At 39.8% G+C, this 144,179-nt stretch overlaps 1 protein-coding gene across 15 annotated transcripts; it reads left to right on the forward strand.

The window, feature by feature from the left end:
* Positions 1-46,242: 46,242 nt before the first annotated feature.
* On the forward strand, positions 46,243-110,506 carry ATL2 (atlastin GTPase 2). 15 transcript variants are annotated; one of them, XM_070574026.1, is made up of 14 exons: positions 46,314-46,553; positions 74,033-74,277; positions 93,613-93,747; positions 94,019-94,123; positions 98,278-98,328; positions 98,629-98,685; positions 100,139-100,231; positions 102,861-102,999; positions 103,805-103,932; positions 105,025-105,081; positions 105,997-106,068; positions 106,720-107,151; positions 108,678-108,692; positions 108,790-110,506. In XM_070574026.1, exons 1-14 carry the CDS (start codon positions 46,436-46,438, stop codon positions 108,895-108,897), a joined length of 1,755 nt encoding a protein of 584 aa, XP_070430127.1. In that variant the 5' UTR covers positions 46,314-46,435; the 3' UTR covers positions 108,898-110,506. The 15 variants fall into 15 exon arrangements, with proteins under 15 accessions (XP_070430128.1, XP_070430138.1, XP_070430127.1 ...); XM_070574025.1 differs by having other exon boundaries at positions 109,279-110,506; XM_070574030.1 differs by lacking the exon at positions 46,314-46,553 and adding an exon at positions 46,702-47,089 and having other exon boundaries at positions 109,279-110,506.
* The last annotated feature ends 33,673 nt before the right edge of the window (positions 110,507-144,179 follow it).

Below are 144,179 nucleotides of genomic sequence, written 5' to 3' on the forward strand. Positions count from 1 at the left end.
CAAATACAGTGTGATAAGGACTTTGATAGGTACGCAAAGGCATAAATGAAGCTAGGTGAAGCATATCTAATTCAGAATGGGGGCTGGGGTCAGCAAAAGTTTCCAGGAATCTCTTGAACACACAAATCTTTAAAACGATTTAGCTGGGCTAGTTGGATGTAGCCAGGGGAAAGGCAGTGCAGGAATAGGGGACAGCTTGTGCAGACACTCATTGTAATGAAAGAGCGTGGCGTATCTGGGCTATAGCAAGTAATCTAGCATGGGGAGAGCTTAGAGTAGACAAGGCAAGGTAGGAGAGGTAGGCAGGGTTCAAACTGAGAGTGACCTCGGGGCCTACAACAGAGTTCAACTTTATCTTGACTGTTTTAATGAGCTATGAAGGACTTTAAATTAGAGTGGGAGTGTATATTTCATAAAGATTCCTTGGGAAATCATGCGGAGGAGGAACAGCTGGGGAGCAGAAAGCCTGGAAACAGAGCCCTGGATGCCTCAAGAAGCGGCAGGAGGAGGAATGGGGAAGACATCAGAAAGGGACATCACAGAAGATCAAGTCTATCCAGTGGCATGAAAAGCCTTCTGTGTGCCAGGCACTGTGCTAGCTGCTCTTCATGCATTATTTCCAATCACCTATCCTCATTTGTAGATGGTAAAACTGAGGCTGTGTGTCACACAGCTATAAATGTTGGAGGAGGCGTTTGAACTCAACCCTTCATTAACTCCAGAACCTATGAGCTTAACCTCTCCATCGTATTGCCTCTTGTTGAGGATTGACCTCATCCAGAATACAGAACAAGCTCTTTGTCTGAGACACAGGGGCTCTTCAGACTTGGCAGCTCAAGTTTTTTTCTCCATTATATAGTGATAGAAAAGTGATCCTCTGTATTACAAGCCAATAATTGGCAAGGGTTCCACAAGAGGCTTATCTAAAACAGACTGTAGCCTCTATCTTTTGATATAGCTGGGACACAACAGGGAAATTCTTGTTTTGCTAGATGGGGCTGGCATTGGTAGAGCTCAGGAACAAGATAAGGTGATAACCCTCACTTTTTCTGATCATTTGTGGCAGTTCCTTTCTTTGAGGGTTGTCATGTCGTGCTGTACCATGCCATGTCCCCACCCCCATCAAGGGGCTGCAGTGGAAGCAGCCATGTTACAAAGTGGACCAATGAGCTCCTTCTGAAGGTTTAGGATGGCAGACTAGATGGGAGTGGGGTGGAGGTCCTCTCTTCAGTAGAAGAAGCTGAAAGATGAAATAGTCAGAGCTGTTGGTGGCTGGGTTTTCTACCATGAGAAGAAAGCTGGACTTCAGAAAGGAATAGGAACTTGACCTCCTGTAGGGCGAAGCAGAGACTGGCAGCGATGGGGCCCCTGATTTTAGTTGTTTGTGAGACCCAGCTATATCCTTTAAGACTGGATTCTTTGATTCTTCTTTGTATCCTAAAATTGTCCCAGATATCCATCTAATACAATCTTTTCTTTGCTTAGGCTAGTTTGAATTTGGTCCTAACTAATTCATGGACTCCATCTCAAATTCTCTGAGCAGTAATTGGCCCCTAGTTTCAAAAGGAGAATGATTTGGGGAAGATAAAAGATGACCACTAGGTAGCAAGTCCACCTCAGTATAGACAACTACACATAAGGGCTCAGATGGGTGAATAGGGACTCTCTCAGCAAGAGCACATGTTTGTGCCATGTCTGTTTGCAGCTGCTTTTCAAAAAGTGGATCTACCTTAGTGTGGCTCATTAGTCTGTGTAGCCTGACTGGTAAAATGGGGTGGCTAATTCTGGTTCTCTGTGTTGCTGTTGGATATCTGAACAAAGGAGGATTCTAAGGAGAGTCCCATAACTGCCCTTTCTGGTTATAACAACTGACTCATCTTCCATTTTTGTCCAACCCTTCATGTGGGAAACTAGAATTTGCCCAGCAGGGAGCTCACTGGTGCCTGTATGCTGGGGTGTGGTCACAGGGGAGCTCCAGGGTTAATGCAAGCTCAGTGGTGACAGTCAAAAGCAGGAAAAAGAATTAGATTATATTCTCCAGGGGCCCAGGAACAAGGCATAAAGTCCAAAGGGTCTCAAACAGGCCAGACACCAAAATGGAGCAAGAGTTCAGAGCCAGATAGAAAACAAAGGCAGACAATCTAAGAAGGTGGCTGCCAATGGGACTGGCGTGTGTGACTCCCTTTTTTCGTTCTCTGACCTCTGTGTGTAGGTCTATTTAGATTACAACACTGGTTACAGGTGGACAATTCTAGCAACCACTCGTGGATTAGGTTACCTAATGTACAATGAACCATGGGCCTGGGGGAGGAACTCTCATGCACACACAGAGGAGGCAAAGAGGAGGGTGGCAGGTGAAGCAAACAGATTCTTATGTGGATCCCTTGTCCCAGGAGGCCCTCTCCTTCCCCTTTCCTTAGCCATGGAAGCCACACAGCCGTGAAATGGGACACAATTGAACAGTGTTCCACTCTATGTCAATTTGTGTTGAAGTGACAGAGAATTTCATACAACATCTTTATTTATCCAAACATTTGGCTGGTGTGGGTGAAGATAACAAGCATTATCTGGGCTCTCTGTGGAGGCTCACTATGACATAAACAGACACAGTTGCCCAAAAGCATGGTTTTCGTTCTAATAGCTGTCTGGCACTCACTAATCAAGCCAGTTGAATAAATAATGCTTCTCTCTGACAGTTACTTTATCAGGCATGGTGTCTGCGTGTTTGTGTCTTCTCACAGTCAAAGAGTTTGTTTGGTTTTTTCCTGATCTGAGCACATAAAGTATAGAAACGGTTGTTGAATCAACAAGCCCAGGGGCTCCATGCTGCTTTCTTGTGGGGAAGGAGGCAGCAGGTCGACCTAAACAGTGATGGGAATCACTCTTGGGGTCTGGAGAAATGGATTTGAGCATCAAAGGAAAGTCAAAGTGAGCTAGTGGGAGGTGGATGAGGAACTCACTCAGTGAGCCTTTACTTCCCAGGTGGGAAGCAGACCCCCAGAGTTCAAAGCTTAGCTCCTTTTGTTTCACCCTTTGCTGCAGAGATAGCTATTTTATAAGTTGGATCAGAGGGAAGGAAGGCAAGTTTTTTGCTCTGCCCGGAAATTGAAAGACAGCCTTTGTTTTATGGTAGTGAACAATGGAGAATGTAATAGAGACCATGGCCAACTCCTCTGTCGGCTATGGAGAAAGAGTGGGCAGTCAGTGATTCAACAGAAACCCACTTCTCTTCCTTTACTCCGAAAGCAGGATGTGCCACAGGTAGCAAGGGACATTTCTCAGTCTCCTCAAAGTCTTCCCCCTACCTGGCAACAATGCCGAATAGCTGCTGGACAGATCTTTCCACCCATCAGATTACATCACGATCCTGATTAAAGTTCTTTGGGGGTCCTCATCCATTACAAGACAAGGTCCACACTTCTAAGCTAGTGTACACTTATCTTACATCTCAATGTGGCCCCCCTGCCTCTCTGACCTCCGATCCCAGGTCCCAGCCACATGCAGTTCCCAGATCACAGAAGGCTGTTGCCCCGTATGCCTGTGTGCCTGCTGTCCCCTATGTGGATTGCTTCTCTCAGTCCACTTGGCTGAGGTCTACTCATCCTTTAAGACCCAAACAGAGGGTGTCACTGAGAGGCAGTGAATGAATGAATGAGTGAATGGATGAATGAAAAACGTTAGCTTTAAAAGACATCAGCAGGTGACTTCTGAAAACTTGCCAGCTCTCCATGTCTTGGTCCTCTCCTTCCATCTCCTCTGTGACTCTTCTGAGATCCTTGCCATGACTCCCTCCCAATCCATGCCACCACTTACTCCCCTGAGCCAGGCATGGCTTAGCCCAGTGCTTCTCATCCTTGGCTGCACATTAGAATCACCTGGGGAACTTTAATAGTATACTGATGCCCAGACCCTACTCCAGACCAGCTAAATCCAGCGTGCAGCTGAGGTTGAGAACCTACCCACCAGGCTACCAAAAAGTTCCTCATGGCATGCTCAGAGGTGGCAGTCTCTTTAAAAGCGTCAACTGGTGTTCACTGCACTCCACATCCGCAGTATACGTGGAAAGTCCAGACGAGAGTGATAAAAAGTAGGAAGGGAATGAAAAAAATCTTTATGCTCTAGATAAGAGCCTGCCTGTTGTAATACCCTGGGCAGCTATATTGGGACTATCTACTGTGAGGTACTAGATGTACCTCTGCCCTGGGACTGTGGTTCTGAAATCAACTGTTGCCCAATCTTCTGTGGACCTTTCAGTCACTGGGCTCCAGCATGTGACCAGTTTACTTAGGCCCTAACAGCTACCGCACAGCAGAGTCTACTGTTCACTTACCGCTCCTTGAAGCCCAGGCAGGCCACCATCCTTGTCAAACCCAGGTGACCTCTAGTTTAATTGGCATTCGTGTCCTCCAAGGAGGTCAAGCTGAGGTTGTTGGCTGATTACCCAAGGCCTTGCACGTGCTCTGGGGGGGCAGCTGGGTAATTGCATAACCCTTAGGACAACAAGGCCGTGCCCCGGGGCTGGCCCACTGGCTTCTGAGCATGTGAAGCAACTGAATTTTGTCTTTTTAGCTGCCAGTGCGCCTCTGGAGCAATTTCTACTTGAAAATTTACTCATTAACTCTGTCATCATGGCTGTCTTTTCCCTAGCTTCCTTCTGCCAGAAGGTCAGAGACTAAATTAAAAACACTTAACCTTGTTTAAAACTTGTGGTCATTTTAATGGTGTTGTTTGAATTGGATTCTGTCCACAGAAGCCAAGTCAAAAAATAGTTCCCTGTTATTTCTCAGGATCATAGAATGTCAGAGGTGGGATCTCAGATCTCCCTTATCACAGGGGTTCTCAAGCCATGGCCACACATTAGAAGCAGCTGAGGAGTTTTAAGAGTGCTGGTGGCCAGGCCTGACAATTTAACAGCACCTCCGGAGGTGGGACTCAGGCACTGGTGGTTTTAAAGCCCCCTTGTGATGAGAATGTATAGTCAGAGTTGAGAACCATCCAGTGATTAAAATTCCTTTAATTTCATATGAGAAAATTAGGACTGAGGTGTTTGGGGCAATTCTGAACTGTTAGCCCTGCTTCAATGTCTAGTGTGTCCAATGAGCCCGAGCAATAAACAGCCATCAGTAAAGTTCTGCTCTTTTCTGCCAAGTAGATCCCTCTGGACCACTTGCCTGCTCTCTCCCTTCTTTCCCCTCTCTGTTTTACATTTCTAAGTCAGAAATCTCAGAAGCTCTAGAATATCTCTTCCTTCTAAACTCTCAAACTCCTAATTTACAGATTCTGTAGATGATCTAGAGCAGACCGCACCTTCTCCAGGACCACCCAGTAAGTGGCTGTGTCCAGGGTTCCACTGGTTGCCCCCCAGGCCAGCGATCTGCTGAACTTGAGCTCTCACCAGGGGGCTGCTGGGAGTGCTGTATTTAGTCCTGTTTCAAAGCTGGAAGTTGGGACACTTAAAATTGTATTAGTCGTAACTTTGGGAGGCTAGAAATTGGGGGGTTTGTTGACCCCTTTTTATTTTGTCGATGCTAAATCATCATGATGATACCAGGAGGGTGGAGTGGTGAATGGGGAGGAGGTAACTGGGCTGGGACTGGAGTGAGGCAAGCAAAGGCCCTGGGTGCAAAGTTGAAGGAGGTGCTCATTCTCAAGGTCGTGCACAGGCCTCCTTAAATTTTGTGCCCTAGACCCCTGACTTGCCTCACCTAAGACCTGACTCTGAGGCAGGAAGAGGGAGAGGAAGGGAAGAGGAAAACTTCTATCCTAGCCGCAGAGCTGAATCTAGAATGTATTCCTAATTAAATATAGTTGGAATGCTAATACACCAGACTTAGCATGCCTCAGGCACCAAGTCCAGCTCAAAGATCAGCGACCTCGAAAGTAGAGGCCAGAGCTGGAGGATGCCCAGACAGTGCTGAGGACAGTTCAACTTTTCTGCCTCCAGACTGTGGCTCACTCAGCGCTGCCACCTGCTTTACCAGCCTCATGGAGCCTCTGGGCAAAGGCAGCCCCTGGAGAGGCAAAGAACAGATCCCTTAGAAGCTGCAAGTCTAAATATTTAATTTGTTGTTTTTGTTCTTTTGACTTGAGAAGTAGCTTCAAAAATAAGTAAGAGTCCTGAGGCTTTGCATTGTTCCCAGCATGCAGGGCAAGGAGTGCGACTTCCAGCCATGAGAAAGTCTCTCCTCTCGCTCAACCACTTGGTCCTCTCTGGACCCAGACTCCATAGTTAGAGCTTTGCACCCTTTGTCCAATGTGAACTGCAAATTTCCTGGGCAGTTAGCACACACTGAGCCATATCGAGTATTACTGAGAGCTGCGATGCCTGCCCTAACCCTGTCCGCCATAACACAACTACATCCCTCCAGCCCATGCTCTTCTGAGATGCATCTCTAGGCCTCTCTCACCCAGGAAGGATGCTCTTTCTGCCAATCTTTTTGATAATCATCCTATGACATTTCCTGTGTTGTTATATTAAACGTGTTAATGTTCAATACAGGATCCTGGAACAAACAAAAGGACGTTAGCGGAAAAACGAGTGAAATCGGGATAAAGTTCATGGTTTAGTTAATGTACCAATGTTGATGACTTAGTTTTGACAAATGTACCCTGGTTAAGTAAGATGTGAACATTTGAGGAAGCTGGGTGAAGGTTATACAGGAGCTCTTGGTGCTATCTCTGCAATTTTCTATAAATCTAAAATTATTCCAAAATTTAAAAATATATATCTAAAAAAATGCATTAGATGTTTTGTCCTAAGTGAAGTTGAAAGACTGAGGCTTTAGAGTAAGAATCTCGACCCAACCACGTACAAGCTGAATTCTCAAGTCTGTTTGGCTATGGAAGAGAGATAATATCTAAGTGGTCAGGACTGGTACTCGTCCACCAAAATTGACCATCCCTTTCTTCCACAATAATAGAACATGGCTGCCCAACTTTCAGTTAATTATGGTCAGCTGACAATTTCACCAATGGCAAAATACCTGATCAGACTCTGGAAGCCGGTGATGCAGCTGGCTAATGCTGGACACACCACTTTAGGTGAGAGGGAACTTGCATCAGTAGGGGAGTGGTGGAGTTTAGATCAGAGTGGTGGTTCTCTAATCCATGGTGCTCCATGTTAAATCTCCTGGGGAGCTTTAAGAAAGCCCAGATGCCTGGGCCAGACCCTGGACCAATAAAATCGGAATCTCTGAGGGTAGGACCTTGGCATTCACATTTTTTCAAGCTCTTCAGGTGACTCCAACGTGTACCAAAATCAAGAACTAGTGAACTAGAAGATCTTTAAAGTTCTTTCCACTCTTGACCTTCTGGATAGTGCCAAAACCATGTTTTTGGACTTTAGAATGTCCATATCAATCAATAATGAATATGTCTGGAAATTGAAAACACTCTGAACGAAGTCTGGAAGTCTCACATTGAAGGGCTGATATGGGAGGATTTGGGAAGTTGTTAAATTTCTTCATTCTTACCCCTTCCAGCTCTGCTTTACTCTCTTCTCAGTGTACAGAGCCAACATGATTTTTCAAATGGAGAAAATCACCATGCTTCTGAACCATCTCTTTTCTGGATTGGGAGAAAGAATTAAGTGGACTTCGATAAGACAATGGAGAGAAAGCAGAATTGGTGGGGTCAAGAAAGAAGATTTGCCAAGAAAAGTGACTATTTAGAAAAGTATGCATATTAGTTGTATGTATTCATACTAGTTGGAAAATACACAAAAGTACAAAGAGTACAATTTAAATCACTCATAATATGAATTTCAGAGATATAGATTATTAACATTTCAGTATATTTAGTTCCCCGTTTCATTTACATAAAAGTGGGATGATGGTGAATATAAAATTTTGTATCTTGCTTTGCCACTTATTGTTAGCGTTTTGCGCTAAATATTGTTGAAATCCTGATTTGAGTGGCTACATAATATTTTATCATATGATTGTTCCATATTTTATTTAACTGTTTTTTGCAAATATCATGAAATATTTTTCCTTTTTAAGTTTCCTTTTATAAATTTACTTTATAAATGGATATCTTTGACCACTAATGCCTTTAAAATTTCCTTTCTGTGTTGTGTGTGTGTGTGTTGGGGGGGCATCCTTCAGATAACTGAGGGCTTGTTTCCATGTCCAGCAAAAGTCTACTCATGCATATTGTTTGGGAAAGGCTTGCTTGTTTTCTTAGAGAGATCTGGAGGCCCTAACAAATACCTATGGCTTCCTTCTATTCATTTCATGTATTTCGGTCCAAAGATTTCATAATTCTTTCCCCACTCTTGCTATTCCCTAGGGCTCTGAGTAAAAAAGAAGAATGCTTTTTAAAGGGCAGGGAGTGTAGTCATTTCTTGGTATGTTCCTGCACGAAGCCCTGGGTACTCTCAGGCTCTGTGTAAACAAATGACACAAACATCGATCTTGTGCGGGAGGGCTCTCGCCTGCTGTTTTTCTGGGGCCCAACTTTCACACGTTTATGAATTGGGGCTGATTGGTGCTTTGAATTAGGACCAAGCAGAGACATATTTGAGTATTTGAATTAGGACCAAGAAGAGACAAGTAGATACTGATTTTCACACGTGACCTGTTTTTGGAACTTGAGGACGAAGATGATGAAAGGTGAGGGAGAGAAGAAGGGAAAGAAGGAGAACAAATAAAGGGAGGAGGTGAGGCTGCAAGGGCCTTCAATAAAACTAGGGCTCTACTGTGCATCTGATTCCCTGGGGATCGATCGTGTTAAAATGCAAATTCACATTCAGATTCGGTAGGTCTGCGGTGAGGCCTGAGATCCTGCATGTCTATCCAGCTCCAGATGAGGCTCCACGGACCTTCCTCAGCTCCATGGACCTCACCTGAGAAGCACAGGCCTCGCGTGGGTTGCATCTTTTTAGAATTAGTATGAAGGCACTCTCCCTCGCTGCTGCCCTCCTTACAGGAAGGTTCTTTCTCGCACCTGTTACCTCCTTGACCACTAATGATGCTTTTTTGTCTTCAGGTCAGAAATGAGGAAGGTTTACAAAGCTTCCCTCAACATGGCATGGGAGTCTTCTTCACGCCCAAAGTCCCTCCACGAGCTTCTCCTTCCCCCGCACCATGAATTTTGATTCCTTGATCTTATGTCCATCCCTTTCCTGGCTTGAATCATCCATTCGTTCAATTCTTCTTTCCTCCTCTCTCTACCAAACCTGGTTGTATTTCTCTAGAGGTTTTACTGCAGTCTTTGCACCATGAACAACCTTCCACCTTGTCATTCTGGTCCTACCCGAAAACAATTAGAAGTGGAATCTCCTAACGGTGAATGAGTTTGGATCAGACTCAACTTAGAGCTTTGGCAGACGGTTTCTGTGCTTTATGAAGCAATGTTCACTACAATATATGGTTTCTAGAAAGTCTGGAGGAAGACTGGTGTTTTCCCTAGAAAGCAGTTTCTATGTCACTATAGTAAACAGGAGTTTTCAGACTTGCAGTCAATGAACGTCTTTAACATTCTCTTTGGATGAGACTAATACCACTGCCTAACCTCCTACAACTAAGAATCTTACAAGGTTTATTGCCCAAATGTTTGATTCTTCTGCCTGAGAATAATGATTTGGGTGTGCGTCACTGACCACGTATCGTAATGCCTGGCAACATCCCTCCAAACCCACTTGGGATCAGTAAACAGTTATTAAACTAACAGAGCTGGAACAAACCTTTCCAGCTCTAACTGTGCATTTAACTAACAAAACCATAAAGCTGTTTTGGCAATAACCTCATTATCTTGTTCCATGGAGTGTCAATTCAAAAACAATACAATATTATTCAAAAGTTGGCTTGTGTACCATTCTATCAAATGGAACTTTCTATTAACTGGAATTTTAACAAATTTATGGTGTAATGGTAAATAATGTTTATAATGATAAACCTAAAGCACTTATTTGAGGTTTATTCTTGGGAAATTGGTCATGTATGCCTAATGATACATTACGTTGGCAGATCAATTTCCAGTTTATGTGGTATTTTAAACAAGAACACTTTATAATCCACATTCCGAAGCTGAAGGACTATAAGGTAAAGGGTCTTGCCCAGAGTCCACAGGAGGTAGTAAATGGAAAAGCCGGGACTCCTGGTTTCTCTTATGATGGTTCTTTATTTGATCAACCAGAACACGCACTTCTCTTACAACCACTAATGAATAAAGTCAAGTGAATGTTATCTTGGCTTTAAAGGTTGACTATAAACTGAGAAGACAAATTTGGTTTTATCTCCATGTCCACTCTGACAGAATTTGCATAGCTAAAATTCGCATAGAAGTTGTCCTTTAAAGTAATTTGTCTGGGGAAGATAGGCACATAGTACTTCATTTTCCTTTTCTCATTTTTGTGAGTTGAACAAGAAAAAGAAAATGGCCTGTTACTTCAGAGTCACACTGAATTTCAATTCAATTTGATTACACAGACATTGCTAGTACCTATCACGTGCCATGCACAGTGCTGGGCGCTGGAAATATGGAGGCTGATAAGACATAGTCATCTCCATCTGGAGGGATTTACAGACTTGTAAAATAGGTGAGTCTAATAAAGAGGCTCTGAGGCTACTGTAATGGCCCACGGAGGGAATGGTCACCTGGGAGAGGCAGGTTGGTGGGGAAGACGGAGCTGATTCTTAAGGATGAGGAGGCAATTCCCAGGCATAGGAAGGGCAGGGTTTATTCTGGGGTGAGGAAACCTGACAAGTGTTCATGTAGCCAGATCAACCCAGCGAGCAATCTGGATGCCTGAGGGTAGGTGTCTGGAGGTCATATCAAGAGACCGGGCTGAGCCAGGTCCTGTGCGTCACCCTAATGGACAACGCTGATTGGAGTTTACTGTTTGACAAGGGGAAGCCAAAGAAGGATTGTAAGTAGGAGAGTAGCCGTGAGCACAATATTTGGCAATTCCAGCTTCTGACCCTGAAGAGGGTCCCTCCTCCTCTTCTCTCATCAATTATCTTTGCCCTTTGACAAGATGTACTTTCTGCTCTCCAGGTTAATAACCAGCCAGCTCCAGCAAAGCTCCTCAGAGCCATCCTAGTCAGGGGACCTGCATGCTGACACCAGACAGACCACATCCTTTTGTGCCAAATCGTATTTACCTGCTTTATTTATCAGACTTGATATAAATAGTCAACCACATTCCTTTATAGTCAAGACAAAAGAAATAGAGACTTCCCACTAGACAAATCAAAGTAGGAATCCCCGTTCCAGCTGCTCACATATTCTAACTTTTGGGCTGTGTTCATCCTTAGGGCTGCAAGAATGGTTTTTTTAGAGGTGAGTAGATTGAGTTATGACTTCAGGAGTGAGTCGTTATCTGCTGTCTGACGGGCTGCTGAGTGGCAGGTGAACTAGTGTTACAACAGAAATTTTCTCAGTCTTTCTCCTTCCCCGGGGACCTGGCCTTCTTGCACAAGCTCCTGGAGGAAGAGAAATATCCAGACCCACTTGATGCCTAAATGACTCCCTCCCTGGCCAGGCCAAGGCCACAGAGGCCATATCAACAGCTGCTCCAGCCACTCTCCCAAGTAGCCAATTTCCTGTCTCTGCTTCCGTCTCTGTCTTCCCACTTTGCCTCTCGAGTGTCCAATCCAAGCCTTTGAAGCCACTTCTCACCTCCTGCCACTTGGTTTGTAATCAGCCTGGTCTGGCACTGGCAGTCTCAAGATGAAGCCTCTAGGATCCCTCTCCTCTGCTCCAGGAACAACACTTTGAGGGACACTCACTGTCACTCAGCCATTTACAGTCCCCTCTTGCCCAGCCTAGAAGAGAAACCGTCGTCACGTGCCACCTTTGCAAACTGTTAGATGAATAACCAAAGCAATCTCACTCTGTTTGGCTTAAGAGCTTAATATCTTCTTTGCATTTATTTGAGAATTACCTAGCACATCAACAAAGTTTATACAATATAAAATCATCAGTAATACCTGTAGTACATACAAGGAGTATTTATTTCACAGGCATTCAGGGTTCCGCAAACTTTGCCATTTCAATCAGCTAAGTTGTGTAAGTAGAAAGCTTTTTTTTTTTCAGGAGCAGCATACTGATTTATAATTCAAAGAATATGCAAGTATAAGTCTTATCTGCCTGTGCTCCCTTCACTAATATTTTAATTATCTTTGATTCTTCCTTTGAAGGGTGAAAATTTTGAAAGTACATGTCTCGTGTTTCTTTTGAGCCTTTAATCTTGTGACTTTCTTGTCTTTGCTGCTATTTTTAGGGAAAGATATTAAAAACCATCATTATCAGTACTGTGGGCTGCCAATGGGGAGGAGGGAGACAGTTGCAACTGATGTTGAGTTGCAAGTGGAAGGCAAATAACTGGGTGGGAATGGCTGTAGACCTCCTCCTGCCCCAGTAGAACCCACAGTGCAAACCACTCAGCTCAGGGAGTGGAGCTGAGTCTGATCCAGGCTGGGCTGTGCTGTGCTGTGGGGGTTGAGCAGGTAAGGCACAAGATGGGATTTGTAAGAAGAGTTTAGGTGCCCTATGTGTATCCAACATGTTTATCCAAGGGTCCATCTATCTGGGGAAGAGATTAGAATGAACAGGGCTCCAATCAATTGCGCCAGGGTTCAGGGATGTGCCCTGGCCCCAACAGGGAGCTAGAGAGGGAATTGGAACCAGAAATCATAGCAGAGGACAGTCACACAGATGGCCCATATGTGGTAGTTTATGATAGGGAGACTACAGCTCCACACTTCTGTGGACACACAAAGCCATATTCATTCTTGCTGAGGACACCAGACAGTGGACATGGCACTCTTTCCAGCTTCCCCTCAATAGCAGGGAAGGCTCCACATGTAATCCTGGCCTTGCATTGGCTCAGAGACCAGATAGAATGAGCCTACAGATTTTAGAGCTCCTTTCTTCTTCTTCTGAAGAGCTTTCTCTCTTCTCTACCTCCCTATCTATCCACAGGTACCATTGTCTTACGTTTACAGTTTACAAAGCAGTGGGGTTTTTTTTTTTTCCTGAGGAAGATTAGCCCTGAGCTAACATCTTCTGCCAATCCTTCTCTTTTTGTTGAGGAAGACTGGCCCTGAGCTAACATCCGCACCCATCTTCTTCTACTTTATATGTGGGACACCTACCACAGCATGGCTTGCCAAGAAGTGCCATGTCTGCACCCGGGATCTGAACCGGCGAACCCCAGGCCGCCAAAGCGGAACGTGCGAACTTAACTGATGCACCATTTGGCCAGCCCCAACAAAGCAGTTTTACACATACTGCTTCCAATGAAATCTGACACCAGCCTAGAAAGGTAAGTAAAGGAGGGATTATTACAGATGAAGAAATGGAGGTCAAATAAGTTGACCAAGGTCACACAGTTAATCCTGTGATTTTGCTTCTCACTCAACTTTAGGGCTGCTCACATTCTGAGATCAGTTCCAAGGATGTTTACAGGAAGCTGCTGGCTCAGAAAATCCAAGGTTCTGATGAGTTCCACGTTGGGCACTAGGAGCCTTACCTGGGCAAGTTCCCTGGGCCCTTGCTTCTTTGATCTCCAGGCTCCTAACTGGGCTTTTCCAACCTATGATAGCTCAATTCTGGAACGTGTCTGCCTAAGCTCATCAGACCCACTTTCTCGTCTCTCCCTTGAATGATTCCCCTGGATTTGGACCTAGATCCTCACAATTTGCCTGCAAAGTGCATGCTTGTCTCTTTTGTGGAGAGGAGTATTGGCCAGTTGTCTCTAGATCCCTCAGGTGTAAGGATGTAGGGAAGCAAGCACTTGGGTAATGAATATTTTCTTTCTGCCCCACATTTTATTCCCTTTCAGGAGGAATTTCTTGTGTATCCTGCTTGATGATTTAAAAATTATGTCTCTCTTATGGATGGTGGTCTTGCTGTTATGATGATCCTTCTCAGAGAATCTTTGGCTCTTTGTGGGGTGTGGAAGTAAATCTCCATACCACATGTGGGAGTGCTAAAAGGCAACGATTAATTCATTTAAAGTCACAAACGAAGTCAGAGGAGAGACAGAAACAGCTCTAAATCTCTCTACTCCTAAACTCTGTCTTTCTCTAAAATGGCAGGCAACAATGGAGAGCCTGAATTCGTGTTCTATTCAGCCAGGACAAAGAACTAGTTATGAATCTCCTGCGGGTAGAAAGTGCCAAGAAAATGATCAAAAGAGACACAATGTTACTGATCGTTCTTTTCTCATCTTTTGCTCCTTGCTAATATCCAGAGCAAATGTTTTAGACAAGACACTAAGGGTGAGATGGGCAAAGTATAGGGTTTTGCCAAATACTCAACATCACCACTTTCACTGCCCCCTGCCACCCACTGCCTAATTCCAAAGGTGCTTAACACTTAATCTGTGGACTTTGCTCAGGGCCCAGGATGGAGCTCAGACCAGGATGCTGGTCATGGGATAAGTATACAGATCTCTGCAGTAACCTGAGCATCAGCTGCAGTGAGTCTCAGAGGCTCATGGTTTTTGACTGTGTTTGAAAGTGGACCAGACAGGCTTTGACATAGGAAATACATGACACTCTTTTTATCACTCTATGTCTTGGGTTGGGTGCCCTAGAAGCCAAGCCCCAGAATTCAGGTACACATATCTTGGTGGGGCAGTGCTCCACAAGAAAGGGAGTGAGGGAAGCAGAATGAGACAGAGGAAAAGGCTAAGCAAGGATATCATCCCAGCTGGAGTTGAGCTTTGGTTTGATACCAAAGGAGCATGAATTGCACCATAGAGCTGGTCCCACCTTGAGACAGGCCTGCAGCCTTTTGTACAAGGAGGGCATCACTCCCCATCAATCAAACATTGGTTGGCTACCCGGGATGAGGGTGGTGGTACGACCTTGAGAACGAGGGGCTCCCATGCAGCAGAGAGCAATTCTTTGGAGAAGGGGCCAGCTATGAGCCCTTCACTCCATCCAGGAGGGGCACTGGAAGAGTCCATGCACTACACAGGGATGAATGGTGATCCACAAGGGCCATCTGACAGAGCTGAGGCTATAGAGATGCTTGTCATATTCTTGCTTCCCAGTAATAGACCAAGTAGCTGTTATTGGGAGACCCATTCAGGTTTTATGGGTCCTGAAGCTTCTTACAATTTGGCGAGCCCTTTTTAAGAAAAGACTTCTGATGAAAGTGAAAGAAGAAAGTACTGAAACAGGACTGCATTTGAGCTTCAGGAAGACAAAAATTATGACTACAGGAGAATAATACAACTTTAACATAGATAATGAAAACATTAAAATTGTTAAAGATTTTGTTTACCTTGTTTCAGTCATCAATTTAAGCAGAGGCTACAGCCAGGAAATCAAGAGAAGACTGTACTCAGAAGGGCAGCAATGAAAGGATTAGAAAAGATGATCAAGTGTAAGGAAATGTCATTAGGAACTAAAGCCAAGATTATCCACACCCTCGTGTTCCCAGTTACTATGTATGAGTGCGAAAGCTGGACGGGGAAGAAGGCTGACAGGAACAAAATGGATTCATTTGAAATATAGTGTTGGAGGAGAGCTCTACAGATAGCCTGGGCTGCCAGAAAGATGAACAAGTGGGTGCTCGAGCAAATGAAGCTTGAACTATCGCTGGAGACGGAAATGATAAAACTGAAGATGTCCTACTTTGGGTATATCATGAGAAGGCAGGATTCTTTGGAAAAGACAATAATGCTGGGAAAAGTACAAGGTAGCAGGAAACGAGGAAGACCAAATATGAGATGGACTGACTCCCTAAAGGGAGCCATGGGCATGAGTCTAAGGAGCTGAGTAGGACTGTCAAGGACAGGACATTGTGGACATCACTCATTCATAGGGTCGCCAGGGGTCGGAGCCGACTTTAAGAAAAAGGACACAAAATTGAATTCAAAATTAGGTTCACAGCCTGTGCAGGTGGCAGGTCCTAAAGCTAAAGATTTGTTTGTCTCATCCATCTCTGGGAGTTTTAGCTCCTTTGTGCAGAAGAGAAAACTGAGGTTCAGAGTTTAAGTGAACTTGCCCGAGGACATCAATCAAGGAAGTGGCTGAAGCTAGAGCCCTATTCTGGCTCACACTCCAGAGCCTGCTGTGTGATAACACCAGCCAAGCCAACTGTCAAGGACTGTTGGGAGGGTCAAGAGATAACAAATGAGAACCTGCTTTGTAAGCTCTCCCTGAAGGGTCATGTGGCTATAAGGCATTATGATTAAATGAGCTATTGATCTGTGAGAGGGGATGACGCCGACTTGCACAGTTTGATCAAAGGGGATATATATTTTTTCCCTCCTGAGTTTTCTTTGCTGGCTTGCTAGGTTTGTAATAGCAAATATCCCTGGCTTGATTCAAAGTTGCAAGCTTCCAAATTGGCATGAGTAATAAATTGATAAATCTCTCAAGCTCATGGCTACTCGCCTGAGCATGAAAACAGAAAACAGAGGCTTTATCATAGAAAACAAGAGCATTCCTCCTTATCACTCTACCAGAGCAAATAGTTGATGAACACTCAATGGGTCTTAAGAGGCAAGGCTGAGGAGAGAAGAGAAGTAGGGTGGTCTCTTGAATTTATGGTGCAGAGCAATGATAGAGTAGGTTCCTAAAAACATTTTCTTTGTCCCAAAACTGTTGCCAATAGGCGCAGCTAACTCTACGTCCTGAATGCTAAAGTTTAAGCCCAGTGAGTTTTCCCTCATCGAAGTTTTCATTGGCAATGGATTGGAGGGGCCCACCAATCCCCTGGAGGTAACTAGATGTCATTTGGTTGGGATTAAGTTGACCCCTTTGCCTTCTTTTCTGCAGACTGAGTGGCTCTACTGAATTTTGGGACAGTGGTACACTGAAAGAGTTGAACACCTTCATTGAAAAAAGCCCTTCTTTCAGAGAGCTTTTACTCACTCTGTTGAAGGTGAAGTCCAAGACTACAGGACTTGAGAATCTGAGCTGGTAGAGAACGCTTAAGTTAGACTCCTACCCTATGTGGGCATCCTTTGTGGAATGTTTCTAGCAGGAGGTCATCCAGTCCCCAAGTGAACCCTTCCAACGACAGGGACTCACTTCATGATGCCTCATGACTAGGAGCTCAGTACAGTTCTTATTTTGCCGTGGAATCTGCCTCTCTTTCGCTTCTACCCACTGATATTTCTATCCATTAAGACTCATTCTGTCTTATCTAGGAGTAAGATCCGGACTCCTTGTCATCTCCTTTGTATACCATGCAAATGATTATACTTGCAAGGATTTATTTAAGATGTCTTCCTTGCTACATTGTGTAGGTGTATTTGGCTTGTTTCTCACCGTTCCCCAGCACTTAGCTCAGTGCCTGGCACATGATTGGTGTGTGAGAAATATTTGTTGAATGAATGAATGAATAAATGAATGAATGAATGAAATCTATTTCTTTTTCTACATTACAGCTTTTCAAATATTAAAATAGAGTTGTTAGACTGTCTCATTCCCCATCTTGCCTTTTTTTCTAACAGGCTAATTATCCTTCAACAGTCCTTTGAATTTTTCAGACCCACCTAGCCTAGTCAACTTCCTTTGCTGGCATCCCTATTAAATTGTGGCTCTTACAAGTGTTCACAACATCACAGATGAGGTCCCACTAGTGGTGGAGTAGAGTGGGATCATCTTGTGGACACCATGAGCCTTTTTCTAATAGAAGGCTTCATGAGTTCCTTCCAGTATTTTCATGGAGAAAGTGAGACAGAAAGAATTTCCATGTCCCGACTGTTCCTACTCAGGCAAAGCAGTATGTCTTATCACTGGATTTGGAGTCAGACATATCTGAGTTTGCACTTGGGTTCTAACACTTGCAGCTGTGTTCTTGGGAAATCGTGTATCCTTTCTGCATCTTAGATTTAGCATCTGTAAACTGGAGATAATACTACAAGGGTGTTGTGAAGATGAAATGAAATGATGTAGAGTACCTGATACATTTACTGGCCTGTACTTAGTAGACACTCAATTTGTGGGAGTTAGAATTATTTTTCATAATCCTTGATTGGGGTAATATCAAGGGAATCAGTTAGAGTCAGGTCAGATTCACACTTAATTAGAATATATGATAGTTAAAGCATGCTAATAAATAGAAACTAAATTTCAGAGCTTTGGGTGTAAAAAAATACATATTCTGCATTCAAAAAGCAATGTATACAGCAGTCATAACATCACCTAGGTCAATGTGATAATACTATTTGAGATTTCTCAGAAGTTTTCATAATATAATCTATCTAGTTCAGATAAGCCTGGGTATATCCACAGGGGCATATAGGCAGGACAATATATAGGGTGATACACACTTGGTAGATTTTGCTGCTCCTGTGGGCTACAGATCAGGCCACAGAATTGTCTAATATAATTTCTAGTAGACTGGAAATACAGGACACAGCACAATGTTCACACCAACTTCAAAGCCACCAGAAGAGCAGTAACAGCATAAAATTGGAGAATATAGAGGCCTGTTTCCTGGGCATGGTTTTCTCCTTTTCCTTTGTGCTTGAACACTTAGGCTCAGATCCACGCTCAGAGAGCTCTGACAAGTGCTTGCATAGGGTACCTAGAACTGGCTCCCTGACCTTTGCCTTCCAGCACATTGACCGGAAGGAATTGCTCCAACCTTCAGTCCCCAGTAAGACAGTATATGTTTCAGCTCCTCAGGTTCCCTGCTCCAAGGTACCCGGACTCAGCCAGCTGAGCAAGGCCAGCTTTTGGTTGGCCTGTTTGCTAACAGAGCACATGCCATGATCAGCTCATTTGTGCTACAAGGTCTGTGGAGAATGAGGGCATGAGGGCTTGAGAGTTGTCTTGCTCCTATTTATGTCATGGGCCTACTCATCTTGCATGAGTAGAAATTACTAGTGGCATGCTATTTCTCCAGCATCTCCTAGCCTTTCTTGGTTTTCATACAATAAGGACATTTCTTTTAAGTGTCTCTCAGCTCCTGGGGGGTGGGGCATGTGGGTATTCCCTCTCACAACTTTGTTTATAGAGCTTCTCTTTATTTGCTCTTGGAGAAAGTTCTTCAGGGCCACGATGGTGTAGGAAGGGATGGAGGAATGGGTGTGGCTGGGGGCCTAATAAGTACAACGAAGCAAAGAAGGTCAGGAAACCGGGTTTCCAAAATCCTGGGATTTTAGGATCTTATTGATTTGAAATGTGATTTTCATTGCCCAGATTGTACATTGAAGATCAATCCCTTGAAATAGAAGTGGGTCATTCACTGAGGCTGAGTTGTAGCCAAAGAGGGAACCACGTCTTTGGAACTTTCTTAACTTTCCTTTTGGTGCATCCCAGAATTCTGGGCCCAGGGCTGCAACCAACAGTCATTTAGATGTTACATTTAATGAAGCATTTGACTAGGAACTTTAGAGAAGCAATAACCCTAAAGTCAGTTGCAAGGCACTCCAAAATTAGAATGTGTGTTGTTTAGACCTTTGTCCGTAGCATGTGACACTGCTTGCTACTGCCAAAAAGGAACAAAGAAAAAGCAAATTGATTTCCTCTTTTCTTCAAAACAAATAACACACAAACATGGGGTATGAGTTAGTTAGATGGTCTGACCTTTCTATCTGTGCTAGCTCTAACATTGGCTGAGATCAGGAAAATGAAGACCGCTCACATCAGCAAAATGGAAGCGACTATGGGAGTTATCTTCTTACCTAAAAAGAGGGGTGCATATGGAGATTGCGATTAGAAATTATTGAAGTGCAGGCTGGCCCCGTGGCTGAGTGATTGAGTTCGCGCACTCCACTTTGGCAGCTCAGGGTTTCGCCAGTTCGAATCCTGGGCATGAACATAGCACTGCTCATCAAGCCGTGCTGAGGCGGCATCCCACATGCCACAACTAGAGGGACACACAACTAAAAATGCACAACTATGTACAGGGGGCTTTGGGAGAAAAAGGAAAAATTTTTAAAAATCTGAAAAAAAAAGAAAAGAAAAGAAAAAAGAAATTATTGAAGTGTGAGAGAAAAAATCGTTTCTATTGGAAATAATAGGCTTTGGGTGACATCTTGGGTGTGACCCCTACAGAATGCACTCTCCTTTCTCCCCACGTTTCCATTTCTAACACTGATTGGACTGAAACAGATCATGTAGCCAAAATACTCATGTCAAGAGCCCTTCTCCTCTCAGCACTCCTTGGGTATAACAACAGAAATAGTAGGAGCCAGTGTTTATTGAGCACATTCATGAGCTTTATCAATATGTGTTAAGAGCTTAATCAATATTATCCCACTTATTTCTTACTGTAAGTTTTTGTGGTATCTTCATATTTTAGTTTATTTTTACTTTTTTCTTCTTTTCCCCAAAGCCCCGCCATACATAGTTGTGTATTCTAGTTGTAGATCCTTCTGGTTCTGCTATGTGGGACACTGCCTCAACATGGCTTGATGAGTGGTGCTAGATCCACGCCCAGGATCCGAACCAGGGAAACCCTGGGCCACAGAAGTAGAGCATGCAAACTTAACCACTGCCACGGGCCTGGCCCCTATCTTCATATTTTAGATGTGGAAACTGAGACTCAGAGGTTAAGTCATTTGCCCAAGATTTCACAGCTAACAGAAATATAATTGTTTCACTTTCTCTAAGTGTCCTTCTTGTTCACTCTGGCTCGTATCAGCTCTTTTTTTTATTGTTGTTATTTGGTCCTCTGGTCTTTTTATGAGATTTCCACCTTAGCTGCATGTTAATTTCATTGGCATATATACAAATACAAGCGGATCCAGTAGGGTAAATCTACTGGATTGCAAACACTGTGAGAATAGGGAATTTGCCTGTCATGTTCATGGCCACATCCTTTGACACATAGTAGGTGCTTCATATGTATTTATCATATGAACTATTTGTTATTGAATGAATGATATGTCCAAAGAAACTTAAGTCCAGGGATTTGCTTTTGGGTTGAGGTCAGGCTTCTTGAAGTTCTGGGACTGGGTTGGCTGTCCATGGGAGGTGTCCTGTGGGACTTGAGGGCCTGGGCAGGCAGTTCCCCCAAGGCAGCCCTGATGGAACCCCAGATGCAGAATCCATCCAGAATATATGGCTGGGTTCTGAAGACTGCTTGTAAGAATGCACATAATCCCATAAGGTAGCTTAATGTTTCAAGTGATGTATGTCTATCCTTGATATTAGGACCACAATGAAACTTCTCCTGAGGGTCCCCATAAAGAGAGTCTTGCATGATGAAGAAGCAACGACTTCAATAATATCTATGCAGGAGATGCCATGGAGATATTCTGTGGTTCTTTCCTATGGCTACACTTAGTAGAGGTGGATGGTACTTTCTGGAAATTCCATCAGAAGTAATCAGGCACAGCCCATGGATGCCACTAAAGTGGCAGCCCCTCCCCAGCTTTATCTCTTCTCCCTGGCTGACTCATCATAGGGCTCGCCCTCTGGGAGCACTCGTGCACTCTGGGGAGACTTCATTCATGGGTCATTCTGAAAGTAGCACTAGAAATTTAAATACACACTCTCGTACCCCCTGTGCCTTCTCTGTGACCCATTCCTTATCCTGAAATATGCTGGATGTAAACGACCATTCCACTTGTAGAGAGCCAAAAGGAATGAAAAAGGTCTTATTGCTTTCTAAATAAGATGATGGAAAAATGCAAAACAACGCAGCAACAGCCACCCAGTTTGATGCTGGTGCCCTTTATTTTGATGCAAATTTAAAACAACCACTGCTCACCAAAGACAAAGGGGCAGTGCAGGACCTGGTCCCCCGGAGATGCAAGTTTTCATCCTCTCTGGTGTGCTTTGCTGATGTGGCAGGATTTTGGAAAAGCCACTTATTCAAAACTAACACTTCTAAAATTCTGGAGCCCATGAGGAGTCTTACAATTTTCTTTGGAGAAGTGAAATAAATTTCAGACCTATCATTTTGTTATTTAAAGTCCCCAAATCTAGAGCCAGAATGATTAGGGATGCTGGCAGAGTTGCAGGGAAAAAGCTTTCTCCCAAGGCCTCGTTCTGTTCCAGTGAGCCTGCCAGCTCTGCCTGTCCGTCCAGTGAGAGATTGTGTAATCCCACCCCCCCGCCCTCGGGAGCCTATGAAACCTGCGAGAGCCAGCCACCTACTTTAACCTGGCCTGGCAGGTCCCCCAAACAAAGAACCACTTCATTGTCCTGGAACCGGCTTGGACCGAATTCTGCTGGATTTAAAGCTATAAGCCGCCCAGCTACTGGCACAGGTGGCTCAGAAGTAGCCCTTTTCTCATTTGTGTGAGTCAGGATTTCTGAGCCGCCTTTGGGTTTTACCTTTTTCTTCCCCCTTGTCTATAACAAAGGCGAGGACACAGAAGATATGACTAGTGTTGTATGTCCCCAAAGAGGATAGTTCCAGAAGGTATGGTCTCAGTCTACAGCTCGGGAAATGGAGATTCCAGTAAAGGAAGAGTCCCCGGCCAGGGCAGGTGATGCCACAAGGAACGGACTGCTGCTCCCTGGAGGAAGTGGTGTGGGCAGCTGGGCGGCTCTGATTCACCTTTGAGCAGCAGGACATGGACTGGCCTGCCTCTCAGTTACTCTAAGTGGGGGCAGGAAGGCCCTGTCTTCAGGCGTTTACCTTTTAGATATGCCCACTGTTAGGATTCTGTTTTTGTTGGAAGCTGTTGGGCATTAAAGAGCACCCTGTGAAAATGCGGTTAGCTTGTGGAGGGTTCTGCCTTAAACCTGACCAGTTTTCTGGTAGCTACAATTCCACACAGGGAGGAAAAGGATCCAGCGGAAGGCCCACCAGGTGGGGCAAGGCCTAGGCTGGAAGAGAGGAAGAAGAGGAGGTTGAAAGAAAAAGAAACATTTTTGTTTCCAGACGTCACTGCCTCCCAGTGCCACTAGCAAGACAAAACAATGTTTTAAAGGTTCCTCTGTGCCACCAATGGGTTTAGACCAATAGCCAGGCTGAGGAAGGAAAGGGAGAGAAGGCAGAGGGGAGGAGAAGAGAAAAGAAGGAAGAAAGGAGAAGATGGTGGGGGGTTGGCCTCAGCGAGTTGGCAGGGGCCCAGTTGCCCCCCAGCTATCGGCCAGTCTGTGGATGGGTTTAAAGGTTCAGGCAGTGTGGTGAAGTGGAAGTGGTGCTGGCTTGGACATCAGAGGTTCTGCTGGAACAGGCTGCATGACCTCTGGGGTTTCTTATCCAGAACAGGAGGGGTTTGGTCGGATGGTCTCAAACGTTGCTTTCCACTGGAACAGTTCTCGCATTGTGAAATGGTACTGATTTTGAAAGCCCCACAAATTCCACCACCAGTAGAGATCCACACCTTGCCCAGAAGACATCCTAATGAGCGCGAGGGAATGGCCGGCCAGCTTAGAGCCCCGTGTCACCCTTGGTTCCCAACACTGAGCCTCATTGTTGGCAGAAAGTTTATAGGAAAAGTGCTGGGAGACTGCAGCTAGTCGTAATTCTTTTCTTTAACCTTGAGATAAGAACGCCTTTGTTTGAGTCTCATGCAAGTCTCAAGTTATGTAACTCACTTTTATTAAAACTCTCCCTGACTGTTTTATATTCAGCCTTTTAGCTGCCCTGGTTTGCGGCTTTAATTGAATAGGTGGCCTTGTATTTATGCTACTTTTTTTGTCTTTCCCTTTCAGATCTTGACAGGATAATCACATCGGTTTGTTTAGTAAACACTGAGGCCAGCTCTACAATCCAGCGGCCTGACGAACGGGACTGCTCTGGGAAAGCTTTGCTCCTCTTGCAGGATGTCAGGAAGAGTTTTCAGGGGAACAAGCCCCAGCCAAGCCAGATCCGCCTCCCCTGCAAACCCAGACCCTTTAGAGAATCAGACAGTTTTGTTCTTGTTTATTGAGCAGCCCCTGGGGACAAGATTCCTTCATCATTTCCTCCTTGGAGTGGTTGTCCCTGATGCCATATCCAAAGTGGCTCCCTTCCCCCATCCTTTTAAAATGGTCTTCACAACACTTACTACTATTGGAAATTATCTTATTATTTTTGTTTATAGTAATTGTGGTGCTCCACCTTGCACTGGAGGGTGAGTTCCCCTGACAAGCAGAGGAGCTGACCAACAGTGCCCACAACCGTGCCTTGCACAAGCATGCAGTCAACAACTACTTATTGAGTACCTAGTACATACTAGGCATTAGGCTTGCTGGGACAAATGCATCTGCAAAAATAAATGAATAAGTAAATGTGTTACATGCTTGGAGGTATGTTGGCAAAACTAGAAGTTTTTTCAAACCTCCTGTTCTCTCCTGCTAAGTACTTGGGAGGTTGCATCCACGGATTTACTCCTTGATGTTGTGCTAGCTACTGGGATAGGGCAAGAGGATGCAGGAGATGAAGAGGACACGTTCTGAAGGAATTCACCGGTCCAGGGTGGGGTGGGTGGCATGGGGAGGACAGACATGTACATGAAAACTCTAATATGTAAGGTTGGTGCCTTAATTGAGTGATGCACAGTGTCGTGGAGCAGTAAGCAAAGGAGGAGGACAAGAAGACTTCAGCTTTATAGAGCGTGAGGTTCAGTGAGAGTCTGACAGGAGAAGGGGGGAAGGGCATTCAAAGCACAGGGAACATCATGTGCAAAAATATGCAGCTGAGAGGGGATCTATGTGTTGCCAGAAGAGGTACCGTTGGTGGAGTTTTGCACAGATGCTGGAAAGCAGTGGGGGTGGAGAAGGAAGCAGGCTTGGAGAAGCCATGGGGAATGAGGCTGGTAAGGTTAACTGGGGCTCCAGGGCATAGTAAGGAAAAAAGAAGTGAGTAGGGCAGCCCATAGAAATGTCTATCTCTCAGACTTTCTGGGCTGGACAGGAGGACCCAGCGGTAATCAAAGGGAGGCATATTTACAGACCTGTAGGTCCTGACTTTTCGCTAAAGCTCTGAGTCTAGACATTTGCAGTGATATTTAGATACATTCAGGGGTAGGGGCAGATTTGGGGAGATCTTTTAAAGAAAAAGAATACCGAATTTGATTACAAGAATGCTGGGGTGCCTCCCAGGGCCTCAGAAGGGCCTTGTACAAGGAGCTCTGGAGCTTATACTGCATTAGCTCCACAGTGAAGCCACCCCTGGAACCTGTGTGCTGTTGGTCCAAAATATTGCAAGTCAGAAGTAAGGCCTGATTTTATGATTTCATAGCTATTTCCCTGGGAGAAAAGTCTGCTGCCAGTTCTTCCTCTGCTATAAACTAGTCTTAGTCCTCTACCCTCTTTTCTACCTACACCCTTTCCCTAGGTGACCCTGCCCCTAGCATCACCCATGACGTCTTTTGTGGTCTAGGCTCTGCCTGCCTTTCTGGCCACCTCTCTTGCTTCTCCCCCTGCTCCAACAACACTGACTCTCTGTCTGATCCTCATACTTGTCAAACTCCCTCCCAACTCAGCACTTTTGCACCTGCTGTTCCCTCTGCGTGGAGCATTCTTTCCCCAGAACTTCATTGTCACATTCAAGACACAGCTCAAATGCTACCATCTCAGAGAGGCCTTCCCTGATCACTCAAGCTAAACAAAGCTCCTAGTCACTCTTTATGGCACTGCTTTGCTTTGTTTTCTCCATAGCACTTTTTTTTACTAACCAAAGTCATCTTATTTTTTGTTGGCCTTTTTACTATCTGTAAAGATATCTCCCATCACATAAGCTGCTTGAGCGTGGGGACCCTGTTTATCTTGCTCACTGTGTTATATCCTCAGCACCTGGAGTGGTTCACGCAGACACTCATTTTTAAAAGAACCCAACAGAGTTTACTCATAGCATTTTTACATAATTATAATGCTTTGTATCTGTATAGCACTTTCTAGTTCCCCAAAAACTTTTACATACATAATCTCACTTCCACCTTAAAACCCAATAAGGTAAGTAGGAGAGGGATTGTTACAACCCCATTTTAAAGATGAGTAAATTGAAATTTACAGGGGCTGGCCCCGTGGCCGAGTGGTTAAGTTTGCGCGCTCTGCTGTGGTGGCCCAGGGTTTCGTCGGTTCAAATCCGGGGCGTGGACATGGCACCGCTCATCAAGTCACACTGAGGCGGCATCCCACATGCCACAACTAGAAGGACCCACAATTAAGAATATACAACTATGTACCGGGGGGCTTTTTGGGGAGAAAAAGGAAAAAAATAAAATCTTTTAAAAAAAATTATTTAAAAAAAAAGAAAGGCAGAAATTTGGAGAGGTGGGATGGTTTTCTAAAATTTTCCAGCTAATAAGTGACAGCACCAGGTCTCCTTCCATCTGGATCAACTCTCTTTCCATTCTGGCTTATATGCCTAAGACTTCTTACTTTTCCTGGCTCCTCAGAGCAACGGAATCATCCACGTAAGGTTTGAGAAAGCGCCTCTCCCCAATCCTCTGAGAGGGAAGGAAAAGGGAGCCTGGCTTCCACATAAATGTCCATGGCAGACAGCCTAACCTTCACCTGTGGGCTCAGCAGAGAATCAGGCTATTATCATATAGTGATGATGAGTAAGTTTGGACAGTACACGTTTCCTACGTGCAGTAGAATTTTATTACCTATCATGAAAACGGTGAGGAATTTGAATTTGAATTTTGATTTAATGTCAAAAGCACCAACTTCTGGGCAGTTTCACATATTTTACCCTTAAAGGCAAATCTATTAGATAGAAAATGAGGCATGAGAGCCAACCTTGCTATTTTTCTTAAAAATTAGAGGTATTGGAAGCAATACTTTTCTAAAATTATCTGGAGAATCAGTGACAGAACAGGGAGTTCATAAACCTGGAATTCTTGGTCCTACTCAAAGCCCATTGAAAGTCAATTTCTACAACTCTTCTGGGCTTCAATTCTCCGTTAATAGAACTATTTAGGAAATGTTGATGCTTTCATAATACTTGAATGTGACTCTTGTATGGACTTTTTTTTTTACTGACAAATTACATAGAATTCGTATGCAACTCACATAAAGTTCAATGGATTTTCACAAAGTGAACACGCTCGTGCAATCAGCTCCCAGACCAAGAAATAGATCATTACCAGCCCCAGAGTCCTCCTCTTGCCCCTCATCCCAATAATTATCCCCCTCCCCCAAAAAAGTTAATCAGTCTGAGTTTGGGTAAGGTAATCTATCACGAGTTCGACCACAAGAGATTAGTTTTACCTGCTTTTGAACTTTATACGAATGGAATCATATATGATGTATGTAGTCATCTTTATGTTTCTGGCTTCTTTTGCTCCACAGTATGTTGGTGAGACTCATCCATATTGTTGCATATAATTGTAGTTTGTTTATTCTCACTGCTCTATAGTAGCTTATTGCCTGAATATGCTACATACCTATTCCACTATTGATGGTCATTTGGGTTGTTTCCCGTTTGGGGCTATGATGAATAGTGCTGCTATGACTATTCTTATATATGTCTTTTGGTGAAAATATACATGGATTTCAGTTGGGCATAAACCAAGGAGCAGGATTGCTGGATCATAGGATATTCATAGATACTGCCAAAGAATTTTCCGAAGTGATTTTACCACTTTATTCTCCCATCACTGAGGTATGAGAGGTCCGATAGCTCCACATTCTTGTCAAAACTTGGCATTATCTACCTTCTCATGTTAGCCATGCTTATTGTGACTCATGATGGGTTTTAATACATTTAATTTATAATTAATTTGTTATAAGTTAGTGAATATATTTGTAGAATGACACCTAAGGAACCCGAGATTAGATAGAGATTAGATCAATTTTAATGCTCAGTTGTATTCTTGTCTTGTATTATTCTCTAATTCCTTCATATGCATAGGTTCAGCCCACCCAACATGATGGCAAGCTTGTTGAGGTCAAGGGCTTTGTCATAGGCTTCTTTCATAGTTATTATAGCCCTGAGTACAGTGCTGGGCACAGGGTAGTTGCTCAGTAAATTCCAGTTGAATTGGGCTGGACTAAATGATGGAGGCAAACCCACCAAGGTCTATGGAGTATCTCTCTGTTCAACGTTTCCTGCCTCATCACTCTGTTTTCAGGCACTTCCTAGGGTGATGAAAGGACCAGGAGAGAAGAATTCCAGAAAATGTCCAATTCCTTCACCTTCCTCTAGAGCCTACATTCCAAGTGCTAAAACTTTTTAGGTAGAATGAGCCCTTCTATTTTCTTTTTTTTCTAGGCTATAGTTTTTATTTCTTTGCTTCTTTTTTTTTCAAGATTGGCACCTGAGCTAACACCTGTTGCCGATCTTCTTTTTTTTTTTCCTCCCCAAGGCCCCTCAGTACATAGTTATATATTCTAGCTGTAGGTCCTTCTGGTTGTTCTATGTGGGATGCCACCTCAGCATGGCCTGATGAATGGTGCCCAGGATCCGAACTGGCGAAACCCTGGGCCGACAGAGCAGAGCATGCAAACTTAACCACTCAGCCCAGGGGCTGGCCCCGAGCCCTTCTATTTTCAACAGGATTTTCCTGAAGTATGTACCTTAGGCCACAGAAAGTGGAACAGACAGAAGACTGTCTTACCCTGGGTTGTCAGGAGAGAGCATTGTTTGTGTCCTTTCATGCTTGAAGGGGTGCTTTGCACTCAAAATGTCTGGTCTTGTTACACTAACCTGATTTCCCTATGGCTGCATCCACTTTGATAGATATTTCTCCAAAGACCACAGTAATCTGTAGGATAGTTAGTTCCCTTTTCTGCTGATTTTTTTTATCTGTCCTAATTTTTAAGAACTATTTCTGTTATCTCATCAGCTAAAGGATCTGTACTCAGTTGCCCGTTTCAACATTCAGCATTGTGTCATGCTATGCACATTTTTGTTCATATTGAATATTGGCTATTTCTGAACTGAGATCCTGAGATGTTAAGTTAGTACATTTTAACAGTTCTGATTTAGTTTGGAATTAGGCACTTACTGAAAATAATTGGTGGAAATATCCATCCCCCACCTTCCCTTTCTTTCAGTTTTAGACTCTGACATTCAGCAAGGAAGATGGGTTTTAATGGGTGTGTTCATGAAGTGGGGATTAAAGAAGGAAGAAAATGTGGACCTTGAGAAACAAGTATAGAGTGCTGACAAAACTGAGCAGTTTCCAGACTCCATTTGGGCCACCTGTTGTCAGGGATATCAGGGTAGAGTGTGTGTGTGTTTGTGCGTGTGTGTTTGTGTGTATGTGTGTAGGGGACGGTAGAAGAAATGAGAAATCCCTGAAAAGAATATTGTGGTGAGATTCCAAAAGCATGTTGTATAGTAATTGTTTGCAGTCACTAATGGGAACAGACTTGTTCTGCAAGCTGAAATTGTGATCAGCAAGTAATCAGATCTAGTGCTCTGGGGCCTTCCACGACACAGTGATTGTTGCACGCTAGACTGAAATCAGCAGTGGGACGTTTGATTCTCCTCTTTCTCTCCTATTAGGGCTGGCCAGCTTCCCAAGATGTGTGGGGAGAGGGAGGAGCGCTGTGAGTTTCAGAACATTTTCCTCTGGGGATGAGCCTCATGTCTCAGATCTCCTGATAAGAGGTCATATGTCACATACATATATGTCTCTCCCTTCATTTAGGTATTTGCTTTTCAATCTCAGGTTGAACTGGCTCTGACTCTTGGGTTTATTAAATTCAGGTCCATTAGTTAACTCCATGGGTATTTTTGATTAGCCAGGGGCCATAAACTCAAATGCTTGGAGTGGATGGAGCAGGCAGCATAGATATGAAATAGGGTCTGTGGCAAGGTGGAGAATCTATTTCGCTTCCAAAGGGGAATCCATTAGTCAACTTCAGACAATGGTCACGGTGTAGTTAGATTGGCCCAGGTGGTCAGATCTTCTGATTTTTCAAGACAATCCAGAAATCCAGATTTAAAAAAGAATGCCTGTAATGTTCTGATTTTTAAATATTTGTAATTAATTTAAAATGTAAAAAATCACATTTCAAGCCAACTGTGTAAGGTCCAGCAAAGCAAATCTGCATGTCTCATTCAGCTCCAAATCCTGGGCCTCTAGGTAAAACCGATTTTCTGGTGGGGAAAAACCCAACTTATTTAAGTCACTTCAAGTTTTAGAGGACTATATTATAAGGATTTGTGTGACAATAAGACAAACAAGATTTTCAACCATGCAACAAGGCCTGATAGAAACATCCAGGTCAAGGGATGAACAGGAGCAGCACATGACAGGTTCCTACTGAGAAGTGGAAGGTCCTTTATCACCAGCCATGGCGTAACTTTGCTTCTTAATTGGAGGCTTGTTTCAACATAAGCTGCCTGCGACCCACATTAATTTCTGGTGTAGAATTCTTAACTGGGTCTCAGGGTTTCCAGGTTGCTCCTAGCCTGTTGTAGAAGGGCCTTCATTACTTCAGTTATGCCCAAATTCTGGGTGGAAGGGGGGTCATTTTCCTCGTGGCAGGTGGATTGTTGGAGCAGAATAAGTGGAACTGGTAGGTCAGGGTGCATTTGGAGGTCATGCCCTGCCTTCTTCTCTGTTACAGACAATACGGGCTGACTGTCCATCAGCCATTCCTCCCTTCTTCCTTGCTAACAATATCTCAACTTTGCAGTTCTCAAGCAACTTATGTGCTTCAGTGAAAGCTGGTCCCAGCCTAAAGCAGAGTGGATCTTGCTTACATCAAACCAGTCGTACAAGTCCATTTTCTTTGTCAGAGATTAGTTTAGTAATTGGCACGTGTAGCAATTCTGAGCAATGAGACTGAGGGAAAGTCTAAGGGAAATTTTCCTCCTGATGAGAAGAGATCCAAGGCAGGAAATATACCCTCTTTTGTCACCTTGTTGCATTTTTATGAAGCACTTATATCTTTGGCAACTAGTTTGCCACTATGGAGGATAAATGTGTGGACAAAAGTCAACCTATAGAGAAAGGAAATGTAGAAAATTGGAACCCCCGACCCCCGACAAACTCAGACGTCTTAGTGATGTCTGAACAGTGAATTAACCAACACTTTGAACTTACTGTTACATGAGATACTGCATTCTTCTTTTTGTTGCTGATGTTCCTGGTTGAGTTTTCTGTTATTTTAAGCCTACAGCATCCTAATATATTATCAATTATTATTCCACTTGGAATATTGAAAGAACCTAGCTTTCCCCTCAGAATTAGACTGTGTCCTCGAAGGATTTACTAGAAGCAGCCTGTCAGTCTTAACATGGCCTTTTACGCTCAAAGAAGAAGCCTCTGCAGGTTACAACTGTCTACGTGTGGAGGAACCTGTTGAAGGCTTGCAGGTGTGATCAGGGTCTCACTGGCAGGAGAAGAGAGCTATCCTGAGCATCGGTGGTAGATCTGTAGCTTGTGCCCAATACCATATCCTTAGGTCAGGCAGTCTTAGATTTTAATCATGTATGCTTATTGAACTGCAAATGATCTAAATTATCAAAAGATCTATGAGTTGCGTTTTGGCTGTGACCACTATTTGCAAATCCAGGGCAGACCCCTGAGTCTCAATCTACCAGATCCCCAGGTCACTGTAGATGCCCTGTACTCATCTCTTGGTGTTTCCCCAGCAGCACCTCTCAAGTCTCTCCTCTATGAAAATATTTGCTGCTATTGTCCTTTGCATTTCCCTCCTGTCTTTGTTGTCTGCATCCTTCTCTGCTGTCCAAGAGGAGAGCGCTGGCCAGATTGCTTTAGTGGATGTTGAAGAGGATAGACTAGAACCCAAGATCTTATTCTTCAGTTCCTTGCTGTGGGGCTTGTGAACGCCATCATTTAGAGAGTAGATGCTGATTCCCCAGAATCGTATGGGACTCTAATATATTTATTCTCTTTTTTGAGGGTTCCTGAATTTTTTGTTGCCAAATTTCTCTTTCCTCCTTTTTGACCCACAATAGGCATTTTCTCACCTTCATAAGTCTATCTTCTTCTTAGTCTCTCTTTCCCATTCTTGACTGCTCACAACTACTCCTTTATCCCATAATATCCCTTTTCCTGTGTTTTCACCAGAGACCTGTTATTTTTCTTCCAGCCTCCCCAGAGCATCTGTGTGTGCTCCTGGAATTTTAGTGATTCCCTGGAGCTTTCCTGACTTCATTTTAGGAAATTGCCGTGTAGCAGTCTTCCGCATGTACTGCTTAACCCCTCCCACGGAATGGCTACCAGCTCCTCAGTTCTCACATAAGCATAATGAAAGATATTAAAAACACTCTAGAAATAGTTTTCCTAGTTAAAATATTACACTGAAAGATTTTGTTTTCTTTTATACAACTGTAACTTTTATGGTGAGAAAAAACCTGCTTATCTTGTAAATAACAAGAACACGACCCACTGTCATGGTGAACTTCCCATAGTTTTTCTTTGTTGACTTGAATTTAATAAATTCTATCACTCACCATCAATTCAAGATGAAATAAAAGAAAACATGGATGTATGTGAGGACAGAATCCCAATATGGGTTACAGGGTGCTGTTGGTCATGACCTTCAGATTTAAATATGCTCATGAACTAAAATCTAAAAATGCCATTTTCCAGAGGGACATGCATATTTTTGGCTCTACATACTCAAAATAAGAACAAGAAGAAAATATTTAATCCATGCTGAAATTCCTAAGTATTTTTATTTTTGACATCTGTTACAGGGCAACGATTTTGCGCTACTGAGCTGGGGCCAAAATACAGCTAGCGAGCTCAATATTTCTCCTTCAAGTCCCCTTTGGCTTTGCATCCATTTTTATTACTAATGTGCATCGTTTCGTGCTGGGTTGGTCAAACATCCAGTGCCCTTGGGCAGAGGACAGTTAGCATTAGGTAAGAGTAGAGCCAGAGGTAAGAGGTAGAGGAGAGACAGAGCTTCTGTTCCCTGTCTGTCCTCTTGGAAGGTGCTGGAGACCCCTCGTTAGAGAAGTGAGACCACAAACAGAGGAATTGACTTCATGAGACTTTGAGGCCTTCGCAGCAAGAGATGAGAGGAAGAAACTACAAAGTCTCTATTCACAAGAGACTGGGAATCTTTATGCACAAGCAGAACTGCTTAGAACAAAGCCATGGCAGGGCTGGTTGGAGGCTGATCTCACTGTCTCTGTGTGGAATCTTCTCGGCTGTGCTACTCAGTGGACCAGAGGCTCTAGGAGCATCAGCAGTCTGCATGCTTGGCACAGCTCCTAACTCTCTCCATAGGCGCTGTCAGCACCAGCAAGGATATGGCTCTGTCCTCAAGAGCTCTGAGGGAAGCAGATGCTGATGGGAGGGGGGTGTTGGAGGAGATGGCAAGGCTGGGCAGAGAAATACGTTGAACAGGAATACTTGCTCAAGAAAAAACAAACCAACCAGCCTATAGTGGTAGGCTGGATAGTGGTATGTTGTACTGCCTTTGGTTTTGTGGAAATGAAAGTACATAAAGGTTAAATACATTTTTAAGGGTTCTTATTACAGAGTCAGAATTACAATCTGGAGCTTTACTGCTCCCGTTTCCGAGTTATCCATAGCAAGTGCAGTTATTTCTAAGGATGAATTTCCATGGATTAAAATATGCAACACATGGTTGTGCTGAGAGAGAACATGCCTTTAAGAAGTTCCAGAGGCTTCTGGAATGGAGCAGAGAATGGGTACAAGATAGAAGGTATAGTTGGCTACTGCCAGCATGGCCCAGTGTGGTATCCAGAGTAGTGATGGCTGATGCGTAGTGCTTCTCCAGCAACAGGTGACCCTCCCTGCAAGCAATGTGGGCTCTGGATTTGAGAAGCAGACTACACTTAATACACTGGAGCAGCAATTACTTTATCTTCTGAGAGCTGCCATTGATGACACATCATGACAAGGAAGGAACTTGTGTTGCGGGATAGTCAGGCCAACCCTAAGGAGCTATTGGTATCATACACCCGGAGTTCCTCAGGCTGCTCCAGGAAAACAGAACTTAGTAGTTCCAAGTGTGAACTCCGAGGTCTACCTGTGGGTTCAAAGCCTAGCTCTATTATTTTATAAGCTGGGTGGCCTTGGGCAAATTGTTTAATTTCTCTTGGCTTCAAGCTTCTTGGTTTAAAATGGAGATAGTGATAGATAGAGTTATTGTGAAGCTTAACTGAAAAAGTGTGTACATAATATAAATATATTATCTTATGGTAATAGGAATTACCAGACACACGTAAGTACCTGGTAAATGTTAGATGTTATTATAAGTCTTAGTAGAGGATTCCAAGGATCTTCTCCTGTGACTTGAAAATCTGATTCTGGTATCTTAGGCTCCGTTGTTTCTCTTCCCTCCTAGAACGAGAGCTAAAGGGACAGCGTTGCAGCCAGAGTAGAAAGCTTACTCAAGTGACCACCTGGCAAGGGGAGGGGGCCCGGGATACATGTCTGGATCCCAGGGCTCTTGTGGGGGGCCTCACTGGGTTCTGCTGTGAGGTGGTTTGGCTAGTCTGGTCCCTGGGCACCTTGCACTCATCCATGGAGTCAGAGCTGACCTGCCTTTGCTTTGTTCTTTGGCGTGTCTAGGACCCAGCACCCTTTTTTTGCTGATTCAGGTCACCTTGGTGTGGCATACCTGTCTGAGTCTTGCCTACAACCTCCATCTGATTCCTGGCTTATGTTGAACACTCTGTACTCACAGTGATGACCTGTGGTTCCCAACTGAGTTAACTTCCTAGTCCCAGGGTATATGTGGTGACTTCCAGGCCCCAGCCAACGGAAGCTCAGAAAGGATGACTAAGGCCCATACATCTAATCCCCTGCACTGTTGTTCCTATTCTGCTATGACCATTTCTTGAAGGAGCAAGGTCACTTTGTGGAGCCGGTCCCTCTCAGAGTTCCAGATGGTGGAGAGGGGCACAAACGCTCTCTGCTTTCTGCTTTCACTTCAGTCTAGCTAACATTGACTTCCTGCATCTAAGCCCTAAAGGGGCAGACCAGGACATACATACCCTTTGTCTCTGTATTCCTGTGTCCTCAGACCCAAAGGTGATAGGAACATGTGCAAGGTCAGAAGTAAAAGTGTCCCACAGTGCCCAGCACCAACAGAATGTGTGTGAAGAGTCGAAGGAAAATAGTATTTGAAAACTATGGAGCCAGAAACTAGTCTATGAAAAATTCTTCTAATCCCTAGATGAATAAAACTGTAAAAAGAGGATTTTGTCCTCATCAACAATGATTAAAAATGGAATTTCTATCCTGTTAAGGATCTATTGCAAAATGCAGCATATACAATTATAAATGCCTCATACATTTTCAATTCAGAGAGTATTTGAGATTAGTCACTGAAAAGAAAACTTGATATGCCCTGAAATCCGAAGCTCCTCCACAAAGGAGACCTGATAGGGATTTTCCCAAATCTGACAACAATCCTGAAAATTTACAAGACATCAACAATACAATGTTATGAAGCTGAAAGAGACTTTTCTAAGCTATCAATAAATAAAAACTTTATTAACTATGCTAGAGGAAAAACTAAATTGTCTTTCTATTTTCTCTTCAGAAAATAATATCCCCATGGGGGCTGGCCCGGTGGCATAGTTGTTGGGTTCACACGCTCTGCTCTGGTGGCCCGGGGTTCGCAGGTTTGGATCCGGGACACAGACCTACACACCACTCATTAAGCCATGCTGCGGTGGTGTCCCACATATGGAATGGAGGACGATTGGCACAGATGTTAGCTCAAAAAAAACCAAAAAAACAAAAAAAAACCCAACCAACGGTCATTAAGAAAAAAAAGAAAATAATATTCCCAAATTGGTATAATACAAAGAGCCAATCAAAGACTATGCAGTCAAAAGAGTCAGAAAAAAAGTATTAGAAAGGTATGCTAAGAAGTTAATCAATAAAAATATAATCTTTCTGTATGTTTGTGGTATGTTAGCATCATAAAATCTCTGATTTCTTTTCTCATTCTAAATACTTTCACATCTAATTTTGATTCGTAATTTCTTTTCTTAAATAAGTCCCCCAAATTTATAGATGCTTTAAGGCCCCACAAATCCTGGATCTGCTCCTGATGGAAGCTGCATGGCCAGTAGTCTCATTTACAGTGGCCTCCAGTGGATATTTGGGCATACCTATGGGAACACATCCTGCAAGTGAATGCCATTTATTGTTTGTATTACTGTCAAATAAAGCAAAACAACCACAAAAAAAATTAAGAGCCACTGCCTCTAGACAGCAGAAGCAAACATGTAACTTTACCAAAGAGTGACAACCACTCTCCTGAATTCAGTGTTTATTATTGCTATGTATTTGTTTACACTTTTACTCCATGTGTATGTTTATGCATTGGTATTATACTATGTGCATGTGTTCTGGTTATCTATTGCTGTATAACAAATTACTCGAAAACATATCTTCAAACAACAATCATTTCATTATGTCTTATGATGGCTCACCTTCTTGGAGGGTGATCAGGACAAGCTTGAAAGATAAATATTTGCCAGGCAGATCAGGTGGCAGTGGCATTACCTGCTGATATCTCAGCTCGAGCAAAGAATTGTTATGGGAAATAGAAAGAAGGAACTCACATTTTGAGCATTACACTTGAAGACCGTCTCCAAGAAAATTGAGGGAGGGGAGAAATGGCGTGGGTCTAGGGGGAAGTGTTTGAGATGAGGTGCAGATTTAACAGCCGAAATATAATAATGAAACTACTCTAGTGTTTGTGAATCCAAGGATTAAATAGGTTACAACAAGGACAACTAATTCTAAGGGCATTGTCAAGGTGGGAGTGTTTTGCCTGCCAACTAGCCAGCCAGGTTTTGAGAGTTTAGAATTAAGCTTGGGTGTGAGATAGAAAAACGATTTGGCTGCTCTCCAGTTACAAATAAAATAGTTGGTTGTAATAAGGCCAATGTAGATATTGTCTTAATCTTAAAAGAAGCTAAGATATGCAGTTCCTTCTGTGAAGCACAGATTTCCCACTGACTTCAAAGGCATTCCTGAGGGCAGGGGAGTGATGGTGAGGCCTTCAGGTGTGTCTGGATAAGCTCTCTGAGGTCGATGTCATTCACTGCCCTGTTGTCAGAGGAGTTGAAAGCACACAGCAGTGTTTGCTTCAAGCTACAGGCGCATTTTCTGTATCTTGATGGCTACGTTCACTCCCTCCTCATTATTTTTGAAAAAGTGTTATAGAATACAATATAGTTCCTAAAGCGTTCCTGCCAGTGTCCTTTTGTATGCTGATCGTAATTTAAAAACCGGTTTCTATCTACTTTTCAAAATGTACTTAAGCAAGCCCAGTCCACGGATCTGGATTTTTGTTGCTCCCGTGACTAATCTATTTTAGTGACAACAAGATACCTGTGAATTCCACAGAAGTTAACCATTGAAGTAGATGCTCACATTGCATCTGGGAGTGAGCTTGTCATGGTGCTCATGGGTGTCCTTGTCCTGGACTTTGAGTGGTGTTTCCTTCCCCTCCAGCTACCTGAAACAGTCTCCCGGCCATTCAGAAGCTGGTTCTAGCTACACAATGGTCTGTACAAATGGTGCTTATGATTATAGAGTTTTCAGTGCCTAGCCTGAAGACCAGTGTGTTATCTGGAGATACACAGTGAAGGTGATAGACTCTGGAGGCAGACAGAACTGCATTTAAATCTCAGCTCCTCAGTTCACTAGTCATGTGGCCTTGAACAAATTATGTAACCTTTTAGAGCCCCAGTTTCTCTTTCTGTAAAAGGGTAATGATGCCAATAACCCTTGCCTCATAGAGGTATTTTGTAGATTAAAGGAAATGATGAGTAGGTATTAGTGTTATTAATTATGCTCCTGCTCTTCAGTCTCTTCTTAGAATAATCATCATGGCTATCACTTATTGTCATGTGCCATCCTCTGGTCTAAATACTTTACATTATTTGTAATCATCATGACAAAAATGCTGGGAAGAGACCTTTACTTTACAGCAGAGGAACCTGAGGGTCAGAGAGGTTAATTAACTTTTGCAAGGTCATAAAACCCAGTGGCAGAGCTGGGGTCTGAACTCCAAAGTTGGTGCTCCTTTTACTAAGTGACACTGATGCTCACATATCCCATTTCAAGTCATTACCTCTGAGGATGAAGATGGTCATTATGGAAGGGTCATTATTTCCCTCTTGCATTCATGAGGGTCAGCTGACCCTTGCTCTAGAGAAAAATGAACACAATATTAAGCAGCAAGCCCAGGGGGAAACCCATCTGCCCACTGTGTTCCATATGGAGCAACTACCTTTCCAAATGCCCACAATTCTCAAAATGAGACAAACATGGTTGTGTCAGAGGCATGCACCCATGTCCAGGCTCCTACCAATACTAGCCTCAAGGAACCCTTGATGTTCCTTTATTTTTTTTCTTCTCCTCCCCAAAGCCCCCCAGTACATAGTTGTATATTCTAGTTGTAGGTCCTTCTGGCTCTGCTATGTGGGATGACGCCTCAGCATGGCTGGATGAGCAGTGCCATGTCTGCACCCAGAATCTGAACCAGCAAAACCCTGGGCCACCAAAGTGGAGGGAGTGCACTTAACCGCTCGGCTATGGGCCAGTCCTCTTCTTCTTGATTTGATCTTCTTTAGAGGATATAACCCAATGACCCTGGCTTGACAGCTTTGGATATAAATACAATTTTCCTGCCAATCAATAACCCAGGGCTCCTGGTCTTGTCCACATCTACTCCAGCAGGAACTTTGATTTCCCTGCAAAAACTTTCCTCTCTGGCCCCTTTCTCAAAATGTTTAATCCCAAAGAAAGCCCCAGATGTGGCAAATCAGTTTGTTAGCCACAGTCACCACGCAACTTCTGGGATTAATCAGTGGCCACTTCCCCTGCGAGGAGAGGAGCCTGCAGAGTCCACCAAGAGATGCCAGTGACTGGTTCGAGCTCACTGGTGCTCCAACAACTGCCAGACCCCAGGGCCAATTCCCAGTCTTGTTCTTCTTTTTTGTCAACTGGGCCCCGAAGCAACTCTGCCTGTGCCCGGAAATCCACGTAGTCACAAGGAAATGGCTCATTCCTCTCCTGTCAGCCATTCTTGTAAAAGAAAGCACATAACCTTCACACAAAAAGCAACAGTTTGCAAATACGGTATAGCTTAAATTATACTTTTAGCAAACCCATCACTGAGAAGATAAGGTCTACAGAGATGCAGTTTGCTCCTAACACAAACTTTTTCTCATTTTAGCCACAGCAGTCTCCACCACCTTTTCTACTGTGGTCACTACTTTACATGTGTTTACCTGTTCCCTATCCTAACCCTGCCCCCATCCATCTGATGTCCCCAAAATCAAGGGGCAGTTTCCGCTAGTGGATATCCAAATCCCTACCTCTTAAGGGGAAGAACATTCCTTCTATCTTACACCATTTTCATGAAGGTAAAAAGATTGTAGGGTCAGTTACTGTCAGTTCTCATACTCTTGGTACCCTGTGCTTTCCTTCCACAGAAGTCTCAGAAAGAAAGACTGGGCTCCCTGAGGTATGACAGCGGAAGGTTTTCTTTAGGGATCACTGGCTTTTCTCTTCTTTTAAATAAGCGTTTGACTCATGTTGATTCAGATGGAATAACCACAGACTAGGGTGGGCATGGGTGTGGGGGCCAAGATGCCCAGAACACCAAAAGGAGAAAGGTATATTGAAGGAAAGGAGAGGAAAGGAAAAGAAAGCACATGGGGGAGTAGACTAGATTGACAAGTAGAACTGGCTTCCTTGAAATTGAAGGCAAAGAGAGGAAAACCATAAAGGTCTATTACCTACAAGATGTTTTTGATCTTCCGAAAGAATGCCTGCACTAAACAGTGTAGGGTGAAATGACTTCTTAGGTGAACTTTACAGGTTGGTAAGGACTCAGGTAGCTTTCTTTGTTGACTATATCAACTTTAGTTTAGCAAATGGTCTATGCCATCCTGTTTGTAAACTGTTTATTTTTATGTGCCTTGGCAATTTTTTTCTTTTGTGAGAAGATTGGCCCTGAGCTAACCTCTGTGGCAATCTTCCTCTATTTTGTATGTGGGACACTGCAACAGTGCGGCATGATGCGTGATGTGTAAGTCCACACTTGGGATCTGAACCTGCAAACCCCGGGCCGCTGAAGCAGAGCTCGTGAACTTAACCACTAGGCCACTGGGCTGGCCCCACCTTGGCAATTTTTTAGTGAGTAAATGATGGTGTATAAATCTTTATGGAATAATCCTTTTACAGCTTTTTTTCTTTTTTTGTCTTCTTTTTAAAATGCTGTATTCTTCAGGCCAATAATAAAACAGAAAATGTCCTGACAAAGTGAGCTTTCCAAACTGTACGTCCCAAAGACATAAGGAGGATGCAATTAACCAGTTGATGAAGAATCTGCCACTAATATGAAGGAGGAGGGAGGGTAATCATTCTTGGGATTGTGGTGGTAGTTCAGGTCCCAGAACTAGAAGCTTAGTTACCCAAAGAATATTGCCAATAACGTGGAAATGGTTATTCTCTTAGGTTTATGTGACAACTGGAATAAACTCCTGTTTCTGTTTAAATATATTCGGATTGAGTCTGTGGTTTTTCTGTAAATCAGCTTAATTCTTTCTTTCTGACTTTGCAGGGAAATCAGGCAATTTCCAGAGCTCCTGTGAGGAGAAAGGAAAAGGGAGTGAGTAATTACTAGGAGGAGGAGGGGAAATGGGGAGGCAAGTTCTTCAGTTCTCCTGTGGTAGAGAGACCTAAAGCATAGTGATGACACTTTCACAACCACACATCTGAACGCATGATTTCATACATCATGGGAGATGATGTATGAAATCAGAATCACCTGGAAAATTTAGACTGTATGGTTGGAGAATATGCTGAGGGTTTTCATTCTAACCCGTGCTAATATTTTCTAAGATTTCTTCCAGGAAGGAAGTCATAGACATTAGAATGTCTAACTTGAATCTTTCCTCCTGAAATCCAGGCCTCCTTTATCACAGAAATTTGTTAAAAATCCAAATGAGTCACTTGCCAAGTAATTTTTAAAAATAATATAGGTGATGTAGCAGCACTACAGAAAATTTGTAAAATTAGAGAATAAATATAACCCCATATCATCCTACCACCTTCCTTTGACGCATCTCCTTCCAGTTTTTTCCATGACCACACATGTTTTTACATGGTTGTACTCTACTTTTTTCCTACTTGACATTATAAAAATTTTCTTCTCTTGCTAAATTGTTACAGATGGTTATTTTTAATAACTGCACAGAAACACATGGAATGTAAGTTTTGATTGATCTTTGATCTAATCAAAGAGATATGATGTTTTGTCCTTTAAAAAAAAGTTTGTTTTTAAAATTAAAAACAAACCAACCAACCCTCATTTTGGAAATAATTTCAGACTTACAGAAAAGTTTCGAGAATAAGAATAAAACATAGATCACCTACAGATTCTTTCTCCAGATTCGCTATTAACATTTTGCCCCATTTGCTTATCATTTGGGTTCTCTCTCTCTCTCTCTCCCTTCTGTTTCTTTCTCTCTCTCTATATATAACATTTTCCTAAACAATTTGAGGGGAAGTTTCATGCTTCCTGGTCCTGTACCCTAAAATGCTCCAGTATGTATTTTATATAAATAAGAACCTGCTCTTACGTAACCATAGTACAGTTATCGACTTCATATAATCTAATACTGATGGGATACTTTTATCTACAGTCCAGACTCCAATTTTGTCAGTTGACTCAGTAGTGTCCTTTATGGCATTTTCCCCTCCAGTACAGGATCCAGTCTAGAACCTGTCTTAGTCATCGTGTCTCTTGAGCCTCCTTTGGTCTAGAACATTTCCACAGCCTTTCTTTGTCTTTTACCACATTGACGTTTCTGAAGACTATGTCTCTCTCCTTTTTTTTTTTAATAGAATGTTTCTTGTTTTAGGTTTGTCTTAGGTTCCCTCTTGGTTAGGTTCATTCCAGACTGAAATACTACATATGTGATGTTGTGTCCCTCTCGGGTCATCACATCTAGAGGCATATGATGTCCATCTGCTTCCTCATTGGTGATGTTAATTAGAATCACCTGGTCAAGGTGTTGTCTGATTTCTACATGGCATGGTTTCTATTTTTCCCTTGCAGTTAATAAGCAAATGTGGGGAGAAACTTTAATACATGCACAGATTCTGCTCTTCATCAAATTTCCCCCCCTAGATTTAACATCCATTGGTGATTCTTGTCTGAACCAATATTTGTTATCATGGTTGCAAATTGATGAATTTCCAAGTCTAGCACTGCCTCCACATTTACCAGTCAACCTTTGGCATTCTACTGTAAACAAGAGTCCTCCCTTCCATCTGTATCTATCTATCTATCTATCTACTACCTACCTATCTATCATCTATCGATCTATCATCTATTGATCTATTTATCTATCTAATTTATCATTGATATAGACTCATAGTTTCTTTTTTCCCAAAGATCTATAATTTATTATTCTTCTTAATTGTTTTGGTGCTCAAATTGTTCCAGATTTGGCCCGTGGGAGTCCTTCAAGCTGACTTCTGTATCTTTGTGACATACTTTATCATATTGAGTATCTCCTTAATTTCGGCTACAAAAATGATAATTATGGTTCAGCTTATATCCACCTTGCCCCGGCTCTGGAATCAGCCATTTCTCCAAGGATTCCTGCTTTCCTTCAGTAGGGAATGGTATTAGAGACCAAGACTGGGTACTAGGTATGATCAGTGCTACCTGGCTGTCTCTGCTTTGGACAGAGCTAGAAAATATATGCACGTGTATACATATATATGCATCTGTACCTATGCATACACATATACATGCATATTTACACTTGCATATACACACACACACATATTTTAGAAATCTTCCATCCATATCAATGCCTCCAATTTAATCAATCCCGTAGGGTTTGACTTGCCTTCCTCCTTTCCTTATTTGTATGTTCCTTCTTCCCCATTGAGAACCCTGGCCCTCAACAATACTAAGACATTTTCTCATGAGTTCAATTCTATAACACATAGAAAGTAGGCTCAGAATTGCTTTGCTCATACCTTTACTAAAACAAACCTACTAAAAAGAGTTCAAGGCTTGTTTGCTGTTCTCCTCCCACCCTGACCAAGACTGAGAAATATTTATAGTCCCATGCTATGTTTGTTAATTACTTGGATTAGTTGCCTCCCTTTTTTTCCTTCTTCAGTGTGGTCATGTTATTCATTTAAATACTATTATGATTTTCTTTTTTACTATTGGCACCTGAGCTAACATCTGTTACCAATTTTTGCTTCTTCTTCTTCTTCTTCTCCCCAAAGCCCCCAGTACATGGTTGTATATTCTAGTTGTAGGTCATTCTGGTTGTGCTATGTGGGACACTGCCTCAGCATGGCCTGATGAGTGGTGCCATGTCCGCGCCCAGAATCAGAACCAGCAAAACCCCAGGCCATTGAAGTGGAGCGCGTGAACTTAACCACTCAGCCATGGGGCCGGCCCCTGTTATGATTATTTACTTGGTTTGCTTTCAGTTTTGGTACCCCCTTCCAATCCTTGTTGTTAATTTTATTTTTTGATCTCGTAAACCAAAAGTCAATACTATACAAAAAGGTATACTCAGGGAAGTGTCATTCCATTCTGTATGTCCTCTACATTGTTCCTCCCCAGCTCCCACTCCTTGAAGAGCACTAAATTTGCTGTTTTCTGTTTAACCTATCTGAGTTTCTGTTTTGGACAGATAAGTGGATATATGCACGTTTTCTTAGTTTTCCCTCTCACACAAAAGTCAGCATATTACACATGCTCAGTTCATAGAGATCTTCCTCCTCTTCTTGTATAGCTACAAAGTGCTGCATCATGACTATTATCAGTTTATTTCACCGATCACCTAAGCTTGGATATTTAGATAGTTTCCAAGATTTTGTAACTGTAAATAATGCTGCAGTGAATAACCTTGTGATAATGTATTTTTTTGGTATTATTGGAGTTGCACCTTCAGGGTTAATGCCCAGAAGTGAGATTGACAGGTCGAAGTGTAAATGCAAATGAAGTTTGTTGGATGTTGCCAAATTCCTCTCCATAGGAGTTATATCATTTTGCCATCTCGGTCAGACTGCAGTGTGTGAGAGTTCCTGTTTTCCCCCACATCCTTGCCAACAGAGTGTAATCGTAAGCTTTTGAAGTTTTGCCAACCTGATGGGTGAGAAATGGTGTCTCGGTGTTGTTTTAATTTACATTTCTCTTATTATGAGTGAAACGACATTTTTCTGTATGTTTAAGGTCCATATTTATGACTCTTTTTTGTGGATGAATTTTGCCTACTTACTAATAGGATTTAAAATTTTTTTAAAGTTGTTTAATTGGCAGGAATAGCTTTTAATACAATTTACACCAACTAAAGGCAGAATCCCAAAGTACTGCTGTGGACAAGCTGTGGATTCTGCCCTCCAAGAATTCACAGTCTCTAAACTGAGCACTATCACAGTGGCTATGAGCATATGGACCCAGATCGCCTGCTTTCAAATGCTAGCCCTGCCACTTAGGCAAGTTTTTAACATCTTGGTGCCTCAGTTTCTCCATCTATAAGACGAGAATAGCAATAACATTTACCTTTTAGGATTGTTTTAAGGATTAAATGACTTAACATATGTAAAGTACTTTGAACAGTGCCTGAAACATGGAACAATCCATAAATGGCTATTTTCCAGTCAAGAAAATGGCCTCAGTACATTGTTTGATTCGATCCTATAAGAATCTTGTTGTATAGTTAGTTATAAAAAATGAGGACCTGGAAGTTTAGAAACATTAGGTGAATCAGTGGTAGCATAAGAATTGTAAGCCATTCATTCATGCATTTATTCATTCGTTTATTCCACAGATATTTTTTGAGGCCCTGTTATGTACTAGGCACTGGTCCAGGTATTTGAGATATACCTTGAACAAGACAGATCTTTGTTTCTTGTTGTGGAGAGATCTGCATGGGGTGTGGAAAGAGACAAAAACCAAGGAAACTAATCTTGTCTGCTTTGTCCATTACTTGTCTGTTCAGCACACACCAAAGTCTCAAAATTCATTTGTTACATGAAAGAATGAAGGAATAAATGGCAGAGTAGTGACAGATAAGTCTCGATACATAAGTAGGACCCAAATCATGAAAGGCATTGTCAACTATTCTGAAGAGTTTGGACTTTATCCTGAGCAGGGAAATCACATGAACAGATTTGCATCTAAGAAAACTCAAGCCAGAGGCTGGCTGGAGGACCCACAGGAGAAGGGTGAACAGCAGGGAGGTTGTTACAATAAATCTAGTGGGAGTTGATGGGGCCTGAATCAAGAGGAAGGCTGAGGAAATGGACCGGAGGTGAGCTGCAGAGAGATTTAGAAGTCAGAACTGACTCCACATTGGACTTGCCAGGTGTAGCTGGCAGTTTACTCTTTGATAGCCAAAATACTCATCTTTGCATGTTTCCTCATGCCCAGGACACCTTGCATAAAGCGGACTGTGGGCAGTATTAAATAGACGCGGCATAGGGAGATTATGAAAGGAAATCCATCATCAAGCAAGGCTTATGGCTTGGGGCTTAGGCTGCCCAGGGGCAGTGAACCAAGATGCAGGGAGTTAGGAAGTCCAGGAGGAGCTCCAAATCCCTTTCCATAAAGACAGAAAACAGATGAATAAATAGACAGCCCAACAAAACCCCTCTAGAATGGTGCCCTACAAGCTTCCATGACACCAATGCTTTTCTAGAGATCATGCAGGATGAAAGGCTGTGAATTTTAGACTTGAAACAAGACCTGAACAAGACAGCGATTTGGACACCTGGACACCTGCCTTGACCAGAGAAAAGGAATTTCTAATTGCAGCTCATAATACGGCAAAAATCCAAAAGAATAGGGACCATGTTTCACAGAAGTCTCCACAGGCTGATACTTATTTTTATAAGTGACCTAAACTTTCTACAGGATGTCACTGAATCCCCACAAGAAGGTTTATCACGTCAGGAAAGGTCCCACTACAATTCATTTTCTGATTAGGGTGCTTTCCAGCTTGCCCCTGCAAGGTGCTAGAAGCAGGAGGGTAAGGGAATGCACAGTTAAGAAGATTGGGGGAGGGTCTCATAAGTAGACGGGAGCTGTTGCAATCAACCATAGGATGGTCTCCGGAGGGTAAGCAACATTAGGGACTTGTGCGAGGAAAGATCGAGAGGAAAAGCAGGGCACAAGCAATAGCTTGGTAGGAGGGTAGAGAAGGAGGAGAATAGCTGTGGAGGAGGAAGTGGTGATAAAAAGGCGAGAAGGAAAGGAGAGCGAAAGCAACCTCGCGTGCAGGGCACGAGTCAACGATTATGGAAAAGAGCTGTCAAGAGAAGTGGGTTACTGAATTGGCAAGGAGGGACTTGGTTCTCTGGAGATCCCTTCTGCGTTTACGCAGCACAGCCCAGTGCTAAGGGGGTGTGGTACTGAGCTCAGGGCGGAGGGTTGTGAGACGGTAGCGGTTGGGGATGCGCCCCATTGCTCCCCGAAGAGGAAGGCCAGAAAACCCACGCGGCAGACAGGCAGGCACGCCGGCAGGGCGGAGGCGGAGCGAGAGGGCTGATGGGCGGGGCGGGGGAGGGCGCGGGGAGGACGAGGAGGTGCAGGCTGCGGGCGGCGCTAGGACCCACCGGCGCTCCGCCGGCTCCCGGGAGGTTGATAAAGCGGCGGCGGCGTTTGACGTCAGCGGGGAGTTAATTTTAAATCGGTACAAGATGGCGGAGGGGGACGAGGCAGCGCCGAGGCAGCCGCCGCACCAGGGGTTGCGGCGCCGGCGGCGGACCAGCGACCCAAGCACCGGGGTTAACCACGTCTCGTCCACGACCTTCCTAGGTACGGGCCGGCGGGGCGGAGGCCGCAGGGCCCTGGCGAGGAGAGGGCGCGGGCCGCTTGCGCTCGCGGGCACCGGCCGCAGGCGGCGGGGTCGTCGTCCGCGCCTGGCTCGGCTCTACCCCCGCCGCCGCGGCCGGCCGCCGGGCCTAGCCCCCGCCGCTCCCGTGCTGCCGCGGCGCGCGGCCTGAAAGGGCGGCCCCGGGGCCCCGGCTCCCGCAGCTGTCGGTGAACAGGCGGCACGCGCGTCTGCGCCCGGTCCGGCCCCCCGCCCGTCGCGTGGCTGCCGCCGCGTCCGCCCCGACCTGAGGGGGCGGCCTTGAGCTGGGGCCGCAGACCCGGGGCGCCCGGAGGTCGGCGGCGGCGGCGCGACTCGGTCCTGGAGAGCTCCGGAGGCGGCAGGGCGACCTGTCACCAGGCGCGCACTCCCTGCCCTCTGTCCCCTCGCGGAAAGGGAGAAAGGGGTAACTTGGGCGTGATGGGCCCCGCGGAGGAGGAGGACGCGGAGCTCGCGATGGGAGCAGCCACCTCGCTGCCAGGTCGGAAAGCTCTGCAGACACCCTTCCAGGCGGGAGCCGCAGTCCGCAGGCCGGGGCTGTGCGCGAGGGCTCGCGGTGCGGGGCCCCTCGGTCCTCTAGTCCATCCGCCCGGGTTGCGCGTGGTTAGCATTCAAGTCCAGGTTGAGTTGTCAAACTGGAGTTATGAGCCGTTTGCTAGTCACTCCGACGATAGTAAGGCCCGATCAGACTGAAAGTGTCTATGGTGGCAAGTGACCTGATCCCTCGCTCCCCGGTTTTGCTGAATGTAGGCTCTTACTGTACTTGCTCGAAAAGCACCACTGCCCCCTCAAAGACGCGTTTGCGTTGGCGGTGGAGTGTTGTGTGTCCCTTTCACTCATAACACCCCTATTTTTAGGAGTTTAGCATTTGATCTTTCATTGTGGTGTGAATTGAACGCATGAAATCTTGATTGAAAATTTTGATGGTACTTAAAGGTATAGAGTTTTTCAAAGGCTTCTGAATAGTGAAAGTTTACAGTTAGGTAAGTACAGCCATGCCATAGATAAAAGTTTACGCTAAATACCAAGTTGTGTTTTTCAGATTTCTCTTTCCATAATCTGGTAAAGGTTTTCTGAGACGAAATGTAAAATAATTTGATAAAATATTAATCATGAAGACTCACTTTAATAGAAAAGTTTGTGAAATATGCTTTGTCGTTCATGGTAACCCTTGGACGTGTTGAACATATGTCAGAGGTGATGACAGACTGGAGTTTTGCTAAGGGAAAAAGAGCAGGAAATGAAGCTTATTTTATTATTGTCTGCCAGCCAAAGCACTTGACAGAACTGTTTACATAGAAAAAATACTACCAGAGGAGAGAAGAGAGGTTTTGCTTTAGTCAGCTCTCTTCTTGTTGGAATTCTCAAGTAATTAGTTGTTTTGGAATGCTGATGGATGGATTAATTTAGCTCTTTTGGACCCTAGGGGTGTATGTGCTTTTTGATTTATATTTATATTTTAAGGCGACTCTTTTACATTAAGCCTTTTATGTACTTGCCTTATTAGGAGAAGCGTAACTTTTATGACTCAGTCATGGTTGTGAACAAGACTTTTATGCTGTGGCACGTTGAGAAGAGATGCGGTTCTTAAAACTTGGTGAATAGGGCTTACCATTTATTAAATGCTCTGTCTGCTACGCACAGGTTTTTGTCTTTTTTTTTCTTCTGGGGTTAGCCCTTCACTTGATAGCCATTTCCTATCCAATGATTACCTAAAATAGCCGCTCTCTCTGCTAATTTGCTCTGAGTCACTGATTAGTACATTAAAAACCAAATAAACTTGTTAAGATTTGTGTTTAAAGTAAGAACAAACAGACTGAATGAGTAGGGACTCATCTGTTTTGGCTGTGGAGAAACTAGTCTCCCTCTCCTGTCGAGATGAGTGGAGTTGAAGAGCTGAGTGGGGGTGAGTCAGCTGCCACTCTAGTAGTTTAGTCTTAGTACGATGCTTTGTGTCACCTTTAAGAGAAATGCTTACTCTTTTTAGGAATGTAGGATCTTTATAAAACACTTTTGCACTCTTATATTTTAATGACTTTGTAGGACGATAAGAATCCGTGCATGTGATTAAATCTATTTAGTAAAGTGTTTTCAGATCCTTTGAAGTTCTTTGGGAAAGAAGGAGCTGCCTTAGAGTAAAGAGGTATTTATTTTAGGGAAAATAAACCATAAGTTATAATAGGATTCTGGCCTTAAATCGAGTGCATATATTTTGGGATTCGTTTTTAGTTTGCAACTGTTTTAACTTTGCGATAAAGTTTTTGAATATTCACGAGTGAAAGTGACTTTCTTGAAATTGTTAGACCTTTTCCAAAATTGTGTCTTTTCCATCCGTCTGATATTAAGCAGCTGCTAAGAGCGCCTGGAAGACTGTCGCTAGTTTGATGCTGTAGTTCAAGACATATATATATATTTTTTTTCCAAGACATATTTTTAAAATCGCGAGACTTAGCAGCAAGATGCATTTTACAAAATTGTTTATGCTCAATTGGAAGACCTATTTGATACACACTATTGTAACCAAAGCCGTTTGGCAGGTTCTCAAACTCAAGAGCCAGAAGTGTAAAGGATGGGAATAGAAGTTCAACTTTTTTGTAATGGTGATTTACAGCCCTACCGGAGGAGGTTTTCTCCAGAGTGGGTGCAGGAAAACAGCTTTCTTTTTTTTTTCCTTTTTAAAAGTGGAATGGTATTCTGATTGCATAGCCATTTTGGGTTTTCAGAGTCCAGGTGTGTTATTTATTTTCTTGGGCATTATTTAGCTTAAGAAAGATAGATGTGAACGTAGAATAACCGAACTTGATCCTCCAGTGAATTCATTCTTAGGTTTGTTCCTTCTATCCTTTACTCTTCCTCACCACCCATGATACAGAAGAATGGTCGAGGGTTTCCTCTATAGCTTTAAAAATGGGTAGCCAGAAAAAACACCAACCTGAAAATATGATGGCAATAGGATAATACTTGACACTTTATAAAGCACTTTAAATATCTTGCTTTGATTTTATTTCTTAAAACCTTCCTGTGAGGGAATTAAGTTATTCCCATTGGAGGGAGTGATTGTGACTTGTCTAGAGGCACAGAAACTGCAGAGAGGCACTCTTACTGCTCCTTACCAGACTTGGAGGAGGGTAGGGGTCTTTCTTCATTGAAAATTATCACATATAATTAGAGACGACTGGGTAAAACTTTGTGGAATGAATAAAGTCTGAAATCATACTAATGAGAAGATGGACCAGTTAAAAAGTAAAGATGGGGCAAGTCAGCGAGTGGGAAATTTTAAAGTAGTAAGGGAAGAGGTAGATATTGTAGAAAGAACTAGGAGAATTAATGAAGTAGAACAATTTTGCTTGTTATGGACATTGAGAAGCATAAAGTGTTCAGAAGTGCAAAGCCAAGATAACTATTTTACAGATGATTTTTCAAATTATTGGTAAACATATCTCTTTGTGTTTACATGTACATCTATTTGCTAAACTTTTTTTTCTTCTTTTAAAGATTTTATTTTTCCTTTTTCTCCCAAAGCCCCCTGGTATATAGTTGTGTATTTTTAGTGGTGGGTCCTTCTAGTTGTGGCATGTGGGAGGCCCCCTCAGCGTGGCTTGATGAGCTGTGCCATGTCCGTGTCTAGGATTCGAACTGGCGAGACCCTGGGCCACCGAAGCGGAGCGTGCGAACTTAACCACTCGGCCACGGGGCCAGTCCCCTATTTGCTAAACTTTTGTAGATTTTGTAAAAATGGGTATATTTAAGTAGCCACTCTGACTACTTACTCTGGGGCAAACAGCTATAAGGTAGTTGGTTTTATGGGCAGACGATATTTATTAGAAACAACTGTTAAGTCATGAAAGACTAATTTATGCATTCTCTATTTTCCCAGGGAGATAGTAGGCATTTCTGACTGACTTTGGGTTTAGCCTTCTGGCCAGTACAAGTAGAATCTAGGGGATTCTTTTGCTAAGTACCAGCTTAATAAAAATTATTCATACAACTTGTATTTCTATGATTGGCATCAAAATAACGGGTAACTCTTAATAACTTGGTGAAACATGTAACTGATGAAGATGCTTATCTAGGATCTCTAGTACATTTCATCTTTTTATCGCATGATACTTTGATTATGGGGGCAGTGTTTCTTTAATCATAGAGAAGCAAGATAGTGTAGTGGAAAAAGAACGAGAAATCAAAAGCTAAATGACTTCTCTTAAACTCTGAGCCTGAAGCCCCTCACATACAGTAGTGATAATAATCCCATAACAGGGCTCTTGTGGGAAACAGATGATAGGGTACAAACGTTCTGTAAATTGTAAAACTGTGTTTAAGACACAGTAATATACATGTAAGAATATGTCAGTTTGACTGCTTGTACTAGTAGACATATATTTGCAATCAGGAAGTCTCTTCTAATGTTTTTTCCTGTAATGTGGACAAAGGTTTAGTTTGGGCAAGGGTGGTGAGTAGATTTTTAACTTTATCTGTAAAATGCTCGTAATGTGTTCATGATTTAAGTTGTGAGTACTAAATGTGATAAAAGTGCTTAAGGCAGTTGCAAACATTCTGTTGATGGTAGTTATTACTATAGTGTGTGGTTATTTAAGATGAGTCTTTGAACTAAGATTTATTATTTTTTTTTTTGAGGAAGATTAGCCCTGAGCTAACATCAGCTGCCAATCCTCCTCTTTTTGCTGAGGAAGACTGGCCCTGAGCTAACATCCGTGCCCATCTTCCTCCACTTTATATGTGGGATGCCTGCCACACCATGGCTTGACAAGCGGTGCTATGTCTGCACCCATGATCCAAAGCGGTGAACCCTGGGCTGCCGAAGTGGAACATGCGAACTTAACTGCTGTGCCACCGAGCTGGCCCTAAGATTAATTTTTAACATAAGTCTCTTGAAAGCTTTCATTCAGTTTTTATAAGGTAAAATATGTTCATGCTTCTCAGCTATCTTCATTTTAATAAACTTGTATTTTAGAGAATCAGTCGTGGCAAAATCATCTTCTGAAATTATTTTCATTACAGGATTCAATATGGATTAATTTCTTAGTTAAGGCCATGGCAGTTTACAAGTAGGGTGCATTGGCTTTTCAAACAGTAGATGTGCAAAATCTCACTTGGGTCTCTTATGCACAAGAATGCCTACGGGGCCAGCCTGGTGGCGTCGTGGTTGGGTTCATGTGCTGGGCTTAGCGGCCCCAGGGTTCATGGTGTTTGGGTCCTGGGTGTGGACCTACACACCACTCATCAAGCCATGCTGTGATGGCATCTCACATACAAAAAATAGAGGAAGATTGGCATGGATGTTAGCTTAGGGCCAAACTTCCTCACCAACAATAGGGAAAAAAAATGCCTAAAAAACGATTGACTTGAAACCATACTAATTGTGAATCCCATAAAAAGCTTTTTTCTCCCTTAATGTAATCATTTATGGGCCACCGAAGTGGAATGTGTGAACTTAACCACTGCGCCACCGGGCCGGCCCCAAGGAACTCTTTAAAGGAGGTGAAATTAGCGCATTAAACAAGCTGCTCTTTTCATATTTGAATAAATGGGTTTATGAGATATTAGAAGTTGGATTAAGTTCACTTTTATCAGAATACGAGGAGGAGTTGATTTTGAATAAGTCGGAGAGATTTTGACATGAAAATGGCGAGATTCATAGATTTTTTTGAAGACAGTTATTAATCACATCTTCAGAAATCACTCTTTTGTTTTCATCAGCACTTTAATTTTTAAAAAGATATGACAATACGAACTGGCTATCTGAAGTTTTTGTTTAGAATTGAGAGGCTTTTTACCGCAGGAAAATGGCAGTGCACTTGGATATTGTTTCTCAAAAAATTCTGAAGTAGGCTAGAAGTTCTCAGGAAGGTTGAGCAATGTGCCTGATGCCAAATGTCTTACAACTCGATATTAAGGTAGAAATTTACTGTCTTTAAGTTATGGCTAAACTTGTGATTGAACAGAGCTTGTCATCACAGCTCTTAACCTAATACGAGTGATATGGTAATTCATAGTTTGTCATAAAAGTTTTAATTTTTTTAAATTTCAAAAGCAATAAATCTTTGTAGATGCTTTGGAAAATACAAATGAAATAAAAAAGAAGAAAGTAAAAATCATACCAATAGTGGTAACCACTGTGAACATTTTAATATACATCTTTTAATACATATCCTTTTTTTTTTTTTAAAGATTTTGTTTTTTCCTTTTTCTCCCCAAAGCCCCCTGGTACATAGTTGTATATTCTTAGTTGTGGGTTCTTCTAGTTTTGGCATGTGGGACGCTGCCTCAGCGTGGTTTGATGAGCAGTGCCATGTCCGCGCCCAGGATTCAAACTAATGAAACACTGGGCCGCCTGCGGCGGAGCCCGCGAACTTAACCACTCGGCCACGGGGCCAGCCCCCCATACATATCCTTTTTTAAATGCATAATTTAATTTTTCCTAAATTAAGAGCTTAGTGTAATTTTATAATTTCCTTTTTCATTTCATATTGTATTTCACTATGTGATTAAATAATCTCTACAAATGATTTTTAAATTGACATCGTAGTACTATTTAACTAACCCTCCTTTTGGATATGTGGTTATTTCTTGTGAGTAATGCTGGCCAACTGTCTTTTTAGATAAATCTTGACCTTCAGGATAAGGTCTCAAATTTCTGGGTCAAACGACTCCTACATTTTCAAGACTGAAGACACACAGCCAATCTGTTCAGGAAGATTGTATCCATTTATTCTGTCTCTGTAAGGTTAGGTTTGTGTTAGTTTACAAATACCTTTGTTCACAAGTGGATGTTGTTATTTAAAAAATAAATGCCAACGCTTAGGTGAAAATGGAGATCTTACTGTTTCATTTGCATTTCTTTGATTACAGTTGATGTTGAAATTTTGGTGCAGTAACTGAGTGTGATGACCATCTCTCAGTGTTTCTTACTGTTTTGTAAAAGCTGTTTTGCATACTAGACATTTTTTCATATTCGCTTTTTAATTTGTGGGGTTTTTTTAGAATAGTATGTTTTAAAAAAACATTTAAAATGGTTCCATGTGAGTGTTTTTCTTAAATAAACTGGCAACTTTTCAACTTAACTTAGTGCTAGTTTCTCCTGAATCTTTAGGTACACTAGTGGAATATTCTTTTTGGTTTTTTTTACTGTTTGAAATTGTTCGTGAGACTTTGGTCATTTATTCCTGTCTCTTTCTAATGCCAGAGTGTGGGCATCTGCTTCAGTGCACTGAAACTCCAAGAAGCTCCAAGCCTAGGAGCTGGGTTCACATCCCTACCACCACCAAGCTTCAGCTTCCTGAACTAAAAAAAAACCTACTTTAGAAGCTTAAGGTTAAAAGATAATGTGTTAAAAACACTTGGCTTATACTGAGTGTACAAAGAAAGTTATCGTTCTCTTCAGGGCGAAGGAGAACCTAAAGGGGCTGGGATTAGTTTTCTTTCAGGAGTAAAGAGGTGGAGTAGGGTAGGCAGAGAGAGGACCATACTTAGAAAAAGAACTAGCTTTTTCCCTTGATATTATCCATTGTCATTTTGAGCATCTCCCTTATAAAGGGCTTTTCAGTTGCTTGTAATGAATACCTACACAAAAAAGTGTAGAACAGATCCCTGTTCTAAGCTTTCATGTAGATGGGAGATCAGATAGACTCTCTGCATATTTGTGAGTGAAATTTATCATTAAGTTTATAATTTCAGAAGTAGAAATTGCTTTGTACTGTCCTTGAGGAAGACTTCATGGAGGAGGATGGTCTTTGTCAGGCCTTGAGGAATGGGTGGGTCTTAGAGAGCAGAGTGAAGGATATACCACTTCGTTGGAGATAAAAAGATAGGCAGTATGTGGATGAGCTTTTTACAAAGTAGTTTAAGCACTTGTCCCTGCTTTCCAAGAATTTTTCTAAAAGGGGTGCTTAAAAGGTATTTTAAAAGCAATTAGATAGTGACAACTGAAAGATCAAATGGTGTTAGAGCATGTTTAATAAAAAAGGATTATGGGAGGCTGGCCTAATGGTGTAGTGGTTAAGTTTGTGCACTCTGTTTCGGCGCCCAGGGTTCGCAGGTTGGGATCTTGGGCATGAATCTACATGGTTCATCAAGCCATGCTGAGGTGGTGTCCCACGTACAAGATAAAGGAAGATTGGCACAGATGTTGACTCAGGGACAATCTTCCTCAAGCAAAAAAGAGGATGATTGGCAACAGATGTTAGCTCCAGGCCAGTCTTCCTCACCAAAAAAAAAAAGGGGGGGGGGTTGGAATATGGGCTCTTTTTCTGTAGCCAAGTAGAGCAAAGAATTGATTTAAATAACTGGATAATTCCTGGAAAAACCATCTGAATAACCCCAAATATGACTTCTTAAAAACTTTGGAGATGTGTCTCCCTTTCCCCTATTTTTGAGCATGTGTATTATCTAGCACAAGGAATCTTGATGTATACTCTAAAATTGCCAAACTAGAGAAAGGATGAAAGGAGAGTAGAGTGAGAACCTCTGACTTATTGTCTCTTTTGTCTTTTCAAATTAGTCACATTTTATCTAACTGGAAGGATGTTTATTTGTCTGTTTTTGGCGCTATTCCCTTCTTTTTACGGCTGCTGTCTTAGTAGGAATTTTGCCTGTATTGAGCTAAGTTTGAGTGTATACTTTTTTAAAACTGCTACTATAACGAGTCATCTAAGGTAAAGAGTTGTGGCAACATGGAACTTAATGTCTTATTGCCAGAGTCTCGGTAGATTTGTATTTGAGATTTGTCATGAAAACCCTATTCTAAATTTAAGCTTGGGTCCCTGTGTGTGTGTTTTTTTTAAATGACTCCTTTGCTAACTGGCTATCTCAAATTCCAGTAGCTCTTCTATAGGTTTAATATCTTTTAGCCTTCTTTTAGCTTTAATTGTTGGGCCAAAAAGGGAATGAAACCTACTCTGGTTTTGATGGATTCCTGATTCCTGTGTTACAAAATCTTGGAGTCACTGTACCAAAAATACCTTCCGAAATGGAAATTTAGGGGCCAGCCCCAGTGGCCTAGTGGTTAAGTTCAGCATGCCCTGCTTTGACAGCCCCAGTTCAGTTCCCACACCACAAGTCTATCAGTGGCTGTGCTGTGGTGGCAGCTCACATACAAAATAGAAGATTGACAACAGATGTTAGCTCAGGGTGAATCTTGCTCAGCAAAAAAAAAAATAAAGGAACAAAGAGGAAAGTTGAAATTTAGCTCATTGTCACTTTATAAAGACTTAAAAGAGAATATTTTTTATAAGAAATATGGCATAGTTTAGTGTTATTGGTTGCCTAAACCAAAGAAGGGTGTTAAAGAACTAGCTAGCTCTTGCATGCATTGCTTTTCAGTTTTGCTGTTACCTCCAGACTTTAGGTTTCTCATCTTAGGCTCTTCCAGTTGCCTTATATCTGATTTCCCTGTTTTTAGGCTCTCATTACACTTCCTACTCACTCATCACTTTCAGTTTATCTCTGCAACACAGCTTTGATCCTATCACTCTTTTGCTTCAAAATCGTTTGTGACTCTCCTTAGGATAATGCCCAGATTCTTAGCCTAACTTTTAGTTAGCCTTGATGTGATTTTCAGGGCTCAGAGAGATGCAGCCTTCTCCAGGTGTCTTCATTGATAACCCTAGTTTGAAAAATCCAGTATAGCACTTTCTTTATACTGTGTTCTTGTACTTGTTTGTGTTAGAACCTTGAGAGTAAGGACTATTAGCAAATTGTACTTCTCTAGTATCTAGCGTAGTGTCTTGCTCTCTACTAGCTTGAAGTAGGTAGGGTGGGGGACCTTCCTCAGTTATTCATGACACATTCTGTAGATGTCCTGAACATTGTTGGAGTCAGTGAATATGAAACAAGAGATGCACATTTATTTACATATAAATATATGTGCATATCTTACCAAAGATGCATTTTTATTGCATCTTATATTTTATTTTATTGCATCTTATATTTTAAAAGTCTGTAGTTTGCTCTTCTAGAAAGTTTATGCAGAAAAACAGTTGCTTCCCAAATGCTGGGGGACTGTGTAGATGACTTGCTGAGTGCTGTATAGATGATTAAGTTTTGATGGAAATTTTTGGAAAAAGTAAAAGGAAAAATAGCTGTATGCCATGATTTGTTATAAAGATGAGGAAACCCCTCTGCTTTTTTAAAAAGCAATTTGTATCCTTGGTAACTTTCTCTCACCTTTCTAGAAATCTTGAGCACATAAGAATTCAGCTCTAAGTTTATTCAACAAACATGCTTATTTGGTATAGTTGGAAGATGATGGATTTGACAGTTACAAAGGCCTAGGTGTGCATCCTGATTTGATTACTTATGAAATGTGTGTCCTTGCAGATTGCTTAATCTGAGCCTCCGTGTCCTCCTTTATACAGTCAGGGAAGCTCATAGCTACCCCACACAGTGATTTTTGAGGATTAGAGATATTGTATAGTATTAACATAGACACTGTAAATAAGTGTTTTTCCCTCTTCTATAGTAAAAGGTAGAACACTTAAAATTACTTCAAACAGTAAATTATTTCCAGGAATGAGAAGTTACCAGTAATGTTTTCACCTTGTCTTCCAGATAGCCACCATTGTGAGTTCTCTTCTCAAATGTCTCATTAGAAAAGCCCTGCCTGACCGTTCTTTTTTCTCTTTCTTTTGTGAGGAAGGTTGGCCCTGAGCTAACGTCTGTGCCAATCTTCCTCTATTTTATGTGGGATGCCACCACAGTGTGGCAGTGTGGCTTGACGAGCAGTGCTAGCTCTGCGTCTGGGCTCCACACCTGTGAACCCTGGGCTGCTGAAGCAGAGTGTGCAAACTTAACCACTGTGCCACCAGGCTGGCCCCCAAGAAACCCTGCCTGACTGTTGTTTTATAAAATGGCAACCCCTGCTTCCATTTCCCTTAAGCTGCTTTATTTTTCTCCATAGCACTTAACACCAGCTGATGTCATGTGTTTTCTATTTCCTCACCTTTAGGATGTAATAAACTCCTAAAGGTGGGATTTTTTGTTGTTGTCGTTTAATTTGTTCACTACTGAATCTGCTGTTCTTAGAACCTTGTTGTAGGTGTTCGGTGAATATTTATTGAAGGAATAAAGGATTAAGCGCCCTCACTTCTACTCCTTTCACTTTCTGCATTAGAATAACCTTGGTAGTTGTTAGTGGGGTGCTTGTTTCAAATGTAGATTCCTGGACCTCATACCTGATTAGCTGAGTCCACTCTGGAGGTGAAGTCCAAGAATATGTATTCCAAACAAGCCACTCAAGTGGTTCTTAAGCTTTAGTGGGCATGAGACTCACTGTTTTATGGTGTGGCTGTGGCTAATTAAATATTGACAGTATAACTCAGTTGTAGACCCATGTATAATTAAATTACAGATGGAGTGACCATTCTGTAGCAGAGTTTTTTTTCTATTGATCTGTCAAGGAAGAGTTATGTGTGTCTGTAGGTTTGATTATTTTGGTTACTCTAGTTTTTGTCCAAAAACCCAGTTTAGTCCAGAACTTTTAGGATCTAGAAGTCTCAAATACTAGATGTTTATCAGTCTACCTCTCAAACAAGATCAAACCCTTTTTACTCACATATAATCTGTACTTGTCATTTTTTACTCATAAGAATAGATGAGCTGATATCAGGGATTTATTTTAAGCAATAAGCATCATTCAAGTATATGGACTGATTTGAGTCTCCTTTCTGTGGGTATACCACTGGGGAACAATGATTGATCTTTATAAGAATTCCCCTGTAACACTGAAAGGCAGTTTGGTATAGAAGAAGCAGCACGGGATACGGGCTTAATATAAACACCTAGGTAGAAATCTTGATGCTTATACTACTTTTTACCTGTAGAATCTTGAAGAATTTTTTTTTTTTAAAACTTCTTTAAATGTCCACATTTCCTCTCTCGGAAATAGGGATAATTGCTAAGTCACTCGTTTGTTGAGAGGATTCCTATCACAGTGCCTGGCATAAAGTCATAGAGTCATTCAATCAATATAAATTCCTTTCCTTGTGGAAGTAAATTCTGAAGCAACTTAAAATGCTTCAGTAAAAACAATTGTAACATATTTGGAACTTACAAAAAGAATAGAGAAAAATATAATGGTTGCCCAAGTGTCCATTTCATAGATCTGATACATAATATTTGCCATGTTTGGTTTGAATCCTTTTTTTTTAGGACATAGAATGTTACTGTACAGTCGAAGGTTCACCCAGTGTCTTTCTCTTCCTGTCATCTTTCCTCCACAGTTATATACCTGTCTTACAGTTGGTGAAATGTTTCCTGTTTTTTTTTGTTAAAGACTTTATTTTTCTTTTTCTCCCCAAATTCCCCTGGTACATAGTTGTGTATTTTTAGTTGTGGGTCCTTCTAGTTGTGTCATGTGGGACGCCACCTCAGCATGGCCTGATGAGTGGTACCATGTCTGCGCCCAGGATTCGAACTGGTAAAACCCCAGGCCGCCAAAGCAGAGTGTGCGAACTTAACCATTTGGCCAGCAGCTGGCCCCATCCTGGTTTTTTAATCATCCTATAATATATATGTATGTTTTTCATAAACAATATGTAGTATTGTGCTGTATTTAAAAATTTTTAGTAAGTGGCTCAAACCATGTATTTGTGGCTTGATTTTGTTTTTTTAATTTGACATTAATTTTTAGGTTTATCCATGTGTACAAATTTAGGTCTTATTCATTAATTTCAGTTCTCTATTTCATGGTTTATTTATCCATGGATATTTAGATTGTTCTAAGTTTTTTTCCTGTTATAAACAGTACCTCAGTGAACAAGGAACCTTCTCTCTCTCTTCCTGTGTATATGTGTAAGAATTCCTGTAGCATATAAACAAATTACCTAAAAATTAGATTAAAAAATTTCTGTATTGTGTACTCTAATTTTTAAAAATTTGGACCACTGACCAAAAGTATATCCCCCTGCCCCCCAAAAAAGTGCTTAAGAGCAGATACAAGACCTTTGGGGTGACTTGGGTGAGATTTTCTGCAAGCCTTCTGTTTAGAAGAAAATAGAGAAGAACCTCAGTGAGGACTCTAAGTTGCAGAACCTAAACAGAATTTTTCTGAATTTCTGTCTTGTTGCTTAGAGTCCCCTGAGCCGTTATTTATTCTAGCATCTCTTAACGAGCCAACAAAGTTGTTTTCATAAACTGCAACCTCATGTAAAATATCTAATTTAAATTAACTCCAATTGAATGTTTTTTCTTAGAGTACACTTACATTCAAGTTTGTCTTTTAAGAACTGGTTAATATTTGACGATAAGCTTTGGGAAAAATAATTTGTAATCTATTTTACAGTTTTCATATATTTAGATAAATGCATGAAAGTATTTTTATGCCTCAGTATTCTTTAAATGGGAACAGAAAAAATTCTATGACATCAGTGCTGGTTACTATGGAAACAGTAGATTTAAAGTGGAAAATAACATGTGAATCTTACAGGAAAACAACGTTTTGTTTATTCTTGATTTGATAGTAATGAAGGAAGGAGATGAAGTACATTTTATACTCTTCAAAAGCATTTTTAAAGCTTGGTGGTTGAGGATGGTCTTTTTGACCAAAGGGGCAAAGCTAATGGGGGAAAGTATCTGATATCTGACATCGTTGGCTCCTCTTCTGGTGTCTTTAAAGTTTCTTTTTTTGAAATTTGCATTGTAGTTCCAGTTTTCTATAAGAGAAATTTAACTTTATGTAAGTTCTTAATAACGTTATTTCATAGGAGCAAATAGTTAAAACCTTTTCTTTTAGTACCTGATTGGCTAATAGCTGCTTCTCTACTTCAAAAAAGTATTTTATTGAAGTCCAAGTTCATGTGTCTGTCAGTATTCTTATTCCGGGCTGCATCTCTCTGGGGCTGGGGAGGGAAGCCCAGCATTGCTATAAAGCTCACCCAGGTGACTGATGACGACTCTAGACCAATAATTCTCAACCCTGGCTGTATATCATGTCAACATATTAAAGTATTTTCTACATTTATATTTTTAAAGTAGGGAGGTCTATATACGCTGCCTCTTTCCACTTTATACAGAATCCTCAGTAGCGAGGCTGGACTGGTTAGTTGTATCAGAGTATTAGCAGTCTCCCAGGAAGAATGGAGGATTCTAGTTTAGCTGTAAGACTATTTTCATTCTGTGAAAACTTGAACATCACTAGAAACTACATGAAATAAAATGAACGATATATACATGCTAAACACCTGTAGAATCGTATGATCCTTGGTACTCCATTATGTTCCGAGGGCCAAAGTGTTTGTATCACAGTTGAAGTTAGTTAGAAATGTGAAGTTTCAGGTTCCACCCCAGATTTACTGAATCACAATATGCATTTTAACAAGATCCCCAGGTGATTCATATACCTGTTAAAAATTTGAGAAGCACTGCTATAGAGAACATAACACTAAATTAATGAGAAGACTTGGCCCACTTCTTCCGCCAAACAGTGGTCTGGTCATGTGTTTTCCTTACTTTTAAAATGAGTGAATATGGCTGCATAATCTCTAAAGCCCCTGTGAGTGATATAATAGATTTAATTTTAAGTATTGAGGCTAATTTTTAAGCATATGTACTAGAACTTGAATGTCCTCATGTGTCTTGAAGTATGTATGCATATTCCATTGATGCTTAAATCACTTGCAGGAGTAAAAAAAAAATGCCTCCTCCCGAATATAAAAAGGTGTCTCTTGAGTTCTATAAGAAAAAAGTATTAGTAACTTCATAATACCTTTTTATTTTTTAACCAAAATATCTTGGCATGATGAGATAGTGGATTCACAGGAATTCATTCACAAAGAAGTAAATTTGTCACCATTGGAGACACTCAAAATTATGTTTTTCAGGTCCTAAATTCAGGTCAAGAGAAAATATTTTGAATTAAGTTTGAGCAGTGTCAGAATTGATGGACAGCCCCAGTTTTTCAGCACATTGGACCTTCATGGACAATTATCTTTGAAGGGGACAATACTAATTAGAAAATTTTAATTTTTGAAAATGATTAATAAGTTGATTGCATCACTTTGTCTCATTTAATAAGTGAAAGTGCTAAGGGAAATAGGCTGAATTTGATTTTTTCAAAATCTGCCTTACTGAAATAATTCACATAAAATTCATTTATTTTTGAGTGGTTTGATGGGTTTTGACGAAAGTATAGTTTTGTAAGCACCACTATTACAATAATGATATAGAACATTTTCATCATTTCACTAAGTTCTCTTCTACCCCTTTATAGTTGTCTTAGCTTGGGCTGCTATGACAAATTACCATATTCTGGGTGACTTGAACAGCAGACACTTATTTGTCAGTTATGTAGACTGGGAAGTCCAAGATAAAGGTGCCAGCAGATGTGATGTCTGGTGAGAGCCGGCTTTCTGGTTTGTGGATGGCTGTCTTCTTGCTGTAGCCTCACAGGTGGAGAGAGAGAGTTTCTCTCAAGTCTCTTATTAATCCCATACAGGAGAGCTCCACCCTCAGGATCTAATTATCCCCCAAAGGCCCCACCTCCAAATACCATCACATTGGGGGTTAAGGCTTCAACATACGAATTTGGGGGAACACACAAACATTCAGTCCATAGCAGTAGTTAATTTTCTTCCTTTACTGTCTGCACCTGGCAACCACTGATCTCCTTTGTGTTACTGTAGTTTTTCTAGAATATCATATAAATGGAATTATACAGTGCAATATTTCGTGTGTGGCTTCTTTCACTAAATTTAGTGCTTTTTAGATGTGTCTGTGTTGTGTATTTCAGTAATTCTTTTCATTGCCATGTAGTAGTCCATTGTATGGATTTAACACAGTTTATTCATTTTCCAGTAAGTGAACATTTGGGTGGTTTCCAGTTTATAACTGCTATGAATAAGCTATGAATATTTGCATTCATCTTTTTTTTGTCATGTTTTTATTTCTCTTTTAACTACCTAGGAGTGTGATTGCTAGTTGTATGTTGAGGTTATGTTTAACTTTATATAAAGGTATTGCCAAAAAAGTTTTTCAAAGTGGTTGTATTATTTTACACTCTCACCAGAAATATTTGTGAGTGCCAGTTGCTCCCCACCAATTCTTTTGTCAGTCTTGTAAATTTTAGCTCTTCTGGTGAGTGTGTAGTGGTACCTCATTGTGGTCTTACTTTATATTTCCCTAACATCTAATGGTGTTGAGTATATTTTCATGTGCTTATTGACCATTCATCTATCCTCTTTTGAAGTGTTTGTTAAAATCTCTTGCCCATTTTACAATGGAATTGTTTTTATTGAGTTGTAAGAGTTCTTTATATATTTTGAATTTTGATTAAGGATTTTTGTGTCTGTTTGTGAGGGATGTTGGTTGGTAGTTTTGTTTTCTTGTAATGTCTTCATCTAGATTTGGTATTAGGATAATAATACTGGCTGCATGAAGTGAGCTGGGAAATATTCCCTTCTCTCTTTTTCTGTAAGAGTCTTAGAATTGGTTTAATTTCCTCCTTAAATGTTTGGTAGAATTCACCAGTGAAGCCATCTGGGCCTAAAGTTTTCTTTGTTGAGTGTTTAATGGGTTTGATTTTGAACTTGATTCTTTTGCGTTTTTCCTACTAAAGAGTGAGTACCTTCTTTTAGTTAACCAACTGAAGATGAGTTTCTTAGGGTAGAGTTCTTGCTTCCAGATTTTAGGAGGCAAGAATTGATGTGTGTTTAGAACTATATTTCTGGGGAAGTGAGTTGAGGGGAATGGTGGGGTAGGTGCAGAATTTTGCAGTCATTTCACATTGTTTTGTATATTTTGAAACATTTTTTTTTGATCCCCCATGGCACCCTCCTGCCCCTCCCAAGCACTAAAATGCTGTGGAAGTAGAAGAAAGGTTGAGAAGCAGTGTTCTAGAATATTTGAGAGATGTTCTCTTGTTTCTAATAGCACTAGCCTGTTTCTCTGTCTTTTGTACTTAGATCTGCTTCATCTCCTAATAAAGCCTTTGTTAGCCTCACTACTTACAAAGAACACTTTCTATTATGGAAATTTTCAAATGTGTACAGAAGTGAAGAGATCAACTTGAGGAACCCAAGTATACATGTCTCCTAGATTCAACCATTATCAGCATGATGGCCACTTTGTTTATGTATTCTCCCATAGCCAGCCTCCCCACCAGATTATTTTGAAGCACATAGCAGATTGTATGAATGTTTTATGTCTTTAAAAGATTGAAGATTTTTAAAAACATAGCTATGGTACCATTATCACACTAGAAAAATAATTCCTTAATATCAGATATTGAGAGTTCATATTTCTCTGATTGTTTCAGGTTTTTTATAGTTGATTTGCTTGAGCAAGGCCCACACATTGCATTTGGTTGATATGCCTCTTAGGTCTGTTTTCTGTAGGTTCCCCCTTTTTCTCCTTTGCTTTTGCAATTTATTTGTCCTAGCTTGCTTGTCCAGTGGAATTTCTCATTTTCAGGAGGTTTCTGACTCCCATCTCTGTGGTGGTAGTGAACTCTCCTGTAGTTCCTTCCCCAAAGTTAGATGTAGAGGCTCGATCAGATTCATGTTTTTAAAAAATTTTCCCCAGAAGTGCATCATTGGTGGTGTCTTGTGCCTTCTGATGCATTACGTCAGGGGCCACAAAATATCTGATTGTCTCTTCGTAATGTTAAGATTGATTCTGGGGCTTAAGGGTTGATCTGTCCATTGTAATCTACCCCATCAGCATTTCACCCAGTAGTTTTAGTAGTCCACTGTGCATTGCTGCCTTTTTGAACTCCCCATTTCTAGGGAGTGAAGACTAACTGGATTCTATTTGTGCAGGACCTTAGACCTTACTGCTTAATTGGTTCCTGGGTAAATTGTCTTAAGTCAGATCATTAGTTCCTGTAAGTTTACATTATTTCTCATTGGGATTCTGTTTTAGGAAATCTGTTTCATTCTATATCATACCAGCCATGCTTTATTTCTAGTGACATTTTTTTTTACTTTTTAAAAATTTGACATTTGGTGATTTACCTTTTTTTTGAGATCATAGTTAAAGCAAAAAAGTTCAGACTTTGAAGAAACTTGACCAGAAGTAGAGAGCAGAGTACATATTTGTGTTCAGCACAACTCCAGATTTTTAGCTGGATTATTAACCTCAGCTGATTTAGCCATCCTTAGTTTTGAAACTCGTCTTTAGTTTTGAGTTGGTTATACAGTTGAATTTTGATCCTTATTGTGGAAATCTTAATAAAGGTCATGAAAACAGTGTAGGGTTATTGAAAGTAAAGCCATTTCAATTTGAGGCTTTCCCCATTTGTGCTTATAGAGAGGCAGCGATGGAGCCTTACCAATTTTCCTGTCTGTAGTCTGCATTTATAGCCAGTTCCAGCTTTTTACTCCCATTCAGTTGAGAGAACCACATTGTTCTTATGGGGGAAACACAGTTTCCTTTATAATGTTACGTTGAAAATCGCATTCTTCTCCGAGTGTTCTGTAAGAAGTAAATCATAGATATACAGTATTATATAAACAAATATATAGTAACTACAAACCTTTTTGGTTAGTATTCAGCGTTAAATGATGTAGTGTATACAAGGTACCCCAGTGTACTCTTAAACATGCAAGCAGTACGGAAATTTTTTGGATTGAAAAACTATCTGCAAAATACTGTTTAAGCATTTAATAATTTGCTACTGTAGGCTTAAAGGAACTTCTGGGTTGTACTTTACACTTTGTTTTCTTAAAGCTATTTAGATTATTAGTAGATAGTTCATACAAGAGAAGACAAATATACATAGAAAAATGGTCAGCCTCAGTCAAGGATATACATATTAAAGCAATGTGGACAGTGTGCTAAAGAACTGAACTTAGAATTTTATTTTAGTTAATTTATATTTGAAAAACTGAAGTAGTTTTGTCATGTATGCAAACATGAATGGAAAAAGATCTTTTGGTATTTGATTCAGTTATTGGAAAATTTTAATTATGTTTGGAACAGTTTGTAAATTTTGTGAAATCTAAGTGATCATGTATTTTTGATAAACTTTTAGTGTCTGAATTGAAATGTGCTGTAAGTGTAAAATACACAGTGGATTTCAAAGACAATGTGAAAGGAGAATGTAAATATCTTAATTTTAAAATATTGATTATTAGTCGAAATGGCAATATGTTGGATATATTGCGTTAAATAAAATATTAAAATTATTTATTTTTACTTTTTAATGTGATTACAGAAAACTTAAAATTACACATGTGGCTTGTGTATCTTGTGGACAGAACTGTCTATTCTGTATTCGTATTGGTAATTTTTTGTTTCCTTATATCAGTTACTCAGAGAGGGTTGTTAAAATCTTTAAGTATGATTCTGAATTTGTCTGTTTTTCCCTTTAGTTCTCTGAACTTTTAATCTCTTATTTAGAGTTGTTACATCTCTCTGATGATTACCCATTTATATCTGGTAATACTTCTAATCTTGATGTCTACTTTGATGCTAGATCAGCTTTCCTATGATTATTTGCATGGTATATCTTTTTTCCTACCTTTTACTTTCAACCTATCTCTGTTTTTCTATTAAAAGGACAGCTACTATATACACTACATACAGTATATCTACTATGTACTTCTGATGAGTAGTTATTTGTATTCTCTCTCCCCACCCCCCAACCACTTCTTTAAAGATTTTCTCTTTATCTTTGGTTTTTAGCAGTCTGACTAATGTGGTTTTCTTTGTATTTACCCTAGTTGAGGTTTGCTGAGCTTCTTGGATCTGTAAGTCTCTGTCATCAAATTTGGTAACATTTTGACTATTATATCTTCAAATATTTTTTCAACTCCATCCTCACTTTGTTCTCCTTCTGGTAGTCTAACTACACGTTGGCTGTTGCTCCACAGGTCCCTGAGACTCTGTTAGTGTTTCTTCATTATTTTTTCTCTTTGTTGTTCTGATTAGAGAATTTTGGTCTGTCTGCAAGTTCCACTGACCCTTTGTTCTGCTATTTCCAGTCTATTGTTAAGTCCATCCTATGAATATTTCATTTTAATTATTGTACTTTTCAGTTCTGGAATTTTCATTTTTTTTTAATAGATTTTTTTTTTTTTAAGGATTTTATTTTTTCCTTTTTCTCCCCAAAGCCCCCCGGTACATAGTTGTGTATTCTTCGTTGTGGGTTCCTCTAGTTGTGGCATGTGGGACGCCGCCTCAGCGTGGTCTGACGAGCAGTGCCATGTCCGCGCCCAGGATTCGAACCGACGAAACACTGGGCCGCCTGCAGCGGAGCGCGCGAACTTAACCACTCGGCCATGGGGCCAGCCCCAGGAATTTTCATTTTTTTTTTTTTAATAGTCTGTTTCTTGGCTGAGACTCCCTGTCTATTCACTTATTAAACCTTATTTTTTTTTTTTAAAGATTTTATTTTTTTCCTTTTTCTCCCCAAAGCCCCCCAGTACATAGTTGTATATTCTTCGTTGTGGGTCCTCCTAGTTGTGGCATGTGGGACGCTGCCTCAGCGTGGTTTGATGAGCAGTGCCATGTCCGCGCCCAGGATTCGAACCAACGAAACACTGGGCCGCCTGCAGCGGAGTGCGTGAACTTAACCACTCGGCCACGGGGCCAGCCCCATTATTAAACCTTATTTTTAAGTCTCTGAACATATTTACAATATCTTCTTAAAAGCTTTTATCCATTAAGTCTAACATCTGGGCCATTGCAGGATTGATTTCTATTAATTGCTTTTGTTTCGTGACTGTGGGCCACATTTCCCTCTTTCTTTGTATGTCAAATGATTTCTGATCATATAATTTATGTTGTATGTTTTGCATGGTAGAGATTCTGGATTCTGTTAAATTGTTTTTCTTGTGGCGAGCAGTTCAATTACTAGTTGGTCTTGACCTTTTGTAGGCTTGGCTTTATACTTTTTTAGTGTGGATCTCTGGAAAGCTTAGAGGAAACATTCCTGACTTGGTGGGACTAAATGTCCAAACTGTTTCCATTGTAGATCTTTTTAAATCTTAGTATTAGGCTTTGTTTGGGTAGATCTTCAGTAGATCTTACTCCAGAACATGATCTTTAATTCTAAGATGTGGCCTTTCTGTTGTCTTAGTTTGATGCCCTAGGTGTTCATAAGATCTCTCCACCACGGCTGGCCCAGAATGCCCAAGTGTCCTAATGCTGTTTGACTTCTGGTGTTCTCTACCTCATTCAACCCTGTAGTAGCTATTTTCTGGTAAGCTTTGCATAGTGTTGTGTTCCCTTGCACCCGTGTTGCTCTTGGCCAAAGACTTCTGGGCTCCACCTCTGCATGGCTTCTTTTTCTCTGTTTCCTGCCTCACAGGTTCCCGCTGCTTTCGCAGTCCTGAACTCAGATCTTTGCTTGTGCTTTGGTTCCCCATGCTGTGTTTAGGAAATTGTTCCTAGGCAGAGAGTGGAGGTGAGTGGGAGGTGGGAGGCAGGTGATCATGGGACTCACTTGTGAGTTTTCTTCTCTCAGAGATTACTGTCTTCTGCCTGTTCAATGCTTGAGAAAAGATGCCTCATGTATTTTGTCTAGTTTTACATTTTGTGGCAGAGGGCCAGTCTGGTACCAGTTACTCTAATGACTGGAAGAGGGTGTCCCAAATGTTGTTTCGTTTTTGTTTTTCCTAAGTGAACCTATGTTTTTAAAGACAAATCAAAACAGAATTGAGGATGATTTGTAGTATTTTGTGATTTGCATTTTTCCTGCTTATTTTATCCTGATACTTTTAATATCCTTAATTTCTTAAGTAGATGTGTGTGTTGTTAAGCTGCATAGTATGTCAACATGTGGTTAAAATGACTATTAGGCTACTTTCCAATTTTGAGACACTCAACATTAGTTTTCACTACCATAAATGACACTGGTAAATAAACTTGTATATCTTTGTTAGCATCTTTGTTTATTTATTTATTTTTTTCCATTTCTCCCCAAAGCCCCAGTACATAGTTGTATATCCTAATTGTAGGTCATCCTAGTTCTTTTACGTGGGATACTGCCACAGTGTGGCTTGATGAGTGGTGTGTAGGTATGAACCGGTGAACCCCAGGCTGCCAAAGGGGAGTCTCGCAAATTTAACCACTCGGCCACGGGGCTGGTCCCCAGTGTTTATTTTCTTATAATAAATTCCCAGAAATAAGTTTACCATGGGATAACCTCTTTAAGGCTTTTAAAAATATGTGCTCGGATAAACTTTTGAATACTTAGATACTGTTTTCATTTGGTTGTAGAGTATAAATGTTGAGGTTCAAGTACCAGATACCAAAGTACATTATTTTGTACAAATAATAAATAGTATAATGTACAAAGTACATTATTTTGCTTTTGTAGAATAGCTAATTTTTGTAAATAGATTGAGTAGACTGAATGCAGGCTACTTTCCATAAAAATTTGTTTCATGTTTTTATTTGGAATGTGAATAATAATTTTTATTGCTTTGGAAAAGTGAACTACTCTTTACTTGGTTCTCTTTCTACAAGTTTAGTTTGAATCTAACGTTAGTAACATTTTATTGTAATGCAGATTTGTGGCACCTGTTTATTGTCTTAGCTTATAATGATGCTTGAAATTTGCAGATGGATCTAGGTCAGTCCTGACATGTAAATTTTGCTTTTGGAATACATGCTGAATGTATGAATTTGGCAAATTTAAGATAAAGTATGATTAAACAGCAATCAAAAAGACAGGTCTTTTAAAATTTTTGCTAGGCTTTTATTTTTTAGAGCAGGTTTAGGTTCACAGCAAAATTGAGCAGAAAGTATAGTCATCCCTCAGTAACCAAGTGGGGTTGATTCCAGGACCCCTGAGGATACCAAAATCTGCAGATGCTCAAGTGTGTTATAGAAAATGGCATAGTATTTGCAAATAACCTACACACATCCTCCCATATACTTTAAATCATCTCAAGATTACTTATAATACCTAATACAATGTAAATGCTATGTAAATAGTTGTTATACTGTATTATTTAGGGAATAATGACAAGAAAAAAAAACCTGTACATGTTCGGTATCTTATGGAGGGCCGGCTGTACAGAGTTCCTGTATAACCCGTATCCTCTCACACCCATAGCCTACCCCAGAATCAGTATTCCACATCAGTGTGTCATATTTGTTAGAATTAATGAACCTTCATTGACACATCATTATCATTGAAAATTCATTGTTTACATGAAGGTTCACTTTTGGAGTTGTATATTTTATGGGTTTTGACAAATATGTAATGACATGTATATACCATTATAGCATCATAGGGAATAGTTTCACCGCCTTAAAAGTCCTCTCTGCTCCACCTGGTCATCTCTCCTTCCCCCCTTAACCTCTGGCAACTACTGATCTTTTTAACTAAGACAGGTATCTTTTTGTAGGCCTTGTGGCAAATAGGTTAAGTACACCTAGTGTTAGGGTATGGAGAAATTTTTGAGGAACAGTTGATCATCTGTAGTTGTCTTTCAGCTTTGACTTTGAAAGATCCATTTGGGGGCTGGAGTGGGGGAGAACTAACTTGAAACAGTGAATGAGGAAAATCTGTTGGGATGGCTGAAATCTAGTTTCCCAGTAATTTCTTGGCATTGAAGAATGGAAATAAAATCACTATTTTCTACATAGGGTTTAACTTCAGTTTAAAATCTTGGAGTAGTACTAAATTTAAAAAGACCTCCAATTGTACGTAATCACTGAATGTTATATTTGCAGGTATTCGAATGAAATTTACATATAATTGTCTTTTATTGGGTCGCCTATACCAGTATTTGGTGAACGAAGTACTTTATCTGTAGTTAGTCCAAATTTGGTAGAGAAATCATGATGGGGGTAGTAGACTTAGGTGAATCGTGTTGTTGTGGGCCATTGTACCTTTGAAACATATTTCCTATACTTTGGAAGTCTGTAGACTAGAAATGGTGACAAATATGTAGACACAGGCTGCCTGTATATCTGAGGTACATATCTTTATCCATGCTAATGAGAAAAAACTGGCCACATGGTAACTATAGTCAGCTAATCTAGGTGAGATTTCAAGTTAACAAAGATTTCCTGCCAAGTGGTTTGTTTGTTTTTGTTATTTACCAACTAATGCTTTCTTTATAACGGTAAACAAGACTGTTGGTCTTAACAAAATCAACAATGTCCAAATTTGGTCACTGTGATATTTTAGCACTTACTAATTTTGAATTCTTTCTAATTAAAGTGTATTACTTGGTGGGGCTTCATACTTTTAATAGTAACTTTGTGATAAATATACTACTCTTGAGTTGCTAGAAGTATTTCCCCAAAATAATTACATGATTGTCAAATTTGCTTATAAAATAGATAGGGGCAGGTATAAAACTCCTGAGTAAAATCTGTACATTTTTCATTCAGGAAATATTTATTAAGCACCTGCTAGGTGCCAAGCAGTGTTCTAGGTGCTGGGAGATAGAGTGGTCAACAGGATGATTGGGATCCTTATTTTTGTGGTGGATACATTCTGTGGAGGGGGAGATATAAAGTACTCACGCAAACAAATGAAAAGAGGTTATTTTAGATATTGAAAAGGGCTATGAAAAAAACCTGTCTTGTTAAAGTGATGAGGAGGGGCCTGTAATTTGGACTGTGAGTGGTTGAGGAAGGCCACAATGAGGAGATAACATCTGAGCTGAGACCTAGATGATGGAGAAGTAAGCCATGTGAATTTCTAGGGACAGAGCATTCTAGACAGGGGAGAACACAGGACAAAGATTCTAATGGGGGGAACGGGTTTGGCCTGTTCAGGGAACAGCAAGAGAGCCAGATTGCAGGGGCCAGATCACATGACTTCAGAGGCCCTCGTAAGGAACTTGGAATTTTCATTTTTTTCCCCTCTATATTTTTGGTTACAGTGGGAAACTGATTAAGGGTTTTAAGCAGAGGATTGGCAATCTAGGAGGGGAGACATATAATAAATACATAAATATTCAAATGATGGGTGGATTAAGATTGGGGGAGTATAGAAGGACTATTTGGTTAGAAGCCTTAGGGAAGATATTCCTGAGGAAATGACATTTAAACTGAGACTTACGGAATAAGTATGAATTGATTAGGGGAACAACGTGGGAAAGAGTAGTCCAGGCAGAGGAATATCATGAGTCAAATATGAGTCTAAAAAGAGTTTAATAGCATAAGAACCTGAAAAAAGGCTAGCTTGTCTATTTTAGTTTACAAAGGGGAGAGTAGCACCAAATGGGATAGGAGAGATTTGACAGTACGGGATCTGGTAAAACAATATGTGGGATTTTATTTGTTAATTCTCTGTAATAATGATTTTTAGAAGGAGAGAGACTTAATCACATTTATATTTAACTACATTACTTAGTTGCTACTCTGTGGAGATTGGATTGAATTGGAGTGGGGGGGGCAAGAAGGGAGACCCATTAGGTACCACTCTAAGTGAGATAAGATGGTGATGATGGGAACAGGGATGGTATCATTTGAAATTTTGAATGAAGACAAATTTAAAAACTCGGTTGTTGATTAGATTTAGGGGTAAGGAAAAGGAGAGATGAATCAAGGACAGCCCCCAGATTTGTGCCTGAACAAATGGGTGGATAATGATGTCATTACATAGCTACACTGGTCAATTGAACTTCAGTGTAGAGTTGTAGCCTTTCAAGGTGTAAATAAAAGCTTCTCCTGTGGGATTGAGTGTTTAAAAATTACTGTTGCCTTAATAACAAGCACCTATAGTGCTTACTATGTACCATGCATATTTCAGCTCATTTAATCCTGGTGACAACTCTGGGGTAGGTACTGTGATTATCCACGTTACTGATGAGAAAGAAGGCACAGAGAAGTTAAGTGACATGCACCTAGGCGGTTTTGCTCCCTAGTTCTTGGTCTTAACTACTAATTAAGCTTGGAAGCTTTTAATCACACAATTTGCATACTGTTTTGTCATTTATCTGGCCCACTAAGTATACATTAAATTGGAATTTAACTGTGTTGACCTTTCCTGGAAAATTTACTTTTCGTGCATTCAGATAGCATGTCTGGCTATATCTGTATATCATTGAAGCAGGCAATGATACTGCCTTTTTAAATTAAATATTGATTGCTTTTACTTTCAAAGATTCTCTTTTGATATTGCTTGCTCTTTGTGTTGTATTGTCAGTGTTTGCAGCATATTTTGAAATTGTGTTGTTGATTTTGCTGTGTACAGTTAAAGGTGCCTTGTGATGTGGAGGTAAAGGCTCTAATAGTCTTTGCAAATCAAGTAGGCTAGATGTTTCTCTGTGTAAAGACATTAAAAATCCATTAATATAGGTATATAATCTTTGCTCTGAGAATAGTGGTTATGTGGATAAGGTATTGTCTCACTGTTGACTAATAATGCACCGTTCTTTAGCGGACTATCTCCTAGGAGAGGAGGAAGTGTCATTGCATTGAGTATGGTAGATACTGTATGTCTCCTTAGATTGGAAACTGACACTTAGTACACAGGCTCAAGGGGAGAGTTTCCTAAAAATGTTGATGTGAGAGAGGATAATGTCCCCAGGAGTAACTTCTTGCTACTTGGGATCAAGCAGTTGATCAAGCCAAACAAGGTAGATACCCTCTGAAACTTAACTATTATGTTTTTGTTTTTGAAGAACAGAAACCTAAACCTTAGACATTTATCTCTGTTGTTACATGTTCTATAGTTATTTCTTTGCTGTTAAGTAAGCCTCCTCTGCAAAGATTGCCTTCTTTTGGTGTGCTGGATGAACAAAGGGAGAGCTATGTAAACTCTCCCTTTGTTTTGGGGGGCTGCGTAATTTTGAAGTGGTGGCTGTGTTGTTTAGTGAAGAAGAGCCCTAGAGGCAGATGAAACTCAGTTATGCCTCTGCACCTCACTGACCGTTCTTCTTGTCTTCCACTAAAACATTAATTCTGTGTTTTGCTTTAATAAGGGAAGCTTGTACTATTAGGTTACTCTTACTAAATTAGGGATTTGTTTGCTTTATCATGAGTGTCATTTTTGGAAACTTCTTAGGACCTTAGCCTTTTAAGTTTCAGAATGAAAAATAATGTTTACAATTCATATATATGTTTTAATCTTTGTAACTTGGAGTAATTTCCAAGGTGATTCCTACAGGGAAAATCGAAATCTGAATTATTAGGTGAAATTTATTGCCCTCCTTCAAATCTAGCTTCTAGCTTCTGTGTGCATATGTAGCAAAAATTGTTTATAAAATAATGCAGTGCTCAAGAACAACTACTGCTTACATTTAGCTCTTATGACCTAATTGAGATAGAGGCCATACTTAGTATTGTTGCTTTTCTGTATATATAGTGAGAAATGTTACCAGTATTCTTGGTCCTGTTATAGAGGGAGTGAGAAATCCAAATGTACCTGAACATCACTTTTTGTAACTATTTTCAAATGACCTATAATAGGGGGAAGTTATTTGGAATTTGCTTTAGTTGTGATCCTTTAGGAAAAGTTTGTAATGCAGGAATTAACCTGTTTCTTTTTTTTTAATTCTAGGTGAGAATTATGAAGATGATGACCTAGTAAACTCTGATGAGGTTATGAAGAAACCATGTCCAGTACAGATTGTTCTTGCACATGAAGATGACCATAATTTTGAGCTTGATGAAGAAGCTTTGGAGCAGATATTGCTACAGGAGCACATACGAGATCTTAACATAGTAGTGGTATCCGTGGCAGGAGCTTTTCGTAAAGGGAAATCATTTCTGCTGGACTTCATGCTTAGATATATGTATAACAAGGTGAATAGTGTCTTTTAAATTGAACCCAGTTAAAAACAAAAGCTAGCAACCAATCAACCTTGCTTAGAAAGACAAAAAACAGTAAGAACTATATCTTTAATATTACAAAAATACAGTTCTTGATAAGACCTCTCAGTTAAGATGGTTTGTGTGAGCTCTTGATTCTTATTCATATCCTTAATTCCCTTTTGTGTATAGTGTATATTGATGTATATGATTGAGCATCTATGTTCCAGGCATTGTAGCCCCTACCCAGGATGTCTGAATCTCTGAAGTACTGTTCATCTCTGCCTTTTTGCTGTTTCCTACACCTTCCCCTTCTTGATCACCTTTACAACAACGGGTGAAGTAGGCTTAAGAAACTTTTGTAAAAGTACACCTATGCTCCTCAAATAAGTCACCTTCAGATTATTACTTTTTAAGATCAAGTCCAGTTCCTTAGAGTGGCTTCCATGATCTCTGAGCCACATCTCTTGCCTCTGTGTGTCAGGTATACTATAGTTTTTGCGTTTCCTTGAGTGTGTCGTGTTATTTCTCATATGTTGCTATACCCTTGACTAATCTTTTTATAGGAGGCCACCTCTGGTTTTTGAGACTATGTTGTATCCTCTTCCCAACTTTCACAGCACAGGTCATGTGTTTCGTTGATACTATTTGAGTTTTTCCTTATTTTTCCTGGCTAGTTTAACCTCTGTCAGGAGTGGGCCTCATCTTGATTACCATGTCTCCCAAGCCTAGCACAATAACTGGCCCATGGTAAGCACTTATTTTCTATTTGATCAATGATTCTCCCTCTCTCTACCCATTTCACTTTTTGATGTTACTAGACAATTGTTACTTCCCTCCCCTTCCCTGACTTTGACTTTCTCCCCTGAAAAAAAGCAAAAAAAAAGAAAAAAAATTTCACTTGAATCAGAATGTTTTTCTAACAGTTGAAGATTGGACTGAGGGAATGAGAGTTTGATAGGGACCAAGAAGGACTGGAAATTTGGAGTGGAACATTTAGGGGGAAGGCCTTTGCAGGGGGCTTTTGACATTCAGAAGCCACATGAAGATGGTGGCAGTAACACTTTGACAGCATTTTGTCGTTGTCTAAGCACCAGTCAAGGTGCTTACCCTTTACGAGTTCTATATAATCTGTAACTGGGTATGCATCTTGAGATGAGTAATAAGGTAAACATTCTCAGTTGATGTTTCTAGGAAGCTTGTCAGTAAATTCTTTTCCTAGGTATCTCGTTAGGCATGTTCAAGTATGCCTGAGTATCAAGAATGTAGTTCATATAAAAGAACACTATTTTACAGTGTACTACAGAGAAAGATATAGTATTTTAAAGTTTTTCCATTTAGACTTTATTATTTCCCAGAGTTTTACATCTGAAATAGAAAAATGTATAAATAGTGGCATATTCTTTTAAAAAGAAACTATACATTTAAAGATGATAAACAATTCCTGTACTTTGAGTTTCTAACTCCTTAAGTTAGCTTGTGTATGTCGTATCTGTGTGTGTCTGAGCTGTTCACTGCAGCTGTATTTGATTCCAATTAGGTCACAGACAGTAGAATGTTAGAAGGGAAAAGAAGCTTAGATCTCTGGTCAAGCAATGACGGATAAGTTTCACCTCAGGTGCTATTTCTGATTCCATCTCTGATCAATTAGTAGTAGCTGTTGGCGGGGGCGGGGGGGGGGGGTAGGGAGGGAGTAGCAGCCCACACATGTGTCATGTGTTTACAGTCTCTGAACTAATAGAATTCCCCCTTTCCTGGGGGAGACACTGAAGCCTCTGAAAGGTTATGAGGCCTTGAGTGAATACACACCTGCTTGTTGGCTTGTAAGCTGAAATATCTTTTTAAATTTTCATTTGTAAGGTTTCCATGTAGAATTCCTGATATAAATAATCTTATTCTGTTAATTGAAAATTGCATTAAACAGTGTCTAATTTTTGGGATAACATGCCTCTACTTATACTGATTTAGTGGTGGGTCATGTTTTTTCTAGGAGATGAAAGTAAGGGAGACATAACAATGGGATAGTTTTGGATTTAATTCATTATATGCCTGCAAAGGTGGGATGCTAGCTGAAGAAGGTAGGAGACAAGCATTGGCTTATACTGACTTTATATGTCTTCTGTATTGACCTGAGTCACTTTTTGTAAGGGTGCAGTTCACTAAAGGAACTAAAGGTAAATATTTTACTTTATGATTTAAGAATAGATGAGTGTTATCATTTTGAGTAGTTAGTAAAGGAATCATACATAACACAAGGCTGAATGTAAGCTCTTTATATTGGCTAAAAACAAAAACTTTAGTAACTAAGTCCTTAAAACTAAGAATATTCTGAGGTTTTTACCAAACATTTCCAAATTATAAGGGAAATTCTGACTTTTAGGTCTCACTTTCTTGTGAAGTAAATAGCTTCTTGTACAGTTTGTTTTTTGAGCTATACTGCTTGTATTATGAAAAGTTAGGCTGTTTTTACTTGACGTATAGGAGGAAAGTTTAAATTAGTTTTTTGTAAACTTGAGAGGTAAACTAAAAGTTCCTCTAGGATAAATTTCCTCATGTCAGAATTAATCAGTTATTATAGTTAAGCTTTTACCATGAAATGTGTAACATGAGAGTGTTACTAGAATTGCTGATTTATTGAATTCGTAATACAGGAAACATTTTGAACTTAGAAGGGTATCACATATGACATTCACTGTGAATGTCATATATGAGGAATATCACAGAAATTCAAGTATTGTTGATATACCTAATAATTTGTAAGTAAAATGTGTATTACTTGTAAAAGTAACTCTCAAAGTTACGGAATAAAATAGTTAAAATAATTTACGTGGAACTATTAGGTCTATTATATCAGTATTTTAAAAAAAATCACCATATTATTTCATGTGCAAAAGTAGGGAGTTACACAAGAGGAGATTAAAATCTGTAATGAGAGACGGAATTGGTGATGGTGGTGGGAGGGAGGTTGACTTTTCGAAATTTTTGTGTATACTACTCGAGAGTACTCTTTCCCTTTCAAATGCTGATTTGGTTGTTTAGGAGTGAAGTTTGGGTAAATGTGTTTTATCTTTTTAAAAATTTTTCTTCTTTTTTATTGAAGTATAATTTACATAAAGAAAAGTGTGCACAAATCTTAAGTGTATATAGCTTGATGAAATTTTACATATGTATACACCCATATTACCACTACGTAGGTGAAGATATAGAACCCTCACTTTGTTTTCTCTCTCTCAGTTAATATCCACCCCCCAAAAGGTAACCACTATTCTGAACTCTCTCACCACAGACTAGTTTTGCCTGTTTTTGAACTTGACATGAATGAAATCATACCATAGGGGTTTGTATTTGGTTTATTTCATTAAGGTATCTGTGAAATGTACCCATGTTTTTGCATGTAGTGATAGTTCGTTATTTTTGTTACTTTAGTATTCCACTATATGATTATACCACATTTTATTTATCCATTTAACTGTCAATGGATATTTGCTTTGATCTTACAAGTTTTAGTAAGCTGATTTTTGTGAATCACATGCTTCCAAAGTGAAGTAAATTACTCCCGTGTCAATAGAAATTGTTAGAAATATGCTGATCAAATTGTCATGTAAAAGTAATTTCACTTCTAAGAATCAGTTTAGGAAGGTCAAAACTTAATTTTGATAGAGTTAAATTATATAATGTATGTAAAACTTAATACTTGGGATATATTAAACACTAAGTAGTGGAGATAACTGTTACTGAACCCTTCTAGATAAGGATTCTTACTTCCGTGCAGAGTTGCTTCCATTTTTATATCATTTCCTGTTTTTTTCTCGTTTTATCTGTACCCCAACTCATTTCTCACTTTATATATTTTCTGAAGTATGTTGATATATCATTTCATTTGTAAATATTTCAGTATGTATCTCTTGGACATTACAGTAATATTGTTATCATACATAAAAATCAATTAATTCCTTAAGTTATGTAATATTTTATAAGTGATCACTTTTCCAGTTGCCTCAGATGCTTTACTTTTTAAGTTTGTTTGAATCAAGATCCAACCAATTGAGGTCCACATTGTGATTGGTTGTCTTTAAAGTGTTTTAACTCTTTGTAGGTTTCCCTCCATCTCTTTTTCTTGGCAGTTTGTTTGTTCTTGAAGAAACTGACTGTTGGTCTTATAGTTTCCTAATTGGGGTTTGCTGATTTATATCCTGTTGGTGTAGTTTTAGATGTTCCTTTGTCCTATGAATTTCCTGTAAATTGTCAGTTGAATCTAGAGACTTGATCAGACTCAGGTTCGACTTTTGGCAAGACCACTTCATAGGTGGTGGTGTATTCTTCCATGAGCAGGCACATATATCTTTTAAGGTAACAGTTTTTGAATCTTTACTGAGTTCTAGGTACTCTGATTACTAAACATTTAACAGATTATCTACTCAATATTCACAATAACCCTAGACAGAAATATTAGTATTTCAACTTGGTAATTGAAGAAATGAGGCCCAAAGTAAGTGGCAAGGCTGAGATTCTGGACCAGGCAATTTGATGCCAAAGCCTTTATTCTCAAGACTGCTATGTAAAATGATGTTTGGTCCTTTTTCATAACTACACTGAATTATTCTTTTGTAAATGTGCATTTTTCAGTCTTTACTTCAAAAGTTGAAATAGACTGACAAGAGTACATGCAAGGTAACTTTTCTTGCTGCCCACTGATATCTATGCTTAATGAGTAAAGAGTTTTGACTCCAATTTTTAACTTATTGCTGAAGCATTTTAAGGGTAACTATATATAGTTTTTATTCTTTACTATTTAAAGAGCTGCTCCCAGAACTGCTTCCAGAGATAAGGGGTAAGAACTGTCTTTAAGGATCATATGTGCTGCTACATATAATTTGCCAGAAGCATACATGTCTCAGAATAAACTGTATGGGATGCTGAACTCGATCTCACCTTTTTCTCTAAGCCTAATAGTGTCTGAGATGTAAGACTTGTGGGAAATGTGTGGAATCCATGAAGAATAACTTGGTTTGTTTCATGTTCTTTTCCAGGAAAGAATTGTATTTAGAGGAAGAACAATATTTTTAAAAGTTTCTTCCTAGGTTCATTTTATTGTTTATTGTTTTTCTGGTATAACTTACGTACAATAAAGTGCATAAATTTTAGTATAACCAGTGAATTTTTATGTACTTATGCTTTTCTAACCACTGCCACTCAGATCAAGAAAGAGACTAGCATTCCAGAAGGCTCTCTCATTCCCCCTCCCGGTTATTACTATCTCCAGCTCTCAGGGTCCACCACTATTCTGACTTATATCACCATAGATTAGTTTTGCCTACATTTGAAATTCACATAAATGTAATCGTAAAGTATGCACTCTTGTGTCTGTTTTCTCCCCCCACTAAACATTGTCTAAAATGTTTATCCATGTTGTTATCATGTTGTATCGATAATTGTTATTTTTTATTGCTGAGTGGTATTTCATTGGATGAAGATATCACAATTTTTACCCCTTCTTCTGTTGATAGACATATGGGTTGTTTGTAATTTTTGTCTATTATGAATAAAGATACCATGAACATTCTTGTACAAGTCTTGGTGACGTAAGCACTTATTTCTGTTGAGTTTATACTCAGGAGTAGAAATGCTGGGTCAGAGAGTGAATACCTATTGAACTTTAGTAAGGGACTGCCAAATTTTTTTTCCAAAGTGGTTTTACTAATTTACACCTCCACCAGCAATGTAAGAGGCTTATAGTTACTTTTCGTCTTATAAACAGTACTGTTAGCCTTTTTAGTTTTAGCCATTCTGATAAGTTTGCATTTTGTTATTTTAAGTCATCATATGCTATACAGGTTCATATGCTCATAAAACTGTTGCCAGATTTAATGTAGAAGTTTAGCTTATTCATTTAATTATTACTTTAACTGAATTTGCTTTTGAATACTTCACTTATTACAAGTGAAACACTGTATGTAACTTTTGTAACAAGCTGATGAAATTTTAAATTTTATGTTGTTACTATTTTTGCCTGTGCAAGAAGGAGGCAAAATTTGATTCGAATTTTAAGCGTCAATAAGGAAAATAAAAATCGGTGGACTTATTTTTTCCCCTGAATATAAGCTAAGGGGTTGGATATAGAAGTGATGTGGACTGTGGACTACTTTCTTTCCATTGGCACATTGGATTTTTTTCCCCCCTAGATTTTGATTTCTGAATTGAAACTAATTTTCTGTTCTTTCATATGTAGGTTTAAAATTAGTGTGAGTAATTTCCTTTAGAAAAACTTCACCAAATTTTGCCAAAGCTAGAGGAATCAGAAACAGATGAGATGGAGGAGTCTACAATATATTGTTCAGAGTCCTTATTGTGTTGTCGTAGGAGAGACTTTCTTGGTTGCATTCGTGTATATTCCCTGAAAATGTTCTGTCATTTGTAGCCTTTGAAATAGCTTTCCAGTTTTCAGCCGCAATGTATGTACTGCCTATTTTGTAATATCATTAAAATTATGCTACCTGTGTCATCACATATTTTGATTTTGGACTTGAGAGAACATAAATTATTTGTTCCAGAAGATCTTTTCCCGTTCTGGAATCTTTGTTTCCTGTAAGTTAAAATTACTATTTCTAAAGTAATTGGTTTTATTTAGGTCATTTATTGAGGAATATCTTAAGTAATGTACTGTTAGGCATAGGCACTGACAATTACCAGTTTTAAGACATTTAGGGAGTTTAACAGTCTTGTATAATTTAGGTTCCTTTTATATTAACATTAACTGTTTTGAGAGGAGAAATTTTCTTTTAAGTAATTATCCTCATCTCTTCTTCCCCTATTGCCCCACAACAATTTTGCTATTCAACTCGTGACTTTTAGTTCAGGATTTCTTTGTTCTCACTCTTTGAAACTTTTTTAAAAAATAACTAATGGGATGCATTTTCTATAGATGCTTTGGAGAATGTTCATTGTAATTCTTTCATCAAGGAGCAAGTTTATGGGACCGGCCTGGTGACATAGTGGTTAAGTTCGTGCTCTTCGCTTTGGTGGCCTGGGGTTTGCATGTTCGGATTCCAGGTGTGGACCTACACACCACTCATCAAGTTATGCTGTGGCTGCATCCTACGTACAAGATGGAGGAAGATTGGCACGGATGTTAGCTCAGCGAGAATCTTCCTCACACAAAAAAAAGCTTGCATGGGATTTATGCCACGTAGCAGTAGTATATAGACATTTAACAGAATCTCCAGTAGACTATTCATTTTTCTCCTAAACTTCTGTAATATTATATGGGGTGGATTTTGTATGACTGGGAGTCTTGGTTAAGTTTGTATACTGAGTGTATTTGATTTTTTGTTTTTCTTTTGACAGTTCTATTGAGATATAATTCACATATCATAGAATTCATCCACTTAAAGTGCATAGTTCTATGGCTTTTAGTATATTCACAGTTGCATAACCATTACCACAATCAATTTTAGAGCATTTTATCACCTCAAAATGAAAAAAATGAACCTCTGTATCCTTTAGCTACCATCTCCCTGTCTCCCCAGGGCCTGCTGCCAAACCCCCCCCCCCCCCCGCAAGGAACCACTAATCTATTTTCTGTCTCTATAGATTTGCCTCTTCTGGACATACATATAAATGAAATCATCTAATATGTTGTCTTTTGTGACTGGCTTCTTTCACTTAGAGTCATGTTTTAAAGATTCATTTATGTTGTAGCATTATTGGTACTTCATTCCTTTTTAAGACTGAATAATATTCTATTGTATAGATATACCACATTTTATTTATCCATTCATCAGTTAATGGACATTTGGGTTGTTTCCACCTTTTGGCTTATGAATAATACTATACTCATATGAATAAATATTAATATATAATATATCTACTAATTATATGTAATAATACATTAATATATAATAATGAATAGTAATTGTATGAGGTAAGGGTCCAGTTTCATTCTTTTGTATATGCCTCTCCATTTGTCCCAGCACCATCTGTTGGAAAGACTCTTCTTTCCCTGTTGAATGGTCTTGGCACCCTTGTTGAAAATTAGTTTATCATAGACATATGAATTTATTTCTGGACTTTCACTTCTATTTTGTTGATCTATATATCTAATGTGAGTACCAGGCTGTCTTGGTTACTGTTGCTTTTTAGTAAGTTTTCAAATCAGGAAATGAGAGTCTTCGTACTTTGTTCTTTTTCAAGATTGTTTGTCTATTCTAGGTCCCTTGCAATTCTCTATAAATTTAGACTTGTCAATTTCTGTGGGAGGTGAGCTGGAATTCTGTTGCTGATTGGGTTGAATCTGAAAGATCAGTTTGGGGAATTGCCATCTTAATATGAAGTGTTCCTACCCATGAACATGGGATGTTTTTCCATTTATTTAGAGCTTTTTAAATTTCTTTCAAAAATGTTTTGTAGTTTTCAGAGTATATTTTACACTTCTTTTGTTAAATTTATTCCCTTTTTTGATGCTATTATAAATGATATTTTCCTAATTTCATTTTCAGATTGTTCATTGCAAGTTTACAGAAATACGATTGATTTTTGGATATTGATCTTGTATCCTACAGCCTTGCTTAACTCATTTATTAGTTCCAATAGCTTTTTAGTGGATTCTTTAGAGTTTTCTGTATACAAGATCATGTCATCTGTAAACACAGGCTTACCTTATTTTGTTGCATTTTGCAGATAATTGCATTTTTTTTAACAAATTGGAGATTTGTGGCAACCCTGCATTGAGCAAGTCTGTCGGCACTATTTTTCCAGCAGCATTTGCTCACTTTGTGTCTCTGTGTCACATTTTGGTAATTCTCACGGTATTTCAGACTTTTTCATTATTATATTTGTTATGGTGATCTGTGATCAGTGATCTTTGATGTTACTAATGTAATTGTTTTAGGGTGCCACAAACTGCGCCCATATAAGACAATGAACTTAATAAGTGTTGTGTGTGTTCTGACTGCTCCACTGATCCGTCATTCCCCGTCTCTCTCCCTCGCTTTGGGCCTCCGTACTCCCTGAGACACAACAATATTGAAATTAGGCTAATTAATAACCGTACAATTGCCTCTAAGTGTTCAAGTGAAAGGAAGAGCCTCGCGTCTCTCACTTTAAGTCAAAAGCTAGAAATGATTAAGCTTAGTGAGGAAGACATGTCAGAAAGCCCAGATAGGCTGAAAGCTAGGCCTCTTGTGTCAAAAGTTAGCCAAGTTGTGAATGCAAAGGAAAAGTTCTTGAAGGAAATGAAAAGCGATACTCCAGTGAACACACAAATGATAAGAAAGCAAGACATCCTTATTGCTGAGATGAAGGAAGTTTTAGTGGTCTGGATAGAAGATCAAACAAGTCACAGCATTCCCTTAAGCCAAAGCCTGATCTAGAGCAACGCCCTAACTCTCTTCAATTCTATGAAGGTTGAAAGAGGTGAGGAAGCTGCAGAAGAAAAGTTTGAAGCTAGCAGAGGTTGGTTCACAAAGTTTAAGGAAAGAAGTCATCTCCATAAGTTCAAAGTGTGAGGTGAAGCAGCAAGTGCTGATGTAGAAGCTGCAGCAAGTTATCCAGAAGATCTAGCTCAGATAATTAATGAAAGTAGCTACGCTAAACAACAGATTTTCAGTGTAGACGAAACAGCCTCATATTGTAAGAAGATGCCATCTAGGACTTTAATAGCTGGAGAGGAAAAGTCAGTGCCTGGCTTCAAAGGACAGGCTGACTCTTGTTAGGGACTAATGCAGCTGATGACTTTTAAGTTGAAGCCAGCGCTCATTTACCATTCCAAAAATCCTAAGACTCTTAAGAATTATGCTAAATCTACTCTGCCTGTGCTCTATAGATGGAACAACAAAGCCTAGATGACAGCACATCTGTTTATAACATGGTTTACTGAATATTTTAAGCCTACTGTTGAGACCTAGTGTTCAGAGAGAAAGATTCCTTTCAAAACATTACTGCTCGTTGACAATATACCTGGTCACCCAAGAGCTCTGATGGAGACATTCAACGAGATGAACATTGCTTTCATTCCTGCTAACTCAGCATCCATTCTGCAGCCCATGGATCAAGGAGTAATTTCAACTTTCAAGTCTTAATATTTAAGAAATATATTTTGTAAGGCTATAGCTGCCATAATAGTGATTCTTCTGATGGACCTGAGCAAAGTAAATTGAAAACCTTCTGAAAGGATTCGCCATTCTAAATGCCATTAAAAACATTTGTGATTCTTGAGACGAGGTCAAAATATCAACATTAACAGGAGTTTGGTAGAAGTTGATCCCAACCCACATGGATGACTTTGAGGGGTTCAAGACTTCAGTGGAGGAAATAACTGCCATGTGGTGGAAATAGCAAGAGAGCTAGAATTAGAAGTGGAGCCTGAAGATGTGACTGAATTGCTGCGATCTCATGATAAAACTTTAATGGATGAGTTGATCTTATGGATGAGCAAACAAAGTGGTTTCTTGAGATAGAATCTACTCCTGGTGAAGATGCTGTGAAGATTGTTGAAATGATAACAAAGGACTTAGAATATTAATAAACTTAGTTGATAAAGCAGTGGCAGGGTGTTGAGAGGATTGACACCAATTTTGAGAGAAGTTCTACTGTGGGTAAAATGTTTTCAAACAGCGGTCGCATGCTTCAGAGAAATTGTTTGTGAAAGGAAGAGGCAATTGATGTATCAAACTTCATTGTTGTCTTATTTTAAGAACTTGCTACAGCTACCCCAAGCTTCAGCAGCCATGATCAGTCAGAAGCCATCAACATTGAGGCAAGACCCTTCACCAGCAAGAAGATTACGACTCCTGAAGGCTTGGTTGATGGTTAGCAATTTTTAGCAATAAAGTATTTTCTAATTAAGGTATGTATGTTGTTTTTTAGACATAATGCTGTTGTTCACATAATAGACTGCATTATAGTATAAACATAACTTTTATATGCACTGGGAAGCCAAGCAACTTGTATGACTTGCTTTATTGTGATATTTGCTTTATTGCAGTGGTCTGGAACCGAATCTGCATATCTGTGAGACGTGCCTGTGGAAATAGTTTTACTGCTTTTCCAATATGAATACCTTTTATCTCTTTCTTGGCTAATTGTTGTGGCTAGAACCTCCAGTACAATATTAAGTGCAAGTGATAAAAGTGGACATCCTTATCTTTTTCCTAATCTTTAGGGAGAAAGCATCTAGGTTCTCACCACTATGTATGATATTAGCTATAGGAGTTTTTGTAGGTTTTCTTTTTTTTAATCAAGTTCAGGAAATTCCTCTCTATTCCTAGTCTGCTTCTTGGAGTTTTATTTTTGATCGTGAATGGACATTAGATTTTGTCAAATGCTTTTTCTCTATCTGTTGATATCATGTGACTTGTTTAGCCTGTTGATGTGATGGACTACATTATTAATTTTTTGAATCTTGAGTCTACCTTGCATCCTTGGAATAAATCCCACTTAAGTTGTGGTATATAATTCTTTGTATACATTGTTGGATTCAATTTGCCAGTATTTTGTTGAGTATTTTTCCATCTATATTCATGAGACGTATGGGTCTCTAGTGTTTCTTTCTTGTAATGTCTTTATCTGGTTTTGGTATTAGGATACTGCTGGTCTCATAGAATGAGTTTTGAAGTCTTCTGCTGTTTTCTGGAAGAGCTTATAAAGAACTGGTATCATTTCTTACTCAAATGTTTGGTAGAATTAACCAATGAAACTCTCTGGGCTTGGTTCATTCTTTTTCAGAATGTTATTAATTATTGATTAAATTTCTTTAGTAGATATAGGCTTAGGCTTATTCAGATAATCTATTTTTTTTCTTGTGTGAGTTTGGTAGTTTGTGCCTTTCAAAGAATTGGTCCATTCCAACTAGCAAAATTGTGAGCATGGAGTTGTTCTTAATATTCCCTTATCATCTTTTTATTGTCCATGGAATTATTAGTTTTGACTCCTCTTTGATTTCTATATTTTTTATTTGTCTTTTCTCTCTCTCAAATTTTATTGGTCTTTTCAAAGGGCCACCTTTTTGTTTCATTGATTTTTTTTTCCCTTATTGATAGCCTGTTTTCTTGTTTTCACTTTTATTTGTTTCTAATTTTATTCTGCTTGCTTTAGTTATATTACTCTTCTAGTTTCCTAAGGTGGAAGTTTAGACCGTTAGTTTTAGATCTTCTTCCCTAATGTGTGCACCCGATGCTATAAATTCTCTAAGCACTGCTTTTGCTGCATTTCACACATTTTCATAAGTTGTATTTTTGTTTTCCTTTAGTTCAAAATATTTTTTAAAATCTATTGAGGCTTCTTTTACCCATGTGTTATTTAGAAATGTGTTCTTTAAGTGCTACTATTTTGGGATTTTGCAACTATGTTTCTATTATTGGTTTCTAGTTTAATTCCGCTGTGGTCTGAGAGCATAATTTGTATAATCTATTCCTTTAAATTTCTTTTAAGGCCCAGAATGTAGTCTGTTTTGGTGAATGTACTGTGTGAGTTTGAGAGGAATGTGTGTTCTGCCGTTATTGGATGTAGTTTTCTGTAATGTCAGTTAGATCCGTTTGATTGTGGGTACTATTCACTTTGTCTATATCCTTACTGATTTTCTGTCTTCTGGATCTGTTAATTACTGGTGGAGGGGTATTGAAATCTCCAAGTATAATAGTGGATATGTCTGTTTCTCCTTGCTGTTCAGTTTTTACCTCACATATTTTGATACTTTGTTGTTAGGTGCATACACATTAAAGATTGTTAAGTTTTCTTGGAGAATTGACTCCTTTATCGTTATTTAATACCGTTCTTCATCCTGATAACTTTCTTGTTCTGAAGTCTGCTGTGTCTGAAATTATTATAGCTGCTCCAGCTTTTGTTGTATCTTCCTCCATTCCTTTACTTTTAACCTGTCTCTGTCTTTATATTTAAACTGGGTTTTTGTAGACAAAAAATAGTTGGGACTGTTTTTTAATCTACTGTTAGTCTGTCTTTAAATTGGTTTATTTAGATCATGCACATCTAAAGTGATTATTGATACAGTTGGATTAATATCTCATGTTTGTAACTATTTTCTGTTTGTTGTACTTGTTCCTTGTTTCTTTTTTTAAACTATTACTTTCTGCCTTCTCTAGCTTTAATTGAGCATTTTATATGATTGCATTTTATATCCTTTCTTAGTATATCTATTATACTTAAGAAAAATTCTTTTAGTGGTTGCCTGGAGTTTACAATATAGATTTACAACTAATCTAAGTCCACTTCAGAATAGTATTATGTGTTGATGGGTAGTGCAGGTACCTTATCACAGAGTATTTCCAATGCCTCACTCCTGTCCCTTGTAACATTGCTGTCGTTCCTTTCCTTTATCTATATATCATAATCACCCAATACATTGTTGCTATTAGTACTTTGAATACACAGATGTCTGTTAGATCAATTTAAGAATAAGAAGAATAAAAGCTTGTACCTTCTAGTCCTTCTCTGACAGTCTTTCTATATATATGTCTGAGTTTCTGAACTATATTATTTCCTTTTTCTCTGAACGTCTTTTAACATTTCGTGCAAGGCAAGTGTGCTGGTGACAACTTCCCTCAGTTTTTGTTTGAGGAAGTCTTTATTTCTCCTTCATTTTTTTTAAGGATAACTTCACTGGATACAGAATTCTAGGTTGGTGGCCTTTTTCTTTCAGCACTTTGAATATTTCACTGTACTCTGTGTGGTTTCTGATGAGAAGTCCGAAGTAGTTGTTATCCTTGTTCCTTTATAGGTAAAGTATTTTTTTGTCTTTGGCTTCTTTCAGGATTTCTTTTTTGTGTTTGTTATTTTGCAGTGAGAATGTGATGTGTCTGGTGTAGGTTTTTTAGTATTTATCCTGTCTGTGTTCTCTGACCTTCTTAGATCTTTTGTTTGGTATCTGTCATTAATTTCAGTAAATTCTCTGATTATTGATTCTTATGTTTCTTTTTCTCCTTTTTCTCTTCTCTTTCAGATTTTTCTATTACTCCTTTATTATGCCTTTTGTAATTGTCCCACAGTTCTTAGATGGTCTGTTACATTAGTTTTATTTTTTTTCTCTGTGCATTTCAGGTTGGGAAGTTTCTATTGACATGTCCTTAAGTTCATTGACTCTTTTCTTGGCCATGTCCAGTCTGTGGATAAGTGCATCAAACACATTCTTTGTTTTGAGGAAGATTATCCCCGAGCTAACATCTGCCGCCAATCCTCCTCTTTTTGCTGAAGAAAATTGGCCCAGAGCTAACATCTGTGCCCATCTTCCTCTACTTTTTATGTGGGACGCCTGCCACAGTATGGCTTGATAAGTGGTGGGTAGGTCCATGCTCAGGATCCAAACTGGCGAAACCCAGGCCGTCAAAGCAGGGCATGTGAACTTAACCGCTGTGCTACCAGGTTGGCTCCTCAAACACCTTCTTTATTTCTATTACAGTGTTTTTGATATCTAGCATTTTCTTTTGATTCTTAAGAGTTTCTGTCTCTCTGCTTATGTTACCTGTTTTTGCATGTAGTCTACTTTTTCCATTAGAGCCCTTAACATATTAATCCTAGTTATTTAAAATTTACTGTCATATATTCCAAAATCTGTATCTTATCTGAGTCTGGTTCTGTTGCTTGCTTTGTCTTGTCAGTCTGTTTTTTCTTTCCTTTTGGCATGGCTTGTAACTTTTCTGTTGAAAGTTGTTGAAAGCCAGACATAAACTATCAGGTAATAGGAACTGAAGATTTAGGCTTTTAGTGTGAAGTTTTATGTTAATCTGGTTAGGAGATGAACTGTGTTTAATGCTTTTTGTAGCTGTAGGTCCAGGAGACTTCTGTTTCTTCTTCCTCCTGCATTGTCCTTGGGTTTCCCTAAGAACTCCTTAAATAGAATCTGTGTCTTGCAGTTTTCTCAGTTGTAATCCACTGTCATCATATTGGAGCCCTATTGATGTGGTGGTAAATTGTGGGGGAGGGGAAACATTATATTGTTTTATGGATAACTCTCAGTTTTTAAGTGGGCCTGAGTCTCTAGGCTATGACTTTCAGAAGTGTTTCTTAGCTTTTTTTTTTTCTCTCCTTATGTGAGACAGAAAGGCTAGGGGATCTCCAGTGGGCAAATTGCCCTTTTCTAGTGTCAGATAAAGCTCTGGTAAGGTAGTTTGCCTTGGAGGGTAGGCCTTTGTTATGGAGACTGCTCTGGGTGTGTGTAATTCAAAGTGGGTACTTTCTCCTGAGTGTATTTAAAAGTGGTTACTGTTCCCCTCCACCTGCCACAGTCCTGAGGGAAGTTTTCTCCTATCTTTTTTAAAAAAATTATTTTATTGAGGTCATATTAGCTTATAACACGGTGTACATTATTATATTTCAGTTTCTGTGTTTCACTCATATGTGGAAGATAAACACATAGATAAGGAAAACAGATTGATGATTACCAGAGAAGAAGGGAGTTGAAGGAGGGCAAAGGGAGTAAAGGGGCACATGTGTATGGTGATGGATAAAAACTAGTTTTCTCATATCTTTACCCTAAGAACCTCAGGGAACTGAGGAAAGTGGGGGCCTGCTAAGACAGCCTGCAGGAGTTCCCAGCTCTCAAGGTAGTCCACTCTCGTTGCCAGCAGTTGGTCTAGATGACCATTCCTCCCAGTTGCTCCAGCAGTTTCTGCTCCTGGTAAACTGACCTCAGCCTGTGATTGTTTGTATTCACCTGTCCCTCCAGATTTCTGGGTGATGGTTTGCCCTGTGACCTCAATTCTCTGATTGAAGAAAGAAAAGTCTAGTGATTTTCAGTTTGTTCAGCTTTTTTCTTCTTGTGAAGATAGTTGTGGTGACTTATTAGCTTTTTACATGGGAGAGCTGAAACTGGAAGTCCAGTGGAAGACTGTAAAGTGAGATCTCCATGTCACACCTCAGTTTAATAACTAGAGGTGTTTCCCCTTTTCTGTTCCGGTAGCAGTCAAGTACATGTTTTTAAAAAAATTCTGGTTAAAAAATGCATAACAAAATTTACCACCTTAACCATTTCTAAGTGTGCGGTTTAGTGGCATTAAGTACATTCGTATTACTATGAAATCATCACTACCTACCCATCTCCAGAACTTTTTCATCTTCCCAAACTGAAGCTTTGTACCAGTTAAACTCCCCATTCTCCCTCTTTCCCCAGTGTCTGGTAACCACGATTCTACTTTCTGTCTCTATGAGTTTGACTACTCTAGGTACCTCATATAAGTAGAATCATAAAATATTTGTTATTTTGTGTCTGGCATATTTCAGTTAGCATAATGTTTAGAAGGTCAAGGACACTTTTTAACCAGAACATTTTATTAAAAAGAGTATTCTCTTCTGTGTGCCTAAGTTGATAGAATTGTCCTTTGTCTGAGCTTGTGACTTGAGTCAGTCATAATGTCATCTGTTTGTCCAGCTGCAAGAGGATGGGGTCAGACGTGGGGTTGTTAAGATGTTAGTTTTAAACTGTTTTAAGAGTCTAATGTTTCTTAATTTGTTCCAGGACTTGCAGTGTATTCTTACATATTCAAATGAAAAGACTAAATTATGCTTGTTGGTCAGAATGTGTATACTACTCATTTTAGCTAGTAATTTGGGTGTTGAGTGTTAATAACCTACCTCCTGAATTAAGCACTCATTTTATACAGGTTAAGATTTTCTTTCATCTATGGTGTTTTTGTGGGGAATGCCTTGCAGCTAGGAAGGATCTCTTCTTTTATTGTAGTGTTTCTTGGATCTTTAATTTCATCCTTTCCGTCTCTTTTCCTTGTTGCTGTAATGAGTTGTTAAGGCTTCTGGATGGGCTCTTATTCTTCCAGCCTGCTTGTTGTTGGAGTCAGTAGGCCTGCAAACAGGGAGCTGTGTGTGCTGTGATACGATGGACCACCAACTCTGTGTTTAAAGTTTACCTAGCTAGTGTTTCACTTTGTTGCTAGGAAATGTTATCTTTCCTGTGGTAGAATAAGAATGTGTTTATTATTATTTAGAGTAGGTAGGAGTTCTTCACTGTTGATCACTATATTATATTGGTAAGTCTTTTTGGCAAGGGCTTATGTTTATTCACTAGTATTTGACTACATTTAAAGCTCAGATGTTTTCAGATTTCCTTTTGCAAATGACATTTATTCTTTAAGATCTTCTCTTTTCCTTTTTATTTTACTGGAGGAATAAGATTGTTTTTGGAATTTTGAATTTGAAGGCTTTTTTTGGTCCCCACAGTTGTAAATGGTAGCAGCTTACTGTTTTTTAAGTTCTTAGGTTTGCTTTTAGTAACTTATGATAGCAAATAGTATTTGTTATCAGTGAGGCTGCTTCTAGAACTCAGTAGAATGCTCCTTGAGGGCAGGAACGTTTGTTCTTGTTCACTGCTGTAGGCCCAGAACCTAGAACAATGGCTGCCACCTGGTTAAGGGTTCTGTAAATACTTGTTGAATGAATGTGTTTTATGAAAGTTATCAGTATTTAGTATGTTAGAGAAATAGCAGACTTCTTAACTTCAAGTTTTAAAATATCAAAATTTACTAGTTTTGATTAGTTAGGTTCTCTAATTTATGTTTTCTTTCATCATTTTATTGACTAATCAATTTACTATTTCTTAAACGTTTCCATTACAGGCTAAACTAAGAAGAGATGATATATAATCAGTAGATTTTTTTTTTTAATGAGACTAAATTTTTTTTTAAAGTTTCTTTTGGAGAGGGTAAAGTTAACAAACATGTTAGGCTATGATTTCAGTCATCCATAATTTAAAAAATTTATTTTTACTGTCTTGTCCCTGTTATTGTATTGTTTCTAGGAATAATATAAAGGATCATATTTCTTCTGTATCTCTTAGCCATGCTCAAAAGGGAGCACGTTGTCTAGGCGTACTGTTAATTGTAATCTCTGCAAAGGGTGCCTCCTGAAGCACAAATCCATAGTATATAGTGTGAATGGAGTTGTGTCCTGTGGCAGCCTTGTGACCGACAGAGAGATGAGGGTCCTCAAGTTGAAGATTGAAAAGTGAAGAAGAGAGTCCAAGAGAATTTCGTAATCATAGGACTGGTAACCCACTGGGAACGGCAGTTATGTTGAAGAATAGTAATTATAGATGGTTTGAAGTTTAAGGGTGATCTTCACATTAGATGATGGTCGGGACAACACTTTTTTCTCACCTTATATCTACTTTTCATAAATTGCTTTATCCCTCATTGAGCCTACCTTAAACATGTTTTCTCTACCCTTAGTTTGGACTTTGTTGTCTGTCTTTTACTATATATATTTCTCCAAGCCTGTTAGAAGTATTTCTGAAACAAAGGAATTTTTCCTCTGGGTACTTTGAGTAAAGGGTATGTGGGCTTTAAGTATACTAAAGTATAGGGATCTGATATCTGTCAAAGTTACTCATTTATTGTGTTCCAGATTTAATTTTCTAGATAAATTACCTTGTGTTGTGGTATATTAACTTTTATGTTATTTCATAATATTTCATTTTAGCAGTTTAGCCCTGTGATTTTAGTTATAACATTTTATTATGGAAAATTTTAAACATACCCCAAAATAGAGTGTTATAATGAACCCCAGTGTACCTAGCAATATTGTGCTTGTCTTGCTTCATTTGTTTTCTTCCCTGTCTTTTTGTTCTTTTTTGGCTGGAATATTTAAAAGCAAATGCCAGCATATCCTTTCATCATAAATACTTGAGTATTTAACAGAGGACTCTATTATTATTATTATTTTTTAACACAACCACAATACCGTTATCATACCAAACAATCATCTTTACCCCAATTTAACACCATCTAATATAATACCCATTCTGGGTTCAGATGTCCTTTTGATTTCGAAAAAGACTTTTTTTTTGGTTTGCTTTTTACAGTTGGATTGTTTGAATCAGGTTCCAGACAAGTGTCGTAGTTATTTTTAAAGTTGATATTTTTTAAAGAGAAAATTAAGACAGTATGAAAATATTTTAGTATAAGCTATTCTAAGAAAGCAGTGCTGTTTTGACAGCCATTCTGTCTGAAGCTTAGTTTTGCTTATCTGTAAAGGAGATGTCAAAATAGCTGGTATGTATATTTTACGATTTTTTTAAATTATGGGAAATTTCTCCAAAATGGAGAATAGTGAATGTGACCCTACTTATCTAGAAACCTGGAGAGTGAAAATGTGAGCAGATCTGAGAAGGTTTGGAGGAGATCACACTCTAAGACAAGGCACCTCAGACGGGATTTGGGACTGCTTTGTAACTACTTGTGTAATGTTACAGTGTATTTTATCTCGCTGGACTTACCTTCCTCATCTGTAAAATAAGGAACGGTGATTTCTTACATTCTTTTTTAGTTCTTAATTTTTTGTGTTTTATTTTACATTTATGCTTGACTTTAACAGGATTCTCAAAGTTGGATTGGTGGAAACAATGAACCATTGACTGGCTTTACATGGCGAGGTGGTTGCGAAAGAGAAACAACAGGCATACAAGTCTGGAATGAAGTATTTGTGATCGACAGACCTAATGGAACAAAAGTAAAATTCTGTTTATGCTTTTTTTACTATTTTTTTCTCCCATATTCTTTCTTGAGCTATTTTCTGATATAAAAGAGCAAAACAACACAAAACTGTTAAGTCTGATAACTTTAACATATATGGATTATTATGTCAAAATATGTGAGGTATTTAACTTAGAATACTTTTCTTGGCTTAATTACTGATTTTGACATTTATCATTTTATATTTCATTTTTATAGTCACTATTAGTGAGTATTTTACTTAGTATTTTAAACTTTTAAATTCCTAGGTGGCTGTGCTGCTAATGGATACCCAGGGTGCCTTTGATAGCCAGTCAACTATCAAAGACTGTGCAACAGTGTTTGCTCTGAGCACTATGACTAGCTCTGTCCAGGTGAGACACGAGATGCTGTGGTATGATCAGTTCAGATAATCCTAATAACTTTTCAAAATGCCTTTGATTGAAGAAAAAAAGGATTAAAATTAGAAAGAGTTATTTACATTTCTTATTAGTAGTTTACATTTCCATGCTTGCTGTTCTGCGTCACAATGTGAAATTTCATACTTTGAGTGGTTACCAAGGCAGCAGTAAACCAATAGCCAGTCCCTTTGGTTTTTCGTCATAGCATCTCTGCTTTTTCTTTTAAGGAAAAGATGATATTGCATGTTATCCTTACTTGATTTCAGTCATATAGCTGCAGATAAAGTAAGATGTAGGGTATATCTTTATTTTTTTGGCTAAACCAACCAACCAGCCAAAGAAACCAAGTAATTAAACTTAATTTTGTATTTGCTTTGTAGGACAACTAGTACTCGATTGTTTGAACTAATGGAGGCAGAGGCATGAGAATTAATTCATATTTAATTTAGGAAACTTAAGTGATGTTATATAATAAACTGAGGACTTTTACCACTTGTTGCATTTGAAAAGGAATAAAATCCATTTTGTTTTTCATTTATCCTATACCCTAATTGTGTTTGGTGTTCTATCAAGTTCAAGTCTCTTCAAGCTAGGCCGTCTCTTTTCTGTCATCTATGGTTGATACTTCTCTGGCTGAAAGATGAATTATTGAAGTATAGTGGTTAGGCCCAGCTGGTGAAGATGTATCAAGAAGTATATTCGCAAATGTTAAAAAAAAGTATGTGCTCCTCCTGAGATAAGAAATGTTTCTTATCGATAATAGATCATAGGTGATACTGTCACAGTGTCTTGGAATTTTTGTAATGGTTTCTGATAACATCTGGAACATTTGACCAGTCTCCCTTAAGTTCCCATTTCTTTCTTTCCTCAATGTGAAGTATCCAGCTGTGAGAGTAGAAAAAAGTTTTGCATATTATTATGAGGAGTACTTTTCAGCATGGCTTCTGTTTATTTTAGGGCTGGAGATATCTATCACTACCAATTAAATGATGGTATTGGGGACCCTCGAAGTCTCTCTTTTCCATTTTGTCTACCTCTTTTTCTCTGATCTTGCAAGGTGGCACAACTGCCATTCTTTTGAGACAAGCAGAGCCACATTTTTGTATTTATATTATCACATTATAGCCCTTCAGATTAGCTGGCTCTATGGCTTACCTTAAATTATAATGAGGGAATTTTCTGTCCTAAAACTTGTGCCTTGGTGTTCTCTTGTTTATTTATTCAACTTTATGGCAATAGGAGGCCTGGTTTTGGACAGCCACTTAAGCTACTTTCTTATCTGTAAAACGAGGATTTTACCCATCTTGCCTATCTCATGAGGAATTGTGTGCAGTCACAAATGAGATCTGAATGAGATGATACATAAGAAAGTGTTCTGTAAACAATAATCAAGAATATTAAAATTATTTTTTGTTATTCCTTTCTTCCTGATCTTTGAGGCTAGGTTTTTCCTCTTCCTTACATAAGCTTCCTGGCTAATAGATCAATGACAGATTGATCCTCTTGTCATTTAGTCTTTCAACAAATAATTATTGAGCATGTGTTAAGTACAGTGCAGTATAATACGTACTAATGATCTAAGATAAACAAATCCTGTTCTGTCTTTGCTGTTTGCAACCTGCCCTTGACAATGAAAGGATCTAGACCTATTTGCTAAATGCCAAGGCTCATGTGGGTATGAATAGGTTGATCATGCTTTCAGTTTTTAAGGTTAAATCTAGAGTTTAATCACCTCAGTCATTTTAAGTTCCCTTTTTGGAATTAGCTGAGAATATAATTTTAGGTTTGCTGACCTATATTGGCTGTTTATATTTTTGACCTCCAAGTGGTTGTCAGCTAGATTATTACTTATTTGCTATTTGAACAAATTGTTCTATCTTTGGAGTAACCTTATTTTGTTTTTTTAAAAAATTGTTTTATTGAAGTCATATTGGCTTATGACACTGTGTAAATTTCAGGTGTACATTATTATATATCAGTTTCTGTATAGACTGCATTGTGTTTGTCACCAATCATCTAGTTTTTATCTGTCACCTTACATATATGCCACTTCACCCCTTTTGCCTTCCTCGGAACTCCTTCTGCTCTGATAACCACTAATCTTTTCTCCTTATCCGTGTGTTTATTTATGTTCTACATATAGGTGAAATCATATGGTGTTTGTCTTTCTCTGTCTGGCTTATTAGCATAATACTCCTAAGGTCCATCTATGTTGTCGCAAATGTCACGATTTTGTCTTTTTTTATGGCTGAGTAGTATATATATACCACATCATCTTATCCATTTATCCATTGATGGGCACTTGCTTCCACATCTTGGCTATTGTGAATACTGTGATGAACATAGGGATGCATCAATCTCTTTGAATTGTTGATTTCATGTTCTTTGGGTAAATACCCAGTAGTGGGATAGCTGGATCATATGGTATTTATACTTTTAATTTTTTGAGAAATCTCCATACTGTTTTCAATAGTGTGTGCACCAGTTTGCATTCCCACCAGCAGTGTGTGAGGGTTCCCTTTTCTCCACATCCTCTCCAACGTTTGTTATTTTTTGTCTTATTAATTATAGCCTTTCTGACAGTTGTAAAGTAAAATCTCATTGTAGTTTTGATTTGCATTTCTCTAATAATTAGTGATGTTGAACATCTTTTCATATGCCTGTTGGCCATTTTTATATCTTCTTTGAAAAAAAGTCTATTCATATCCTCTGCCCATTTTTTGATTGGATTGTTTGTTTTCTAGTTGTTGAATTGTATGAGTTCTTTATATGTTTTGGTTTTTAACCCCTTGTCAGATATATGATTGGCAAATATTTTCTCCCAGTTGGTGGATTTTCTTTTCATTTTGTTCGTAGTTTCCTTTGCCTTGCAGAAGCTTTTTAGTCTAATGTTGTCCCTTTTGTTTCCGTTGCCTTAGTAGACATGGTGTTTGAAAAGATACTGCTAAGACCAATGTCAAAGAGTATACTATCTATGTTTTCTTCTAGGAGTTTTATGGTTTCAAATCTTACATTCATCTTTAATCCATTTTGAGTTAATTTTTGTGTATGGTGTAAGATAATGGTCTACTTTCATTCTTTTGCACATGACTGTCCAGTTTTCCCAACATCACTTATTGAAGAGACTTTCCTTTCTACACTGTATGGTCTTGGCTCCTTTATCAAAGATTAGCTGTCCATAGATGTGTGGTTTTATTTCTGGGCTTTCAGTCTGTTCTGTTGATTTGTCTGTCTGTTTTTCTGCCAGTCCCATGCTGTTTTGATTACTGTAGCTTTGTAGTATATTGGTGTAATCCTATCTTCTTAGACAAAAGTTATTTCTTATAACCTTTGTCACAGAGGTGACATCTGTGGATACCTACTTTTCTCCTGTGGTGGCCTAGGTCACCTTTTAAAGACCTGACTCAGAAGGACTGGACCTAGTGAGTCTTTTCTCCCAGTTCCCTTCTTTGAGAGTACTTAGATCTTCCATTATCAGCTCTGGTCTAAGTGCATTCAAAAGCTGCCTAAAAAATTCTTGATAGGGCATGAGTGCCACCTACTGTTATTTTTTTTAACTACTACAGGCTTATAAAATTTTCATGTTAAGTTGTTTATACTGATAAGTTTATTTAAGTAAAAAGAGAACCATATTAGGGTCGATGATATTAGAGGTGTCTGCCAAATAACCATAAGCAAATATTATGATTTATGGTATTATGATTGTGCCAGGGAGGAATTTATCTTTGTAGAACTATGCCCCTCACATTCCTTGACTTAGAAAAATAATTGTGGAAACAATCTTCACCTTTTTTTAAAAAAGAGATCATAACATTAAAGAAACTTTGAGAAGGAGAAAAAGAAACCACATGATACACTTTTTTTTTTATGTCTTCTACTTTCTAGGCCCCATATGCATATACTCATGATTTTTACATGGTTCACCACCACTGCTTCTGCCTTAATGTTTTATCCTGACTGTTAGGAAAAAAGAGAAACTCCTTTCCGTATGCCACTAGATAAGATAGTGGCTAAGTGATTTCATTTGTGCTGAGGTATAAAATAGCCTTCATTTCCACAAGTAAAGTTATTACACAGCTGAGTATTCAAAATAAAACACTAATAAAAACAAAATTTTGTTTTAACAGGTATATAATTTGTCTCAGAATATTCAAGAAGATGATCTTCAACACTTGCAAGTACGTATGTCTCGAAGAATGTATTCCAAAGTATTAAAAATTTAATTCCCACTTTATTGTGACTTTACACCTAGAAGCCTATAATATTGTAAGAAGATTGAATATTATATGATTTTTAAACTGTCGTAGGACTTCTTTACTAAAAGAATTTAATATATATCCAGTCTGTTAGGAAATTAAATGTTTGGCTTTCAAATGATTTTAAAGGCTCTGATATCTAGTGGTCTGATATATATAGAACAGCTTTACAAATATCTCAGTTTCTTTGGGGGCATTATTTTAAATAACTTGATTTGATAGTTATTTACAGAGTACGGCAGACTGGCAATGGAAGAAATCTACCAGAAACCATTTCAGGTAAGTAAGTATTTTATCATTTTTTAAAATTTACCTATGAAAAGCTGTCAATCCACCTCATCTCGTAACTCTGAAGACATGAATATATTACAGCAAACTCATTTTTAACAACAGATTCAGTGGAGTTTAAACTAATTTATAGTCTTCACCAACTTATCAGTAGTAGGTTGTTGGGATAGGAAATAGAACAAATGAATATAGATTGATTAATAGTTTTACTTAGATTAAGAGGCTAATATTGTTTGTCTTAATTAGATATTATTTAATTCCAAAGCTTAAGACAGTCATGAAAATGTCTTAAACGTGTTTCTATACCACAAGATATTGTAGGTTTGTTTTTTGTGGTGTTTTACAGGTTGAGGTTGGTCTTGTTATTCTTTGTTTTGGTTTCATATAGAAAAATTCCAGAATTTATTATATCCCTCACCCTCCTGCACCTCTTCTATCCCCATGGTTTTTTTTTTCCTTTTAAATGCCAGGTACAGAATATTAAGTCAGAAATTAACCCAGGTGGAGTTATTTGAGAAGCATATGCTCTGCTTGCTTCTGTGGAGTCCTATCAATTTCAGATAGTTTCTTTTTTGAAGTAAGTGTAATTTATAAGTTGACATTAGTACAGTTTCGTCAGTTGTGTTATAGTAGGTGAGAATGACTCCACCCTGTTTGCTTGTCAGTGTGTGGAATCCTTCCAGTGTGACGGCATTGCTGGTTATTCTCAGTGTCAGTGGGTTTACATTGATTCTGCCTCAGTCTTGTCTGGCTCGAGTGATCACTTTTATGAAATATTTGGGCAGGTTATGGCTTCATTTTGTGTATATGAATGAAATGTACTCTACTTGGTGTACATCAGTTTTTCTGAACTGGGGCATTTTTTCCACCTAGGGGACATTTGCCAATGTGTGGAGACATTTTTGGTTGTCACATTTTTGCAGGGGAGATTAATGCTGTTGACATCTAGTGCCTAAAGGCGAGAAATGCTGTTCAACATCCTGCAATGCACAGGACGGTCACATACCACTAAGGATTACCTGGCCCCAGATGTTAACAATGCTGAGGTTGAGAAACCTAAGCATATACAAATAAAAAATTCTTTGAAAAGAATTAGTTGGTCTAGAATTAGGTTAGTTGATCTTCTTGTTATATAACCTTGACTTAAAATTATCATCTATATGCCCTGATATGCCTTTTGTTCGTTTTTTAAAATACTGTGTTACTGCCTGTCGTGACTCTTTATACGCAGTGAGGTTCTCAATTGAAGGCAATTGCTCGGTATAGGGTCTGGGAGTGTTGTTGGTTTAGGTAGGCTCTTGATGTAATTATGAGCAGTATTAACCATTTGGTTACTATAACTTTTGATAAAGATTGTTTAGGGGAGTAAGGGAGGCTTCAGTTGTTACAGTGATTTTTTGTAAAATTTTGTAAGAAATGATTTCTAACTTTTTTCTGTCTGTAGACATTAATGTTTTTAATTCGAGATTGGAGTTATCCTTATGAACATTCATATGGTTTGGAAGGTGGAAAACAATTCCTTGAAAAGAGGTTGCAGGTAAGCTCCTATTTCTTAGAGAGGAAAGCGTAAGCACCACGCCAGGTGAAGGAGTGGGCTGCCTGCACTGCTGCTTAGACTACAGTCTCCAAATGTCGTGGAGTAAATTGAGTATCCCATGTTACCCAGATGACTCCATCCTTTATGGATGAAAGTAAATTGGTAACACCCTGCCAGAGGGCAGTGCCCTCAAATACAAATTAAGGAACAAATATTTGTCTCTAGAATCAACTGTCCCCTCAGTAAATCAATATTCAAAGGACAAAAGTTTGAAGGAGACTAACTTTTTGATCTACTTAGATTGCATGCCTATCTCTTTCTGGCCCAGCTGAGCTTCTGAACATTTGGGGCAGGCTGGATAATACGTGTATGGATTGAACACAGATGATGTGAGACCCTCTCTCCAAAGAATACTCTCTCATAATTGTTGTTAGTGCCATTGAGTCAATTCCAACTCCTAGTGACCCTGTACACAAAGCAGAACCCTGCCCAGTCTTTTCATGCCATCCTTTCACTTTCTGGTGCTGTATCAGACTATGCGCTGCTGCTGTTCGTAGAGTTTTCAGGGCACCTTCTTTGGAAATGGGTGGCCAGGTCTTTCTTCCTAGTCTGTCTTAGTGTGAAAGCTCTGCTGAAATCTGTCCACCGTGCTGATACACCCTGCTAGTATTTGAAATACTCGTAGCATAGCTGTCAGCATCACAGCGACATGCAGCCACCACAGTATGACAACCAATAGATGGGTGGTATGGTTCCCTGACCAGGAAATGAACCTAGGCTTCACTGGTGAGAGAGCCCAATCTGAACCACCAGACCACCAGAGCTGGCTATTATCTCACAGTGACAGCATGTAGAGCTGGAAAAGGGATCTTAAACATCATCTAGTTCAGCCTTCCTTTTATATATATATATATATTTAATATATATATCTATATAAATATATATGTAATATATTTAGTTATATATTATATATAAATGTATAATTAATATATAAATATAATGTATATACTATATATATAAAAATATATATATCATATATATAATGAAACTGGAACCCAGAAAAGTCTCTTGCCTTTGGTTACTTAACTAATTATTAACTGGAGCTAGGACCCAAACATCCAGACTCCTGGCCCATGCAATATGCCACACCAAGTCTTTCCTGGAAAAGTACTTCACCAACATGATCCTTTATTCCTAAAGGGACCCTCCCACAGAAGTGTTTGGGAAACCCTCAGGTCAGATACTAGCCATCTACTTATATACACAAAAGATACGTAAAAGTCCCTTTATTCCTAAGTAGGAGGATTCTCTTCTTTGGTCGGTGAAATTTTGTTTGCCTGTGGGATGATGTATTTAGTTTCTCAACCATGTTCAAAAACTTGGGGTACAATATAATTTTCTTATTTCTAACATGAGAGTAAAATCAATTCCTCATTCTTGGATCATTTGAAAGTCATTTCCAGACCCTACTGTCAGAGATAATTTCAGTCATCAGAATTTTCTCTGGTTTGTTTAGAAGAAATTAACACAAAGCACATTAGGCATACTAAGTAAACTCAATTATGTACTTCAAAGAAAAGAAGGTTTTTTTTAATGTCTTGTTGAAGTGATACAGAAAGGCGCTCAAATCATAAGTGTGCAGCTTGATGAATTTGTACAAATTGAGAAAGCCATGTAACCAGCACCCAGAAGCACCCACCTCCATCCGCTAACCCCCCATACCCTCCGCTACTATCCTGACCTCTGATAGGCTTTGTTTGTTTTTGGACTTTTTAATGAAAGAAGTCATGTACAGTATGCATTCTTTTGTGTCTAGCTTCTTTTCCTCAATTGTATATTTCTGAGATTAATCCATATTGTTGCATGTAGTTTAGTTCATTTATTCTCATTCCTATGCAGTATTCCACTGTATAACTAGATAACAATTTTTCCATTCTACTCTTGATGGAGATTTAGGTAGTTTCCTAAATCTGATTGCTGATTACAAATGGTGCATGTTTTTTTCAAATGGCTTTTGAGAAGAGTCTTTGGGGGAGAGTATATGAGTTATATTGGGATAAGTAGTCATTAAAAATCTAAGTTTAAGATTTTTGTCCAGAAAGTACATAGTAATCTCTTTTCTCAAAACACTGGTAACTAGCATAAATCATCAGTAATCATTTGTGCTGAAATCCTAACAAATTTCTGAGGTTGTTTGGACTGCACTGGAGCTTCTCACCTTAGCTGTTACTTTGCTCAGGGGCTGACCTTTTTATTTGTATGCAAATTAGTACTTTGTTTTTTTCTTTGCCATTATAAATACTTTAAAGGGAACTTCATTTACTGGTTTGTAAATCACAACCACAACTAGTTATTCTGGTGTCAGATATTATGATTAATTAGTATTTGTGTGTTTTCGGATCCTTGGCAGCTAACATGGGAAAAAACATCTTTTCTGGTTTAAGACAAAGTGGGGTTTTACCAAAGTGGTCAGAAATGAATTTTTAGTAAAAAATTTTACATTGTCAAAAAACACCCATCTGGAGTAGCATCTGAGTTAAGTGTGCATACGTGTGATTATTTGTGGGTTTTCTTTAAAAACTTTTTTTTCTCCTGTTTGCACCTTCATCCTGTCTCCTTCTGCCCTCAGGTAAAACAAAATCAACATGAAGAGTTACAGAATGTAAGGAAGCATATTCACAATTGTTTCTCAAATCTCGGTTGCTTCCTTTTGCCACATCCTGGTCTTAAAGTTGCAACTAATCCTAGTTTTGATGGGAGATTGAAAGGTGGGAATTCTCATTCTTGCTAAAATCAGAACTTATTTTTTAGAGGCTGAATGGTTTTTTAAATACACCGTTCCTTAAATTGTCTTATACTGGAGGACATTTTGATGCATTGTTAATGATGTGATTGTAATGCTCTGTGTGGTCTTTCTAGCTTTCCACTGGTTTGTTGCAAACACCTAGCATGTTGATTAACATATGTGGTCTGTTGCTCAACGTATTAGGTCTGTTGTCCTAAAAATTCTGAAGACTGGGAACATTTCAGTTTTTCGTCTGATGGCAGTCTGCTAAAAAGCTTTACTAATATATTGTATTGATGTAATCAAATTTAAGTTTCTCTGTTTCAGGGGTGATAGTATAATTTTTTTGTATGTTGTAGAATTATTTTGAGCATGATGGCAAAAGGCTTGCGGATTGATGAAACTTTTATAGTATGGCTGGAAAAACAAAATCTAGTATTAAAATTTAATACAATTTCATGAATTGTTTGCCTTTTGAAAGGGATAGTTTAGTTAATACTTAATGTGGAATTTATTTTGGTACTTCACAATTTGTTTTATTTATTATTTTAACTGAAAGAGTCATTGGGGGATGAGGGAAATGGACTAGTAGAGTGGGGGGTGGATTGTGTTTTTCCCTAGGGGATATGACGTGTTTGGATGAGTTTTTTAAAATGAATCTACTTAGGTAATAGGTACCGTGTATTCTTATTTCATGAAACAGAATTTTATGAACTCTTAGCAATGGGGACTTCTTTACCTTTTTTTTTTTTTTTGACTAATACGTTGACTAATTTTATGTCCACTAGATATTGGTGAAGATTTTAAACGAGAGCTTCGAAATCTAGTTCCATTACTTCTTGCCCCTGAAAATTTGGTAGAAAAAGAGATAAGTGGATCTAAGGTCACTTGTAGAGATCTTGTAGAATACTTTAAGGTAGGAAAACTCTTACATTAAATGATTTTGTCTAAGTTAGAAATATAGCTGACTTAGAACTCATCTGTATGTACAAGAAATTTCTTACCTTTATTTTAAAATAAAATGTATTTTTCTGCCTTGAATTGGGTGAATCAATATATAAGGATATTTAAGATTCTAGCAGACAACTTGTATTTTCTAGACAGTAGTTTTATTTATTTACAGAATTATTCTACTTTTTCTCTGGCTCTGATATGGAGAGAAGAATCATTGACGATATTATTGTAATACCATCACTTGTGAATGATAACATTGGGAGTGTAATTCTGCATCTTGAGTTCTCACAGAAACCTTCTCTCAGAGTTCTGAGGACTTGATAAGAGCTGAAAGTATCAAAACTAGTTTCTGAGTTCAAGTAAATTATTCATAGATTTTTTTTCCCTCTGTTCTTCTCTAGTTTTTATCGCTTGCTTGCCAGAGCAAGACCATTGTAGAGGGTTGTATTTATTCGTAGTAGTTATAGAGATGTGGAAGGGAAAATATGTTTAACTAAGAGTGTATTTTTTTGTCATTTAATGGACACTTGATAACTTTCATACTACCTTTGTTTAGTTATAAATTAATTTAGAGTCAGTAGAAAGTTGAGATGAAAGATTCCTATATGGACTTACTGAAAATTCCCATCTTTCCTTCTTACTTTTAAATTGAAAATTAGGTGATATTTTTTCTTGAACTGAATTTCAGCTAGTCAAAGTAAAATACTGAGTTAAAATGTTTTCTAACATTTATTTGAAACATTGGCAGGGGGGAATTAATGGATTTCTTTTCATAAAGTGGATGGCATTTTATATATAACTTTTAAATATGAGATACAACTTTTATGGAAGATGGAATTATATTTAGAAACATTTCTCTAGGGTATTATTTAGCAACATACACATTTAATAATGTTGAGAATAAGGTTAACTTAGTTGAACTGAGAGTATATGACTTAAAACCTAGACTTTCCTTTTAATAGTGTGAATCGTTATATTTAATGATTTTTCTTTCTTTGGGTATGTAGAGCCAAATTGCATAAGCTACCTATATAATGAGTCTTTGTATTTTTAGGCTTACATTAAAATTTATCAAGGAGAAGAACTTCCACATCCAAAGTCCATGCTTCAGGTAGTGTGTGCATTGTACCCATATTTATTTATGAAGGAGAAAAAAATCTTTGCTTTAGCGATACATGCTGGAAATGGAGTGGTGCTTCTTTATGTGCAAATAAATTTTACATGTTTAAGGCAATATATGTCATGGGTCCTGAAGTTTTTATATTTATATCATTTTTTTTCTAACTACAGATAGCAGACCTTGCACACATATAGGCCACCAGAAATGAATCCTTAGTACCTTCTTTTCAGTTGCTTGAAAAGTGTAGGAAAATTTCTGTTGCAGAAGATAGCTTAATATGGCCCTCTCTGAACCAAGCTTCTTCTGAGTCTGACAATGAATGTTGGTTGAAATAAGGCTTATTTTTCTCTTGGTATTAATGGTTTAGAGCTTCTACTAGTGAATTTAGGTTTTTCTTTTTTCTTTTTTTTAATAAGTGTTCTTTTGGGACAATGTTATTTAACCTAGTTCATATTGTTTAAGATTTGCTCCTTTGGGCAGTTTCTCAGTCTGATAGTGGATTAAACAGTGTTTTCTCATGAAACTCATGCAGTAAGCAGTTCTGTGTATTTAAGAAAGAGAACCATATGTGTAATTCTTGATTCTTTACGTCTGGAGATTTGACACATTTTAGGGTGTATCTATTTAATTCTCTGTAATTTCCTGAAAATATGTGGTGTTTTCTACAAACCCATTTTAACAAACCTAAGCAAAACAACATTAGGCAGGGATTCCTATTAGAAGCAATTACTATATCCTTTATACTGGTGTTTCCTTCCATTAGAAGGGAAAACTGAAAGTTGATAATATTTTCTCTGGTTCATTTTCAGACTTGTTCATTGTACATAACTTACTGTGTTAATCAGAATTTACAGAGTCATCAGGTATTTTTTGCATAAAATTGGCACATTTTATTTTACTTTTTAGGCAACAGCTGAAGCTAATAATCTTGCTGCAGTAGCAGGAGCAAGAGAGATCTATTGCAAAAGTATGGAACAGGTCTGTAACTGAAATTTAAATTTGACACTAGAATGAGAGAGAAGATTTTTATATTTAAAATAATTGAACTTATTTGTGCTCCTTATGCATTGTCATGTTACGTCATTCCCTAATTCCCCTTTATTGTCTCTGCTAGAAATAAACTAAGAAAATAATTCACATAGTTAAAGATACAGGTGGTAAGTTATTACATAAACTGTACTGAAATATTTTCTGACATATGATTCAGAGTGCTGTTATTAGTAGCTTCTGATGTAAGTAACATTACCTTAAGGCCAGTAGCAATTTCTATGCCAAGCTTGCTAGATTGAACATTAAAGTACCTTTTTTATGTGTATCTGTTACCCGCTCTCTTGCCAGCAGTCTTTTGTACCCTTATGGTAGGTCAAGTGAGGTCAGGTACAGATTGCAGTAAAATATTTTTTGTCTTCATTGGTATTAGTCATGTTTGAAAAATTTATTTTGCCTGAGTCAGTTAAACATATAAGAAATAAGTAGGTTATGATTGTGTGAGGTGTTATGAACAAGTTTCAAACTGAACCGTGTAGGTGGTTTGACTTTTTGAGACTGAAAGCTATGAGCAAGGAACTTCTTTCAAGAGTGACTTACTTCTAGCATGTAATCTGTCCTGCTGTAATCCTGCCTCTACAGGTATGTGGCGGGGACAAGCCTTACATTGCACCCTCAGATCTGGAGCGAAAACACCTGGATCTCAAGGAAGTGGCGATTAAACAGTTCCGTTCAGTAAAAAAAATGGGTGGAGATGAATTCTGCCGTCGTTATCAGGACCAGCTTGAGGCTGAAATTGAAGAAACCTATGCAAATTTTATAAAGCACAATGATGGCAAAAACATCTTCTATGCTGCTCGCACCCCTGCCACACTGTTTGCAGTTATGTTTGCTATGTATATAATCTCAGGACTGACTGGCTTTATTGGCCTAAACTCTATAGCCGTCTTGTGTAACCTTGTCATGGGGTTAGCACTGACGTCTCTTTGTACTTGGGCGTATGTTAAATACTCTGGGGAGTTCAGAGAAATTGGAACAATGATTGATCAGATTGCTGAAACACTATGGGAACAGGTTGGTATCTATCTTTCTATTTTTTGGTTTTTCAATGACTAATCTCCTCCCTATCATCCTTGTTCCCCCAGCCCCCCTATATTTGCATACCTGCTTTCCCTTTATATGAGGAATATCAAAAGGATGTTTTCTGTGTTGTTTGGATGTATAATCTTTATTTAAAGTATGAACTGAAGAGTTCTTATTTTCTTTAAAGTCATGATTATAGTGTACTTTAGTTGGCTTAAATCTGTAATATCCTTTGGATAGAGTCTTAGTCGTAAGCATGATTATACCAGGCAGAGGGCAGGGCCAGAATCTCTGAAGATTTTTTTCTTTGAGAGAAAAGAAAATATAATCAATGAAAGAGTTACAAAGGTAAGGAAAATAAGTTCGGAAGTGCAGTGCTTTAGGAAAGCAAAAGAAGTTTCTTACTAATATTGGCAAGAAGCAATGCATGCTTATATTCCAGGAAAAATATTGAATTGTGTTCAGGTCTACGTTGCCTTCCATGAAGATAGCGGCTATTTACTGATGTACTACAAGGAACGATCCTATAGCTATTTCTTATACCAAAGAAACTGTGTTTGACCTCTGTGCTATGGAAACACTAGTGAACAAAGCAAAGTTCCACAAACAGAACCAGCTTCTCTTAATCATAATCATTTACCTCACCCAGAATCCAAACCATAATGTTACGTCAGACCAGAATTCAAAGTCGGGCCTGACAAGTATCTTCTAAGGGAAGCCATGTTGTGTATCAGCCAACTGTGTGCTGGAATTGCCTGTGTTCGGAAAATACCCATTTAAGAATGTTGTCATTAAAATGATCGTCGGGAAGTACTTGAGCATCATGTCAAGAACCAGAATGAGAGCTACAGTAATTACTGATGGACAGTATAATGGCATTTTCAGATAGCCTTTCTGGGCTGATGAAGTATTGGGCTTATTTGAAGATGCTAGGATATGTAGGTCCGTGTTGGTTTGGGCTTTAAATTCAAAGACTGAAGAAGTAAAGCATTTTTTGAAGAAAGTTGATTGGATATTGACTTTTCTTGTAATAATGTCCTTATTATTTTATAAAGTGACCCACTATATTAATTTGGAGCTTGTATTTATTTTTTAAACAAATGCTCTATTTATTCAGATCTGATTTGGAAGCTTCTGTTTGGATATTTGTTAAATTTAAATTTTTATCTCTTAAAAAATCTCACTGTTCATATGCCTTTGGTATCTTCTAGTAGAAGATGGATTGATTAAAAGTTGGTACCACTTCACTTTTTAAGAATAAACTTTTGGACCATTACTAATCTTCTACAACATGAATTTCAATAGTTGTACAATGTCTTTTGAAAATCAGTCATCTCCTGTATACACTGATTCTAGGATTTTAGAGGTACCATTATTACAAAACAATTAAATCGAAAAGTCTAAAGTATGTAAAATTATTTTCAGCATGTTGAGGTAAGGTGATCAGTAGTGAGAGAAGATCTGTGCTGCGTCAACATTGTCTAAATTGTCTTGCATTTCTCTTTTTTTTGCTTCAGAGGAGTCCCAGGAAGGTGAGAAACCTACAAAGTCTCAAATTCTTGTAGTCTTAAACGCTTTAACTTCAAGGCACTCTGAGTCATTCTCCTAACGAATCACTCCATGTTTTAGGTGTTTTCCAAACTGTTTGAAGTTACTAGACGTCGAATGGTTCATCGTGCTCTTTCATCAGCACAGCGACAGAGACTGTCATCCAACAATAACAAGAAGAAAAATTAGACAGTATTTTTAACTTTTTTCTCTATCTGAAGTGTTCACACTTATACATGTAGGACAATAAGCAGGACCGTCTGGGCCGGTCTGCATAAATGCTGTATACATACCAGATTTGATGCTGCATATAGGGTATGGAATTGCACATCCATCTCATAGGAATTGTAAATGGTTTGAGTAGGAGGAAAGTAATTTTTGTTGCATTATAAAATGTCTAACTGCATTATTTGTAGGATCATAACTTTTTTTGGGAGAAGCATCTTTTTGTTTCCCACATTCCTGGTTATTTTCTTCATTGCTTTGAATTGAATTTTTATATCTATTTTTATATGTAACTCTTTTTTTACCTCATGTTTTTATTTGTTTTGCACATTTCTCATATCACAGGTATTGAAGCCCCTGGGTGATAATTTGATGGAGGAAAACATAAGGCAGTCTGTAACAAACTCTATCAAAGCAGGCCTGACTGACCAGGTGTCTCATCATGCCAGATTAAAGACAGACTGACAGTTCATCTCCTCATGGACTCCACTCTCCCTTTTTTTCATGCTTGCTGTACAATGAGAACTCAAATAAAGAAAAAATAAACCAAAGTTTACAATCAACTGTAGAAGTAGTTTAGTATAACTGGCTTCACAGATGGCTGCCACAGAGTGTGAAAATTGTTCGTTGGTTTTAAGCATTCTGTTCATGGCTCCTAAGACATGGAGATTGGCTGAGGAGCATTAGTTTATCATGCACAGTTGTGCCATGTTTAATTCTTCTTTTTCGTTTTTACTTAATCTAATGTTAGTGAAATTTGTCTTATGTAAAAGGATATTTCAGGGAAATATTTTAAGAAATGTATTTAGAGTCTCTTCAACATAGTGTCCCATTGAAATTTTAATTTTTAGAGAAGTTAATGAATCACTGTATCAAGAATCAGATTGAAATGACAATGAAGCCTTTATTGAGCCACTACATTAAAAGTATATATTGCTTTACTGCCTTCAATACCAGTATTACATAAATGCATGTATCAGAAACTTCACAGAAATTACATGACAACTCTCGTAGCTAAGAAAGTGATTCTGAGGTGTACATTTGTCTTGCCTTTTTAAATTTATAAATCTGCCCTAAAAGGAGATGCATATCTGGGAAACTGAGCTGTTTTTATGCAGTTTAGCCTTCATGTACATAAAATATGCCATTAATTTTATTGGGGGAGAAATTCCATCCAAAAATGTTGCCTACAGCTATGAGTTAAGAGTGTCTGTACAGTGTGTAGCTTTTATTTTCTAAAATCACAGATAGGGCATGTATATGAATTATAAATATATAAATACAATTTTGTATTAAAAGTTTTGTAGTTTATGGCAAAATCTGGTTCTGTGGTAGGCTAATAAGTACAGTCCCTGTGAAGGAATGTTTGTGGCTCATGTCAGTGTGTGAATGCATAGACAATTTGAAGTTTTTGATATATTTGTGATATTTATCTTCCTTGAGCACTGCAATCTCACCCCCCAAGGGAATTCAATGGGAATGTTTATCGTGACTTTGTCTTCTGTTGCATTTTAAAGTTATTTCCTGTAATTTATTTTCAGTACATAATTAAAAATTTGTTGTATATATAAAATGAAACTTGTGATTCTTTTTTAAGGAATTCAAGTATGTATTCCATTGCATAAACCATATTTCTTTATACCGAGAAGAGCATGAGCAGGAAACACGCAAGTGAGGACTCTAAGCTCTTGTACCTTGAAGCTAAGCTGGCAAAAGGTTATTTTTCTGTGCCTGCTCTTTTAGGGAAAACTCGTGATCATCGTAGGCATAGCTGGGGATTTATTAATTTCTTTTCTCTCTCTCTCTCTCTTTTTTTGTGGTATATGTAAAGCTAACATTTTTGCAGTACTTTTGTAGCTTTCTTTATGAACACCTATTAAAGCACCTAGGTTAGTTTTTGAGTGAAGAAAATTCAGATGTTGAGTTGCATGTCTGAAAGCTCTAAATTTACTTTGGTTGATATATCTCCTCCCCTCCATCTTTCAAATCCTGTTTTTATATGGATTGTGTTTGTTTCCATCTGTGTTAAATTGTTACCAGCTCATCTGTTCTCAAACTAAAGAATCCACCTGAAAAATGTCTCTGTTTCTTCTCCATCTTGTTTCATGAATGCTGTGGACTGTTTTTATGAATGAAAAAATAAAACGTTTGTTGTAAAATAGTAGTTCTTCTGAAATTAAAGACACATAGCTTATTTTTTGTTTTTAAGTAAAGAGTTGTGAAATGTAGACCATTGGATTTCCTAGTATTTCTTGTTAGAAAGTGTGAGTTTTCCCCAAAGAATATATAATTCTATAAAAGATCCCAAGAAAGCATTTTGGTTTCAGCAGGAAGACTGAGCATTGTTAAGCAAGAAGCAATAAAAGGGATTAAAGACAAACTCAAAACTGTTGACTGAAATAACTTTGGTGTTGACATATTTTCTGTGGTATAGATCTTTTGAAATCTATAGTAGAAGGTAGGTTTTTTTTAAAGACAGACTTAGTGATGAATGAGTTATCTTACTAATTAAGACACAATTTGCTTTTGTGTAAGGGACAATCATTTGTGACCCTTCTATTGAGTGTGCTGTATATTTCATGAAGATAGCTATTCCTCCTTGCTTCACTGAGCATATTCTATTTGTAGAATTGAATAGCAGTATTTAACTTTTGAGGGTTATTTTTTCCGAGAACTCTGAGCTGGGCTTGCTTTAGTTTTTTTTTCCTGCTTTTTCTCCCCAAATCCCCCCAGTACATAGGTGTATATTTTAGTTGTGGGTCCATCTAGTTGTGGCATGTGGGATGCCGCCTCATCATGGCCTAATGAGCAGTGCCATGTCCACACCCAGGATTCGAACCAGCGAAACCCTGGGCCGCCGAATTAGAGGAACAGGAGTTATGCTGTCCACCAGGAAGGGTGTTTTGAGGAGTTATCTGAGTCCTCCATAGTAAATAGCAAGGTTGGACATATCTAGATCAGTGCATGTCAGACTTTTGGTCTCAGGTCCCCTTTATACTCTTAAAAACTGAGGACCCTAAGTGGTCTATCAGTATTTACCTTATTAGAAGTTAAAACAAAATGTTTAAATATTAATTTAAAAATAAGCCCATTATATGTTAATATTTTTATGAAAAATAATTTCAGATATAAATACTTTGAGGAAAGGTATTGATTTACACTTTTGCAAACTGAACGCTTAATTGGCTTATCAGAAGACGGCTGGATTCTCATCAGCTTCTGCCTTCATATGTTGCAGTATGTTGTTTTGGTTGAAATATATGAAGAAAATCTGGCCTGACACAGTTATGTAGTTGGAAAGAGAGGACCTTACAGGATTCCAGAAGTGTCTTGCGAACCCCCAAGTGTCCTTGGATGACACTTTGAGAACCACCGCCCTAGATTAAGAAATGTCCTTGGCAGGCATGTTAAACAGTGCCCCAGTATGACTTTGAAAGGACATTCTGTAGCGGCTTTTGCTTTATTTCCAAGTTTGGGGTATTTTTCTTAATACTGCACTTCAAAGCCCATGTCATGCTCCTGTCACCAGTAACTGATTGGGTCAGACAAACCAAATTCTACTTGTAACAGTGGGAATTGGGACTGTATTATAAACCCCTTTCTTTAAAATAAGCAATTCCCCGAAACGAGCAAAGAAATCTTTTTTCCTTCAATATAGAATGTGTGCAAGAAATTTTAAAAGTATAAAAAGTCACCTTTGATACTTTGAATTTGTCAAAGATAAATGCTATCTTTTTCTTCCCCTTCTAGTCTCTTATCTGTGTTAGTGTATAAAAGTAAGTATATATTTGAGTTTGGTACCTTGCTATATATAATGTTTTTTAACCTGCCTTTACTTAATGCATCATGAGCCTTTTTTCATGACAGTATGTCATATTCTAATTTTTTTAATGACTGCATTTTATTCTGTTATAATTTAGTTCCATATTGTTGCATATTTGACTTTCCATTTTTGGTGTGTTAATACAGCAGTGGAGAACCTTGCGCCTACATCACTGTGCACATCTCTGGTAATAACCAGGAGATAGGATAAACTAGAAGGAGAATCACTGTCCTCTAAAAGTCTGGTACCAATTTACACCTTCTACAGCAGTGCTCGTAGGACTAACCCATTAGGCCTTGCAACTCCTTTCACCCATTCACCATCAGAAAACTAAGCCATTTATCTCCATACTGCTTCGAATATCACTTAATCCAGTTGTTCTCAACTCTGCCTGTGTATCAGGATCACGGCACCCTGGCCCGACTCGAGATTCTGGGTCAGGGGGGTCTGGCCTAGGCCTCAGTATTCTAAAAGTTCCCCAGGTGATTCTATTGTGCAGCTAGGACTGAGAACCACTACCTACTCTAGCCCCATCTTCAACCCTTGCCTGCCCTCCTATCCCTCCCTCTGTGGTCTCTATAACCCAGGTTATCAGCAAATTTGCTTAAAAGCTTTCTCTCTTTGTGTCTTTTCGCTCCATTTCTTGGCTTAACTGAAACCTGGGTTTCTCTTTCACTCCCCAAGTAGAATGTCTCCCCTGTACTCCCCACAATGCTGGTTTCTTTCCATACCCTGTGTTCTTTAGGTCCTAAAGGAAGGATAGATGTCTTCGTGTTCCATTGCTGATTTCATATCTTTTTTCTATTAAACAACAACAAGCAAAAAAACCAGCTTCTTTAGAGTCGTCAGACTTCCACTCAGCGCCCCATCTTACTGTGGACAATCTGCTGAGCTCCCTGCCACTCCCCCCTTTCACTGATAACCGTAGCATGTGGTTTACAGTCTTCTCGCTCCTTCTGTGGTCATTTTTGGCAACATTAACTGACATAAAACCATCCTATACCTTGATATTTTTCAGCTCCAATGATATTTTCTTCCACTCCATCTCTACTCACTCATAGGTCATACCCCTCTACCATATAACTATGTTACCTCCCTAATCTAGATTTTCCACAGCTATCTTTCCCATCCTTTCTGCTCATGTACTCCACTATTCCTTTTCAAGCAATTCTCTAATCTCATCAAAACCTCATCCTTTGTCCCTGCTACTTTTCATCCATGTCCCCTCATCTCACTTCTTTCTTACTCAGCTTAGATGCAGTGGGCCAGCGCTACAACCATTCCTTTATACATATCCTTGGCCCCTTTGTGGTACCCACTGGCAAAACTTCAACTCTGTTTATAAACCTAACTCAGATTACCTGCACCTATACTCTAGCACTGAATGTTGTTGGAGAAAATAACGGAATCTAGCTGACTAAAGTGTCTTAAATTGCATTACCACAAATCTGAAATAGGTACTCAGCCCTGCCAAACAACTCTACCACACTTCTCTGGTAAATGGAGGGGCTGTTTCACACCTTCTTGCTCATCAGATTATTAAAATCCTTTGCCTTCTCTAGTTCTACCCTGATAACGTTACCTTATATCTCATAGAGAAACATGCATGCAATAAGACAAAAATTATTTTATCTTGCCACCATTGTTTCATGAGTGCAACTCCAAGTATACCTACATGATTCCGCATTCTTCTCAGTTGCAATGGATAGTGTCCCTATTGATATTCAAGGTCTGCTCTTCCAGGTGTGCTCTGGAATCCAACTTCTTGAAGACTGATCCTGCAAATACCCTTTTTCTCTGCATCCCTCTGCGTCATTTAATTCTCTTCTACCGGATCGTTTGTTTTGGCTTACAGACATTCCTTAATACCATCTTCAAACAAAAACCTTCCCATGGCCTGTCCATTCCCTTCCAGCTACAGATCTATTTCTTCCTTTCACAGCAAAAATTTCAGAAAGTTTTATACGTACACACAGTGCCTCTATTTTCTCACCTGAACTGCCTGCGGTCTGGCTTGTCTCCACCACTTTATGGAAACAGTTATTAGGGTCAAAAGAGACCTCTATCTTCAAAACAAAATGTCAATCTAATATCTCCCTCAGTCTCTCTACAGCGTTTGATATTGTTGACCACACTCACTGAAACACTTAGGATTTTTTCTCTCACCTCAGTGGTCCCTCTCTCCCACTCAGTGTCCTTTGTTGGATCCCATAAACACCATCTTTTAATGGTGACACTGGTGGCTATTAAAAGTCTATCTCCCACCTGGACATGTGTGTCTATGCGATATCTCCATTTGTATGTCTGTTTCAAACATATGCCAGGACAGAACTACTGATTCTCACCCAGCCCCAATTCGGTACACTCACTCACAATCTTTGTCTGTCTCAGTAGAAAATCCAGGAGTTATCTTCATATCTGCTCTTTCTGTCATACCTACACTCAACCCATCACTAAGCCCATTGGTTCTATTTCAAAACATATCCTAAATCTGACTCCTTCTCACTAGCTCCCCTGCTACAGTTCTAGTCATACACTGTCATCTCTCTTCACACCAAACTGGTCTGCTTTCTCTTCTACAGTCTGTTCTCCCCAAAGTGGCCAGAACACTCTTACTCTAAAGAATAAGTCAGATCATACGCCTTTGTTGCTTCAAATTCTCCAGTGATTTCCCCTTGCCACCAGAATAAAACTCAGACTCCTTACCAGGGCCCTTGCATATCTCTGTGATCTCATCTTCCATTTCTCTCATCCACTATGCTCAAGCCACACTGACCCTGCCCTTAAACACACTGAGCCTGTCTCAGGATTTCCATGCCCATCGTTTATGCTGCTAGGAACATTCTCTCACCAGATCTTTCTTCTCATCACCCAGCTCTCATCTCAAATGCTACCTCTGCACAGAGAGCTCTCCTAACCACCCTCGTTAAAGCAGCTCTCACTTTTACCCAGTGGTTCTATTGCATTACCCTACTTTAGCATTTTCTTATCAGTACCTGTTATTTGTTTACATATTATTGTATATTTTCCTGTATGTTAATTTCTAAAGGGCTCTTAATTTCTAAAGGATTCTCTGCTCATTCTTGTGTTTCTAGCTCTTTGAATAGTGCCTGGTAGAATCAGAACACGACACTATTAACCACCTGAATTGTCAGAACTGTAGCACTTCTTTTAAACGTACATTTAAGTGGTTTTCTAGAGCTATTGGATGAAGTAATTGCACTTGTCTCTGCCACAGCACATAGACATGTAAATGTTCCCATGTCTTAAACTTGAAGGGGCCTTGAGAAGTAAATGAATAAGTTTAATTAATATTGAAAAGAACAGTCTTACCTCAACTATACTTAACTAAAAATATTTGGCAGATATCCTCCAATTTTAATAAGATTCATACATTAAGTGAAACTCTCCCAAATCTTTTAAGGACAATATAGGTAAAGTAGTGGAGAGGAGTGGGTGAAACAGAAGCTTGAGGGAGGAGAAAGAAATTAAGGAAGCAGAACTCAGGTAAGCTTCCATTGGTTTGCCTCCAGTGGTATTTCTTCCGGAAGTTGACTCTTGGGTGTCTATAAATAGCGGTAAAGTTGAGTAAATGTCAGGATCTCATCTATGCGCTGTTTATAGTGTCAATGTGTGTGGACCGTGGACTGTATTTTTCCTGATTGAGGAGATGTGGTGCCAAATATAGATCAAATTAAGACTTAATGAAAAGGTCCTTAATGGGATGTTTAAAGACATGGTTATGAAGATTTTCAAATGTGAAAGTAGAGAAAATAGTATAATGAACTGCCATATACTCATCACCCAACTTAAATAATTATTAGTACATAGCCAATCTGGTTTTATCCTACACTCCCATTCCTTGCGCCCCCCCCCCACTTGATTATTTTAAAGGAAATCTCAGATATTTTGTTATTTGAATCATAAATGCATCAGTGTGTATCCCTAACATTAGGGTTCTTATTTTTAGCAACCACAATACTCTTATCACACATAAAAGAATAAAATATTACTCAATATCAAATAGCCAGTTAGAATTCAAATTTCCCCGGTTGTCTCATAACTATCTTCATATAGCCAAAGTCCCTGACCATCCACTACAAGACGTTGAACTTGTTATTTGCGGGCATTGCCCCTGTTGTGTGGCACAACTCTAGACATCACGGATTTCCTCAAAAATGAAGGGTGATCCATTTACTTTACCTCTTAATCCTTTAAGAATGGCAAGTCTAAAATGAGTCACTCTAGGTTTTATCATTCAAGGTATTTTGAGTATCAACAAATGAAAGAACACTCCTTATACCTTCCCTTTCTTCCCACCCTGAAAAGAAAATTGCATTTCATAATTAATAGCTTTTTATTCTTCATATAGTTGTAATTATAGACGTAGGAACCTGAGGAAACATCATGCTATTGGCTTGGTAACTTCCTGCTTTGATCTCACTTCCTGCCCTGGCAGAATTTTGCAAGGTGAATCCAGAAAGTGAACTTGAAAGAGCCAAGAAAGAAGGCTGTAGTCGTTGTCGTCATAGTAGTAGAACAGTTGAAGAAGCAATATTCATCCATTCATTTGATAATTTCTTTACCCCACAAACATGTATTGGGTACCATATGTCAGACCCAGGTATAGGCATGAGGGAAACATCAGTGAACAAGAAACAAAAACGTCAGCCTTTGTAGAGAAGTCAGACAATAATAAATGTAATGAAGTCAATTGTATGGTTTGTTAGAATGTGACAAGTGCTATAGAAAAGAAATGGATCAGGTTGAGGAGTGCACGGGGTGGGGAGGCTTACTGTTTTTATGTGGGATGGTGAGGGTGGGCTTCATTAAGAAGATGACCTTTGAGCAAACACTTGGAGGAGATGAGGGAAGGAGCCATGCAGATATTTTGGGGAAGAATATTCCAGAGAAAAGGAACAGGTAGTGCTAAGGCCTGAGGAGTGAGTGTGAGTATCATGTGAAAGGGATGGTAAGGAGGCAAGTGTGCCTGAGGTCAGCGACGAGGTTAGGGGCCAGGGCACGTGGGTCTTGCAGGCTGTCCAAAGGAGTTTTTAGTAGAAGGAAAACTGGGAACTGTTAGAGCATTTTGAGAAGAGCGGTAGGAACTGACTTACAAATTGACTGGATCATTTTGGCTGTTGTGATGAGAATAGATTTACCAGGGTGGGCAGGCTAGAAAAAGAAAGATAATTTAGGAGGTGATTGAAATAACCCAGGTGAGAGATGACGATGCTGGCTCAGATGGTAAGAAATAGATTTTGGATATATTTTGAGGAAATAATAAGCCATGAAATGAGCATTTCCCAGATGTACGGCACTTTGTATTATTTCTAGTCTTTATAACAGTGCTTGAAAGTTTTCAAAGATGATGCGGCTGAGGCTGAGGGAGGGAAGACAAATTGCCCGTAGGCACGTAACTATTACATTTTCCTATACTAATCGGACTTCTTAGTTTTAACAACAGAATCCTCTCTAGCTGATTTAAGTAGCATGGGATTCACAAAAGCTATGAGAAATTTGCAGAATTTCTGGAGAAGCTATGCTGAGCTTCTAGGAACACTCCCGGAACCACAGCGCAGCCGTGACGTAGAGACACTGCTGTGGGCGGTGCGAGAAGCCACCATCGCCACTGACTTCGTAACCGGGCTGCCTTTGCTGCTCTGACCCTGCAAATATAGCTGCCCTGGACCTTGTCTGTTTTCTCCAAAAATTCACTTCCAAAACCAAATCTCGCAGGTATATATCTGATGGGTAGAATCTACTACACCTGTTGTGTTAATTTCAAAATTTCAAGGTACTTAAAGTTATTATTCTATATGAGGGCAGTGGGACTTATACTTGGGGAATTATCAAAGTGAGGAGAGGGTGTTTGAAAGATTTGGGGCAGGGACAAATGTTCTCTCCAGTTCGCCTGGCTGCTAACACCAACATACATCCTTCTCCCATCCTTCAATCTCCAACCTGCATAACACAATGCAACTCTCCCCTATACAAAATATGCTACTCTCTCCTCAAAAGGCGAAGCCCCAAATCTCAATTTATTATATTCAGCTCTAAATCCAGGGTTTTATTTGATGGCCCTTCTTCTAATTTAAACACAACACCATCTTAATACCCTGCAAACTATGGATGAATTGTGAGATGCATCAGTAGAGACTATACAGTATAGTTGGGGGAGGGAGGGGGGAAGAAAAAGAGAATTAGCATGTGTACTTACATAACTCACCAGGGAAGGAGAAAAATAAGACTTGTTCTACGTTCCCTTTGCCCTGAGCCACAACTTCGGCTGGCTTTACCTGATGGAGTGATGCAAACCTTTATTCCTGAGGGATTTGAGTGCTTGGTGGCCCCCTACTTCTTTAGGGTTGCTCTAGTCCTCTGCTAATTTTCACCATTAAACAGAGAAGTACAAGGAGGATCCCTTAGTTTCCGAACATTCCTGCCTGCCTGTGTGGTGTAGCACCAGTCCTACCTTCCCTTAATACCCAGGATCAATTCCCTCACTGAAATGGCAGACACTCCCGCGCCCCTTGTTTTCTTTGCTTGCTTAGTGGTATGGTGTAAGGACCGTGAAATGGCCAAGGGCCAGTCTCAACTGGTAGAAACGTTCCCTTGGTGGAAACGTTTCCCTTTTGGACATTTTCTAAATGACATCCATTGGCAATTATATTCCCTTTAGAATTGTTTTGCATGTATTTATTTTTTGACTCCTCAGCGAATCCTAGCTTCTCCAGGATAGGCACATAGATATCTCAAATGTTGAAATATTAGCCCTAATGTGATTTCTTTTGTATCCAATAAATCCACCCCCAACTAAATATGACTCCTATTTTTCCTATCCTTCCCTTCACTAATCCTTGAGAGATATATGGATAATCACGGGGGAGCTGGTGGCAGCAGCATCTCTGGAGAAAGAGATGAAAGATAACACAGATCTCTCAACTAGTTCTGCCACCTTAGAGATGATCATATGGTTTATTAACCTCATGGCTTTTAGATCCTAAGCTCTCAAAGATGTATTTCTTGGCAGTAACATTTAGAAAGTCTACCTTCATCTTTAAGTCTGAAAATTCCGACTTTGTTCTTTTGTTTAGCCCAGTGGAGTTATTAGAGGACATCAGGCATGCTCGATTGCCACCAATTTATTTCAAACACTTATGAACAGAGAATTGCAAAACATTTCCCCTGTTTTTTTCTTGAGTCTGTACACTCTTGGTATTATGCCTATGCAAACAGAGTATGTAAGCACATCTTCCTTACCTGTATGTTCACTCATTCGGCACATGGTTTTTGAGTACCTGCTATATTCCAACTATGCGACGTGCTGAGGACACAGTGGTGAACCACAGGTGCAGTCTCTTTTGCTGTAGCCTTTGGATTCTAGCAAGGATGCTAATACATGCCAAGTTTGGCTCTATCTCCTGCTGCCAAATTAGGAAGTCCTGTCATTTACCTAGAATTCAGCAGGGGGCAGATGAAGTCCATCTTTCAAAATTTTTTGCGGGCACCTAGCATTCCAGCTGTAGCAGATTGGAATCGTTACTTCAGCTTTTGAAGGAAACTGGAATCTGGTTTTGCATTTTGCTCATTGCTTATCTGATTTCAGGTCCTTCTGGTACCAAATCAGGAAAAAAAACAAACCACAGATAAGTTTTATCTTTCAGAGGAAATATTTTTCTGGAATAGTTGTGAGGGAAGCTTGTTAAGTAAAGGAATTCTACTCTGAATGCTTTCAAAAATAAAGACCAGTCAATGGAGTTAATATTATTTTAGTTTAATATTCTCTATAAATCTGAATTTTCATTGAGGTGTTTGCTTAAACTGAGCTGTAGCTGCATTTTTATTGTTGCCGAGAGGATGAGTGAAGAGACCGTCATCCTCATGAGCCAATCGTGCTCCTGTTCCAGCACAGGAGCCCCTCCTGCATCCTCAGCCTTTGAGAATGAATAACAGGAAATTTTAGAAATGTGGAGAAAGCAAATGCATGCGTGTCTGTAGTGTGTGTGTGTTTCACATATCATTATGGCCACAAGAATGGTGTCAGGGTGGCAGGAGAGAGGAAAGGACTAGGGATGTGGCATGTTGCATTTTGGGCAAAGACCTCAAGAGAACATTCTAATTTTGGACTTTTTTTCCTGCTTTTTCTCCCCAAATCCCCCCAGTACATAGTTGTATATTTTAGTTGTGGGTCTTTCTAGTTGTGGCTTGTGGGACGCCGCCTCAACGTGGCCTGACGAGTGGTGACATGTCCGCGCCCAGGATCTGAACTGGCAAAACCCCGGGCCGCTGAAGTGGAGCGCAAGAACCTACCACTCAGCCACGGAGCCGGCCCCTAATGTGGGGCTTTTTAATGCTATGTTAGATTTGCTGGGTGCTTTAAAGCAATCAATATTCATTTGAGGTACGAAGCTAGATGTTGGAATTTCCTTTGAAAAGGAAGATCTGAGTTAGAGAAGGCAGTCACCTGAGCAGACACCTTTTGTAGCCAGAACCTTACTGGATTTTTTGTTAATCTACGATCTCCCTGGCTCTCCCGTTCTGTTCCTCTCTATGGGACAGACACAGGAAAGTTGCACCAATTCTCTCTGGCTAATCCTCCCTAGGGAGCTAGGGGGTGAGAAGACATGGAAGAGGAGGGGGCTAAGTTAACTTCTAGTGAAGCTGAGAGCTAGTCACAGCTGCTTATTCTGTGAAATTATTGATCTTCTCCACTCTAGAGAGTAGGATCTGTGGGACAGGGTCATGTTCATCTTGCTCACCATGGACTTTATTGTGCCCATAACATTTTTCATATACCAATGCTTTAGGAGCACAAATAGTAGTCTTGCCATTGACCTCATTAAAAAAAGACTAAAGAGATTAGGAAACATGGATATCCCAGGGATGAGTTGCTTGGAAATTGTGTGTCCATGTGTGTGTGTGTGTGTGTGTGTGTGTGTGTGTGTGTGGTTTCCAATCGTCTGTTCCTGTTCTACCTATGATGAATATGATGAAATGCAGAGGTAATAAGTAGGAACAGCAAGAACTCTGAAATGCCTTCCAACTTACCATGCAATATTGTAAATTCTTTGAATGTGAGGGGCCTACCCTGCCCCATCCATCCAACTGACGGATTCTAAAATGTTCCTAAAGGGAAGTCATCCATATTTTGTTGGAACACTCGCCAAATCTTGAGGCAGCTATTCCATTACTAGAAACCTCTTGTTTATTTTTCTTTCTTTCTTTTTTTTTTTTTTTTTGTGTGTGGGGGGCAGATGTTGAAAAAATATAGAAAAAGACAGGAAATAATGTGATGACATACATATACCCACTGCCTAAGAATTAAAAAGTACTAATGTTTTGTCCTTTTTGCCTCAGTTATCTGTTGTTGGGAGATAATTCTCCACGGCTCTCTCACCTTTCTGTACATCTGTGAGTGAACTACTGGCTGCTCCTTGTTCTGGACGATCTTTTAAAGGATATTTGTATAGTAAACTGTGGAGGATAGAGAGAGTGGTTCCCTTCAGAGTAAAGGGCAGGTTTCTTACAACCTTGGAGATAGAGAGTGTGTCTCGCTCTGGAGCAAAGAGCAGGTATGCTTAATGCCTGTTATAAATAATCAGGTTCCGTAAATTTAGGGCTCCTCTCCTGTAATCCAATCACTGCATGTCCGGGCGTCCTCTGGTCCCCTTCACATTGCCCTGTGGGAATTGGGTTAGGAAATTTGCACAAAGATGCTGATCTCTTACTTGCGGCTACTGCTGTGAGTAATAAACTGTCTTTTGTCTCTGATCCGGGAGCTTTGTGCCAGCAGTCATGAAATTGCAGCAGGTTATTATTTAAATTATCCTAGGCCATAGGAAAAAGGTGGAAATAGCTCCCAAGTAACATTAACATTAAAACTTGATAAAAGTAAAAAAAGAAAAGTAGACAATTTTATTTATGAATGTAGAAGCAAAAATACTAAACAAAAATTAGTGAGCAGAATCCAGTTTAAAGTTATAAAAAGGATGAAAAGAAGTTAAGTCAAGTTTATTTCAGGTATGTAAAGATAGTTTAAAATTTGGAAATTTATCAAAAAAATTTACTATGTTAGATTAAAAGAAAAAAACTATATTATTACAGTAGATGTTAAAAGGCATTTGATAAAATCTAGCAACAATTACTGATAAAAACTGCATATAACATAGGGATAGAATATGACTTTTTAAACATAGTAATTATATAAAACTGTGAAATTGTGAAGCCATTTTAAAATCAGGAACAAATAATGTTCACTTCTATTACCATTATTTAGTAGTTTTGGAAGTTTTAAATAATGCAACAGGACAATAAAATATGTAAAATGTCGGAGAAAAACCAAATAATTTATCACTTTTTTTCCAGAAATATACATATATGTTCAGAATTAAGTGACTTTAAGAACCTACGAGAATGAACAGGAGAGTTTGGTAAGAAGCTGAATATGATAAATATAAAAAAGTCAATAGCTTTTTTCTAAATGAGTATATCCAATTAGAAATAAAAATAAATCCCATTTTTGATAGAAACAAAAACTACAAAATACTTACAAGTGAATCCAATGAGATGGGTAAAAGACATACATGAAAAAAAACGCTATAAAATTGTGGTAAAGGACATAGGGCAAGATGGAAAAAATGGAGAAACATACCATGTGTCTGCAATATCATATTTAATTTACCATCAATCCTTATTAATAGTCCACATTAATAAACAAATTTAATAAAATTTAATTGGAATAAAAATGATTATTTTGGTGGGTGGAAGGAAGTAGGCGAAAAGATGTTAATGTTTCTATGGGAGAATAAGTACCTGAGAAGAGTTAAGAAGAATGATTTGCTTTATCAGGTAGTAAAACTTAAAGCTGCAAGATTTAGATGGTAGGGAGATGGCGCTGGAATAAATCAGTGGAGAGGAGAGTCAGAAGTAAGTACACACAATGAACATGGAAACATAATGAAGATGACATTTTCAATTCAATGGGAAAAGGATTCTTTCTTTCTTTTTTCTTTTTTCGTTTTTTTTTTTTTTTTTTTTTGAGGAAGATTAGCCCTGAGCTAACTACTGCCAATCCTCCTCTTTTTTGCTGAGGAAGACTGGCCCTGAGCTAACATCCATGCCCATCTTTCTCTACTTTTACGTGGGACGCCTACCACAGCATGGCTTTTGCCAGGTGGTGCCATGTCCGCACCCAGGATCTGAACTGGTGAACCCCGGGCCGCCGAGAAGCAGAATGTGCGCACTTAACTGCTACACCAGTGGGCCGGCCCCGAAAAGGATTCTTTAAAAAATAGATTGTACTGGCATACATGGGTATCCATTAAGACAAAAATAAAGATAGACCTCTAATTCACACCTCATTTGAAAATAAATTCCAGATGGATTAAAGATATGAATCTAAAAGTGACATTAGAAAAAAAGGTAATATTAATATAAGTTTGGAATTTACATGTTTTCCCTCATTTCTGCCCCAAGACCTTCACATAAAACTAGATGGTCGGAAGTGGGGACTCGACAACCAGCCACAGTTTTTCTTTTCTTCCTAAGGTCCTGGGGAAACCAGTTACAGAGAGGCTGTATGTGCCACAGAAAGATCAGCAACTTGAGACACACCGACATGGACCAGAATCTCAGACTGGCTCCATATGAGCTGTGGGACTTTGGGGAAGCTATTTAATTTCTTTAAACTTCCATTTTCTCTTCCGTGAAATGAGTATAGTCATAACTTTCGGAGGTCATGCCAATTCACTGCCGTCTTGTAAAAGGGCCTGGCTCTGTGCTGACACACGTTCAGTACTCAAGAAATGCTTATTTCCTTCTATCATTTTCAACTTCCTAGGATTTGAAAAAGAATAAGGTTTTGGATGTTTGTGGAGGCTGTCATTATAATCACTCTCTGTGATTAAGAATAAAACCAATACAGAGATGCCTATTTCAATTCTCTTGGTTCAGCCTTCTTCCAGAAATCTGAGAACTTTTAATACTGGCAAACTAAACGGATGATCCTGCCTCTTACAGAAGAAAATCAATAAATATTAGTTCCTCTGAGGCAGACCAATTACAGGAACCACAAGTTCCACAGCGTTTCAAATCTTATGACAAACACCATCCGAGTTACCTACAGTTTCTGGATGAGGAATCTTTTCTTACCAGGATCCCAGTGGCAGGCCCAAAGTCGGCTATGTCTCCTTTTCCTGCACTTGTCGCTTTGCTCCTATGACTGGTTTATACTTTCGCTTATTGTGAGCTTGGCCATCTCCTGGTTTGGTGGGTTCACAGCCCTTTGGAGCCAGCCAATCTCCACAGAGGGTCCTGGGAGGCCTCTTGGTTGGGCCACTTGCTGGTGGCTCTCAGCTCCAACAAGAACATGCCAGGCTGAAGCTTGATTTCTTTGGAACTTTTTTTGGCTTATGGCTCAGCCTCCTCTGCTCAACTGAGAGAAGCATCTTTGAGTCTCCACAGGGAGGTACCACCCCCATCATCAACTTTGGGATTCCGGGTCTGTCCTGGGACTCAGGAGAGCCCTCCGACCTATCCCTGCCTCAGGGAGGTACTGGTGCCTCAGTCGTTAAGCGTGTCCTTTTCTTTCTCCCCATAGGTAAGTTCATACCTGTTAATGAGATGGCCTTGTTTGCCCAGTGTCTAAATGAAAGATTATTTGAGTATAAGTAACACCTATTTCACCCCCCACCCCACCCCAAGCTCAAGCAAAGAGGAATTTATTAAACAATGTCAAGGGAAAATCTCTTGGACACCCAAGCACAAGACATGAAGTGCAGCCAGACTGGAAATGCAACTGGACTGTTGGGAACTGAGACTACCCTCTCCGACTCTAAGGCCCAGAGGATATCTCTCACCTCTCTTTCTCCATCTCTTCTCTCTCTGCTGGCTTCTGGTGCCTGTCATGGACCAATACGGCTGTACCAGTCATGGCTCTGCATAACGTTTCAGTGCAGTCACCTACCTTCATCTCATGATTTATTATCTCTGTGACAGTTCAAAGCCTGGAGGAGTCTGATTGGCAGCTTGTCAGCCAATATATTGACAGATGTAAGTCAGGTGTCAAACTCTGGTCCAATCGACTTTGGCCAGAAGGCAGGTAATAGGCATTGGCTGTCAGCCAGAACAGGCTGTCCGAGAGGAGGGCTGGTTAGATGAGCTACCCAGAAACTAGCCAGGTACTATCCCTGGCTTTCCACGTTTAGATAAAGCCTAGGAGTTTAGGAAGTGTTTCTACATACACTATATTATTTTCTTGCTTGCTTGATTCAACAAGCATCTCTTGACATGCCCTATACCAAGTCCTGGAGTGAGTATCACAGTAGTAAGCCCCATGTTCCAATATAGGTATGTTGTCCTCAAGGCAATTCTCTTAGGAGCAGGGGTCAGGGTTAACACAGAAGCAGAGAATGTGATGGAAGTGCACTGATGGAGAAGGTTGGACTGCTATGGACATATAGAGAAGGATATAATTTGGGCTTAGGAGTGAAGGGAACAAGTCAGGAAGCTGATTCTGTGGCTTTACATATCATCTTTACACATCACAGAAATCAGGAGATTGGCAAGGCGGGAAAAATGCCACCAGATTTGATAGCTGAGATAACTCAGGCCCAGAGGGGCTAGGTGATTTACCTGAAACCACACAGCTCTGGAATCAAGACCGAATCCAGATCCTCTGACTTCTGGTCCAGGGCTCACTCCTTTTACCTGAGGTGCCCCCGCTCCAGGTGTGCTCTTGTGATGCATTGGGTAGACTCCTCACAGTAGGGATTGTTTGGAGACTTGGCTTGCTCACCACCTCAAACTTGGTGTGGTCACATTCTACAGATCCTAAAGCCTCCAAGGCTGGAGTGATGGGAAAGGGATCAGGCAGAGGAGGAGCTGGGGAACCTGTCATCACTTCACCTGGGGTCGGGAGGTTGGGGCTCAGAATTCTAGCTCACGTGACAGGGGGTGTCTGAGTTACAGGTAGCAGGGGTGGGGGTGTAGAGGGGAAATCAGACAGACTCTCATGTGCCTCTAGCAGGCCCATAGTTAGGGCAGACACAAAAGATGTGGAAGATGCTGTCTCTGCTTGCAGGTTTTTTTCTGAGGTGGAGATGGCAGTGCTGGAAGTCCCTGCCCAGAGGAGGCCCAGCTGTGCAGACGCTACTGGATGGCTGTGTCCTGGGAGGTGACAGGGCCATCCTTGGGTGGTGATATGAAGTTGGCCTGGGGAAGGGTCTTGGGAGGAAGTCAGGGCAGGTGGACAGTTCACCATCCTTTCCCTTCACCCTTCTATGTCCCTTAGAGTTGGCTTCCCTCTTGACCAACACCCGCCTTTCTGCTGCCAAATAAGCGGTGAGGACTGTTTCATGTGACAACAGTCACAGAGAATCACAGGCAGTTTTCAGAATGTGCATTCATGCCCTTTCCTGTCATTAGAAAAAATGCAGTTTCCTTGAGATTTGACTCACTGCTTTTCTTGTCCTTGCCTTCTCTGGAAGCATGGGCCTTCTGGGTCCATTTCTGTTGTGATAAAAATATGATAGAAATGTAGAAAACGCCTCTTTACTGTAAGAATATCAACACTGTGGACATGATGGTCAATGGCAGCTGATGCCAGGGAGGCCATAAGACCAAAGAGGAGGTGTCCCATGGAGGGCCACCGCTTCTCAAGGCCACCCCTGACTGCCAGGGAAGCCTGCAGCCACCAGCTCTTTCTATTTTTTAAAAGAGGCTGGAAATCTGAATTGAAAATCTCCAGCACAAATTGGCACAAAATTTCTTAAAAATACAGATAGAACAAACAAAACATGGTTTGGTTTGAAGGCAGATCAGTTTGTAACATCTGAGCTACCTGCCTGTTCTCTCAAAAAGGCCCTCCCACGCACTTCATGTCGGGTATTCTTCCTCAAAACGCGTACATAACTTTAGTCTGTTGTGAGACATTAGACAACCCAAACTGAGGGACAGTCTACAAAATATCAGACCAGTACTCTTCAAAACTATCAAGTTGATGATAACGAAAGACTGAAAAACTGTCATAAATCAGAGGAGATTAGGGAGACCTGATGACTAGATGTAACGTGGGATACTGGAATGTTAGTAGAAAAATTGGTGAAATCTGAATAATGTCTGGAGTTTAGTTGCTGGTATTGTACCAATGTTAATTTCTTAATTTTGACAAATGCAGCATGGTAATGAAAGACGTTGCCATTGGTGGAAACTGAGTGAAGGGCATGTGGTAACTCTCTGTGCTATATTTGCAACTTTTCTATAAATCTACAATTATTCCAAAATAAAAAGTTTATTAAAAAGAAAAAGTCCCTTGTAAGCCTGAGATAACCTTTGGTTGTTATGATTCTGAAAACAAAGCCAGGTTTCCAGTGTCAAAACAAATGCTGTCCCCTTGGTCTTCTTTCTTCCAACCTGTGAAGCATGCTTAGCACAGTTTAGAGCTCTCTGGTCATTTTCCTTTAGATCAAATGGTACCAAAGACCCTAACATGGGCCTGCAGGTGAGCCCAGAGGCATGCAGGTGGTTGTGCAACTTTACAAAATGGTGTCTCTCTTCTTATTAGTAAGAGAAGGTCTATTTAATGGCCACACACTGCTGCCCTCCCACTTGAACTGTCCTACAGCAGCCAGAGTCAGAACGTGAAATTCATACGTAGAGTTTTAGGTGCACTCTGAGGACCGACACTTTGCCTAAGGCTACGACCTGTGAGGCAGGCTGTGCGGTTGGATCATTTAATACATGGCTTCCGGCTTTGTGTAGTAGGAACCAAAAAGACACCCCCCGCCTCCCTTTCTAAGAAAACATTCCCAGCATCAGGAAAATTGGAGAGGCAGAGAGGGCTGAAGTGAGCTATCAGAGTGAGGAAGGGGCCAGCATGGGAGTGAGAACCTTTACGAATATTTTCATCTCTCTGGAGGAGTTACGTTTCTCCAAATTTGTGGTCCCTCCAGCTCCACAGGAATTGTATCACTCTGCAGTATTCCCAGGCAATTATTCCTCCTTGCAAAACTAAGCTTCCTCTTTCAGGACCCAATCAAGTGACCACAAATCAAAGATAGCTTGGACTCATTCCACTAATAGCATGGAAAGCCATTAGCTGAAGTTGTTTGAAAAGGGAAGTGGCTCAGATGTCTCTGGTCTCACAAGAAAAGCTTCTGTAATGTCAGATTATGGTTACCAAATGGCTTAGTGGGTGGAGGCATCACATTTCTCATAATGAGAGGTTATTTATTGCACCACTGAACCAACACACTCTCCCTTGCTCACTTGCACAAGATAAGATGAAGAGTCCTTTCAAGTTGAATTAAGTTTAAAAGGAAAAGCAACACACATGGTCCCAGCTAATGCTCGGGTTTAGCTCTAGTGGTATGGGGGGGAGTGTAGATGGCTCCCTCTGTGGGTGGTCTGAGGGGCTCTGCAAGGCTCTTCTTGCCCCAGTCTCTAACACTTGAAGGTGAATGCACAGGGATCATCCTTGTTGATTAAGGCACTGTTTCCAAGAGAGTCTGTCAAAATGTTAAGAACCTGCACTGTTCACCATCTTTAACAGGAGCCTCTCTTTCTTTGGGGAACTACTTCTCCCAGTCCCCTTTCCTTTTGGTTCTGAGGGGCTGTCAATCCCAGAACTCTGTGCTCTTGGCCATGGGGTAGGCATGTGTCCATCCCGTGGGCTACAGTGATTGGTTCAGGGATGGGCACATGACAGAATCCGGACCAATCAGAGAGCTTTCCTAGGATTGTTCTAAGAAGAGCTGGTGGTGAAGGCATTTTCACTCAGGGAGGTTGGAGGCATGGATGAGAATTTCGGGTTCCAGAGACTAAGTTTTTAGTCACACAGAGAAAACCCATCTCCACTGAAGACAATAAAGCCAAGTGGAGGTAGGGAGAGAGGGGAGACAGAAAGAGAGGAGTCCTCATGTCACTGAGGCCCAATTCTGGGTACTGAGAGCCCAGATATGTGTGTGGATGCTCCAGGATCCTTCCAATAAAGCCCCACTTTAATTAAGCTTCTTTGTATCGGGCTTCTACCACTTGCAAAAAGAATATTCTGACTAACGCACTCATCAACATGCCTACCTTCTATGACTTTCCATAAGCACCATTCCTGAACAGGCAAGAGCAGGCCACCTGCTGGCCTGGCTCTGGTGGCGTTAGAGTCCCTGAGGGCACGCTGCAGCTGGGCTCCGGGATGTCAGGTGCCTCTGCTGGCGGGAAAGGAAGGGAGCTGAGGAGGAGCGTGAAAGCAGAAGTGGGGGCTGTTCTTTCTGGGTTTTCATCGGGTTTGCTCATTGGGTTTTCTGGTAAGGTTCTTCTGAAGAAAAGGCCCTGCGCTAAAACTGTTTTACATTCACTCACTTAGAAGATCTTCAGCTGCCTTTTCAGGTCTGATGTTCTGTATTATTCCGCTCTCTTAGTCACCTGGCCTTGGCATGTGCTGCCTTAGAGGCCTAAGAGCTTGCTGTGTTCCCGGGAAGGGCAGGCTCAGGCCAAGAGTGTGGAGGAAGGAGGGAGGTGGTCCCGTGGGTGGAAACAGGACTGAGCTCCCACCAAGGTCCTCCCAGCGGCCTCCATTCCTTCTCCAGCCTTCCGTAGGCCCCTGCTGAGATAAGCCTGGAATAAGTCAGCCCTGTTGAGTTTCCGCCTCAGCTGGCCATTCTCCTTCTTTGATGCTCCATCCCAGTCAGAAGGGTATGTGTGGGCGTGCAGGGTGGTCTGCAATTCTTGACTCCTGGAATGAACCGGCGGGAAGGTGGCCGTTCGCCAAGCCCAGGTGCTGTGAGGCCTGAGAGCCTGACATCCTGCTGTGGAGGGGGCGGCGAGAGGACAGAGGGGAAGCACGTGGGGGTCGAGAATAATAAACTCCTTCATGGCTCTACAGGCTCTCGGAGTCTGATTTTCAATTATAAATAATCCCAGGATTTGTTCAAAGCCAACAACAGCCCCTAGTGCCCCACAGCTGGGCAGAGCGGCCCACGTGACGTTTTAGATCTCAAGAGTGTGACAGCCTCCCTTATGGCCTCTGTAGTGATGGAGAAGTGGTTCTGAGAACACAACCAGGAGACATTTATCCAACCGAAATCCAAGTTACCACCACATGTATTTACTGAGTGTTCGCGCAGGTGTGGTAGCAGAGAATGCTGGGCTGGCAGTGGAGAGTTTGAATTTATCCGGCCCATCGTTACTGAACACCTAGGGTGTGCCATATTACCGTTCCTGCACTCGGCAGTGGGTGGAAGGGGAGGCGTAGAAAAATAAGTCATAGTTCCTGAGTTCCAGTTCAGTGGGGAAGCAAACACGAGAGTAAACTAACGTGCTGAAATACAGGCCGTGCTCAGACGCTCTAAGCTGGTCCTCACAGCGGTGCAGGAGGCCGGGAGGGACCGTTGCATTTGAACTGGTTCTTGTAAGAGCAGGAGAACTGGGCTGGAGGTGAATTCTGAGTCCTGGCAAGAAAGCTCAGGAAGCAAGTGAAAATCCGAGTCCGGTACATGGGAGCTGGTGGAAAGAAAAAATCTGACCAAAGCAAGGGGTGAGATCTGTGCAGGGCCGGGGGTCAGGAGGTGGAGCCTGGAGCCGCCCCCACAGCAGGGAAGCCAGAGTCTGTGGTCGTTTTTTGTAAAACCTGTGGCTGGTGGTGGCTGGGAAGGACGTTCCCCGAGAAAGCTTGAGCAGCCTGAAAGCTGGGAGAGAGTGTAGTGGGCCCCAGGGGGTGAGGCCCTTTTCCTCTACTGCGCAGCCAGGGCCGCAGTCCACTGCAGCACTCCAGGGCGAGCTGCGGCCTGTGCCAGAATGTCTTGATCAGAAAAAAAACACTTTTCAGGCAACATGAAGAAGTCCCAGAAAACATACTATTCAAAGAAAATATCCTTCTAGGGTTTTAGTCTCGGTGGAGGGAGGGCAGGGTGGAGTTCAAAATCCTGTTTCCACCCTGAGGAATGAAATGATACATGATGTCCTTTCAGACATCGCTTTGCTGTGTTTTGGGAATTCTTTGGGCTCTAGGGCTGTAGGGAGGGTAAAATTCTCTCACTGTAATTTGAGAAAAAGTGTCCATTTTCTTCTTATTCCCTGAAGATGTGAAAATAAAAGTGTGTGTGTGTGTGTGTGTGTGTGTGTGGTGCTGGCTGGAATATCAGATGACAAAATCTGATAAAAGACTCTTATTATATGTATTATTCAATCAGTTGTCTTGAGAAGAAATTGTTAAATTTTTCAAAATCAACATTTGCAAGCCTCACGGCAAGGATTTTACCAGAGTGGTAGGAAAAGACATCTCCCTAACTCAGTTCCCCAGCTCATTTCTCCCTTCCATACTGCGTTCACAGGAAGGAAGAAACTTGTCCAAGGGAGGAAGATTCAGGACAGTGCATTGGGACTCTCCGTCCTCCCCTAAACCCCATCTCTAATAATTCACTTCCCAAACCTTTAAAGGCTCTGTGGACTTACTAGAAGCCAAATGTTCCCAAGAATAGAACTCATGTCCGTTGAAAGTCCCCAGGCGCCCAGGGCTGGCAGGATGCAGTTGGTGGTGTAGGATCTTGTCTGGCTGTTGAACGTGTGGGAGTGATGCCTAGCGGGGGAATCCAGGGTGGTGGGAATGGGGCCAAAACATGCAGCAGCTGCGAAGAATGCTGGGGCCTTGGCTCCACTGCCCTTGTACTCTGGAGACGAGGCTGGCTGTGGCAACACCAGGGTCATCATGGCAGAGGGTGGGCACTAGAGAACCTGGATGGGACAGGTCGGAAAGGTGTGGGTCCCTGTGGATTTAGCGTGATTCAGCGAAAGCTCAGTTCACCACTCAAGGTCTGAAGAAGGAGGAAGTTCCTCTCATCCTACCGTTCCTTTTTAATTTCCTAAATTAGACGTCACTTCACCTCTCTGGGCCTCACCTTCATTGTCCGATGAAGAGATTGAACTAGACGATCTCTAAGGTCTTTTCAGCACTAACCTCCTGTTTGGGATGGCTGCCTAACTTGTCAGGCCCAGTGCAATGTGAAAGTGCAAAGCCCTTGTTCAAAAATCTGGAAAAAAGTGCTGCTAAAGGTCCTAAAAATATGAAGCTTTTTCCTGTCTCCTCTGTTCTCTCTTGACTTGTCACAATGTTTTTTATTTGCTATTTAATGTTGTTCTAAGTAAAGAAAATTAAAAATTTAATATTATTACCATGACTTTTACCATTCATCTTTATACTGTGCAACACCAGTTTTAAATTATTAAATATAAGAGCGTTTAAATTATATGCACAATCACTGAAATTAAACAGTTCATATTTTGTAGCTTGCACATGTATATGTTTATTTTGTTTTTATCAGGATAGTAGAAACAGTGCACAAAACTAACTCAAGTGTTTTCACTTTACTTCTCAACATGCACACATTCTACCCACGCTCTCTGCCTTGACTTACTGCTGAGGAAGGAGGACTGAAAGGAAAAGGAACTGGGTACCCTATCTTTCCTTCTTTCCACGTCACCTTTTCAGCATAAGTGGGTGACTAATACAGGAAAGTAACATGAGTAAGAAAGCAAAAATCTGATATAGGAAAATATCACTTGTTTCTGTAAAAAGTAATAAAAAAGGAACCATCACAGATTCTTGTAATATGCAAAGATGTCACAAGAAGAAAGAAGGAAAGGAATAGGAAAAACGCATATCAAATGATGTACAATCTCCAGAGAAATGTTGCCGTCTAGCTGATAAAACTATGACATTAAAACAACATTGAGATACCACTACTTGCCTGTTAGAATGGCCAAAATCCAAAACACTGATAACATCAAATGCTGGGGAGGATACGGAGCAACAGGAACTCTCATTCATTGCTGTTGGGAATGCAAAATGGTACCACCACTTTGGAAGACAGTTTGGCCATTTCTTACAAAGCTAAACATACTTTTATCATATGATCCAGCAATTGGGTGCCTTGGTATTTGCCCAAATGAGCTGAACGCTTTTGTCCACACAAAAACCTGCAGACAAGTGTTCATAGAATCTTTATTTATAATGGCCAGAACTTGGAAGCAATCAAGATGTCTTTCTGTTGTTGAATGGTTAAATAAACTGTGGTACATCCAAACAATGAAATACATTATTCAGTGCTAAAAAGAAATGGACTACTCAGCTATGAGGAATATTAAATGCATATTATTGCAAAGTAAAGGAAGCCAATCTAAAAAGCCTACATACTGTATGATTCCAAGTTATGACCTTCTGAAGACAGTAAAAAGATCAGGGTTGCCTGGGGTTAGGCGGGAGGGAGGGCTGAATAGGCAGAGCACAGAGGATTTTTGGGGCAGTGAAACGACTCTGGATGATATTATAATGTAGATACAGGTCATCATACATTTGTCAAAACCCATGGAATGTACAACACCAAGATGTACCCTAATGTAAACTATGGACTTTGAGTGATAATGATATGTCCATATAGGTTCAGCAATTGTGACAAATGTACCACTCTGGTGTGGGATGTTGATAGTGGGGGAGGTTATGCCTGTGTAGGGCCAGGGAGTATATGGGAATTCTCTGTATTTTCCACTCAATTTTGCTATGACCTAAAACTTCTCTAAAAAATAAAGTTTACTTTAATAAATTATGACAAAACATTTTGGAATTAATTTAAAAATAATGAAATCAAGAGCCCAAGCAAGATACAAAAGATCAAGGGAGACATGTTGCAATAACAAAAGTTGCTGAAATGTAAACAGGTATAATATAAATTACCAAATAAGATTCAAGGAAAGATAGAATATCTATATAGATCAATTGTGTTAGAAGAAATAGAGAAGACTGGCAAACATATGTCATCTCCAAGAAGCACAGAGTCCAGGATGTAAAAAATCAAATTATGGGCCGGCCTGGTGGTGCAGCAGTTAAGTGCACACATTCTGCTTTGGCGGCCCAGGGTTCGCAGGTTCAGATCCCGGATGAGGACATGGCACCGCTTGTCAAGCCATGCTGTGGTAGGCATCCCACATATAAAGTAGAGGAAGATGGGCACGGATGTTAGCTCAGGGCCAGTCTTCCTCAGCCAAAAGAGGAGGATTGGCGGCAGATGTTAGCTCAGGGCTAATCTTCCTCAAAACAAAACAAAACAAAACAAAAAACCCCGAAATACCCTATGATTGAAATTATGGCTATATTGGAAGGAACATGAAGGAAAACAGACACTGCTGAATATAGACTAGAGGATATAAATGAAAAATCTGAGCAAAATCAAAAGGAAGTAAAGGGCTTCAAAAGTTGAGAGGTACTTCCGGTCTGTGTAACCTAGAACATACTCTTCCTTTTACCTTCTGTACAATGAATTTTGTCCTTCTGTGATTGGATGTATGGATTTTTAAAAAATAGTCATATTATCTATAGTATCATCTCAAGCATAAAGTACATAAAGACATGTTTATTTTTAAAAGATCAAACTTTTAAAAAATAAAAAAAAATTTTTAAACAAAAAATTAGGTAATATATACTATTTTAAGTTTGAGAATTAAAAAGAAAAGTTGAGAGAAAGTGATGGAATTGGAAGATGGGCAAGGACATCCAACTTACGCATAACTGAAGGACCAAGAGACAAATCATCAAATTAATGAAACAGAAGAGGGATTTATTGACATAATTCAATAAAGCTTTCCTTAAATGGATGACTGTACTTAATAGAAAGGTACACTGGGTCCCAGAGAAAATTAACTGAAATGGTCCACATGGAGACAGAGCTTAATAAACATTCTGTACTTCAAAGAGATATAACGACCCTTTGAATATTGTCTGAAGTTTATAATTGTAACCTGTGATTTCTTTCTGTTCAGCATTTTGCCATTCTTTTTTAACTTTCCTGAATATTTAAAAATTTTAGTTATGTTCTTATTTATGTTATAGAATTGGATTTTGTTTGGTTTTGTGATATAGTCTAAAAGTCTTTTTAAAATTGATACAAGAAATGTCTATTATATTATTTTATTATTTTTTTAAGTTGCTCTTGTAAATATTTTCCTACGGGAAGTCTCTGTTGCATTTGATCATCCAGGCAATAAGATCAAATCACCTATAAGGAATAAATCAGGCTGACCTTAGGTCAGCAACATTCAGTGCTACAAAACGGTGGAACAGTAGCTCCAAAATCCTCCTAAAGAGAAAATGTGGTCTATGGATTTTATATCCAGCCAATCTTTCCTTCAGTTAAGGGCAATTTACTGCTTGGAACATGCAAGACTCAGGGAAAATAGTTTCCACGAGCCCTTCTTGAGGAATCTACTAGACAAAAAGTATCCAACTAGAAGAAGGCTAAAAACACTGTGATAAAAATACTGGTGATGAGCATTGAATGACTCTATTGAACAATAGAACCTAGACTTAAGCAACTATGGAAATTAGAATGACGTAACAGAATGCAAATATTATTTTCCCTGATGATATAAATCTTATATAACTGACAAAAGTTGGAATTTAAGGGAGAAAGAAGGTGAGAAGTTAGATAAGTGCTTATTTCTTCCTAACTGGTAAGTTGAAATAGGGATTGGTCAATTATGGCGAACAGGCCAAATCCAGCCACCACCGGATTTTGCAAATAAAGTTTTATTGGAACACAGCCATGTCTATTCCTTTACAGATTGTCTCTGGCTGCTTTCATGCGACAGTGGCGGTTAAGTAGTTGTGACAGAGAACATCTGAACTGCAAAGTCTGAAATATTGACCATCTGATCCTTTACAAAATAAGTTTGCTGATTCTTGGGTTAAAAGATACCGTTTAAAGCTAGCAAATCAAGTAATAAAAGTAAAAATGTATGTAACAATTCTAAAGTAAACACTGAAAAAGTGATCAGGAGTGGAGAATAGGGACAAAATAGAATAATTATTGTTATTGATCACAGTAGAGAATTGATAGACTCTATAGATATAGAGTCATAAAGTGTTAAATAAAGTTGGATTTATAAAAGTAACCTCTAGAACAAAAATACGTATGTTCTTAATTATCAGAAGAAACAGATACACTCACACAGACACAGCAAAGAGTCTATACAGTAAAATATTTACAAAAGCAATAAAAAGATCATAAAATAACATGACATTTATTTCTTGTATCATTTAGAGAAAAAGACTTTTAGATATATCATAAGGCAGAATCCAATTTTATGCCATATATAAGAACATAACTAAAATTAAAAAATTCAGGAGGGTTGAATATAAAAGAATGGCAAAATGCCAAACAAAAAGAAATCAGAGGTAATGATTATTAACTACAGAGAAGGCTGAATCCAGGCCAGAAAGCATTAAATAAGATAAAAAGGAATACATTATAATGTCAAAGAGTGAAATTCACTATATACACATAAACTTTGAATATTCTAAGCACCAAATAGCATAGCATCAACTTTTTCAAGCAAAAATATGGAAGATGTAAGGATAAATAGGAAAAAAATATTAATAATAGGCTATTTTAACTTATATATGCAGGTTTATGAAAGATCAAGGGGATAATAAAAAATAAGGTTATGGAAGATCTAAACAACCTAACTAATAAAGTTGATCTAAATGATATACATAATGAGATCACACTAAATGCGTTGTTTCCACAATCTGCTTTTTTCACTTAATGTCTTAGAGATCTTTCCTTATTATTATATATAGTTTTATCTCAAAAATGAATTGCTTATAAAAAAAATTTGTGATTTTTTTTTTGTGCTGAGGAAGATTAGCCCCGATCTAACATCTGTGCCAGTCTTCCTCTATTTTATATGTGGGTCACCACCACAGCACAGCTGATGGTGGTGCAGTTCTGTACCAGGGATCCGAACCTGCGAACCTGGCCTGCCCAACAGGAACGGGCAGAACTTAACCACTATGCCACGGGTCAGCTCCTAAAGTACTCTTTTGAAAGGTTACAGATGGTATTTACAAAGAGTTTTGGAACCTAAACAAATTAGTAACTTTATATCCCTTTTGACAAGTCACTGCCTACTCAGGGTTTTTTTTTTGTTGTTTTTTAAAGCATGTTGAGTTTCCTTTTGGGGAGTTATATTTCATGGCACCAGTTGAGGCAACTGCTGTCATCTCTGCAATGCACAATATCTCGTCTGATTCACAAGGCAGGATGGGATTGAGCGAACTCTCAGCGCTGAGGCAGGAAGATGAATCTGACAGTAGGGATTGGCCCCACTGGGAGCGGAATGAATGCTATGTGGCAACAGCAGGTTGAGAACGTCGCTGGGGAGAAAAACGTTAACAACAGAGGCACTGGCAGCTATTCCCCTATTCATGACCCCAGGCCTATACCCGCTCCTTCCTAAGGACATGGAGACGCATGCGTGTAGCTTAGAAGACTCATCTGGGTCTTTGACATGATAGCGTTTCAGTTAAACGAGGCTATTTTTGGAGTTGCCGCTTAACTGGAGAGTTACTTCTTTGTGAGAATCTTGCATTGCCAGATTCTTCTGCTTTCCTTTGACTTCCTGTCTACAAACACTTCCTGTACCTACGCCACCTATATCTGTTCCTAATACAGCAAGGCAAAGCAAACAGCCCATGCCGTCACGCTAAAGGACTCCCAGAGGCAGCAACTCTTATACCCACTCTCTCTGCCCTCTGACCTCTCCTCTCATCAGAATTCAACACTTCCCCTTCCCCTGTAATTCCCTATCACACTCCTAGCTCTCCCTTAGGCTATGAAAAAAGAGCTTTTAGGAGCAAGGGTCGTTGTTACCCTGGCTCATTAGCAATGCTGCTAAAATCAATGCTGCTAAAATGCACTCAGTGCTTGTCTTCTCCAGCCAGCACTGTGGGGCTCCGTGCAGATAAAGGTTTCCTGAGGAGGCCCAAAGGTGAGAATGCTCCAATGCCCAGCCTCTTTCCCTGTGTCAGTTCAATGATGCAAAGAATCCTTTCGTTGGGAGGGCGAGACGCTCTGGCCCAACACCTTGTCTGATCTGAAGCCAGCAATTTGTCTAAACACATCCCCTGTGTCAGCTTTGTAATGCACACGCCGATGCTGAGGCACTGCAGGTGCAGTGGGAGGATCTGGCCTAGGAAGTGAGTTAAGAAAGTCCAGCGCACGCATCACTCCGACAGTGGTACTCCACGGGAGCGCTACTGCCCCCTAGGGGACAATTTGAGAAATTTAGGAGTATTTTTATTTTCACAATGATTGGGGGTGCTCCTGGCATTTCGTGGGTGGGATCAGGGATGTTGGTCATCCTGCCACACACAGTACCATCCTGCACGTCAAAAACACTATTCCACATCCCACACAACTTTCTAATGTCTCACCACAAATTCAAGTAGTTAAGAAACCCTTTACGTGCTTGAACCTAGATGTGAACTCCATTTTACATAGAAATACAAATAATTTTTTACACAGCGATGAAATATATTGAGTTTCCCAGGAATGCAAGTAAATGGACTGTTTTTTCAAGTAATAGTATCCTCACTTTTTGCTTATTTGATTTAGGTGCAATTTGAGAACTACAAAATTTTGCTTTTCATTTAAATTTTTTCTCCCTCAGCACAGATCCTTTAGGAATAAGTCTGTGTAGTAGAAATATTTAATATACAACACATGTTGAAATCTTGGACATATATTTATAAGGCAGAATTTATGAAAGACCAATGATTAGTTTGAGACCACATGTCTCAAATGTTGGCTGCTTACACCTGAATTTTTCAAACAGGAGAGCTACAGATTGATCCCAAATTCTCTAGAAAATGCCTCAAATTTGTGTTTCTGTTATGATGACAATTTAAAAGAAATTAAACAAACGTATTCTGGATTACCCAGATGACCACCTTCTGATGATTACTGCCACTAATTTCGCTCCTAGGTTTGTAGTTTTGTTTAGGATTATCTTGGGAACAATAGCACTAATTTAATTTTTGTTAGCTAACGATAAAATAACAGAAGAGAACTTAAGCTTCAGGTATTGGCAAAATGCATTTATCTGAAATACGTATTTCTTTAAAAAAATACACAGACGAGATCTTACTCTTGGTCTAAATCTAATTGCGAGTCGTGTATGGACGTGGAAGAAGTAAGATGGTGGATGTTATGTGGGTACCCTTGGTTTAGATTTTGCCCTCCTTAGAGTAACCGTATTCCAGAACAACTGGGAACTGCACATTATTGGAGCCCAAGGTTGAATGGTTCCTTGGTGGGGTTGTCTCAGACACACACAGCCCTCATCTCTCCTTGTGTTTCCTCTTCCTCTTCTATTGGCTTGAAAGCAAAGCTCTCTCAAGAAAGCCAATGCAGCCCTTTGCTATGAGGTCCAGGCACACCTTTTCCTGACCTCAAGCTCTGGCTAACATAGTTAGAAACTCAGTTGGTAGAAAGGCTCACTATTAATATAGTAATGCTGTTTAAGAAAGGTAAACCATGCCACCAGGTCACAGAGTGGACACAGATGTTTCAAATTTAAAAAAGGCTTCTCACTGCCTGTGTAGTATTTTCCAAATATTTTCCATGTATTCAAGGCCCTATAGGGTGTGTCCTGTATTAATTGGGGTGCAGGCAGAAAAAATTTTTGATTCTGGAGTTTTCACAAGAACACAAAATACCACGACTTATATGACATAAAGTTTATTCCTTTCTCATATGTCTAGAGGTGAGTTTCTAGGTGGGGAGAGCAGCTTTGCCATCCTCCACTTATGCATTCCGTATCTGGATCCAAGGCAGCTGCTCTAGTTGTCACCATTTCCATCCAGAAGGAAGGGGAAAATGGGAAGTCCCAGGTAGAGGGCTCCATCGTTAGGACGTTAGGACAGTGCTTTAGCAGCACATCGTTTCAGCTCACGCACCATCGGTTCAGACCTAGTCACATGACCACACCTAGCTGCAAGAGAGGCTGGCAACTGTAGTCTCTAGCTGGGTAGCTGTGTACTGGGATAAAATTGGGGTCTTCTTACTAAAAGGAAGAAAGGCAAATGAATACTAGGGGACAATTAGCAGTCCTTACTTTTAGCCCACATCTCTCTTCTCCTTTCCTACATTCCAGCCATGCAAAATATGTTACTCACATATGTGCTTTGTTTCCTGGCCCTAGGCCTTTGTGCCCCCATCTTCCTTTGTGTAGGGCACCTTTTTCCTCCTCCATTTGTAAACATAGAGCCAGAGAGAGAGAGAGAGAACTGAGAATTGGAGAAGATTTCGTGGAGGAAGTGGCATGTTACCTGTGCCTTGAAGGATGAGTATTTTGACAAGTGGAAGAGGAAAAATGCATCCCAGACAAAGGGAAGGGTGAGCACAAAGACCTTGCACCAGGAAACAGGGCACGTATTGGGGTAATCAATGGTACCATCCATGGTATACCTTCTATTACTTTATTTGTAAGTTTGTGAATTTGATTTATTTTTTCTGTGAATATGTCTTATTTGTGAATATGTTTTATTTTTCATGATAATTTGGAAGCATCTTGGAGCAAGGTCAAGACTTGCTATTTCGAGTTTGAATTCTGGCTCTGCCACATAGAAGCTATGTGACCTTGGCCAAATTCTTAAACCTTGCTAAATGTGGCTGTTTTTCTTTGGTAAAAATGGATGAATAACATTACCTGCCTGAAGATTAAGTCAGATACTTCATCTGGAGGGCTTCGCAACATGCATGGCATGCAGTCAGTGTTCCATAAATATGAACTAGTGCTGTGTGCTGTTATTGTCTTTTGTTTCCATCATTTTCCAGTGTTACCAGAATCTCTCATATTCTTCCTGCAGGTCAGCACTAAATAAAGAATTATTTTCTTGAAATAAGGTATTTATGGCACATTTATTATTAGTCTTAGGGTAAAACGATAATACCTAACATTTGCCCAGCTATTGGAGTCATCTGTGCCTCACCACAATCTTATGAGGTAGGTATTGCTGTTCCCATTTTCAAATGGGATGAAGCATGGGGAGGTCAGTGACTTGCTCAAGGTCATGCAGGTGGTCTCAGGAAGGTCTGACTGGAGCACAGCTCGTTGGAATCCTCCAGAGAGTTTAATGCTCTTTCCATTTTCCACCCTGATAGCTGGTACTTCTGAAAAAATAAAAGATTATAAAGGCTATGTTATTTTTGTGAATTGTAAGGGAGTTTTCCTGCAGAATTACGAATGAAACAGATTAAAGCAGTTTAAGAGGAGTTGGCTGTTTTGTATTCTTCAAAGGCCAAGGAGCCAAGCATGAATGGGGACGGACCAAGGGGCTGGACTGGTTTCTCAGTGAGCCTCCTCCAGTCTAGGAAACGCTGCCTCTTCCCGCTGGCCACTTGTGCTGCTGGGTCCACCAAGGGCAACTTCCTCTTGCACACAACAGGTGTTCTGTAAATGTTTGGGTGACATTTCCTGTGAAATCAGGGCTTAAAGGTGGATCACTGGGATCAGTGATACGAAAAACCAGGTGCAGAAGGTGAAGCCCAAATATGCTGGAAATTAAAAACTCAAATTAACAAAACATGAGTATATGCAAAACCTATAAATCAGGCCTTATCCACCCAAGTAAAACTGGCTTCAAAGCCAGAGAGCTCACACATCCTGAAGGCCCAGTAGAGGGAGTGTAAATTAGCAAGTGGCGCTGGTCTGCAGTGGGAGGACATTAGCCAAGCCAAGAACTGTGGCGGAATCTGCTGATCCTCAGAGCAGACACCCAGTGAGCTCAGGTGAGAATAAAGCATTTCCTGTCATCTCTCCACAGCCCCTTCTATCTGTAATAAGTAAGGCAGCCTGGGTCAAGGATGGCGACCAGCTGAGGAGGCCACAACTGCTCTTGGCATTACTCTAATGTGGGAGACCAGGCCCAGGCTTCTAATAAAATGAGCAGTACCCTCTCTATGAACCTTTGGGAAGGACCTGCACAAACCAGAAATTACAACTAAGCACCTGGTCTTAGTACAACCTGCAGGAAGGTGGTGCTTCTTCACGAGAGAGAATTGCTTTGTCTTCGGCAGACACGTGGTGGCCAGCCTGGCTCAAGTCATCGTTTAGCACTCCCAGCAGCCAGCAGGCAGCTCAGTGCAGAAGCAGCCTATTATCTTGCTTAATTATACGGCAGTCTCCAGTAACCCCAAGTAGAACACACCCAGAAATATAGTTATTGAGAAAGGTATAGGATTTGGTAAAGAAAACAAGAGACTTTATTGAGGGCTATAAAAGATTTGAGTAAAGGAGGAGATATATTATGTTTTTAGATGGTAAGACTTGAAATTTTGGGTCTGTTGACACAATGCACTCCAGAAAGTGTTGAGGTGAAATCAGAGATCTTGGCTAGTGTCAACTGCAGCCAGGAGACCTCGGGCACACTGAGAAACCATAGGCCTGGCATCACTCAGAGGAGGCCGGTTCCACAGCTCTGCTTTAAGAGACTGTTCTTCCAGACAGGAGCTGGAGAAGGAGCCTGGCTGTAAATTCCCCACAAACACAGACCTGGCTCAGCCTCCTGGTGATAGGGAAGGTCTGGAAAAACCAAGGGAGGAAGAATAATGACACCTGGAAGGACTTTCTCATAGAGAATTAGGGACAGGGGAAACCTGAGGTTCGGGGAAGCCATCAGTGAACTAAGATGGAAACCACTTGCCTTGCCAGGAACTTACTAACACGACATGGGATCAGCCAGCCTGTTACGCAGATATAATGAAAGAGAAAGTGCTTCCACTGTTCATTCCACAGCCAAACCACAGATCCTGGCAACTCCTCGCCTCTGAGGCAACAAAGACACATTCATAGGATTTGGCTCCTTTCTCTTGAATCTGACACCTTAAGCTAAGAAGTCAGTCACGCAAGGCTGGCCTGCTGGGACCAGCTGGAAAATATATCCACGGCTACTGCAGCAATCTCTGCCCTCCCCCCTTGCAATATCTCCTCCCCTGTGCCCACACATATGAGTTCTGGGAATGCCCGTTAATGACATGATGGATAGTTTTTTCTGTTTTGCTTCCAGGAAACTTTTTTTGGTTTGAAGCTATTGAACCAGGAGAAAGAGAAGTCCTTTCTACCACTTTGGAGACACTTTGTGGACAATTCATGGAGACTTCCATAATATACAGTTAACAAAGATATTTCGAAGACCAACAAATTGTCAGGCCTTGTACCAGGTCTCAAAGATGCAGAGATAAAGAAGATTGGAGATTTCTTTTCTCTTTATTATCCACCAGACTGAAGAGCATGGCTTGGGGACTTTGTTCAAGAGAAGTGTCAAAGGACCTGGATTCGGCTCCCGGCTCTGCCAGGTGATCACAGAACAGTCGCCTGTGCTCTCTGAGCCTGAATATCCTCAGCTGCAAGATGGACCTAGATGACCTCGCTGCCCTATCCATCTCTAACATTGGATGTTGGCGAGTCTGTGAGCACAGGCAGAATCATGAGTAACTGGAAGAATCTTGTTTCTGTGTTCTTGGAAAGCCTGGCCACCTGAATTTTCCTTTTATTATTATGACGTAATAGTTGATATATGCAAAAGAATGTGAGT

The sequence above is a fragment of the Equus przewalskii genome, chromosome 14 (assembly GCF_037783145.1).
Source record: "Equus przewalskii isolate Varuska chromosome 14, EquPr2, whole genome shotgun sequence".
NCBI lineage: Eukaryota > Metazoa > Chordata > Mammalia > Perissodactyla > Equidae > Equus > Equus przewalskii.

Excerpts from the sequence above, each read along its gene's own strand:
- ATL2 (XM_070574025.1), top strand. The coding sequence starts at position 46,436 with ATGGCGGAGGGGGACGAGGCAGCGCCGAGGCAGCCGCCGCACCAGGGG. Across the intron at positions 98,329-98,628 it reads ATGATCTTCAACACTTGCAA|TTATTTACAGAGTACGGCAG; the intron begins GTACGTATGTCT and ends TTGATTTGATAG. Across the intron at positions 100,232-102,860 it reads TCCTTGAAAAGAGGTTGCAG|GTAAAACAAAATCAACATGA; the intron begins GTAAGCTCCTAT and ends TTCTGCCCTCAG.